We start from the raw sequence: 144179 nt of genomic DNA, 5'->3' as shown, positions 1-144179 counted from the left end.
TGTATTATATTTTAAAATTATTTTATTATATTCATTTTAACAAATATTGCTCGAAAATTGTCTTAAACATAATAAAAAAAAACTAAAAAGCGGGTAAATGGATGTCATCTCTGATAATTTGTACAATATAATATAAATTAAACTACGATGCAGGCTTATAATACAGGAAATCTGTAGATTCTGTACACATCTATATATTATATATCGTACATATGGTACATTTTCATATAATTAGTATAATCGCCCAAAAGCAATATGAACTGAGGTTTAATGTTATTTTGTTATTATATATTATATTATACTTATTTATTATCGCTCATTATTCGCTCCGATACAACAGCATATTATAATAAATTACTATTTAATAGCAATAATATTATGACAGATATATCTGTAGTAGTACAATATGCTGATGGAACGTCTTCATTCAGACTCGTTTTTCGGATACAATTATTTTATATTTAAAGAGGACGCTACACACATTGGTTGTCTCAGTCTTACAAGTGCGTAACAATTTTCGCTGAGCAGATCACGTTCAACTCTGTTAGCTTAAAAATTAGAGTGAATTGACCTATTTATGAAACTTGATGGTATAGGAACAGTATCTGTTAAGTATGTTGGTTTTCTACGATGGTTAAATATTTTAGCAAGATGTGCGTAGTGCGTACATAATATAGCGTACATTAAAAATGCTCATAACACACTCAAAAATTGAATAATCGTAAAAAAAACCAACGATCAGACAACGATTATAGACAATGTTCTAACCATCAAGTTTTATAATAGGTCGATAATGGCATACGATACAATTTAAGCTATATACATATATTACAATAATATACTTATTTATTATCGCTCATTATTCGCTCCGATACAATAGCATATTAAAATAAATTGCTATTTAATAGCGATAATACCTTAATAGATATACTTGTAGTAGTATAGGCTGATAGGCTCGTACTCATTATTCACGTAGTAGTTATAGTGAGTACCGTGGTGTATAAAACTACCTTCACGTTCTTTTGGGGACTTACTAACAATACTTACCTACCGACTCGCATAACTGTATACTTTCTTGTTGGACCTTGGACGCATACCTACGTATTATGTACATTGTACGTATTGTTTACTGTTAGACGTCAGTCCCTTAATTTTATTGTGGAATATTTCTACGAATTACCCTCTGTCGGACCTCCGGAATGTTTATGGTCACGCCGGCAGAAAAAAATAAAAATTCCACGATATAGTATAATAAACATACGGCCGGGAGCGCATTATTATAATATATCTTTCGTCATTATAACATGTACCTATTATTTGTTTTTAAGCACGGTAGGCGACGTGTTATTTCGGGTTCGGATAACTTCTATTGATAAAAATAAGCAATACAACATATCATTATATTTTAAAGGCACGAGAAAAAAATGTGTGCGTCGCAGTTTCCTGTTATATAGTTATAGCACGTGTGACTACTGTAAATAGATATATCCTGCAGCAGGACAAAATTATAATACCTATATGTATTTTAAGTAATTTCCAGTAGACTTCCCGTCTTCCCGTACTTCTATAATGCCGGTCGGCGGCGGAGACAATATAATATTATAACGATTGATGTCGTCTTTTAAATATTATACTGTATGGACAACTGCAGGTAACAGGCAACCTATGTTCTTTAAAACTGCTGAGTTGGGGGGAGGGATAGGGTAGTTTTGGGCCATCATATATAGTAGCTATTAGGTAATATATTTAGGTATCGCTTAAATATGCGTTATAATATACATATAATATGTATTAATTATTTAGTCATTGGTATCTCTCTAAAAAAAAATGGGTTATTTATGCCTATGGTACTAACTAGTAACTAGTAAGTATAAAACTATGTAAGAAAGCTATTTGTATTGAGATAAAAATGCAATTGTAGTGTAATGTAATGTAATTGTTGGTGATCGTTTTTTTTTCGGTTTTATAATGGGCAGGTCAAAAATGTTTCCTCCCAACCCCTCTCAAAAATGGAAATGACGCCACTGGTATAAAGTATATTATCGTATAACTACTTACTATAAAATATAGGTACCTGCTGGATGATCCTAAACTCACTATCTAAAATGTTTTAAAGTTTACGATAAAACAATTTCGGTTTTCAATATAATATATAATATTATGTATAATGGTGGTGAAAATGTGTCGGAATTCCATGTAATATAATATAATTATAATATATAATATAGGTGGTAGTGTGTAATGTGTACTATGAGTATACACGATTAAGATTTCCGGATATCCGGATAATTCAGATACTTGGATTTCATGCCCATTTATTAGTTATTAGTTTCCAATAAAAGAAACGTAAAATTTGGAAAAATACATTTATAATATAATATGGCGGAGTTGTCGTTAAATCAATAGTCGACTTCGACGATAACAATAAATAGGTACGCCTACCTATGATAACCTATGATAATTAATATAATAATGAGTTATATTCAATATTATTATTATTTATTAAAATACACAGCTTGAGAAAAATATTAAATATGCTTAGTAATTATAATGCGTACAGAAATGAAGAAATTTGAACTTTTCCCCTAAAATTGACAAATTATGCAAAGTATGCGTTTTAAATATTCGATTTTTAAACTGACCGCTGTGTCGCTCGGATTACTAGCTTGGTCTACTATAAATCGAAAGCATATAGAATAATATGCAATTCCTACAAAATTTCAGAACTCTGCTTGAATTTCTTAAAATAATTTTTAAAAGGAATTAATGTATAAAATACCAATAAACAATTTTACATACTGATCATATGAGTATACATTCGTGTATGTATTAGTAAATTAGAATAGAATATTAGAAACGTAATATTATGTATTATAAACTTAGTAGCGTAGGTATTGTGTTATCAAATGTATAAATATATTATAACAATATACCTAAAACCCCTCCCAGGAAATTATTTTCTGGTTGCGCCATTGGGTACTAGTGTACTACTGTTGGAATGAAAAAAAATATTTTATAAACAAAACTGAATGGGATTATAAATAATTATAATACAATGTATTTTTGTATACGTGCTCGAATTTAATCTATTAATTATTAATTTTAAATCTTTGTAAAAATCGTGCGAAATTTTCTATAAAATCTACGTCATTGCATTCGACAGATTAAGAAGAATAGGTATAGTTCACAATAACAGCTCTCCTACAAAAATATACAATATAGGACGATTCGGGTATTATATTATATTTTGATCATTCACATAAAAAACACACACACACCCATATTGTCTATATTAACACTAACCCATACACGTACACGGTACAGGTACACATAGCAGACACACTGTACCTATATATTCAAACTTAAAAATTAAAAACTATAAAATATATAAACTATTATCGATCAATAGTTTTAGATTATATTGATATAAAGGTACCAAAGTTTATATTCAAATATTCGTAGTAACTCATACTACCCAGATTTATGAAATATGACTATATTATTGACTATGAAATCATGTTATTTTTTTGATATGTTATATTTTGAATTAATATAAATTATAATTATTTAAATATTTTTGTATAATATATTTTAAAATGGAAAATGGTAATGTTGCAGAGTTTTTATGCTCAATCGTGTAGGTTTTCTTTTGTATTCCAATTTCCTTTGATACGCCGACAATTTGGCTCAATCCAAAAATGTGTTTTATACTCAATCGTGTCTCAGCCACTTCTGCGCGACACTCACACACCGACCGACCTGTGTATCTGTGTGTTTATTAGGTATAGCGACTCGGGAGAAGTGGACGGGTTCACCGATCAAAACTCCGAATGCTAGTATGCGGTAGGTGTGTAAATGTGTGTGTGTGTGTGTGTGTGTGTGTGTGTGTGTGTGTGTGTGTGTGCTTATAACTAAATATAGATAGGTAACTCAAATAATGGTAACTAAATTGTGTAATGCACTAAAATATGGTGTATAATAAATATCAAAAATATATAAACACAATAATAATATGGTACCCTTCTGGCACGACAAATAATTGTATACAAATTATATAAAATAATCACAAGCATGAGCTTGCTCAGCCAATGGATTTAACAATAATAATAACGGTAATAATGATAATAATAATTCAAAACTCACAGGTTTTTGGAGCGCAGTCTGGCCAGCTGGTCCTTTACCTATATTCTAATAAATAATAAAAATAACAATAAAGGCTCGCGGGGATCAGCGCGAACTGACAACGATACAAACTACAATCAGTGGTGATTAGCGCACATTTACAATATTAAGTGTAGGTATAACCAGCGACTCGTGCCAGTATATAAATAATAATAGTATTTTAGGAATTAGCGATTTGCACTCACAAAATAAATAATATATGGCGATTAGTGACCTTGATTACACAATATAATTAAGCGCACGATAAGCGCACACCAAATAATCAATATACATTTTATATAATTATAAAAAGGTGACGATTCGCGCCCACACAATAAATATAATAAAAAACAATATACTGCAATTATACATTATTGGCAGTTCGTGCCTAATCAATATAAACGGCGATTTGCGCATACGTAAAAACTAGGGCAGTGGAGTTAATGCATTAAAAAACTCACTAAATTGATTGCATTATTGCATTAAAATATATTAAAAATTGCACTTATAAATTTAAAAATTGCATCGAAAAAATTTTATTATAATCAATAAAATCAAACATATTAATAAATAATAATAATAAAATTTAAATATGAATATTGCTTACATTAGTGCATTGCACAACAGATGATTTTTTTTAAGTTTACTTAACGACCTTAATGAGATAATCACCCTATAGAAATATTAGTAAAATAATAAGTATTACAATAAGTATAGAAATTTGTTCACTGCTACGTTTACTTACTTTTATTTTATATATTAAGTTATATATAAAAACCGCCAAAATTGCATTTATTGCAATATAATTTTTTTTTGTTTAAATTAAGAGTTTAACGAAACATATTTTAATCTCACTCAGCAATAAATATAAGCATTTACAAAAAACATGCAAATGCAACAACTTCACTTCCCAGTTCCCTTGTAATAACACACATAATAATTGCGCATTAGCACTACGGAACGGAACTTGACGGACTGAGGACTGGGCGGCCGTTTTAAATTTGCATACCGCGGGTGAATCGGCGGCGATTATATAATACACAACAACAAAATAGTACAAAAATAAGACATACAACAACAAATACGTGTTGTGTGTGTGTGTGTGTGTGTGTGTGTGTGTGTGTGACGGCGGCGCAAACAAGTGGTACGACCACGTGATACGAAACCGGAAAACTAGCACTCTCGCAGAGTGAGTTTTTATTCAAAATCTGACAGAAGACAGTCACTATATTATTATCTTGTATTTAATAGTACCACCCATAAACAAAGTCAATACCTAGTGAATACAATTATTAATCTATACTAATATTATAAACAGGAAAGATTTGTTTGTTTGTAACGAATAAACTCGAAAACTACTGGATCGATTTCAAAAATTCTTTCGCCAATAGAAAGCGACATTCTTTGTGATAGTGTCATGGGCATACATTTAGTCATATAAATATAATAAATAATTAATTATCATTAATAATTAAAATAAACGTGTAAATTACCTATATACGTACACCTAAATAGGCACGGCGGCCGGTGGGTTTCAAGGTACCTGTAACCTAACCTTTTTTCATTTGTGTGGGTTTTATCGGTATGTAGATATTAATTGTTCCGAGACGTAAAATTCGACATTCTATATGAATATACGTAGGCATATTATATTATATAATATTTATTTATTAATATTAATATTTTTTTTGTTTTATATAATATGTGGTGTTAGTGTACGAACTCCTCCGTAACGGCTCGACCGATTTTAATGAAATTTTTTTTTGTATATTTTGAAGGTATGAGAATGTATCGTTAAATATTTGTTCACCCTCATATCACCACTAAAGGAGGTGCTCAAATTGGGATATTGATATTTACGGTGGACATTTTTGTTTATAAATTGTTGCTATTGGTTATAGAAGAAATAAATAAATATTAACAAATTAGTATAGGCATTTTTATTTAGTTGCCATTGGTTAATGGGCAGATCAAATAAAATGTTTGTACATTGTCCGCGATTCGACGTAATCGGATTGCCTACCGGGGAGGCTGAGTTGCACCCAAAAGGAGTTGAACAATCGCAATTTTTCACGGACAACGGAGTGATCGGAAGCAGCTAGTAACAAATAAAACAGTAAAATTAAATTAGGAATCAGAATAAATAAATAAACACTTCTACAACGTAAGATAAATCATTTATTACAGTTACGGAGTTGTTCCTTTCGTCCGCGACCCATGTTGGGAACTAACTGACTATATTTACTGTGTGCATCTAGTCTGTCACATACTCACATTATATAATATAACAATAGTGATAACATTTATGATGATAATAATTGATATATCTAACGTTATAGGTTAGGCAGTATAAATGTATGTAAAAGTGACATTCATATATACTCTATCAGACTCTACTTGATACATTATATTATAGTCTCTATACACTTTTACATCATAATATACATCATTATAATAATATCTATACATTTATTCACTACCAACTTTTTTTTTTTAAATTAAAATCGGTTTTGTGTGTGGTTATGAGTTGGCAAAATAGGTGTGCCCTCGGCAGCACACACCTTAACACGGCACTGTATAATAAACGTTTCCCGTTGGTGGTGTGGCAAAAGTTTGCACCGCCGTCGGTCAGACCAGTGTTGTCCGGTCTCGTTGCCATCGACGTAGTGTGGCTCGAACTGGTTAGGTTAGGTATGTACCGACCACGAAAGCCTCGAACCCGCAACGCATAGGTAATTTGACTTCTTCAGAACCGGCAATAATTCCCGAATCGCCGTCAATTTTACGTCGTACTTGTAATATTATTCATATACAAAATTTAACTGTTTACAATTCTAAAACACTGGCACACCGCACGGTTATTAATTATTTAATTTGTCAAGTACAAAACGAAAAAGTTGGCACTCGCTCCAATTTCACGATTTGACCACCGATCGGGCGATGACGGTCGTATTATTACTATTATTTCGGAAACATCTAATATAAATTAATATTTTTAACATATTACACGTTTTCTATAGAAGCGCTCGATCGATTTTACGTTTATTAATTATATTTATAGCACTGGCGGCTAAGGTGCTAAGGTGCGATTGTGCGACCTCACTCCCTGAGTAAATTTTTTAAATACAATTATATTCCTAATTATATTTCGTATAGTAACTAAATAGGAGTCACGATGATCTATATTTCTTTCGAAATAATTTATATGATTCAGAATTGTGTTTGAAAGTATTAATATTTGAAGAATATACCTTCATAATAAGAATAATCTAAAAATTAACCGAAGGCTGAGCGAGTCGCGTACTCGGCGTGTATGCTGTATGGTGCGGTGGTCCGTGGTGCACACAAATGTGTGTTATACGGGTCAGTCCCTAAAATATCCAAATTTTCGAACTACACACATAGTCCTAAATCTAAATTATTTCTAGATAAACACTACTACACTAGTATACTTATACCACCGTTCACTACTAAGCTGATAATAATAAAAATAGCTACTCTCAATAACAATGAATAATAATAACTATAATAACAGTATATAAATAAAACGTGGTTTGGCAAAATACCATTAAAATATAAAAAAAATGTGAAGATGTAAAATTATACATAGTAATATTATAAGGGTTCAATTAGAATAACACACTTTTAAATTTCGTACTACACACAATTTTAGGGACTGGTACGGGTTATATTATTATGATTATAGTGATATGAGCCGTGGCGGTACTATTATTATTATAGTGCCATAATAAAATTACCGTAGCACATTTTCGGCCGCGACCTGTGCGCTGTTTAATCTATAAGCGCGACGAGCATAATCTCAATTTGTGGAATTTTACGATGAGGGCCACGAGTCGTAGCAGCACGGTAGGACTATACTTATATTAAAATGCGATAATTTTCGTAGTACACATTCGGCGGCGATTAGCGATTTTGTATTTACAGCGCGACGAATTTGATATTTACGTCTAATAGCTAAAGAAATTCAGATCGACAGCAATGACTGGAAGTATATTATTTTGTTATCTATATCAGTGATATGAGTAACATAACTTATAAATATTATTGTTGATCAGTGCCTCAGTGGCGTCAAATTGTACAGATTTAGTATTCATCAAAGACCGGTAGGTGTGTGGGGCTACTGTCACTTCAAAAAAAAAATGTATCGCACTCCCATATCAAACTACTACGAGCCGCCACTGATTTATAGATAGATTATTGTACATGGCACAAAATACGATTGATACACGGCCATGCAGGTACCTAAGTGATAAGCCGCTGTACTTATATTCCACATCATTCAGATTCCAATGTTCGGTGTGATCATTCATAAAACAAATATCCAATTTCTCAGGGACTAAAATTGTGTGTAGTACGACACACGTTGTACGAAATATTAAGTGTGGAACACGAAATTAAAAAGTTTGTAATAGCCTGTAATGGTTAGTAACTTTTTTACAGTTTTTTCTTTATTAATTGAAAAATTATTTGATTGTTACATTGGGAAATAGATAATTAAGAATTTTAAATATTAATAATAATTATTATTATTTGGAGTCATTTTCACAAGTTTTGCCTATAGATAGGTACATTATTTAAAATATTTAAATTAACTAAATATTACAAGATAAAAAATAAAATTATTTCGAATGATTGATACGTTAAATAATACAAATAATTATCAAACAATAGTTAATGAATATAGGTATTCTTTTAAAAGAACAATTAACATAGGTATGTTGTTTCAAATCGTGATATAAAACAAAATAATATTATTGTTAATGTTTGAAAATTATTTACTATATAATATATAAGTTTTTTTAATGATAAGTATTTCTAAACCTTGTGTTTAGTTGTAATTAAATATTAACAATGTGGTAGGTAATTACACTAATTAGTTTTTAAAAAAACATTTGATTAATAAATTTCATTTGATTGTGACTTGTGAGTTATATCTGATTAGGATCGGGGATTTTTTTCCGGGAATTTTTATTTCACAATTCACTGTTTGTATATTATAGTTCAGTGCATTAATTGCTGTAAAATTATTTATAATAATTAATAATCGTACCAATATACCGATATAAAACGTTTTATTGTGATGTAGTCTGTACTCTGTAGACAAAGAAAAATAGAAATTGACTACTCTATGTGTATGTATTATGTGTATGAATTAAATACACTTTGTGGGGAAAGCTCCTCATGATATATTCAAGCTTAATATAAAGTGTGTAGTAGGTACGAAAAAAATTATATTTTAGCCTCTGCAGCGAATTTTTTGTTTTTAATTTAAAAATATGTATTTTGAGTGCCTACTTATATTATAAGTGTTCAACATCAAGTTATACCTTGGCCTACACGCTGGACCAGTGGATAAATTAACTAATATACTAGGCGACAGAAATATCGCCCAGATAAATTTTTTTGTCGCCTAGTATATGATATATTTAATAACTGGATGACAATAACTTTTTGTAAATATTTCGATTTTTGAAATTAATATATAATTTTATTTATTGATTATTTATCATGTTAAATTTTGTTATTTATTTAATATATATTATTTCGTTCGACAAATTATTATTGAGGATGGTAAACCCATGTGACCGTTCACCATAGCGTCCGTAGCCCGTTGCCTGACCTATTCATAGAATAATACAATGCAAGAAAGCAATTTATTTCACGTGGCACGCGAAAATGCGACATGTTTCATCTAGTCGTCCCGAAAAATATCTACAAATTGATTATTTTTGATGTTTTTAGTCCTTTTCCTACAAGCTATTACCTAAATTTTAATTTCACTTTGAAAATTTGAACCGTATAACAATTTAAACGTTCAAGCCTTCAAAGTAATATGTCATACGGTATTACGACGACAGGTCGTCTTTCATCTTTCGGTGAGTATAAAATAATTTAAAATCTAATATTTTATGCTTGGACTTAAACTAAATAGTAAATACAGTACCTATTTTAAATAATTATAATATATTAGAAAATACAATAATACTAAATGAAATATATATAATTGCATAATATGATACCTACGTATAACGTATTACCATTGGTTATAAATACTAGTAAAAATAGTAGTATTTATAATCAATGGTATTACGTATTGGTGTAATATTATTAATATTCTGTGAATTTCTGTGAATATTCAATATAATAGGTAACTATTATTATAAACTATTTTTTATTAATTAATATAATATTTTGGATAGTTATTACTTATTGTTTTTAAATTCATTTTTACAAAATGAAATATTTTTTAATCTGTGGTTTAGAAATAAAATTAACTTAACGTGACAATAAAATAAATTAACTCATAAGACATAAGTTACTAAATAACACGGAAAAAATAGGTAATGTTTTCTATAGTATTTAATACTGAAAAGTTTTTTATAAGCTCATAATAATATGTTGATTTTGATATTCAGTGTGAAATTTTTTCTTTAATGTCGCCAAGTGATAATTCCTTAAATATCCACTGCGCTGGACACGCCTCAGATTCCCGGTCGTTACAACTTGCATTCATTCAATATATTGTTATTGTTTTTATTTTATTAACTACGATAACTAATAAGTGGAGACCGGAATTATATGCACAAAAACTTGCTAAACATGATGTAAAAATGTATAATGAAAATGACAAAATAATAAGAATTATGAGACACTTGATTTTCAACAATATTTATCAGTGATTTTTTTAACTATCATCTATCGTCTTTACTATTGAGTAAATAGAAGTGGCCATGTTATTCTACGTTATAGTTTGGCATTTCAAAATATTAGGTACTTTTTCAACGTAATATTTTGATTATGACTGTTGGAATCCGACTTTAATAAATTAATTAATTAAGCCCCTAAAAGTTATAATTTTATTATACACTACAGGTGGTGGTCGCACCAAATAACATAATTTGTGTTCAGTTCAAAATAATAATTACCCTCGCGGTCACGACATAATTATCATGCACCATCGGTAGCTGTAATATCAAACTACCAAATCAATAATAATAATAATAATAATTAAATGTATTGTGATCACTCTGTATAATGTTTAAATTAATTCCATGAAATCATAATAATATAATAGGTACCTACTTTATCATTTAATATTTATAAATTAAAATAATTTCACGCTCATTTCTTATGTTAGTAGACTGGATATTTTTTGTAGTAACTAAAATATACCTAATAATATATCGTATAGTATTTTATATTTATTAAGATACGTGCTCTTTCTACTGCTGGATACCTATAATTTGGAATTTGGAATCGGATTAAAACGTAATGTTTGGACCAACACAAAGGTACTTGTCGATAAAGACTTCCACGAATCTGGGTAGATACCGAAAAATCACACAAACATACGACACACACACACACACAACTACACAAGCACCATCTATTCTGTTGTTATGAATCTTGTGACATTTTATTGAAAACCATCATAATATTCATGGGCATGTATTATTATGTGCATTTTATTTTATTATTTAATAACGACGGTACTATAGGACAGTCGGTCACGATTTGCAGCTATAATTAAACATTATTTTTCCAATGTAATCCCAATGTATTTACGGCGACGCAATACACACGTACGATTTAAACGCCGCGATTGTCTGCGTTTATATTTTATTACACGTCCATTGTTAGTCTTTATTAGGCGGCTATAGCAGGACACATTAGGCATATTATCTATCGGCCATTCATTACCGTATTGACTACTATAATTATAATATCTTAGTCCGTGGTAACTATATTATGATTTTGGAATCTATGATTATGTTTAAATACGTACTGTGATGTTTGATCGATATTATATTACTGTACATTATATTATATATATATATATATATATATCGATCCATATTATGTGATAAATATCTATAAAACGTTTTTAAATAATTTTTTTGAGAGACACTGAATAATTTACCTCCTGGGACCTTTAGATCATAATCTGCATAATCTGCAAATGTGATAACTTACCTATCATACCTAAAAGAAATTCTAGATTTCGTTACCTATTCAATAAATAATTTTAAATTTAATTTCGGGATTTGTAGCTATAGTTTAACATTATTTTTCCAGTTTAATTCAAATTTATTGACTGCGATGCAATACGCATGGACAATTTAAACGCCGCGACTGGCCGCGTTTATTTGAAGTTTTTTATTTAACTACACGTCTATTTTTAGTCTTTATTAGGTGGCTATAGCAGGATACATTAGGCATATCTATCGGCCATTCATTACCGTATTGACTACTATAATTATAATATCTTAGTCCGTGGTAACTATATTATGATTTTGGAATCTATGATTATGTTTAAATACGTACTGTGATGTTTGATCGATATTATATTACTGTACATTATATTATATATATATATATATATATATATATCGATCCATATTATGTGATAAATATCTATAAAACGTTTTTAAATAATTTTTTTGAGAGACACTGAATAATTTACCTCCTGGGACCTTTAGATCATAATCTGCATAATCTGCAAATGTGATAACTTACCTATCATACCTAAAAGAAATTCTAGATTTCGTTACCTATTCAATAAATAATTTTAAATTTAATTTCGGGATTTGTAGCCATAGTTTAACATTATTTTTCCAGTTTAATTCAAATTTATTGACTGCGATGCAATACGCATGGACAATTTAAACACCGCGACTGGCCGCGTTTATTTGAAGTTTTTTATTTAACTACACGTTTATTTTTAGTCTTTATTAGGTGGCTATAGCAGGATACATTAGGCATATCTATCGGCCATTCATTACCGTATTGACTACTATAATTATAATATCTTAGTCCGTGGTAACTATATTATGATTTTGGAATCTATGATTATGTTTAAATACGTACTGTGATGTTTGATCGATATTATATTACTGTACATTATATTTTATATATATATATATATATATATATCGATCCATATTATGTGATAAATATCTATAAAACGTTTTTAAATAATTTTTTTGAGAGACACTGAATAATTTACCTCCTGGGACCTTTAGATCATAATCTGCATAATCTGCAAATGTGATAACTTACCTATCATACCTAAAAGAAATTCTAGATTTCGTTACCTATTCAATAAATAATTTTAAATTTAATTTCGGGATTTGTAGCCATAGTTTAACATTATTTTTCCAGTTTAATTCAAATTTATTGACTGCGATGCAATACGCATGGACAATTTAAACGCCGCGACTGGCCGCGTTTATTTGAAGTTTTTTATTTAACTACACGTTTATTTTTAGTCTTTATAAGGTGGCTATAGCAGGATACATTAGGCATATCTATCGGCCATTCATTACCGTATTGACTACTATACGTAAAATCTACCACTTTTACAAGCGGCGACGGGTGCCGCAGCCCGCAGGTGAAATTACGTCGGCCACTGGCGCCCGCATGTAAAATTGACTTCGGCGATCAACCTATTAACATACCTATCATGTGCATAATCTGCAAATGTGATAACTTACCTATCATACCTAAAAGAAATTCTAGATTTCGTTATCTATTCAATAAATAATTTTTAATTTAATTTCTATTTAATATTTCAATACTGTGCACTGTGCTGTTAGTTTTGATATTATAGTGAACTGAACTATTATAAAATGTTTAGGTACAATTATTCAGTTCGGTCACGACCGTTGATAATGAAACATCGCGTCTCGCTGTTTATCCTTTTATTCGTGTTAAATTACTATGTTTTAGTCCGTTTTTTTAAAAAAAAAAAACATTCCACGTATTCAACAGCGTCAATCTTCTGTTCTGCCAACCCCAACACCAAGTCACCAAAAGGAGCGCCTCCAGCTCATATTCGGTAACAAATTTAATTATACTACAACCTAATTATCATCACGGTTTTACCAAAAATACGGCCGGCCGTCGGGCGGCCGCAGTATCGCACGGTCAGCCTTATCGGGCTTCTCCGTAATCTAGCATTAGAACGTACCGTCGTCGTACACCATGTCAGATAATAAACAACAGTCTAAAACCGTTCCACCTTTGATTATACAAAAATCTCGTCTACAGAGTGTGTCAAATAATTATGGTACTTCTCAACAAACTCCTGTCCAATCCGACGGGTTCACTACGATAAAAAATAAAAATAATAAAAACGGTAAACATTCACTGCCCCACTCTCCAAACTCTCCCACTCAACAAAATAAAACATTTGTTTCATCAAATCGTTTCTCTTTGTTTTCAAATCACTCCGAGCCCTCGGAAATACAAAACGACAACCTAATCGAGATTGATTCAGAACCCGAAACAACCACTCCAGTCATCAAGCCACCTCCGCCTATATTCATTCGCGTAGTTAATGATTTCAATGCTTTCTGTAACTCCATCAAAACGTTAACCAAAGGTGAACATTTCTCATGCAAAAGTTCAACCAATGGCATAAAACTCTCCACTACTTCAGCAAACTCATACCGCGCAGTTATTAAATTTCTGCAAGACTCAAAAGCAGCCTTTCATACTTATCAACTGAAGCAAGATAGAGCGTATCGTGTAATACTGAGAAATCTCCACCACACCACACCAATAGATGAAATTAAAAATGAATTACTTTCTCACGGTCATCAAACCAGAAATATCACCAATGTTCTTCAACGTAATACAAAACTTCCTCTCCCGCTCTTTTTTATTGACCTGGAGCCAGCCATCAACAATAAAGACATATTTTCGATCAGTTTTTTGTACCACACCAAAATAAAGATCGAAGAACCTCGTGCCAACAAATTAACAATACAATGTCTCCGTTGTCAAGCGTTTGGACACACCAAATCTTATTGCAACCATCCCCCAAAATGCGTCCGTTGCGGAGCCAACCACCTGTCCACATCATGCCAAAAATCTCAGAATCTTCCAGCAAAATGTGCTCTCTGCAGTGGTGATCACCCTGCGAACTACCGAGGATGCCCAGTCCATAAGGAATTTCAATCTACTCTACAATCAAAAAAAAACTTTAACCCTCAATCAAATCATGTTCCCCCAACATCTGTAAACGCTACTTCAATTTCAGCCTCAAACTTCCCCAAAACTTACGCCCAAGCTACCACCGATAACACAAACAATCCAACCAATCCTACAACACATCCAGACATATCCCTCAAACTTTCATCTTTTCTCGAAGAACTAAAAAACCTAATCTGTCCCCTAATCTCTCTACTAACCACTGTTATCAATAAACTTATAGTTTCTAAAGATGATAAATAATCACGAAACTATTCTCCACCCGTTATCCATCCTTCTTTGGAATGCAAACGGCCTATTGCAACAAAAAAATGAATTAAAAGCTTTTCTTACTGTAAACAACATAGATATACTTCTAATTAGTGAATCCCACCTCACCACACACTCAAATTTTCATATTCCCTGCTACTCAACATACCACTGCGATCACCCCGATGGTACTGCGCATGCTGGTTCTGCATTAATAATAAAAACTAACATTAGTCACTCAGTACTTCCACAATTCCAAACTACATCCATTCAAGCTACTAATATAGAAATTTCAATAAACCATGTACCCACTACAATCTCGTCTGTTTACTGTCCACCGGGTCACGCTAACAAAATAACCGACAATGATTTCACTCAGTACTTCAAATCCCTCGGTAACACATTTTTATCCGGAGGTGACTTCAATTCCAAACATAATTTATGGGGATCTAGAGTATCCAATACTAGAGGCCTTTCACTACACAGATCACTACTTTCTAACAACCTAAAATTCTTATCTCCTCCTGACCCAACGTATTGGCCATCACACTCCAACAGAGTTCCCGACATTCTTGATTTTTTCATTCATACTCTCCCAAATAACTTCAACTATAATATTGCCAATCTCGCAGACCTCTCGTCTGATCACACCCCTATCCTATTAACTTTAAATAATCAATTGGTCTCACTGAAAAAATTCCCCACTCTCACCCCAGGGATAACCGATTGGAAAAAATTCTCCCGCATCGTTGAAAACAATATATCTCTAAACATTTCTTTAAAATCTACTGAAGAGATAGACTCTGCTGTCTCAACCTTCACCACGTTGATAAAAAACGCCGCCCTTGACTCATCAACCTCCTTACCCTCCAATCGCAATAAAAATTTTCTCCCTGATCACCTCTCAAAACTGCTTGTTGAAAAACGCCGAGCCAGAAACCGATGGCACCACACCCACCTCCCCAGTGACAAAAGTCGCTACAACAATATTGCGTGCTCCCTTAAAAACCTTCTACGTATTCACAACACAGAAACATACCAAAGATATTTAAATTCTCTATCGAACTCAAACAATTCTATTTGGAAAGCTACTAAACAAATCCTAAATAAGAATAAAGTAATACCACCAATTAGATATCCTGACAGATCCTTCGCAAAGACCAACCTAGAAAAATCAAACCTGTTTGCCTCTCTCCTAGAAAATAATTTCTCTCCTCATCCCGACGTTAACAACATCGATCACACATCCTTTATTGAAAAATCTCTAACCAATTGCCTTCCTATGTCGCTACCCACAAAACATACCTCCCCCAGCGAAATCCAATTTATTATCAGTAAATTATCAAACAAAAAATCTCCAGGTCACGACCTCATAACAAATCAAATTATTAAACATTTGCCTAAGAAAGCCATTCTTCTCTTAACCTTTATCTTCAACTCAATTCTTCGTCTCTCCCACATTCCTCATTCATGGAAACACTCCATAATTATTCTAATTCCAAAACCAGATAAACCTCCTGACCTGCCTTCTTCTTATCGTCCTATCAGCCTTTTACCCTCATTCTCAAAAATTCTAGAAAAGATTATACTAAAGCGAATAAATCCTTTATTAGCAAGCCATAATATAATCCCCCACACTCAATTCGGTTTCAAAAATAAACATTCGTCACTCCATCAAGTCCACAGAATAATCGACATAATTGCACAAACTCTCGAAAACAAACAGTACTCCACTGGCGTCTTTCTCGACGTAGCTCAGGCGTTCGACCGCGTTTGGCACGAAGGCCTACTATATAAAATACGATTTCTACCAGCCCCCCTGTTTTTAACCATAAAATCTTTCCTTCATAACCGATCCTTCGTCGTTCGCTGCGAAGACGAACTCTCACAAATCCACTACATAAAAGCTGGCGTCCCCCAGGGAAGCATTCTAGCACCTACTCTTTACAATATATTTACCTCCGACATTCCTCACTTTGAGAACACCACTCTTGCTACTTTCGCAGATGACACAGGCATAATATCGACTAATGTTGACCTAACCATAGCATCCGAAAATCTACAATCCCATCTCAATGAACTACAAAATTGGTTCAACTTGTGGAGAATCAAAATAAATCCAAATAAATCTACCCACATAACCTTTACTCTACGTCCAGACCATAGTCCCCCCATGACCCTCAATAACGTCACGATTCCCAAAGCACATGCCACCCGTTACCTCGGAGTCCATCTCGACAGTAATTTCACTTGGGCAGTTCACATAAAAACAAAAAGGAAATCACTTAACTTTAAACTCCACAAAATGAAACACCTTCTCAAATCAAATCTCCCTCTCTACACAAAACTCCTAATCTATAAACAAATTCTCCGCCCTTCAATGACTTACGGAATACAGTTATGGGGCACATCCAAAAAATCCAACATTCAAAAATTCCAAGCCTTCCAATCAATTTGTCTTCGTCTCCTCACAAACGCACCCTGGTACGTGACCAACCTCACACTCCACTCTGACCTTAAAATCCCATACATAAGCACCCTAGCCTCCCTCTACTATAAATTATTTCACAATAACACAGTCAACCATCCAAATCCATTCATTTCCAATCTCTCATCCGTCACTCTCCCCGATAACCCTCCACGTCGTCTAAAGCGAAATTGGCCCAGGGACCTCCTCAACCAATAATAGTAAAATAAAAAAAAAAAAAAAAAAAAAATCATCAATTAAAAGTCTAAAATTGAAGTAGTGTTGTTTGGACACTCCCTTCTATCAAGCCGTCCAGTTTTGTATATAAATCATCAATATTACTTATTGTATAGTTAATACAGATTGTATATATTTTCTTTAATAAAATAAAAAAAAAAAAAAAAAAAAAAAAAAAAAAAAAAGGTACAATTATTATCTAGAGGCACCGTGTAGACTTTTATTCATATTATTAATTTCAAGTAAATTATGATTATTTTTATAAAATGTACGGTTTCAAGAGGTCATTTCACTCATTTATTACTTAAAATTAATAATAATCTTACCTTTAAATTTTATAACAGGCCTTATTATAGGTCTCTTATATCAAAATTAACAGCAAATTATTGAAACCAGGTGAACGCGCTCGTTTAGGTGAAACCTAACCTAACCTAACCCTGGCGGTACTTGATGGGAGACGCACGACGCCAAAACGTAAACCAGTTTAAAACGGAGTATAGTAATTGGTATAACAAATTAAAACATAGTGGCCGCAGAAGAAAAGAATTATAATATTATATTTTGTCACATAAAATGTACAATAATAATTTATTAGGCGTCGGTCGCTTGACAATAGCGACTGATACGACGAGCCTGATATCATAAATAAATGCTAAGTTATTTGAATTAAAATACCTACGTTTATTTTGTTTCAATAATTTATTTACTTGGCGAAAAATTGCGTATATTAACAACGCGAGATGCGGCCGTCGTCATTCCAGAATTTCCCATTAAAATGTTAGCACGTTTCATTCGATAACTTTATTTTCAACAGTACGATTTCTATGATTTTTCCAAAAGGATCATCATCTTTCTCAATTTTTCTGATTTTTCTATTTTATCAGAGGTATTAATCGATTCAGTAGATAACTATAGTTAGGTCTGGTTAAAAAATACATCATAATTTACACCGTTTAAACGGGCTGTTCCTGCTTCGAGATAATAAATGTACACTGTCTTGCCGCCGGCCGCTATGTTTTTTTTTACTTGACTCGCGCCACGACCGTAACCAAACCTAATAAGTAACGGCGCCGCCGCGCCGCAGCCGTGCGGCGTATTGTTATAATAATATTATTGTCGTGAACCTATTGTGTCAATGGTGCCTTTATAAAACGCGGTTCATTCTCCCCGCGGGTCCCCGCCGTCCGACCGGCGATAAAAATATATTATTAAACCTTACAAGAATCTACGATTGATACTGCCGGGCCGCGGTTTTACTAAATCGGCAACCGTCTTCCAAAATATGATTAAAATAACATCGCCGTCGAAATAACCATTTATAGGCTTGTGTGATTAGGATTGTGTGCGGCCTTCAATAACAAACAATATTAAAACTATGTATTTTATACTTCAAATAAAAATAGATAGGTACTTCGGTTCGATTTTGTTTTCAGTTAAAAATTATTTACAAGTACCCGATTTTTTTTTTCAATGGGAAACACATTATTATCGTATTCCAGTACCGATAACACAGTCATCATTATAAACATTATGCGCGCACAGACTACAATTTCTAGTCGAGCCTGGAACAATAATTATTGCCCTAATAGGTACTTGAAAAGTGACCACTAATTTTTTTACACATCAACATAAATTAATAACTGTGTTCTAATGTTCTCAATTATTATTTTTAAACATATTAATAAATTATTACAGTGTCAATATTTCTATATTTACAAGTGTTATACTCAATAGTAGATATAAGGTATACTACAATAAATTATTTTTGTACATCTTATATCACATAATAATATAATATTTTTTTTTAAACTGCGGCCTCTATTACAAATATAATTTAAAGCTTAAAAGTTATATTATAATATATTTTAATTTGTTATGCCAATTTATTACTGTACTCCGTTTTAAACTGGTTTACGTTTTGGCGTCGCGCGTCTCCCTCCAAGTACCGCCGCCGATCACGACGAGCGCGTTCAACATTTTCTATATTGTGCTGTTAGTTTTGATATTAGAACGAATTGGTCTATTATACAATTTAAAGGTATGATTTTTGAGAAAAAAATGACCTTTTTGAAATCTTACATTTTATTAAAATAATCATAAATTACTTAAAAATTATAATATCAATAAAATCTTTCACGGGACCCCTATATTATAATAACCTTACCTATAAATTGTATTATAGGTCAATTCACTATAATATCAAAACTAACAGCACAATATTGACATTTTTAATATAAATCAGAATTTAAAATTAAAATTATTTTTTGAACGGGTAATGAAATCTAGAATTTTTTTTTGTATGATAGGTAAGCTATCACAATTGTAGATTTTGCGCATGATAGGTATGTTAAAATGTTGACCACCGAAGTCAATTTTACATACGTCCGCCAGTGGCTGACGTAATTACACCTTCAGGCCGCGGGTTACGGGCACCTATCGCCGCCTGTAAAATTGGTAGATTTTACGTATTGTAGACAATACGCCAATACGGTAATGCATGGCCGATAGAAATGCATAAAAAACTTCAAATAAACGCGGACAGTTGCGGCGTTTAAATCGTCCGTGCGTATTGTATCGCCGTCAATGCATTTGAATTATATTGAAAAAATAATGTTTATTTATATAAAAAATTAAACGTGCTCGAACGCGACCGAACGCGCGTTTCATTTACGTGTGTGAATAAACCCATATAAAAGTACATGTAATAATTTTGAACGATTATTAAATCGGCATTTCATCATTTTAATTATTGAATTAAATCATATTCTAAGTAATGTCCATAAGGGCTCGTGTACGAGTAATTACGTGTACCGTATATACGTATGTTCCTTTTTTACCGGTAATAAATTCCCAGATCTTGATAATTGATATTTTAAACATCAAATTGATTAAAGAACTGGTGGCAATATGTATACCTGGTTGAGGGAGGGGGGGGGGGGGACATTTTCATTTTCCAATTTTATTAGTTTTTAATTCTATGAATGTCAATAAAACTTTATTTGTTAAGTAAAGTTGCTTAAACATTGTTAGTGATATTTAAAAAAATTTTAAAAATCCTTAGTCACAGTTTTTTTTTATAAGCATTTAAAGTTCAATTTTTGACAAAATATGGAAAAATCATGAAAATTTACAAATTAGTTTGAGTTGAGAATTTATCATTTTTCTTTTTAAATCTAAGATTTGAAAATGTAATACAAGATTTCATAAGTTTGCCTACCTTAATCAAAAAAAAAAAAATATGTCTACGAGCAAATCAAATTAAATTTTTATGAGCGTTTGAAGTTCATATTTTTACAATATTGGATGTTCATTCGATTTCTCATATAGCGGTTTTGTAATTTTATTGTTATTCAAAAACGAATAACTGTAGATACATCAAAACTTTACTGAATGTTTATATTTTCATTTTCTATACACCATAAAATGTTGAATATATTTTTACTCTTTTTGGGCTCTTTACGGCCATTGTCAGTTTTCAATTTTTTTAGTTTTTTTTCCTATAACTATAATCAAAATTTTAATCGTTGGGTGAAAAAGCGTGAAAATTGAATGCAAGGCTCCTGATATATTGTTACAATAGCAGTTGAAAAATATTAAAAATACATAGGCACAATTTTTTTTTATAAGAATTTAAAGTTCAAATTTTGACAAAATTTATCAAATTTAAAATTTAAAAATGATTTTGTAGCTAAAAATGTATAACATTTTCAAATTTTATAGCTAAGGATTGAAAATTTTAAACAAGATTCGACGTAAATAGGTAAATATATAAACTGCTTTATTCACAATAATATCATCAAATATACTTACTACTTAGTAGTATCATTATAGGGTGACTGACCGTTTTTGCTCAGAATCGTTTTTTTTAAACAATGATATTATATCATTGAATTTAAATTTAACACCATCCATTACAGTGACCCACTTGTAACCTTCTGTACAGCAGAGCGACACCCACTAGCCCACCTTTTTTTTAATTTGTGAATACACTGATTGTGAAAAACATAAATAAATTTTTAATTCTAGAAAATATCAACAAAATTCTTGACTCCCCTGTATAAGGAAAAACCACCGTCATTTCCTGGTTTTGAGTTGTGTTGGTCACAGCATAAATGTATAATGTATTAACAATTTATTGTTTTTACATTATCTCATTCAACTTTCTCATAATGTAAATTGTATAGAATATGTTTAATCATGTTTAGATTAAATTTTATTATTGAGTACATAATTGGCTGATAATCAACAAATATTTTGAGAATCAATGACCAGTATCAGATAGGAGATACCGATATAAATATATTATACCTATTTTTAACTAGTTATGCTTGTATATTTATAATATTATGTATAATTGTACAATTGTATATGAGTGTGTGGCCATGTGAGTATGATTGTATGACATACTAATATATGAAAGTATCTGGTATAATTAGTATATATGTAATATTAATATATGCAGATTGTAAACAGGAAGACCTTCCAGATGAAATAACTTTTAAATTAAGAACAATTTCGATGGTAAAAATATTTATTATTAAGTCATGTTGTGTTTATTTTTTAGAATTTTTTAAAATATCAGTATTTTCATGAGTGAATTAATTGTACTTAAAAACTTTTTTTTAAATATTATTTTTGAAATTGCCTGACATGAGTATGTTTCTTAAATTATTTATTAATCATATAATTTTAACAATAATTATCATACGTTTAAGTAGCATAATTTTTTTCTCAGGTCTTTCTGTTACAACCTGTATATATTCTCAGTACCACAATTCTGAATTGCTTATTTATAACAATGTTTATTAAATTAACTTAAAATAACTACCTACCTAATGTCTATAATCAACTTTTTTAGTGCATATTTTGACTACTAAAAGGTCATAATATATTTTATTTTAGGAGTATATTTAAAATAAAATGTAATGGTGTGATTTCATTGTTTTTATGTTCTTCATTCAATATTTTGTTTAAAAATTCTTGTGTATTCGAGCGAAACGAGAAACATTTTTTTTTTTTTTATGTTAAGAGGATATCACACCAAAACCTGTACGCGTGCAACGCTCCAGAGATGGCGTTGTTCGCCATATCACCGCCGTCGCGGCAGGCCGTAACCATGCCCATTATCTCCGTGACGGGGTTCTTGCGTCGTAGTCGCTGGAGACGCACATAATTATTCTAAAGACCGTCGTGTTGAGCATTACGCGTCAAATGTAGTTGACGACAGTAGAATATGCGTATTTAGGCCGACGACCTATATATTTCTAATGTACTAACACGATAGTGAAGTTAGCCCCACCAACTCGTCTGATCGACTCAAAACCGGTGTCAATATTTTGCAAATTAATTGCAAATAATTGCAAATGGGGTTTCGTAATTTGCAAATTGATACGGACGCCACAAAAAGAAATTTTCGTTTGGTGGGGCTAAATTCACTCAGCCCCACCAACTCTTCCGATCGACTACAAACTGGTGTCAATATTTTGCAAATTAATTGCAAATAATTGCAAATTGATTTTTAGAATTTGCAAATCAAAATTGTAATTTTGGCGAATTTTTTGCCAAATTTAGTCAGCCCCACCAACTCGTCCAATCGACTCCAAACTCGTGTCAATTTTTTGCAAATTAATTGCAAATAATTGAAAATTGGGTCTCGCAATTTGCAAATTGATACGGACGCCGCAAAACGAAATTTTCGTTTGGTAGGGCTAAATTCACTCAGCCCCACCAACTCTTCCGATCGACTTCAAACTGGTGTCAATATTTTGCAAATTATTATATTATAAAAATCTTAAAAAAATATACGAAATATTATTTTTTTACCAACATTATCATGTTTAAATGTTGACAACTTTGAATATTATTTAAACAAAAAATAACAATTATTATTTATAATTCAAAATGTATTATTCTTATGCATAAGTCCATGATGTCAGAACTTATTTAGGCCTTCGCGCCGGGCTTAACGCCATTTGAAAAAAACTAAAATTACAGGTAGGTTGGAATAGTATAAATTATAATACTTAAATACCGCATAACGTACTATGTATTGTTTGACTGAAATACTGAATGTCTCCACGAAAATTCGTTAAAAATAAAATATTTATCAGTTGTACCTATAATAATATGTTCAATAATATTTATTAAATTAAAATGTATCATATCCATTACAGCGACTCAATGACGAGGTACATATGATACCTACTATGCTGCAGAGCAATTCAATTTCTACGGTTTTTAACTTGCCATTTTAGAAGCAATGCCAGTGTTTCAATAACCAGTTTTAAAAAATATAGTCAGTGTTTTTTTTACAATATAAATGAATAAAACTATAAAACATAATTATTATTTAAGATAGTGACTATATTGTAATTTCTTATCGCGTTGCGTTGTCACTCGATGCTGTATTCCTTTGGGTTTTTTTATTTTTTACGTAGTGGCTCGGGCATTGTCGATTTCCGTAGACACAATCATATTATGTGGAGGACTTTACCGAATGAAAACAATATTATTAAGTTAAAATTACAGTGACTCTGTTCTCTTTTGAAGTCCAGTGCAGTCGCATGTTACTATATTGTATTTAATTGCTAGTATAATTTTCGATAGCTTATGCATTTTTGTTATTTTATTTGTAATTATTACATCTTATTAAAAATGGTAAGTTTAGAAATATTTAAAGTTATTAAGAATAGTATGTACTTTTTATTAAAATAATATATGATATAATATGATACAGCCGTACAAGAGATTCTTTTAAAACCAGCGTTTTTATATTTTTGGGATTTTAATTTTTATATGTTTTAAAGAAGTTGTAATACTTAATTTGTTCCAAGGCATTTAATTTGTTTTTTCTAAATTATATGTTTATTTTTTGAAATATTCGTTTAGAGTTATTTTACAATTGGTACCTAATACAATATACTTCTAAAGGTTTGTACGTGTGAATAGGTAAATATTAAATTTTAGCCTAATAGTAACAGATGGTTATATAAAAAAAATATAAACAAATTATATGGTTTGATAAAAATATCAGCTATACTAAAAAACGGACCTAAAAGACCTCTTTTTCTAACGACTAGGATCTTGTTATAATAATATTGAGTTGCCTAGCTATACAGAGTTATTTTACTCTACTGTCATGTGACGTTTTGTTATAGGTATAGACCGAATATTAAAAGACTTAAGTACGGTATTATTAAATAGTTACCTACTACGTACTCGTAATTACGTAATATCTTTACTTTTTTTATAATGTTTTTTGATTTAATAGATTTAGTAAAGTTCTTAATATCATAATATTTTAGTTTGGTTAAATAAGGTTATTATTGTAATTTTATGTTCTGACATGTACTGCGTATATTGTGTAGGTATATTATGATTATATAATAATTAATAACTTTATTATACACAATTGATTTGGAAATCAAATATTTGATCATTAATATATTATATTGTTACCATATTATTTAATTATTAGGTTTTAATATTATACCTATAGAATTAACTTTTACTAATTTACGTTTATGATATTTGATTAATCATTAGTCAAAGTGTCAAGCTAATGCATAAATGCAAAATACATAATATACAAGGTGTAATAAAAAGACCTGATAAATAAAATAACCATTATATTAATCAATTTAAAAAAAAAAATGTATGTACCTATATAAGTATTATAGACAATAATTGCGCTATGAGTAAAGTAAACAATTTATTGATTTTTAATTTTTTATACTGCGAATAAAAAAAATGCACCGTTTGTAGGTAATTTTCCAAATTTTTTCATACGTTGTTCTAAAAACAATTTTTAATTTGTCAAGTCTTTGTGTTACACGCCCTGTATAATATATAAAGATTGATTTTTAGGTTTTAAATTTTTTTGCCAACATTTTTGAAATGCATTTTTTGATGCAAAATGTTTATTAATATTAAGTATTTGAAACTAATACGACAATTGAACCTAGAAAAATTTAAAACAATAACTACAATCAAATATTTGATAATACTAGGCTATTTATACAGAACAACATAACGTAAAATACAAAATTTCAATAAACAAAATTTTAAAAATCAGTAACTGGCGTTTTTAGAAGAAGTTTATTTTGGGCATGGTCATTTTTGACCAAAAACATTTATTTGTAACTAAACTTATAACATAAGTATTTTATTTAAACCCAATTTAATATGACTACTGTCTTTCCCAGTATTTTTCACAAGCGACGTGAAAAACAAAAGAAAAATTAAGGAAAAACGGGAATTTTTAAGCAAAATCTGTTTTCGAGAAAATCGATTTTGGTTTTTGGTGTAACTCTAAAATAAATGACCGTAGGGACATTAAATGTTGACTGAATGTTTATATTACCATTTTCTATACACCATAAAATTTTGAAAATATTTTGACTCTTTTGGAGCTGTTTACGGACATTGTCAGTTTTCAATTTTTTTAGTTTTTTTTTCTATAAATATCAATAAAATTTTATCTGTTGAGTAAAAAAGCTTGACAATTTAATAGAAGGCTCCTAGGTTATTGTTTCAAAGGCAGATGAAAAAAATTAAAAATCCTTAGTCACAGTTTTTATTTATAAGCATTTAAAGTTCAAATTTTGACAAAATACGGAAAAATCACAAAAATTAGCAAATTATTTTGAGTTTAGAATTCATAAAAATTTTTATTTTTAAATCTAAGATTTGAAAATGTAATATAAGATTACTCATAAGTTTGTCTACCTTTATCAAAAAAAAAATGTCTACAAGAAACTTAAATTAAATTTTTATGAGCGTCTGAAATTTATATTTTTACAACATTTGATATTCACTCGATTTCTCATGTAACAATTTTATTATTTTATTATAATTAATAAACGAATGACTGTAGATACTTGAAAATTTCACTGAATGTTTATATTAGCATTTTCTATACACCATAAAATTTGGAAAATATTTTGAGTCTTTTTAAGCTGTTTATACGGACATTGTCAGTTTTCAATTTTTGTAGTTTTTTTTTCTATAAATATCAATAAATTTTATTTGTTGGGTAAAAAAGCGTGAAAATTTAATATAAGGCTCCTGATATATCGTTCTAATAGCAGTTGAAAAATATTAAAAATACATAGACACAATTTTTTTTTTATAAGCATTTAAAGTTCAAATTTTGACAACATTTATCAAATTTATAATTTATTAATTATTTTGTGGTTAAAAATGTATAAAATGTTTAACTTTTATGGCTAAGGATTGAAAATTTAAAACAAGGCTCCACGTAAATAGGTTATATATAAATTACTTTATTCACAATAATATCATCAAATATACTTGGTAAAATCATAGGCTGACTGACCGTTTTCGCTCAGAATCGTTTTTCTTATACAATGATATTATATCATTGAATTCAAATTTAACACCATCCATTACAGTGACCCACTTGTAACCTACTGTACAGCAGAGCGACATCCACTTATCCACCTTTTTCTTTTTAAATCTAAGATTTGAAAATGTAATACAAGATTCCTAATAAGTTAATAAAAAAAAAAGGTGAATAAGTGGATGTCGCTCTGCTGTACAGTAGGGTACTCAAAGTACCAACTAGATTCACTTTCCTATCAGAAAAGTTACTATTGAAGAAATGCCAAGCACTTTTACTGTCTTAAAAGGTGATGACAGACACAAAAATAAAAAAAAAATAAAAAAAAAAACACACATCATTGTAAAATCAATACATTCATCGCTTCGTTTAGAATCTAAAACATGTCTACAAAAATTTAAATTACATTTTTTTGAGCGTTTGAAGATTTTACTACCTTGGATATTCACTCAATTTCTCATTTAAAGATTTTCTTATTTTGTTGTAATTAAAAATCGAAGAACTGTATACATGGAAATTTCACCGATTGTTTATTTAATCTACTATACAGCTAAGCAACATCCACGGCTTACCTTTTTAAAATTATAGTTGCCATAGTTAAAAAAATTATAGGTGTACCTATTAGTTTATTTTTTTATATACACTTTTTTTATGTCAACTTATATTTTTAATAATGTTCTATAAGTATAGCATTAAGTATATTATAATATTAATTATTATTAATAATATTTTCCATCATTTTACAAAAACTATATACCTATTATTTTATATTTTTTACATAATACATTATATAAGTTTTTGTTTTGGCCGATAAGGGAATGGTACGATTTGTAGTAGTCATAATTTTATACAAATTTGTATTAATTTAATTTTATGTTAATCTTACATTTTTTTAATTATTTATTTTGCAGTAGTCATATCAAATTGGGGTTTAAATAAAATACTTATGTGTTAAGTTTAGTTACAAATAAATGTTTAACTAAAATAAGCTAAATTCTGTTATACGTATATACCTACTATATAGTTTCCATAATAATACCTTAATAGTTCCTAAATATATATTTATTTAATCTCCTCTGTCGTCATAGTCTCATAAAAAATATAATTTTTTATTATTTATCAATAAATACCCTCTCAATTTAAATTAATGAAAACTTTGTAATTTTTTTTTCTATTTGTAGCCTAATAAAAAACCTGGTAGGAAGCCTTCTGTTGATCCCGAATTTGTATATAATATCCTTTGCAAAAACCCTAAAAGTATATTCTTTGATGATGAAGGCTTGAAACCAGTCTCTAATAAAATTTGGCAAGACATTTCAGAAATGTTACAAAGTAAAATGTCTCCAAATACAATTTATATTGCATTATATCAAAATAGGAATGGGTTACACGATCGCCTTCGTGAAAAATGTGGCTTTCAAAAATCACTTATTAAAAATGACATGGATGAATTAATAGAATTCGTAGATTCTGTAACATCTAATACTGACGAAGAGACCGAAAAAACATTATTCAATATACAAATTCCATTTTCTGAGTATTCTGACATTTTACCTTGTACTACTCGTTACAAGAGAAATCAAAGTACAAGATCGTATGCTGTATTAAAACCATATGCATGGACAGATGTAATTAACGATGCTTTTATTAGCCAACATAAATTACCATGTAATTTTATTTATAAAAGAGCAAGAGTGAGTGATGATACCTTGAACAGCAAACATTTTTTTACATTTCAAGCCAGGTGCAAAGACTGTGAGGAAGATTTATTTGGTTGGTGTGATAAAAAACCAAAAGATTTTGAACCAATGGAGTTAAGTATATTAGTAATTGATACTCGAGGTAGAGAAAATATACACATTACAAAAAGACCACTTATGGGAACAAAAAGACTTAAAATAAGCAAAGAATTGGAAAATAATATCCCTTCAAACTGGAAAAGGCAAAATACGCAGAACATGGACTTTGGAAACGTGTCCCCTCCAACATTATATAAGAATAATGTTTTAAGTAAAGTCAAGCAACAATTTGTCGACAAACAGTTAGGAATAAACAAAAGCAATGTCATTGAATCTTTGATTGACATTAAACATAATTCGCAGGCGGGAAGCGTACACAGTATTGGGTGTGATCCACTATTTGTGCATTATTGGACCAATCACCAGTTGCTTATTTACAAGGACATGAACAAATCATACTGTCGACTTTCCATTGATGCTACCGGAAGCCTGGTGAAAAAAATCCAACGTACAAGTGTTCATTTATTATCTGCTGATATATTTTTGTATGAAGCTGTAATTAATGAAGGTTTTGGACAATTTCCTGTAGCACAAATGATATCCGAAAAACATGACATGATAACTATTGCTTATTGGCTTGATATGTGGTTAAAATCAGGAATAAGTATACCTAACGAAACAATCACTGACTACTCTAAGGCACTATTGGGAGCAATTAGCCGTTCATTCTGTCTGTCAAATCTCCGAGCATATGTAATAAAGTGCTTTATGGTAATAAATAATCAATCAAATGATTTGCCACCTTGTTTTATTAGGATTGATGTGGCACATATTATAAAACTTTTTTGTAGTTTAAGATCTCTAAAAGGTACAAGAAATAAGAGACTTAAAGAGTTTTATGTAAGAGGATTTCGTCTTTTAATAACATCGACCAATTTGGACGATTTTAAAAAAATATTAAAAGCTATGATGACGGTAATGCTGAGTATGACTGATGGTTGGCAAGACGGAAATAATACCTTACCAAATCCCTCTGAAAAATGCAGACTTTATTTATTGTCTTTAATGAAAGATATGCCTATAAGTGTAGGCAATGTAGATGAAAATCAAAGTTTTAGTGAAGACAAAGACTTGGATTACTTGGATGATTGCGAGGAGAGTATAATTAACAATAAAGATGTACTTATTAATTTTATTAACAATATTCAAAGTGAAAGTCAAATTGATGCTGAAGTTCTAGGAGATCGTGATTCGGCATATTATGTTCCCGAATTAATAAACGACTTAAAGCGATATTGCTATGATTTTCCCTTATAGACGGCTATAATGAAAGACAAATTTGATTCACCGTTCATAATAGCCAGTAGTGCTTCAGTTGAAAGTGATTTTAATGAATTGAAAAATCAAATATTACGTTTTGTCGTACGCCCAATGACTGCTGATCGCTTTATTATACGACATTTGCATAGTATTGAACAAAACGCAAAACTTTTTCGAAGTAAACAACTGAGGAGAAATCAACTTAGTAATACAATGGATCAATGTGATAATGATTATAATGATCTCGACAATAATTCATATAATAAATCAACTGTTGAAATTACATGTATATTACCTGATGACGAGGACTCAAACAAGATTTGTTCGTCACTGTTAGCAAATGAACTCAGTGACACAAATAGTAATAACTCTACTGATAATGAATGTGAAAGATGGCGTGGAAAAGGAACTGATCCAACAGTAAGTTTCAGCATTCAGAATATTGACAAACTTAAAAACCGACCAACTGACAACGAGGACTCAACCAAGATTTGTTCGTCACTGTTAGCAAATGAACTCAGTGACACAAATAGTAATAACTCTACAGATAATGAATGTGAAAGATGGCGTGGAAAAGGCACTAATCCAACAGCAAGTTTCAGCATTAAAAATATTGACAAACTTAAAAACAGACCAACTAAATATATGGACGCATCACCTGAGATCGAAAGAATTATGAACAGAAGTACTCGTTCGAAATATGATATGCTGTTAATCAATGGTAGTATGAAAACGCCTATTAAAATGAACAAAAAACGGTATTTAATATCAAATACATGTGCGTTTGATTCTGTTACTACCCTCATTACGATGGCAATTACTGATAGTAAATATTACAAAGAGTTTATAGACAAAAACACAACTAATGTATTTATGACGTTTTGTAATGATCTGGCAAAAAATGGTACGAGTGCAATAATTTATAAAAAACGTTTGGAAATATTAAGAAATATATTTAAGGACGAAGTGGGTATAACAGATGTTACTTTAATAGATGCTAAATGCAATGTAATGTATATAGTAACGAGTCTCTTAATGAATATTCCATCAGCCACTCAAATTAATACATGCCAGGATAATATATGTGCCATAACGAGAGAAAATAAATCAGCAACTATAATATTGAGACTTTCAAATGGATATAAAAATCTTCAGTTAGATTTGGAAGTTTACACAAAAGGACATATCTTGAAATGCGCAAATTGTAAAAGTGGTCTAATCCAATGCACGAGGGTACTTCATGAACATCTTTTTATTGAAACGGACTCCCATGAAGAATTAGTTTTTTTAACAGATTTTCCATCTCAAATAACAATAGAAGATAAATGGTAATTATGATTTAATAATTTATTAATATATTATAATTAATTAACATAATATTGAAAAAGGATTTGGCCAAATTTAAATTCTGAATATATTTAACTTTTAGTATATAAAATAAACATAGCATAATATCATATTATACAACAGTAAGAGTAACAACTAAATCAATAAAAATAAAAATTTAAATCATTAATGATTCACAACAATAAAATATAATTGTAAAACTGATAATTTACTAATAAGTATAATATTTATTATGTTGTGATAAAATAAAAATAGGTTCATTTTTTAATTACAGTATATCAACCAATTTTAACTGGATATTTCACCCTAAAACCTGAGTAAATTTGTTATAAACTTATAAACTTATAAATCTTAATTATTATTATGAATATTATTATTATATTTTTACTTTTGTTATAAAATCATGTTGAATTAAAGAAAAGAGAAAGAATTTCATTATTTGAAAGATAAATATAGGCTGGTTTTTGAGTGAACGATTATAAAATACGTATAACATTATGAAAATAAAAAATGTAATAACAACGAAAAATAGGTATGTATTTAATAACTTACTGCAAATTTCATATAATATCATGTAGTTTTGTGTTTTATTGTGATTTAGCTATGTATTATACGGAGCTGTGGCATATGTTCCTGGACATTATATTGCTTATGTTAGACGCATTGGTGGATTTTGGGAAGTACATAACGATACAAGAAAAAAATATTCTAGGTGTCACAACCCAAAAAATGTAAAAATCTACCCCCATTTATTAATGTATGCTTTGAAGTAATATGTTTTTAAAAACATTTTTTTTTTTTATTGTGAAATCAAAGATGATATTTATTTCGTTTTTGTAATTAAACAATGCTATTTTAATTAAAAATAATTCAAGAAGTACATTATTTATTGTATAATAGTTGAACGTAGTACTTTTGCTTTAAAATAATTTTAGTAACAAGTTATTTTTATGAGGTCAAGAATAATATTTGTTGGTATATTACGATTAGGTTATTTTAGTTGATAAAAATACAAAACTAAAATGATGTTATTTATACTACTATATTATTAGTCCAAATTACGAAGGTTGCTGTTATCCAAAACCATATTAATTTTTTAACTATTTACTGAAATTATAAATTTTTTTTTGGAATATAATAAGACTACTAAAATCTTTTTATGTATTTTTTTTTTTTTGCTATGATATGAGCTAATATTTGGCTGGATATTGGCTAATTTGGTCATGAAGTTGCCCACCTCATTCATAATAATTATTCAAACTAGTGCAATTTTCCAACAAATTTTATTAGTTCTACCCTCTCTAGCTTTGTCCAATCTATGCGCCAAAGTATCGCCAATATCAAGTGATTCAAATTCTAAAAAAAATATTTAAATTTCCGTGTTTTCTGGTTTCTAAAAATATGTATGTCAAAAATTATTAAAAATTAATTTACCATTGCGATTAAAACAAGTACAATTAATAAAAGTAATATTAATAAAAAAGTTTAAAACATAAATAAAAACAATTAATTAAAATCACAAATTAAGGTTATTAATAAATTTATATAAGAGTAAAATTCATTAATAAAAAAAAATTTTGTTAATAATTTACCAAAAATAATGCATATTTGAAATTAATAAAAATATTTTACAATGTCATATATAATGAATTAAACTAAAATAAAAAAAAAATTTAAATAACATGTTACAAATTAATTAAAAAGACTAATTAGCATTATAAATAAAAAACAGTAAATTAATAAAACTAAATTATAAAAAAAATGTATATTAATAATAAATACAAACAAAATATTTAGAAATAATAAATAAAAATAACTTGAAAATGATTAATACAATTTAACCAAACAAATGTTGAAAATTAATGTGGGTATATTACTATATTTATAATTAATGAAAGTATAATATTTAATAATAATTTATACAAAATCCCTATATTCATAATTAAATTGTTCAATGTTATTTAAATATAATAATTGAAATGATTCAAAATGATAAATCACTGTTGCATTTTTAATCATTTATTGTAGACAATTTTATTTATTAATTTTATTAATGTTTTTTTATATATGATTTTTTTTAAATTATATTAATGATTTAATCAATTTTTACTAAATATTTTGTTATGTAATCATGTTTTTTATTAGTTTCATATATGCCTACATTAATTTTATAAAGTATTTCTGAGCCATTAGAGGTTATTTAAAAAAAAAATATTGTTCGTTAATTATTAATATACAGAATTGTACCTACTAATTATTTTGAATATTATATATTTATTAATTATTAATATACATTAATTTTATTTATCATTTTTATGCGTTAATTTTATTAATTAGTTTTAAATAGGTATTATGTTTTTTACAAATTATTAATGTAATATAATTTTATTTATCATTTTTATTAATAATTTGATTTAACGAGTACATCAAATTAATTATTATTAGTTTTAGGTATTTTTAAATACAACATTATATTTTAGATAATTTTTATTGATTTCTTTTAGTAATTTACTATTTACAATTAATTCGCTGAATATAGGCAATACTTTGACACGTACATAAGGAAACCATATTTTCCGGAGTATGGGTGGTGTTGCGAACCGGTGTAAATCAATTTAAACATATTATTCATACCAGAACCAAATTTGCAATTATTTGCAATTAATTTGCAAAATTTTGACACCAGTTTGAAGTCGATCGGAGGGGTTGGTGGGGCTGAGTGAAATTAGCCCCACCAAACGAAAATTTCTTTTTGCGGCGTCCGTATCAATTTGCAAATTGCGAAACCCAATTTGCAATTATTTGCAATTAATTTGCAAAATATTGACACCGGTTTGGAGTCGATCAGACGAGTTGGTGGGGCTGACTAAATTTTGCAAAAAATTCGCCAAAATTACAATTTTGATTTGCAAATTCTAAAAATCAATTTGCAATTATTTGCAATTAATTTGCAAAATATTGACACCGGTTTGGAGTCGATCAGACGAGTTGGTGGGGCTGACTAAATTTGGCAAAAAATTCGCCAAAATTACAATTTTGATTTGCAAATTCTAAAAATCAATTTGCAATTATTTGCAATTAATTTGCAAAATATTGACACCAGTTTGAAGTCGATCGGAGGGGTTGGTGGGGCTGAGTGAATTTAGCCCCACCAAACGAAAATTTCTTTTTGTGGCGTCCGTATCAATTTGCAAATTGCGAAACCCAATTTGCAATTATTTGCAATTAATTTGCAAAATATTGACACCGGTTTGGAGTCGATCAGACAAGTTGGTGGGGCTAACTTCACTATCGTTGTACTAACACGCTATACTCAGCATTTTAAATACCCTCGCATAACCATGAATTAACGATTATATTTTTAATGTAATTCACTCCTTTAATATACCTATGTAGCAATATAAATAACGTAGAATCTGTATTAAAACATAGCTTGTTTTGTATTTATTGAAATATTACTCATTTAAATATCATTTAGGTATAATACCTATAATAAAATTAAATAAAAAAACTGTATTATAAACCTTTTATGGTAATAATTTGGCATTTTTTTTGGAATAGAAACAGATAACTTATTATTTAAAAAAAATAATAAAATAAAGGTAGGTATACCTAATAAACCTATAATTAATTAAAACCAATTTCTTTTGATTGTCGATTTAACTACTATATGTCTATATTGATGATTGATGGATAATTGATGTATACAATATATAAAACACACTTATAAAAGGTCTATTTATTAATAGTTCTGTATAAATGGTACATTATTTTATTAACACGATTGTTTGGTTGGAGCTGTTTTTTTTTTAAAAATAATTTGTTGTCTTTCCTTTATATGTTTTGGCTCAGCAATATCACTTATTAAAAATCTTTTACCGAATTTGGGGTTCACTATTTCAGGTAGCAAACACTTGGTATAAAATCTGAATCAAATTTAAATGTTACCTACAGATTTAATAATTATTGAAAAATTATTTTTAATACGTACGTGCATAAATGGTCTACCATATTGTCCCAAAATTGATTTTCATTTGGAATTTCAACCATATAATTCCAGTTTTCAGTGTACATAAAAAAATAACACGTTGATCTTTTTGTGATTTGCAACTGTCCCTGGATTTGATAAAAGTAATCACTATTTTTTTTTAGTTTTACTTTATTATTTTTGTCAACTGTACAATAAGTAATCTACAACAATATTTAAATGTGTTGAAAACGAAATTAAATATTTAAGACATAGGTACATTAATTATTACTTTTCCTTTTCGGATTGCTTCAAATATATCATAATATTCACATCAAAATTATCATCCAAATTTCAATGTCACATTGTGTTTCATTCCGTTGCTATCAAATTAGGTATACATTTTTCATTACAGTGCTGATGTAGATCGATGGCGGAGATAACTTAATAAAATCACCATTACGCTCAACTATGACTGTACCAATAGGCGGAAAGCAGCCTTAAAAAAGTTGAGACCTGCTGATAACCTAACTTAACCTATTTAAGACCTATTAAGACATTTTGTGTGTGTGTGTGTGTGTGTGTGTGTGTGTGTGTGTGTAATTATAATCATATCTGATATGACATTTCATTTATTGTCTTAATTCTAAATGTTATTAATTAAAGTTATTATATAAATTGATGTGAATTATAGTAATTTACTGTAACGAATATAATTTGATATCTTAATTTAATTGTATGTATAATATTATAATGTCGTTCGATAAGAAAGTATAATTAAATATGATATATATTACAGTAGGCAACAAACATACTGTAGTGGCGGCTATCCTATGGTCCATGTGTTGCTTCAGCAACACTTTAAGCATTTGGTGGATGGCTGGGTGTGTGGTTTTATTGGTGTAACAAAATTAAAAACAAAATAATACTAAACACAGGGTCTAAGTATACATTGTAGCCGTCTGGACGTGGCCGTTTGGACGCCAAAATATAGTCGAAAAAAATGTAAATAATCTAAGCAATATATAGAAATAAATAATTATAGTAAGTTATAGTTTATACTGCTTCGAATATGTGAAACAAAACAGAAATGTCCAACATTTTTTTCACGTAGATACCATATGACACATATTATTATAATATATTATAATGATCAGTAGCGTACGCAGGGTTTTACCTGAGTAAATATTTTACACTATTTTTTGCCAAACAGTTAGAGCGAATGTATATAATGTATAAGCTTAAGTAAGTGGCCCCTCCAAATCAAACTCCTTAAAAAAATATATTTCATTAATTTGCTAGAGATTCGCATGAATTTGCAAGACTATTTTTAAAATTCTTACTCAACTCTATCCCTTGCAAAATCAAAACCACAAGGCTAACCCTTCCCCCTATTAATAGTAATAATATCAACACTTTCCACATTTTTTTTTTGTGTACATTTATTACGAATTTCGCTTGATTTTGCGATACTATTTTTTATGTCTGTGAAATACGCAATTGCGATATCTTATTTATACTTCTGTGGATAAGTAAAACAATAAGCTGAACACATATAAATTACCAATTAGTACTTACGAATACTTAGGTACAAAATTATTGAGAAAACGTTATTAAAAAAAAATGTTTGGGGAGCGGGCAAAACGTGTTACCAGCCCCATGTGTTATTTATTTTTAAGGGAAATATCGAGGTGTATATTTTGATATAGATCGTGTATATTCATGCGAATTCCTTGCAGATATGAATGGTAAGAGTTGGTGGCCAAAACGTACGTAAAATGTGTGTAGGTAATGCCGGAATTAAACATTTTACATATTAAAAAGTATAGATTTTTTAGTTGAAAGGGACATTTTATACATTTAAAAACATAATATAATACATTATAATATGAAATGTCACTTTCTAATTTTTATACTTCACGTCAGAAAATCGTTTCAATTGTTTTCGGGTAATACGATTTTAATTTTTGAACTGCACGTTTCCCTGATTATATATGGCATATCCTCTCCGTATATTTATTAGATAAAGGCGGAAAACGTCCCGAGAGCCTTGGTCGATATTATTATCAAAATCGTCGTAATATCGTCATCGTTACAACTCATAATAATACGTGCATGCGTATATTTATTGCAGAGGTACACAACGTAAATGCTAGGCGTATTATATTATTATGACGACGGCGCGCATTCGATTGTTTTACATTAGGTTTTTTATAATCGAACGAACGCGCTATAAATCTCGTATAAATTATCCGTCCTCGAGGACGCTTGTCGCGGCCCGACACACAATACGACCGAGCGCGGTATATAATACTATAATAGGTACATACCTATTATAAGTATAACCTTGCAAATTAACCAGTGAGAAACGTATGAAATATAATATTTTATAATTACAAAAATAAAGAAACAGTTTTTTGTTTTTCGTTTATCGATCACGTCAAACCTCCCACCATAATATAACTACCGTTGATTATTATATTACTATTATTATCATAATATCGCTGTCGTCGTCGTTGTTTTATTACCTATAGTTTCCACGTCCTCGGTGCAAACTGACTGAAATTAATAGGTAGGTATACCTATATCAGTATACTGACTACTGAGTACTGACTAAAGACACCAGAAAATATACGCAGCGTATAATTTAAGGTATATATTATATAATAAATAATGTCATGATATTATGAAGAAGGTACAGGAGGTCCCTACCACAAACTGAGGTTATTAGGTTAGGTTACTATTTTAATTATTATAATTCATCAACCCCCCTCCTCCTCCCTCGCACAACGGTTGTCGTTAGGGCCGACGGCTGTGAATTAGGCATTATCGAACGTTAAAAAAATTCATTTATATTCCATAAAATGCAGTTTAAAATGCACTCACAATCGTAATGCACCTCATGAATTGCAAACAAATATATGTAGGTAGGTATGGAAAAATTTTAAGAATGTTTTTATACAAAATCTTACCTAACCATATTTTTATGGGTATTCATACCTATTAAATTTACAAAAAATAAAATATAAATATAGTTCAATTTATTTAGGCAAGTGCTTAAAACTAAAAATTATTTAATTTATTTAATTTGAAAAAAACACCATAAAATTAAAGAAAAAATTCGTAAAAAATCTAAAATATCCAAATATACAAAAATGTTCCAAAATTGAATTCATTGTTACTGTTCGGTACAGAATACGTCGCGTACACACATATACGCGCGTGCGTGTATTTTACAAGGCCGCCGCCGAGCAGTGCCGTCGCCGACACAGCTGTTTTGTCACGACCAACCGTTGCCGCTGGTCGTATCAGCGGTAACGAACGTGTTATCTCGCGTGTATACGCGACGTCCGTTCACCGTTGCCCGTCGTCGTTCTCATGTATCGCGTCCGCCTTCTATTATGTTTTGTCGGTGAAAACAAACGAGTGCGACCCGGTGCTCTCAGAAATCGTGTCGTTTTCCGTGCTTCATTAAGTTGTCGGTTCGTCGGCCCTTTGTTTTGTGTTTCGTCGTCGCGAGCCAGCGCGATCCGACCGTCAGCGTCGACGTGCCGTTCACCGTGACGCGTTATTGTGCCGTGCGACGTACGTATCCGCAGTCGACGTTCCGTTAATTAATTTTGTATTTGAGCGCTATCCGATTTACAATCGGATGTGTTGGAGTTTGGCGTCCGCGTACCCAGACTGCCGAGTTCTCCCGGTCTTACCGCAGAACGCTCAAATAACGGCGTCGTACCCTTTTATTTGGTGTGCTTGTCAAACACCTTTATTGTGGTCGTGAGTCTCCGTCGCGCTCCACGCACGCACGAAATCTACGCACCGCCGTCTAGCACTCCAATCGTCATTAGGCAGCAGTGCTATCAATTTCCATCATCATCGTCCGTGTCTCACCAGGTCGACCAGGTAGTATTTATCATTTATTATTATTTATGTGTAATGTTATAGATACACATTGTTATCAATGTTATCGTTGTTTAGTTTAATAATGTATTGATTAAGTTAATTTAGTGGTTCGAACCCTTTCTCAATTTAATTGTAAACGCAATATACATTTTTCTTTTGTTTGACCATCTTATTTGGCGTTACTTCTTTTGATACAGTATATGTAAACTATCTATCCATTTCTATATCCTCACACAATCCACTTGCAAAAAGGTTTTGTGTGCTGCCCACTCGCACGCAGTTACATAATTCAAACTTTGTTGTAGCCTGTACGAATACTATGTCAATACAATATAAGCTTAAAAATAAAACTAGCAACAAATGCACAGCCCCATAGTAATAAGTTTCAAGCAGTGGTTCATGAATATAAAACTGAAAACTAAAAAAAAGGGAGAGAAATCGTCACGACCATTCCATATGGAGAGTCTCATGTGTAATTAATTAATTAAAAGTTGAGATGTTTTAAATATTTTGTTTTAAACCGAGGGGTAAACACCTTGGGTGTTATCAATGAACAAGGTGATGGTAATCATGGGTATTCATGGGTAATCATAGGTAATGTTTGTAGTAAATCATGGGTAATCATCAGTGTTGAGCTGAGATAAATATAATTTTATCTAGATAAAGATAAAGATAAATTATAATAATGTTATCTAGATAAAGATAAAGATAACTAAATTATTTATTTATCTAGATAAAGATGAAAAAAAATTATTTTATCTAGATAAATTATCAAATAAATTTTTTTATATTTTATATTTTTTATATTGACACTAATTTCTTATTAAATATAAAACATAATAATTTATACATATTTTATTGTAATTAATAATCATATTTCATATTGATATGATTAATGTAAATAATGGTGTAGAAGTTCCAGTTGACAACACTTGTTTATTAATAACTGAAATAAATATAAAATTATACCTACTAACAAATTTTAAAAAAATTCGGCCATCTTGGCATTTTGTAGCAAAATAAAAATATAAAAAGTTGTAAATGTATATAAGAAAAATAATAAAAGATCATTTTTGAGATCTGCAACATAAGAGCATTTCAAATGTGCTGTCTTTTAATCGGTTACGTCTTGGAGTTAAAACCTGTATGGCCCCACTAAATAGCCGTTCAACTGGAGCTGATGATGGTAGCGTTGTATTAAACTTTAAGAAAACTTGCTTGACAACTTTAAATTGATCAAGAATCACCAGATCTTTTTTCTTTGAATTTAAAAATGTTAACGCTTGAACACTAGCAGCATTTGAAACTCTTATAGTATCCTCAGTTGAAGCATCGTCTTGAGACTGTGTTGGTGTATAAATGTCTATTGTAGAACGTTCAGATAAACTATTGAAGAATCCATCACTATCACTATCTTCATTGTCAGTGGATCCAGATAATTTATTTTCAATAGTGGCACTTATTATTTCACATTCGTTTAAAAAAATATTTTTGCACAAATTTGTATACCTTACTGGAACCCAAGATAACTTAAACTTAGGGTGACTTATAGATGCAATAATATATATCTTGCTTTTTGGATCACTAAGATCAAATACATAGTTGAATCTTTTTTCTAATGAACTTATTAATGATAAACATAATGGTCTGCAGTGCTTTAAATTGGTTGATTGAATTAATAGTTTTCTTAATACTATTAATGTAGGCGCAACATACCCTAAATAATTATGTTTTTCTCCTTGTAGCTTATCAAGAGAATTTGCTAATGGCTCTAACAATAAACAATACTCCTCTAAAAATACCCATTCATTACCTTTAAGTTTATTCAACTTTAAAATATCAAATAGTGTCACTATTTTTTTCTTATGTTCCAAAATTTTTTTAATAGCATAATATTTTGAGTTCCACCTTGTCACGACAGGAATAGGAAATTTACAGTTGCAATGTTCTACTACTTTATCAGATGCCATTGTACTTCTACTTAATAAGTTCCAGAACGTTTGTAGTTTGTTAAAAGTTTTTGTAGATAAACTAATATAGGTTTCATCTGAAATTTTAGAAATATCAGAAGTAGCAACTAAGTTCAACGAATGAGCTACACAAGTAATATGTTTAGGTAAACAATAGCTATTATCATGTTCTTGCTCTTGGACTTCTTGATTATAAAAAATTGAACCAACATCAATTCTTTCAATATTCTCGTCTCCGTTTTCAGATTCAGAGTCTGAATTGTCAACTATAGTATCACTACTAGATTCATCAGAATTTAAATTACCAATGTCATAATTTGCTGTTGAATTATCTGAAGAAGTAATTGAACTTGAGAAGGTGCGAAAACATTTACCGAAGTTACTAGCGTTGTCTGTAATTATATGAGTGACTTTTGAGTTGGTTATACAGTATGTATCCATTACTTCAGTTATGACCTTGGCGATGGCTAGAAAATTATGAGTCCCTATTATCCTTCGGCAACCAAGAACATACGAATGACGTTTATATGTATTTTCTTCAATATAGTGACAAGTCATGCCCATATAACTTTTATTATTTGCACTCCAGATGTCTGCTGTTATGCAAATGTAACTCTGTTTTTCTATTAAATCGGTCATCATATTTATTAATGTTGAATACCTTAATTTCAAATCATTAGCCAATTTGTCTTCGATTAGGAAGTAATGATGAATCGGTTATTCCAGCTAATTCCATGACTAGTCTTCGAAAAGCAGGCTTTTCACAGCAAATGAGGGGTCTCGTTTCTTGTATAATGTAATCAAATACAATACCTTTCACCTAAAATAAGTACAAATTAATAAATTGTAGAACAATTAATTTAAAAACACATAATATCATTAAATAAAACATAATACTTGAGTTATTTAATTTTACAATTTGTTTTCATTGGGTTCTAATTTATGTGAACCTTTTTAATTAAAAAATTGTGTTTTTATTACATAATAGAAAGTTATATAAATTAACAACATACAATTTAATTTTTAATTTTTACTTATATGTATTAAAAACAATAGCAATTTTTTTTTTTAAATGAAGATAATAAAGGTTTTGAGGGTTAATTTTAAATTTAACCCAAAAACGTACAAATACATAATAAGGTCCGGATTATGCTAAACATGTTCTTAATATAGGATTAGTTAAATTAGTATTGAGCTTATAACGAGTACAAGAGGTATGATTTGGTAGTATAATGGTATATTTATACTTAAATAATAAGGTACCTATAAACATATTATAATAAATAATGCGAAGTAATGTTTAATATTTTCAATTATATTCTATAGTGTATTTGTAACGAATGGTCTTGGCTTCTAGAAAAGATATTTTACTAAGGAGTTTAAAGTGGTCTCGAGTTCATTGATATTTGATATGTATTTGATAAGTGGAACCACATAATGTAATTACTAATTAGTAATTACATATGTAACTATAGATTGTATTAGAGCATAGTATAAGTACCTCTACCATATTATTATTCAAAATATTTTTAAGATGTTAAATACATAAACATTTTTTCTTAAATTAATAATAACTTATACATTTAGACAATCATCAATATTCAGACCTAAATATTTAACTGTATTTGTCTTAAAAATAGCTGGGCAAACACTTTCTAAGTTATTGTCATCACGTTTACAAAATTCATTAGTTAAATAAATTTTTAATTTCTAAATGTGAATTATTTTTAATTTTTAATTGCAAAAATGTCCCCAAACGCCAAACCCTTTACACTGTATATTAACATATATGTATGTACTATATTTTAACACAAGTGAACAGTTGCATATTAAGAAAATAAACTTTCACAACTATTTTAAAATAATTTATCTGTCCAGTAAAGTTTTTAATAACAAATTAGTTATTTACCATGTATAGGTACTAGGTACTATAAAAAAACAACTCTCTGAATATGTTCCCAAAATTAATAATTAAAAGCAAAAATACTTGTATTATGTATAAAAATTTGGCAATTATTTTAGTTTATAATAAGTAATAACTAGATTAATTATACAATTTACCTGTTGTTTTGATAGTTTAGTAGATCGTTTGCCCTGTAATTCTGCATGCGTTATAGTTGTTACCATTGATTTCTTTGCACGTCTTCGAGCCTCTTCAACTTTCGGAATCAATGTTTTATGTTTATACTAAAAATTTAAAATCACAAATATTTATTTCTGTTTGGTATACTAATAATTATTGCAGTTATTGCATTCAAAATTAAAACTATACGAGTATAATAGTACACTGTATATTACTATACTTAATTATTAGGTATATAGTTACTTTTAAGTGACTTAAGAAGTTTCCTGTGGACAATTGTTGTCCTTGAATGATTTTGGGACAATTTTTACATTGTGCAGTCAATTTTAATCCATCTTCTTTAATAACAGTAAAAAAATTGACCATCTAATAAGTATGATTTAATCAAAGGTTCTTCAGATAGCTTCGGTAGATCTTGTTCTTGAATATTTTTATTTTTACCAGGATCGTCTTCTTCTTCCTCTCGAAGACGTTGTTTTTTTAACTGACTTGCGTCATTTTTATCAGCAGTCAATACTAAAAATCTCCGCATAGTAAAAAATACTTGATCACAGATTCACTAAATTCAATTATTAAACTTTAATAAGAACACGCGTACGGTACTACGGTGAGTCGACTTCCAATATATAACATAATAAATATTATAATATGTCCCACGATTCACGAGGTAGTTGTACGACTATAATAATATTTCAGCTACTTGCTGTTTGTTGATATTGTTGGGACGTGATCCAATAGGTCTACTAGATACTAGATACTCCTACCATTTATGTTTATAACATCGTTGATAATAATTAATAAATACTATGTCTATTATTGTACATTTTATAACCAATGATAATAATACTAATACGTAATTTTTGTACAATCAAGTTATTTTGAGTTATTTTTATATGTTATTCTGGACTAACGTAGTGCCCACTGGTGTATTTTATTTCTGGGTGTTATGGATGTATAGATTTTAATTATAAATATTTTATTGCAATATGTTTACATAATATAGGTACCAGCATTATGATTTATGTTATAACATAATATTAATTATTAAATACTACGAAACCATACAAACAAAAACTCGTAGCAGTCGTAGCAATATACCTAGAATAACTTAATAGTATGGTATCGAAAATGTCGATGGTTATTAGGAAGTTATTAGTTATTAGTAAATACTACCTACTTATTACTTAATTTTCTACCTATAATAAATAAGACCCGTTTAATAAATTAAATTATCTAGATAAATTCATCTAGATAATGGTGATTTTTATCTTAGATAACTGTGTTAATTAATAGTCTCTATTTATCTAGATAAGATAAAAGATAAAAGAATATTTATCTAGATAATTTATCTAGATAAATTTATCTAGATAGACTCAACACTGGTAATCATAAGTATAGTCATTGAAATCAGTAATCTGGTGTACAAAATTTCTGTCAGGTATTTACCCCTTGTTTTAAACACTTGTTTAAAACATGTTTTAAACATCTAAATTAATCAAACATGATTTTTTTTAAAACGTTTAAAACGAATAATTTAAACACTATAAAAAAAACTGTTGTTTAAAACAGAAAAACATAATTTATAAGTTCATACTGTCAACTCCTATTTATTATTTTTTTTGTTTCATAAACAAATTTGAAATATATAACATTTATAATAATAAGTTTACTTATTTAAATTACTAACAGTATATATACTTCTATGGTTCAATTACTTCTGTAGTTCTGTAGGTAATATATTTGTTTAATTTTAATTTTTAATACCTATTTCATTTACAAATTACAACACAAACTTATACAACAGAATTATAAAATATTAAAATGTATTGTTTAATGTTTACTGTTCAGTCATAACAGTTGATACTTAACAAGTCATAATGCAAAGCATAAGCGATATAGAAATTAGAAATAGAATTATTAAAATTACATACCAATAAATAACATAACAATTAGTAATTATAGTTTTACTCCAACATAAATAAAAATTTATAAAATGTATATAAATATATATAAAAATTTTATAAAATTAAGATAGATAATTTTTTTTAAAAATAAATTACATATTTTGTTTTAAACTCGATTAAATCATGTTTTAAACAGTTGAAAAAATCATTTTAAAAAAAGGTGGGTAAGTGGATGTCGCTCTGCTGTACAGTAGGTGACAAGTGGGTCACTGTAATGGATGGTGTTAAATTTGAATTCAATAATATAATATCATTGTATATGAAAAACGATTCTGAGCGAAAACAGTCAGCCTATGATATTACCAATGATATTATTATTGTAAATAAAGTAATTTATATATAACCTATTTACGTGGAATCTTGTTTTAAATTTTCAATTCTTAGCTATAAAAGTTGAACATTTTATAAATTTTTAATTACGAAATAATTATTAAATTTTAAATTTGATAAATTTTGTCAAAATTCGAAATTTAAATGCTTATAAAAAAAAATTGTGCATATGTATTTTAAATATTTTTCAACTGCTATTGTAACATTATATAAGGAGCCATCTATTAAATTTATAAACTTTTTTAACAAACAAAAAAATTTTTATTGATATTTATAGAAAAAGAAACTAAAAAAAATGGAAACTAAAAATGTCCGTTAAGAGCTCAAAATAAGTAAAAATATTTGGAAAATGTTATGGTGTATAAAAAATGCTAATATAAACGTTCAGTCAAAATTTCATGTACCTACGGTCATTTGTTTTAGAGATACGCCAAAAACCAAAATCGATTTTCTCGAAAACAGGTTTTGCGTAAATATTACCGTTTTTCCTTAATTTTTCTTTTGTTTTTCACGTCGCGTTTGAAAACTACTGAGAAATTTTTACTCTTGACCCCCCAAAGTACCAACTAGATTCACTTTCCTATCAGAAAAGTTACTGTTGAAGAAAATCCAAGTACTTTTACTGTCCTAAAAGGTGATGACAGACACAAAAAAAAAATTTTAAAAAAACACACATCATTGTAAAATCAATACATTCATCGCTTCGCTCAGATTCTAAAATATGTTTTAAACAAAAAAAGCATGTTTTAAACGATTAAAACAGTTTTTTTGATTTAAAAAAAAAAATCATGTTTATAATCAACTCTGATGGAGACCAATAGACCATATTGTATCACCGACGTATCTGCTGCGGAATGCGAAGTACCCACCTAAATATACATATGATGATCAATGGTGGGACCGATTTCGGTGTGAAGGGGTCATGAACGGTACTATAGTTAGTACCTACTACAACTGCTGTGATTACCTCGCAGGAGTTCTGTTAACGGTATAAATGAATTTGGAGTCGCAGAAGGCAGAAATATATAACAATATATTATAATTTAAATTGTATACATTCAATTATTATACGCAGTGGTCGTCTGGCGAAAATACGCTTCTTTCAAATGGTTCCGTTGTACTGTAATAACACCGTTTCACTGTGATCGAAATGTAAAGGAAATAATATTATTATTATTGTTAAACGTTCGCAGCAGTTGAGAAAAATAATTTAATTCTATTTTCTCTTACCCATACGACCCATATGGTACTCATGTACCGTTTACTAATATAACATAATATATAATAAACATATCAACATCGGCGTATCTTTTATCGTTGATTATAAATACCTACTATACTATATACTACAGTGGCGTGACGAACTAAAAATTTAGGCAAGTTACAAATACCAAGTATTAATGCATATTAACTTATTAATATTATGACATAACTAATTATATTTCAGATCGTTATTGACTACCTATTGAGTAAATTATAATATTACATTTACTACCCACCGGCTACCACCCAACCCTATATTTAAGAAAAATCCGTCCACCACGCCACTGATATACTATACTAGTATTTATAGTCAATGCTTGACCATGTACGTTTTTTATGGGGGAGGTAGGTAATATATATATAGTATCTATAGTTTTTAAACAAGATGATTTTTTTTAGATATACATAATTGATCATAATTGTTATTCAAATCAAGAATTAGATATGTACATATTTATGTGTTTATATAAATAAATTAATAGAAAACAACTAAAATAATTTTAAATCCACTCGGCTCGTTTAATATCGATATTTCAGTCAACTGAAGCCGGTTAATTGGTGGTCTTCGAATTAATGAAAGTGTTTACGTGTTTACAGTGATACGAACGGCTTTCCTCGATATAATTTTTTTGTTTATAGTCTGAACTTCCTCATAAACGGGTTTTTAACGAATCGCATCGGTATGGAACAGAACACGGGACCGGCCGTGCGATAATTAGATATCACAATATAGGTAATACGTTTAGAATATTCAGTTCAAATTCTATATTTTTATTCAGTTTTGTGGGTCTTTCGAAACATCAGTGCCGGGTCTCACCATGTATGCCCATCAGTGGCTTATATTAATATTATATTATTGTAGTTTATGAATTAATTTTAGTATGAACCACTTTTACCACAAGTAAAACAGTTGTTCATTTAGCTACATGCAGTTAATTTTTGTTCATCTCAATTATTAATAATATGTACGTCTAAAAGACAAATCAGATTATTATCGTTCGAAAAAAGTAGTATAACATAAATAAACTAACGGTTGTTGTGGCCGGGACGCCGGGTAACGCAACAATATTTAACAGCCGACCGATATGACACACACGCACACATATGCACCCACCCTTACATTTCATTGTAATTTATAATGTTTAATTTTGTATCAATTATTTTTAAGAGTTATATATTATGTAGATTACGTATCGACACGATATCGGCAACCGCCGGATCGCCGGTCCGTGGCATAACACGGCCGCCCAAATTATTCAATACTGTTCGGATAATTACTAAATAATAATAATAATGATAATCACAGGTCAAAATTGTTATTATTTGTAAGGCACGAATTGCAAGGCTGGGCAAGTTAATGATTTTTTTTAACTCAGTTAAGTTAAGTTAATATGCACCAATAACAAAAAATTAAAAGTTTAAAGTTAGTTACCTTTAACTCTAGATTAACTCGGTTAAGTTAAAAGTTAATACACACTTTTTGTTACCTTTTATTAAGTTAAAAAAAAGTTAATTTGTTGTTAATTTGTTTATACAACGCTAGCGTACTTAATTTTTTTCCAACCCAAAACTAAATTATAGGATATAGTGTTAATACTTCATACCGTATTTCTATATAAGTTAGATTCGAATGATATACATTTTTAACTTTAAACAATTTACGATACATATTTTTTGACATGAAAACGAAATAGACTGAAATAGTGAAATATTATAAAATTAAAAACAAAATAAATTAACTATTAACTTACTTCTTAAAATGAAAAATTAACTCGTTAATTTCAAGTTAAATAAGAAAAAAATTTAGTAAGTTAACAGTTAAGTTAATGAAAAACCAAAAGTAACTAGTTAAGTTAAAAAGTTAAAATTAAATTAACTTTTTAACTTAACTTTAACTTTTTAACTCGTTAATGCCCAGCCTTCACGAATTGTAACTTTATATTGTGTTATAGGCGCTAATCGCCGTCTTTATATTGTTTTTATCGTGGCGCAAATCGCCAGCGTTTTTATATTGACCAAATCAGGCGCAAATCCGCCGGCCTTATTATTGTTATTTTGATTATTGTTACGACGCATTGTCCGTGTCATGTGTCAGTATTATTGTTCTTATAACCGTCATATTTGTGAGTTTGTTTTATATTATATACATTAAATACATATATCTTATTATTAATATTATTTGTATTATCTGTTGGACCAGAAGGGTAATTTTTATTATTTATTTGTGTAGGATCAAGGAAGTCGCCGATCGCTCTCTATATATTATAACTATATATATATTGTAATTTGTATGATACATTTATTATGTTACCAATATTTTGCACTATAAACCTATTGGTACAGTCTATTTCTGTAGAGTTAAGTACACACCGCACACAACACCTATTTAATACACACGTACACACCCACGACAGACGTAGTTCGTCAATATATATGCACGGCAATCTTGACCACTGCTGATCGAACTACAACACACCGCTATTCACGCACACATACACATACATACCGGTCGGTAATCGTTATATTATTTTAGTGCGAAACGAAGTATTGTGGATACCAGGTGCAAGGTCTATAATTTATTGTTCGTTGCCGGTCCAAACAAGGTAAACAATAAATACGGTTCAACGTTGAACGGAAATCACTTTAAAAAATAGCGGGGAACATTATATTATTACATCAACGTTTTTACGTAAACCATAGATAATAACGACTATTGGACAACGCAAACATCACTTGTTCTCGGCAGTAGGACATAAGTAAATTCCAATTCTCATAGACTATATCGTGAAACATTATGAATTACGAGGTAAGGATTTGTAATGCTGAGTTCAAAACTTTTAAATTTAACTTAAAATGTCACTATGCTAGGCAACCATAGCATACCTAGGCCACTATGTATATAACATACCTAGGCCACTGCGTCTAAGTACTCGCTTAAATTAGGCCTTATATAATATAATATGTCACTGTGATGAAGTGGATATTTGGAGGAAAAACGTATACGACCTGCACAATGACAATAAATTACGCGGCAGCCGCCGTGCGTGTTCTGCGGTTTTTGATTTCGGATACTGATTGCTGATCGGAGGAGGACAAGTCGTGAAATTCCGTGAAATTGCAAATTGAAATGTTTAAACCGTCGGAACGTACCTACTTTAATGATCGGACTTTGATGCAAATGTAATTTTTTTCCACCGTTAAAAAACGTAGGTACCGAAAGTGTGCACAATTTTAGGGCACGCTTGATTTTTTTAAAACATTTTTACAATTTTTTTTTGTAGCAAACATTAGTAAAATCACTGTTCAAAATTTGATTGTAAGTTGTAATAAAAACCAGCATAATATTGGAAGTAGAGGTACATAATATTATTATAGAGTCAGACTGTGTCAAAGTGTGTACCTAGATATGCAATACTCGTCAGTCGCCGATCGGGGACCTATGTCTTCCTATTGTACCTATATCTACAAATAATTAAAGAGCCGTTTACGTCTTCTATTTTAGTTGTTCGTTTACCATGTCTCATGTACGGAGTGGCGTAGCCAGGAGAAGTTTTTTGTGTTTAACCCTCTAATAAATGTATTATTTATATACGAAACATGTAAAAAACTTGATTTAAATTATACTTAACGCCCCTCATTTCATAATCCAGGCTACGTCACTGCGTGTGTGAATACATCGTGAATGATGAATAATATACTATTTTAATGTCTCGTGTTCGGTATTAGTGCCAAATGAAAAATCGTTTACTTCAAATCGATAAAAAAAATATTATTACATATATATAGGTACATAGGTCTTGCCGGTAATTGGTATAGCAATCATCGATTGACCCTGTGTGAAATGGAGAGCTACCTGTGTATTTCGGGACCGATTATAATTAACGTCAAGATTCAAAAATCTAAATAATTTTTGAATTTTCCAGGAATTCGTGATGCGATAAATATAATATAATAATATAGACCCGTCCACTCGTACAATGTCTGTGTGTTTTAGTTGCAATGCGGCTCCTTCGTTTTGTATACACCATTATCGGTTGTTATATTAGTATGAAAATAAAACCTTTTTTTTATTTTTCATGTTAGTTTAATAATTTTGGATTCTAGGGATGTATAATATACATAACATTATTTAAGCCAGACATTTTTTCGCAAAATCGATTTGAAGTTATACACGACCTTCGATAATAATATAACGGACCGAAATTACTGAAGTATTATTCTTCGGTTTGAATTTTTTTTTCGGTACCTCCGCTTCTTGAAAATTCCTATAAACGTCCCACCCCCCGGCCCCGTAATAGTCTCGGTGAGGGGGGAGGGAACCGACGGATGTACAAACATTACAATATAATAGCTGTATATTTTATAGCGTATCATTATAATTGACTTGACTAGTGACCTCACCAGCCTCTCTCTCTCACTCTCTCTCTCTCTCTCCCACAAACACACACACACACACACATTGCCGTATTTATGGATGCGTTTCCGCGTATTATATAATAATTTTATATATAATATTATGTACATTATAAGTATATACGCTTTTTGCTTTTTGCGGCGAATCCGAGTTTAAAATATTTATACACATCGCCCCTTCCAAGCACCCATTCACCAATAAACGCTCACGCACTTGTATATTATATTAAAATATAGTAGTCGTCGTCATCGTCGTCGTCGTTTATACACACATACACGCTCAATTTCGATAGAGTATTATACTATTATGTGGTGAGCATGTTTATACATAATATGTATACGTACTATAACTATAATATGTATAATATAATATAGTTAATTGCTATAAATCAAGTCGCGTCCGCCGTCGTCGTGGTGGTGTGCATATAACATACACGGTGCATTATATAATATGCAGTATATTATATTAAAGAGGAGGAGCATCGCAATTATATTATACGGAGAGAAATTTATATACCCCGCCTCATGCATATATATATATAATATTATAAATTACCTACTAGTTACTACCTACTTTACATAATATGTCTATTACATTAATTTATTGTCGTGTGCGAACTGGTTATTTCTCTCTGATACCAGGAGCATAATATGGGTACCTACGCCGTACGCATGTACACACGATCAGTGTTTAGACGACCGGCAGCGTCGTCTGAACAATATTCGTATTACGCATGTATATAAACGAGGCGATGCAATCATGTGCGTGCAGATACGTTTAAGCTGCGTTCTTATATACGGATATTGGACGACCGGCAGCGTCATACAAGCAATATTCAGAATTCGTATATAATAACCAGGGCTAGGATTTGTATGCAATAAAAAATGGTAAAAATAATATGCATTTAAATTTTTATAAGATTAACACAAAAATATAGTTACAAAAAAAATATTTATTTGTTGAAATACATCAGTGATTGGCTGTTTTTCCCGCATTCCCACGACTGGTGTACTTGGCCAATATTTGGTACTGGTGGTTACTTGCCATGCCGTCGGATCGGCATACTTGTACAATTATTTGTCACTGGTGCCGTTCCCGATGATTGTCGGTAAATGTGACACAAGTGAAAGGAACAGCCAATATACTTGTACCACTGATCACACGACTGGTTCGTGTAGACCAATAAAAACAGTAGCATGATAACTTTGGTCCAGAGACGCCAAAGTTATAGTAGGTATTAATAATTCAAATAATATAATATTTTTTCATTGTACATTAATGTATTAACAATTATTGTTAGAATTTTTTTTTGTTTATATAGTTGACAATGTTTATATTAAGCACAATGCACATGTTTGAGATCGATTAGCGTTTTTTGTTGGATTTTTACGTAGGTACTACATATTTTATATGACCTACCACCTACGTATACTTATTTACGTTTTATTATGAATGGGTACAATGTATCATATGCAAATAATATATGATAGGTAATATACAAATTAAGTGAATAAAAAATAATAACATTATTTTGGTATCATAATATAGGTACCTAACTAACCACCTGCGTACCAACTAGGAATAATCTGTCCTCCCTTATATTTGATATCAAATAACCCATTTGGTGAATTTTTGAAGAGAAAGTTTTAGATTCTGAGCAAATCGATGAATGTAATGATTTTATAATGATGTGTGGGTGATTTTTAAAAAATATATTTCTTGTCTGTGTACATGATAAGTGATCGAAATAATGCTTCTATTTTCAATTTCAGTATCTTTTCCAGTGTGAAAATTAATCTAGTTGGTGCATTCGTGAGGTCAACATTTATAACTCCAAGTACCTATCTAGTTTCCAAAAGCACCGGAAAAAAAAGGAAAAACGGGAATTTTTACGCAAAATCAGTTTAAATCGATTTTGGATTTTGGAGTAACTCTATAAAAAATAACCGTAGATACATGAAATTTTCATAGATTATTATCCATAAAAACCTTTCAAAATTAATGACTCATGTTGAACTATTTCCATATTATGCCTATGCATATTCAATTATTGTTTATTATTAGTTTTTTTAAATAATGTCAATAAAAAAATGTTTGTACTGTCAAAAAACTTAAAAATGTAATACAAGGTTTCTCGTAAGTTAAGAATTTAAAAAAAGCGTAAATACCTACAGTCATTTTTTATAAGCGTCTGAAGTTCGAATTTTGTCAAAATTCGTAAAAATCAAATATATATACCAATTATTTTGAGTTAAAAATGCATAAAAAAATATTTATAAGCATTTCAATTTCAAAAGTTGAATTTATTTTTATAACTTTAGGGATTGAAATTTTAAACAATAGGCTCCACGTATATATAGTTCATTCTGTAACTAAAAAAACTAAAAAATATATAAACAGTTTTTTGATTGATATTTTAAGTTCAAATTTGGATGTAGTTACATATTATTAATAATATAAGTACCTATTTAACTTGAATACTTAGTAGCTACACTGTAGGTACAATGTATTATTGTGGATCCGTAGATCGTAGTACCTACTCACATGCATGAATAAGAGTAAATCATCTATGCACAATAGTTTATATTTGTATGGTTGCTATAATACTGTTATAATGTTTAAGTATTAAATGGAGATGGACATATGTTGTAAATAATTAAAAACAAAATATAAGTATAAGTTAATTAATTAATAGTATCTATGTAGAATATAGGTGAATGAAAACTGTAAACAGTTTTAACTCATAATATACCTGGATAGTACAACTTTTTTTGAGTAAGGAATACATAAATACCTATTTGGCTATTTAATATTCTATTACATATTTAGGTAGCTATATAGATATAAATAGATATAAAACACAACGAAGTTACTTGATACGAATTTGATGTATTGTCGTCATCCACCACCTTCTCTTCTTTGGGCATCTGACATTTTTGTGACATGTTTACCACACATAACAATTAATGCGAAGAACACACTAGTGTTTTGTCGTTGTCATTTATCATGAGTGCTTGACTTGGCAAAATTAAAGTAGGAGGACTGTTTACTTTTCAAAAAAGAAAGACCCCATCACTTGTTAAACGTTATTGAGCCACGGAGGCTATGCCCCATTGCCCCCACACACCCCTAATACCCTTTTGAAATCATATGAAAAATATTTATAAATTATCATTTAAAAAAAAAAAAATACAAGTTAATATAAGACATAGGTAATATCACTCTATATACTATATTATAGTATAAATAATAAAAAAACTCAAAAGGATAATAAAAGTAAATTGATTAATAGATAATAGTTTACTAATAATTGGTTAATATTAACTAATTTATAGATCCGTATTCCGTAGTCATGAAATAATCCATATTCGATATTCCATAAGAAAAATTCTGATTGTATCTTGTGCATTTTGATAAAAATACAGAATAATGAAGTGTCCTGAAGCCCCCCTACGTTTCCTTTAAAAATAATAGTAGGAGTAAGTTTACATTTCCGAAAAATTAGTTGGGATATTCCACCCCCCTACGTACCCCGACTCGCCCAACTCGAGCACTACTTATCATGGTAAATTATTGATTAAATTTAAATTTAAATAATTAACTATTTAGTAGGCCTTTACCACACAACGATTATGACTACAAATTTCTAACTTAAAATTCACAAAAACAAAAAAGTAAAAATATTATAAAAAATAAAATTTTAAATTATTATTAAAATGTGCCCCCCACCACCAATATTTGCTATAACAGCCAGCTGTGGGAACAGTGTACTTGGCTACTTGTACAAGTGCTCAAGTATTGGCCTACTTGTCAAGTACACCAGTTGTGTGAACACCCTAATCGTGCACTGGTCAAATTTACAATTATTGGCATATTTGAAAAGTACACCAGTCGTGGGAATCCGGCTAAAAAAATTTAGAAATAAAATTTATAATTCACATTCACTATGTGTATACATGCTACCAACACATATTTTTTCAAATTTTCGAAAATTAATGTCAAACTATTCAATCTTGTATCGCATACCTATTGTACCATAGGATTGTATTCATAAAAATAAAATTTATGTTTGACGAAAAAACCAAGTTTTATGAAATAAACTATAAAACATGCATTTTTTGCATTCTAATAATCGAAATATGCAATAATATTCATTTTATTCAATACATGCAATAATATGCATTTCATCCAAAATATACAAAACATGCAAAATAACAATACCACCATTTATCTCATCATGAGGTGATTCATGGACATTACTGACAAAATCATTAATCAGAAGCTGAAAAAAAAACATGCTGTTGCATGTAAATCCTAGCCCTGATAATAACTTATAAGCGACGTGCACAATCGTGTGCGTGCGGGTACGTTTATTGTTGCTGCGATGTTAAATAGTGGTTTGAACGAGCGTCGGCAGCGTCGTCCATATAGTAAAATATTTATATATTACCGAGTATATTACTATTGTGTAATTTATTTTTAAATCAACAGCGTTGTCGGTTGCTAATCGCTATTATTATTATTTTAATTTCCATTTTCTACTGCGACCTGCGACTATATAAAAAGATGCATGACAAAATAGATCTATTTAGTCATGGTAAGATGTATATTTTCGTATATTTAAATAATTTGTTATACCTTGGTTATACCTATGGCTGCCGCTATTATATTTAAAGTCGCACCCCAACCACCAGCACCCACGAGCCGCCACTGATTATAATTGTTAATTACTCCAATAAGACACAACATTTTTGAAAATCCTTTCCCATTGCACGGTAAAAATATGAGAAGAACCGCTATTCCAAATTTCAAGTTCGTACGTTGTGTAGTTTTTGAGTTACAGCGATCAGTGAGTCAGTGGTTTTGGAATTTATATGTATAGATAATGAACAATAATATTATATTATGAATATTCATCGCGTCCATATTATAATTTTTGTGTTGTGTGCGCGTCACATTAGGCATATACATATATATATGTATATATTATGCATAGTGCGTACCCGAGTCGTATAGCCGGAGAGCCGATAGTTAACATCTACGGTGGTCGTCTCTTCGCTAGGGCTCTCGGCTCGGTAGTCATGCAGAAACACTGTACATCTGTACTACTATTATAATACTATATTAGAGTTAGAATTTTGGATTTCGACAGTCTCTTCTAGTAGGAAAATCTAAACGGATAATAATAACAAAATTGTTGAACTGCTGATTGGAGGAATAATATTATCATCAATTCTCCATGTATAAATACTAATTTTATAAAAATCATTGGGCGTGGAAAATAGTGAAACTTTAGGTTAAATTATACAGTTTTATTTCAGATCAACAGAAATAGGTACACGTCATAATATAGTAAACAAACGTGCCGTATTATATATATTTATAAAAATAATAATTTAAGTAAAAAAGTTTTTACATTATTTTACAGTTTCCGCGGATTTAAGTCACCCTAAAAACCTACCATATTATCATGTCGCGATAGTACAAACTCCATGACTTATTCAAGAGAAGTTTTGTCTGGCCTAGAAAAATTTACTAAACAATGACGTGCAGAAAACAGCGTAAAAGTGGAATCATATTTTGACTTTTAGTTGTTGTGTCTTGTGTGTGAAACGGTACTATCTACTTGCGAGATTATTATTTATTATACATTTCACGTCAACTATAGTACCGTTTATGACCCCTTCACACCGAAATCGGTCCCACTATTGATCATCGCATGTATATTTAGGTGGGTACTACGCATTCCGCAGCAAATACGTCGGTGATACAATATGGTCTATTGGTCTCCACCAGGGTTGATTATAAACATGATTTTTTTTTTACAAATCAAAAAAACTGTTTTAATCGAGGTTTTAATCGTTTAAAACATGCTTTTTTTGTTTAAAACATATTTTAGAATCTGAGCGAAGCGATGAATGTATTGATTTTACAATTATGTGTGTTTTTTTAAAATTTTTTTTTTGTGACTGTCATCACCTTTTAGGACAGTAAAAGTGCTTGGATTTTCTTCAACAGTAACTTTTCTGATAGGAAAGTGAATCTAGTTGGTACTTTGGGGGGTCAAAAGTAAAAATTTCTCAGTAGTTTTCAAACGCGACGCGAAAAACAAAAGAAAAATTAAGGAAAAACGGTAATATTTACGCAAAACCTGTTTTCGAGAAAATCGATTTTGGTTTTTGGCGTATCTCTAAAACAAATGACCGTAGGTACATGAAATGTTTATATTAGCATTTTCTATACACGATAAAATTTTGAAAATAATTTGACTCTTTTTAAGCTGTTTACGGACATTGTCAGTTTTCAATTTATTTTAGTTTTTTTTTCAATGAATATCAATACAATTGTTTGAACTTGCCGCCGTTTTCGTCGCGACATTTGGCAACCGGTCCGCGAGACAGCGCAACGCGCAACCCACGGACGCCGGCCTCCGGCCGAGTCGCCGCCGGCGACTTAACTTGTCTTTGCCCTACGCTCCAGACCGTGCGTGCGTCGCGTCCGGCCGTTGTTTTTGTGCCGTTCATCGATAGCCGCATGTGGTGCGAATTATCCGCGCATATTTAATATTTTATACGCGTACCGAGTTGTGTATTGTTATTTCGCGCGCGCGCGATTATCGTGTTTTCGACGCCGTTGTCGTCGTGTTCGACCGCGTATATCGTCCACCGTCGATATTATTATTGCGTGTGTTCCGCGTTCGACGACGTTTTCAGTGCCGGGATTACGTCCTTTGCGCCTTACGTAATCCGGTCAGTTACGTTATCCGGCCTCTTGCCATCGTCCGGTGTCGCAGTCGCCGCCGCCAACAGCCGCCGCTCCCCGTTCACCTGTGTGTCGTCACATAGCCGCATCAGCTGTTGCAGCCGCAGCCGCCGCCGCCGATACCCCGCCCCGCCGCGGCGTATGTGCCGATCGGTAATATATACCTATTTATTATTATATCATCTCTGTTATTATTATTGTTTTAAGTCGTGCTCGGAAAGAGACGTTTTCCCGACCGACATACAAATTTGTTGTATCCTTAATATACTATTATCATTTATATACGACGTGCTATCATTTATATTTAGTGGTCACCTATCCCGTCCCAAGTTGAACACCATTTTCCCTATATTTAAGTAGCTGCCCGGCCAAATGCAAGCTAATAGCCGGCAGCCCAAACAACAATTTTATTTGTTGGGTAAAAAAGCGTGAAAATGTAATATAGGGCTCCTGATATATCGTTCTAATAGCAATTGAAAAATATTAAAAATACATAGGCACAATTTTTTTTGTAAGCATTTAAAGTTCGAATTTTGACATAATTTATCAAATTTATAATTTATTAATTATTTTGTAGTTAAAAATTTATAAAATATTCAACTTTTATAGCTTATGATTGAAAATTGAAAACAAGGCTCCACGTAAATAGGTTATTTATAAATTAATTTATTCACAATAATATCATCAAATATACTTGGTAATATCATAGGCTGACTGACTGTTTTCGCTCAGAATCGTTTTTCTTATACAATGATATTATTTCATTGATTTCAAATTTAACACCGTCCATTACAGTGACCCACTTGTAACCTACTGTACAGCAGAGCGACATCCACTTACCCACCTTTTTTTTCTTTTTTTTCGTCGACCTCACTTCCCATCACGGATAAGATATATTTAATATTATTATACATTTAATATGTCTACGGAGATGGTAGACGGTATTGTAATTGTTATAGCACGTCCCGCTCATTGTTGTTCCAGCCATATAGTATATCGTCGACGTTCGTAATCCGTTAATGCACTGCGAGTTTCTTTCAGGGAAAACAAAAAAACCATTTTAATAAAATATCTCAATCTTATTATAGGTATATTTATATAATAATAATAATATACACGTTATACTGGCGCAGTGACAATAGTAATAACAATAATAATGTGCGGTTTTTTGCACAATGCTGCTGGCTTGACGATTGTAAACTTGGAGACGTCAACACGGCTACCTGCAGTGATGTACGCTGCACCACATAGTTCTCTAGTATCACTACTCGGCAGATCACAGGCGCATGTTATAATATGCACGCGCTGTGTATCTATTGTACACGAGGGCTCTGCTCGTATTTCCGTTTCAAATTTTTTTCGTATAATATAATTTTTTTCTTTGTTTGTCGTCTACCCCGCCGCCGAACCGAACGATCAACGACACGGGTAAACACTGTGCGAAATAAACTGCGCGCGTCGAATATACCCATCATTGTGCTATAGAACATTACACGCCGTACCTATATCTTATACCGATGAGCTAAATGTTTTTAGTTAATAATTTGTAGGTACCTACTGCGTATATTCATGAATAAGCAATAGACAATATTATAAAAACAAGTTTATTCATTTTAGGCACTTATATACACAACAGATTAACGTGTAATCAATTATAAAATGCCATTACTGAATTATTTATTTATTTATTTATTATTAAGTTTAACGGGACAAGCCCTTTTACATAGGATATAATACATAATAATCAAGAACAACCATACATATAAAATAATTAATACAGTTTGAAAGGTGAATTATAACAAAAATTTACATATATATAAAATAATTAAATTTCAATTAGATAGTAGGTATAAAGCTTTTGATTTAAAAGATTCACGAGACATAAAAAAGAAATCGACTTCATTACAAATTGAATTACATAATAATAGAGCTCTAGGAAAAAATGAATCTGAACATATTTTTTTTTATAAAAATGTACATAAAATAAACAAGAGTTTCTAATCGAATAATTATGAGTACAAAAACTAATTTTACTTAATAAATCAGAACAATCAATATAATTATTAAGAAGATCATAAATAAACATGACGTCAGATAACTTACGCCTAACCTCACAAGGCTGAATATAAATAGAATTAGCTACTAATGAAAATGAATCCCTGGAAATAGGTAAGTTTAAACGAAACGCTATAGACTTAAGGAATTTATACTGAACATTCTCAACCAATTTATCAGTACAATTTTGAGCCCAGATTATTGAAGCGAATTCAGTATGTGACCTAACAAGAGAACAATAGAGCATCTTTAATGTAAATACATTTTTAAATTCCTTAGTATTTCGTAAAATAAAACCCAGAATTTTAAAACATTTATTTATAACCATATTTGTATTAATAGAGAAAGATAAATTATTATCTAAGAAAACACCCAAATCTTTAACCATTTCCACTCTGTTAATATTAATATTATTAATTTGATATTTAAAAATTATAGGATACATTTTTTTAGTGAAAGAGATAGCATTGCATTTATCAATATTAATTGGTAATGTATTTTGTTCCCACCAAATACGAAACTTATTTAAATTAGCTTGAAGATTAAGTGCATCATCTTGGTTTTTAATGGTAGAATAAAATTTGGTGTCATCGGCAAACATTAACACATTGACTGAAGAATCGAGAACAAATGGTAAATCGTTTATAAATAAATTAAATAGTAATGGCCCTAAGTGGGAGCCCTGGGGTACTCTGGAACTTACAAAAATGACCTTAGATAATGAATTAAACAATTTAACTAACTGACATCTATCCGTTAGGTAGGATGTCAACCAATTAAGAAAATTACCATGAATACCAAATCTTTGAAGCTTAATTATTAGTAAATAATGGTTTACTTTATCGAAGGCTTTACTAAAATCTGTGTGTCAATTTGTTCGCCATTTTCAATGGAGTTAATTAAATCGGTATGGTAAGTCAACAAATTTGTAGACACAGATTTTTTAAGCCGAAATCCATGTTGGTTAGGACAAATGTAATTATATAGTAAATTAGATAATTTTTTTGTAATTAAAGACTCAAACAGCTTAGGTATTAAAGATAATTTAGAAATTGGTCTATAGTTAATAACATTACATTTATCGCCACTTTTAAAAATAGGGACCACAAATGATTTTTTCCAAACAGTTGGAAAAGACCCAGATGACAAGGATAAGTTAAAAAGATTATGTAAAGGTTCAGTAAGAACATTTTTGCATTCGATTAAAATACTTGGTGGTATTCCGTCAGGACCCGCACTACTAAAAAACATTCAATGAGCTTAGAGCTTCAAAAATTTAATTCTCACTTATATACCAAGAGGATAAATTTAAATTAGAAATAATATTATCAGCGTCATAATTGGTAAAAACATTACCAAGTGAATCAGACGTTTCGTATACACTTGAGAAATATTGCGCAAATAATTGAGCAGACTCTTCAAAACTACTGGCCGTAATATTATTATATGACATATTTTCGGGAATGGAAGATTTATTAGATTTTAGCTGTTTAATGTATTTCCAAAATGGTTTTATATCTGATAGTATTTTATTTTCTAAATTAAGAATAAAATTTGAGCTACAATGCATTGACATAATTTTACATTCTTTACGTAGTTTGGAAAACTCAAGATAATCAGATTGTAAAGCACTTATTTTGAATTTTTTATGAGCCAATTTTTTTAATTTTACAAGTTTACGTAAATCTGCATTAAACCAAGAGGGACACTGGTTGTTAAATATTTTACTTTTAGGAACAAACAATTCAATAAAATGGTTTATAATTTCATAAAATTTATTAACAGCAGAGTCAATATTCAAATCCTTAAATGAATGATTGAAATCAATACTAGACAAACATTTAGAAAGATTATAAAAATCGGATTTAAGAAAGTTATAAAAAGTTAATTGATTTGTACCATCATTCACAAACAAGTGATGAAAATTACATTTTAAATCTAAAGGAGGATGGTATTCATCAGCTAAGGGGACAAAAGAACACCCTTTATTGACCATTATTTTATCAATATCACTAAAAATAAGATCTAGAGTTCTACCATTTTTATTTTTTATAACATTTAATTGCTTTAGGTTTAAATATTGAATAAACGAATTAACAACAACGATTGCAGTAGGATGGATTACAAGAGAGTAATCCACGGTCCAATCAAAATTATTTAAATTATAATCACCAAAAATAAGTATTTTATGGTCAGGGTTACTTGAGGTAATGTTTTCAACCAAATCGCAATGTTCATAATAAATGTCTCTACTGATATTAGGAGGAATATAAACACAAATAACTAAAATTTTTATGGACCTAAAAATAATTTTTAAAAATATTTGTTCGATTCCAGTGATAATTGGTACATCAATTCGATTACATTTTATACCAGATCGTATACCAATTAATACACCACCACCCCTAGATTCTTGTTCATTTTCTCTGTCCATACGAAAAATATGAAAATTATTGAGACCTAATTCTGCATTACTAACATTATTATTCAGCCAAGTTTCAGTCAGGAGTAATAAATCACAATCAAAAACACTTGTACAATTACGAAAATAAAACAATTTGGTCAATAGACCTCTAGCATTCTGGTAATTAGCATGTAAACTTAAAAATTTTGAGAATTATTTACAATTTTATCAATATTAACAATACCCGGTACACCTTTAGTAAATTTGATTGTGAGATTTTGTTCACCACTGGATCGGCGTGCGGCTAATTGATCCCGTAATTTCTTCATTTGTTCACGTTGAAATAGTGTTCTATCTGAACTTATACCAATATTTGAAGAATTAGGAGGGAGGCGAGATAAAATATGTTTTTTATTTTTCAATATATCGAAAGCGTCGCCAGCTGAAGAGAAAATTGCTTTAATTGGACGATGTTTATTGGGTTGATAAGACTTCCCGAGACGAATAACTTTAAATAAATATAAATACTACATTATATGTAATACTTTAATTGATTTGTTTTATTGAAAAATGCCGAGCTGTTTTTGTTGTAATAAATCGAGATATTCAAAATCCAAAAGTGCTAATATCTCTTTTCATAAGTATCATAAATAACAACCGTTATATTTTGAATATTATTTGTCTTTGATCATCTTTATTAATATGTATTTTGTTTATATATAACTATATAAGTGTCTTTTGCATTCATATAATTATCATTTATTTTTACTCAGGTTTCCAGCTAAAGAAAATATTAGAGTAAAATGGTTGAATTTCATAAATGAAAATGGTTTGAATACAAACGATATCACTCAGAACAGTTTATAACATAACTAATTTTGTCGACAAAATATTAAGTATATTTTCAGTGTCACCCGAACAATACACGAACAATATGTTACATGTTCAATAACCTGTAAAAGGGAGTCTAACTGCGCTTCAACTATGATAGAAATAAATAGTCTGATAACGAATATGTGATATGAATTACGAACGGTTCTAAACACGGTCTTAGTAGATCTCATAAGACCGTGGTTCAAAACAAACCGTTATCACGGTTCACCCCGTTTAAAATATACAGGCAAGAAATGATTATTTTGAACCATGAACTAGATATTCATTTTTAATATATTTTCAATTATTAGCCTAATGACAATTTATTATTTATAATATACGTGTTTTTACAAATTTTTATTCAAAAACCTTGAAGATTGGTGTATTTATCACGTGGGAAAATCAAATTTTATAAAAGTAAATAATATTGAAGTAGAACAATATTACGTTTAGACTAAAACCTTAAAAAATACACCGAAATTCATCCAGCTACGGAAATGCGTTACGCAGAGTATCAGATTCAAGGTTTGTAAGTGTTAAAAAAAATTTTATTAGTTAGGCAGACTTAGAATTAAAAGATTTGAATCAGTGGTATTACTTAAATTACCTAACTTTGTCACAAGATGTACTCTTGTTTATATCTATATCTTTATTATCTATTGTAATTTAAACTATAAAAATTATTAAGAATATTTATAATATTAGAAGATATAATAATTAACTATGAGAGTTCGACCCACGTTTTTATTGATTTTGCAAATTTTGTTTTTTTCTATTAGAAATAATGCTTTGCTTAAACTTTAGCTTCTTTTCTGATGGGAAAATGAATCTAGTTGGTATTCTCGGGAGGCCCAATTAGAAAATGTAATACTAAAAAGTTTGGGGAAAAAATAAGGGAAACCGGTGATTTCTAATGCAAAACCTGTTTTTAACAAATCTTAGATATCTAAGACTTGAAATTTTTTCTCGCTCAATCAATTGAATACAATTCCATACAAGTTTTCCTAAATTCAAGAAGAAAAGAATTTTATCGGAAAGTTTAACTAATTGATTATGAGCGTTTGAAGAATAAAATTTATCTAGCCATAACCTATTTATAAAAGCATTGTTGCCACCTAATATAGTACCAGACGATTGGGAAATAGTAAAAAGAAAATCCAGTCAGTCTCCAAATCAAGATGTTGCTAGACGTTATGTAAGGTACTTCGAAACACAGTGGATTGAGCATGAGTAATACAACTCAGTATAAACTATTATTTCAACATTATTTGATTTTTAAATGTATTATAATGAATACTTTATAATAATAAATTACAATACATTTTACATAAATACCAACTTGAGTGTGTTGTGTATTTAAAAATAATTTTATAGATGTTGGTGTTGCTAACTTTACTGTGTTCAATAGTTCTAGAAGAACAAATAATGAACAAGAAGTCTTCAATAGACTTTAAAACTCCTACATGGGTGGAATCGTCCCAGTATTTGGTATTTCACGAGTAAGTTAAAAATCATTATTTGATGAGTAATAGAGTCTAATAATTCATTGATACTAATTTTTAAAATTCTTAAGAATACTGCATGATTGAATAAATTTAAGCTTGATAGTTGTAATAAGCATGTAAATTATATGAAAAAATGAGAAATGTAGCCATACATTTTCAAATTAGCTTTTCTTTATATTAAATTAAATTAAATTTTTGGTTGCCATCATTTTTAAATTAATCCATGACTTCCATGTTTTATAGGCTAAAATTTTTAACTCTCCACACCCATAAAAAAGTTTAATTTTTCGTTTCAGTTATATTTAGGAAAATAATAAACAAAATGTAAACCTGATATACATTTTAGATTCTGAGCTGAACGATAATGTATTAATTTACAATGATGTGTTTTTATAAGAGGTCAATTCACTCTAATTTTGAAACTAATGGAGCTAAACATGTTCTGCTGAGCATACAATTTGCTATGTTACGCATTTGTAAGACGGAGACAACAAATGTCGCTGTACCGTCCTCTTAATCACAATAATATCATCAAATATATTAACTTAGTAATATCATAGGCTAAAAAACCGTCTTGATTCAGAATAGTTTTTTATATACAATTATTTTATATCCATTACAGTGACTAACTTGTAATCTACTGTACATCAGAGCAACACCCACTTCTCCACCTTTTTTTTTAATTTGTGAATACACTGATTGAAAAACATAAATACATTTTTAATTCCAGAAAAAATCAACAAAATTCTTGAATCCCCTTTATATGGAAAAACCACCGATATTTCCTGGTTTTGAGTTGTGTTGGTCACAGCATAAATGTATAATGTATAATGTATTAACAATTTATCGTTTTTACATTATCTGATTCAACTTTCTCATAGGTTAGTTGATAACCTACATAACACACAAAAAATCCCTGAAGAAGAAGAATGTTAATTTTACAGTTTTAATGTACTTATTAATTTGTTTCCTCATTTTTTCGATAAAAATTATATGGTTAGGTAGAACATAATATTAATAGGATAAAATATTTAAAAGCTTTTGACTGATATTTTTTTAAATACAACTCCAAACATAATTGTGTGTATTATAGTAAATATTATAGAACCCACGTGTGGGTTATAGAACCCACAAAACAGTGGCGTGGCGAACTTCATTAACTTATGAAGCACAATAATTAATATAAGTAATAAATTATAAATACTTATTTAAGTAATTATGTATTTACATAAATGGTAACTGCGAAATATTGGCTTAGTCTTAGTACACACTTAATAAATTATTATAATATGTAAAATGCCTCTAGTCTCCAGGACACCTACCACCTAATGTAATAGCATCATTTAAATAATTGATTTTAGAGGATGTCTGCACACTATTTGTTTTCGCTCTCTGGCCCTCGCGTAACATAGACAAAACGCATTAACGCAGAATCATTTTTTCTATGTTTTTAAGTAATCTTAGAGTAAAATCACCCATTACGAAAAAGACAGAGAATAATTTTTTTGAAAGAATCACTTATCGATTTTATATTTTATTGTTATTTGACTTTGTATTTGACATTCTAAATAAACAAAAAAATGTTGTAAATTTAAATTGTTTTGAGACAATATTTAGACAAATCAATGGACCACTTACCCGCTTTTTTTAAACTGATACAGATTATACAGGATCTTCCAAATTGTATGTGATAGGTAGTTGATTTCATTATAGCATATTTAAATTAGGTAGAATTACCCATGTGAAACTGATTTGGAATCATGATGTAGATAAATAATTTTCTATTCAATTTTTGTATATGAACTAAAAAGTGGGATATCGGTATAACTTTTGTAGAGTATAGAATTTCAGGTAAAACCGAAACAGTGTCTAGCTAATATGTAATTACTAATTTTGAATAATATGGAAATAAAATTATAATGATCGTAGATGTATGGTAAATAGTAATAATAGTATGATCGCAAGGATCAACATTTACTGTTATAAAAACAAATAATTGTTGTACCATTTAGTAAATTTTAGTACATTAAAATTATTAAGCAATCAAGATATTATGCATACTAAAATAAATTTAAAAGCAAATTCATTATTTTAAAAATACCATCCATTTTAAAACTTAATTTTATTTTAATAAAATGTGAATATATTTGAAATGTATACCATTTTGATATGTAAGGATTAATATTCTCTAATAAAAAGACACATTATTGCTGTAGTCTTGTACATTTTAGATCATTAAAATGAGCGATCTATAAATGTATGTATGTGTTAAGGTGTATGACCGCATGGCAGTAAATGTTGACAGTCACCGGTGTATGTCGACATTCACTAATAATTTTGGTGAATGTTATCAATTATTTCAAATATCTCACAATGCGGACATTTACCAGTATTTGTTGACATGCGCAATAGTTATTTAGTGAATGTTGACATGTGTGACAACGACAACATAATATATAATCAAATAGATACCTAATAAATTCATAAATAAATATAGTTGAACAAATTAATTTTTTAATATTTAAGTTTAGGTAGTATAAGTATATGCTTTATTAAGTCTTATTTATTACAACACGGTAAACTATCGTGGCATTTACTGTTACAAAGTATTCCCCCATTCTTACAATTACATTTTTTTGTATTACATTTTTTTTTTACAATTGCATCTTACATAACCTTGGCCACCACTTTTGGAAGCAGCTGTCGATATCTGTCTCAAAGACATTGTCTTATCGGATAAAACGTCGTTTAACGATATCAATTTTTCTGTGCACACTGCAAATTGATTTCGAGTGTACAGCTGACTGATAATCCCATATTTGGTTCCTAATTTGTAGAAGTCATTATCAACGTCCATTACAACAGCCAAGATTTTTTGGTAATCCATACGTCCTCGATCAATATCTGGAACACGCACTCGAACAGTATCACCTACTTGAGCAGGTGGACATTTTTGGTTCGACGATCGCAGCATTACACTTGCTTGTGTTTGAAGTCCATTTAGTGCCAAAGCTCTATTCTTAATTGTATTCTCCTTCCTTTCATTTATATCTTTTAAATACAAAATATTTGTTTGAATTATTTTTGTAATAGGTATTATTATTTTAAATTACATACTTAATAATTCATTTTGGTTTTTGTCATCACTTGTTTCGCTGAGCTTATCTTCATCATTATTTGCTTGATTGTCAAGATTATCGTCGCTTTTACCGTTAGACTCTTCCTGTACTTCATTGTCATCACTTCCTTTATTTTCTAGGTCAGTTTGAGGGGCTGTCAAAAAAATTCTTATTTAGTTACTATATATCGATCACACTTTATGCATACAAATTACAAGGTGTCACTGCATATTAATATATTTAATTTAATTTTATAATTTATACTTACTTAACTTATTGACTGAAGTATTTGTTCTAACTCCTCTTCTGTTGCTAGTTTTTCTATTTGTTCTCGTGGAAGAGAAGATGTTAAAAGACCTCGTTGTGCTTTAGTGCCAAACATAGCTTCGTATGGCGTTTGCTTAATACCTTGATGATACGTCGTATTTTTCGCAAATTGGACAAATGGTAATGCTTCTGACAATTTTGTAGTGTCATTATCTTCATCATACCTCTCAGTATATTTTGGAAATCTTGGTTTGCCGTTTCGATGGATCCTTGTGTTTGGCTGTGGCGTGGTTTACCATGCACAATTTTCACACCATCCCACATTGAACACAGCTCTGATATAACTTTATTTACGAACTCTCGTCCATTGTCGGAATGTAAAATATTTGGCGCACCGAAAATAAGAAATATATTTAATAAGTGATGTGCAACTTCTTCTGCATCTCATATGTTATATTTTTGAATTTGTTCTGCAATTCGTTCATCATTCTGGTTCGCCCTCCATGACCAATTTTTATATGAGCTTCGCACATAATGTCGTATAGTTCTTCATTCTTTACATAGTAAATAATTTTAGTTTCACCTGCTTTTAACGGGATGATTAGCTTATGATTATCCATAATATCCATAACGTCAAATCAATTTAATCGTCTGTAATCACTTCGTTGTTTATTTTTTTTTCTTTAGCATTTATAACTTCACTTGTATATTTATTATATTTTTTCAGTGCTTAAATAAAAACAATTATCTTCTCTTTTTTTTTAAATAAAAGTGCACTAAACTTCTCATAAAAAATATCTTTTATACTTTTATCCATTATTAGTTTTAATTCGAATATAATATTAATAAAATATTACACTAAGACCTGTTGTATTACACTAAACTGTTGCGCTCGGTTTAGAATACGCGTCGATACTGACGAGGGTATATTTATATTATATTATCTAGCAAACGATTGACAATCGGATTGTCTCATGCGATAACATTCTAACGTCCAAACGTCTCCAATGCATATTATGGCTGGCCAATAACATCTTAATAATTTTACAAAATAATACAAAAATACCTTTTACATACATTGTGCTTCAAGCGTGGTCTTTTTTTTAAACTTTTTTCTTAAACTGTTTGAAGAAAATGAATTATATCCAATAATAATTTTAATTTAAATCAAATGGCTAATTAAAAATTAAATAAACAAAGAATACCTACACATTGAATTGTGACGAAAAAGCTAATTTCAGATTTGAAATCTTAGATACGTAAAAAATATGTACAATGAATTGCAATTGAAAAATATGAATCATTCCCATTAAAATTAATGAATAGGTAACAATTATATATTTTTCTACGGTCCAAACTAGAGATATAAGTGAAATCTAAGTATAAATAGATAAATGTACCAAATTATCGAAATTGCGTCTTCTGATGTTAATTTAAAACCACAGATTCATGCCAGTGAGTTAATATCAAATCCAACCAGAATATATTATAATTCCAAATTGTTTTAACATAGGTCAGGTTTTCATAATTTACATATTTCATAGTGAAAATATATACTATGACAATATAACACTTTAAAGACCCTGTATCATTCAAATCAGCAAAACAAACTCTACAATAACTGACGGGTCGCAGGAACATCTTAGACGTTAGTTGGTTGCAATATTTCTGTGTTGTCATATGCCATTTGATTGTATAACAAGTCATGTATTATCCACTAAGTACCAGTGTTCCTTGGTTAGGTATACATTTGAACAAAAATAGTATATTATGTATAAATGATAAAACTGAAATCTAAATGTCTTAAGTTAATGACATATTGTATTATTTATTTTAATTTTTGCAATTACCAACTAGTAAAACTTAGTACTTACCAATAAGTTGTGATAAATCAATGTAGGTACTTATATTATGTTTAATTAAAGTACTAAATGATTAAATAAAATACGTAAAATACAATATGTAGTAAATAAGTCAATAATTATATTATGTACAAAAACTAATAGGTACCTACTAATAGGTTACCGTGTTAACTACGGTAATTGTGGACTGAATGTGTTAGGTGACTCTTAAAATAAAACTAGTTGGTGCGGGTATTATGCCGGGTAACGGCCGGGTAACAATTAATTCTGGGACACAAATATGCCGGCTGGCATAGGGATCTTAATCTAGTAACAATAATTCTAATAACAGTAATATAAAAAAGTTTCATAAAAACCGGAGCGGGTACGGCGGTTGATGTTGCTCCGTGGCCCTGGTGACAAAATGACGGTGAGATGACTGTACGGTGACGGTGAGGTGACGACGAGATGATGGTGATGGTAAGGTGACGGTGACAAAACTAAACTTAACTTTGTCCGTGCAGTCGGTACAAGAAAACATAAACGCACCTAACCGTGGTATGGCCTTTTATACTGGTTATCTCGTGTTCTGCGCTGTCACACAACGCCTGAACATACCACCCTCCTTGAATGATCCCAGATTCAATCACTGTGGTGTCGGGCATAACCTCACCGCTGGACGCGTGAGAGTTTTTTCCATTAGCTAATTTGTCATCAGCTACTCGGACGACATTGTCTTCGCCAGGGTATAATTTGACACCACATGCTGTACTCCATGTGAGTGGTGGAGTGGTTTCCTTAATGATGACCAAGTCATTCACTGCCAGGTTACGGTCTGGTCGTTGCTATTTGTTCCTCGTTTGCAGAGTTTGTATGTATTTCTTTTGCCATCGTTGCCAGAAGTAAAGTTGGATCTGTTGAATCAAAGTCCAACGTTCACGTAAAGTGTAAAGCGTCGAATAGTCCCGCAAAATCAACGCCGACTTTCCTGAATGGTTTGATTTGTTCAAGTCGTTGTTGTGGTAAATCTCCCATGAGCGGCTGAGGAGCTCGAGGTAGTGCTCTGAAACATGGTATACAACGGTGTAGTTGTTTTCGAATAACACTTCTTGCCGATAGTACCCAAAAATGTCGCTGTATAATGGTCTGTACTGTTTCTGCACCTGGGTGTCCATTGCTTCTATGTACGTGGTCGATCAATAGCCTAGTCATCCGTGCTTCTTTAGGTAATAGAATTGGACATTTTTCTTCAAACGGTAAATCTGCACGTCGTAAACATCGGCCACCCTTATCACGTTTTCGCAATCTGGAAATGGAGTGAGCTTCCGTAGCTTAGAGGTACATGATCGGTTATGCTACAGATTGTCGAGTTCATCGAAAAATACACTCGTTGTGTCCATTGCATCAATTCTATTTAACCTTCATCTATCTCAGCGTACGTGGGTGGCGTCTGATAGTTCGGAATTTTCCGTCTATGGCGACGCTTACGTACTCGCAGCAAGTAGCAAGTCAAACGCGTTATTTTTGTCCAATTGTCCGACTGGTACAATAGCGGACATTCGGCCAAGGTTTCGGTCGTGATCAGCGTGATTACCTTCGTCTTAAGTTGCCCCTTGTGAGTTTCATCTGTCGACATCACTGCTTCTGTGGATGGCCAATGTTCTTCAGACATTCTAAGAAAAGTCTGTCCCATCCACCACAGAACATGGTTGGCGAGTTCTTGTGGTGACAGTCCCCTCGATGCACAGTCTGCTGGGTTCTCCTGGGTTGGTACATGCCTCAACATGTCTGGTGTGGTTGTTTTCTGTATTTGTGCAACTCTATTTGCTACGAATGTCTTAAATTGCTCTGTTTGTGACTTAATCAATGCCAGGTCCACTGTAGAATCAGACTAGGCTATCAATCTCGATATTTATTCTAGTTAGATTTTGGTACACAAAATGTAATACTCGAGCTAAAAGCCATGCGCCACAGAGCTCCAATCTTGGAATCATGATCCGTTTTGACGGGGCGACTTTCGATTTACCCATTAACAAAAAACATTTTGCTGGATCGTCAGGTGCCACGACGCGTAGATATACCACAGCTGCATATGGTGCTTCGGGACTATCAGAAAAACCGTGTAACTCATATTTGACATTTTATCTGGCGACCAGACGGGGGACCTCGAATCGACGACAAATCTAGCAACTCTTGGTGGTAACGTGTCCAGGCCTCTGCCGCTTCTTCTGGTATGTTGTCATCCCAACCAAGTTCTATAGACCAAAGGTACTTCATTAACCTTTACAGCTCAGTTGTGACCGGCGGTAGTAATCCAAGAGGGTCGTAGATTCGTGCGATTTCCGAGATAATGGCTCGTTTGCTGTAACGCACTGGGTTCTGTCAGACATTGTAGCTTAGCCTATCCAGGTTTGGAATCCATTTAAGTCCTTGGACATTGATAGTCTCACCATCAATCACATCAAAAGTGACTGGGTACGTTTGTCGGTGTGACATTGGTACAGCGTCCAAGAGAGCCCGAGGGTTGCTACTTCTTTTTCGAAGCTCAGAATGCCCTCTTCCCATTACTAAGATCAAATTGCGCATGAGCTCCAGTGTGTGTATGCGACCTTCCACAAATGTACTTAATGTTTTCCACGTTGGAAAATCTGCCTGTCCTGCCGAATCAATTTTCCAGATTTTACGTACATCAGGCGGCAGTTTAGTTTATATTGTATGTACTATTACATCATCCCAATGATCAACAAGGCGTACCAATGTCTCCAATGCTCGTATATAATTGTTAGTTGTGTCGATCAACGTTTTCAATATGTTCGGTGCTTCAGCTTGTACCACTGGTTGTGTGAACAAGCAATGTAAATGTGTTTGAAACACTAGATGTTTGTTGTCAAACTGACCTTTGATTAAATTCCATGCTTCTGTATAACTATGACCATCAGATGACATTGATGATAAAACTGATGCTGCTTGCCCCGTTAAGCTACTACTCAGATAATGCATCATTTATGTCTTATCAATGTTTTGGTTATTATGTCCCATAGCTTCAAACTGATCTTTAAAGCTATAATATTCAAACTGGTCAATGAGACTGTCTAATTCACTATCCTCCTAAAATTCTTGAGCTAATTCATCATGTGTGATAACATATTTGTTAAACGCATTTTCTAATAGCTCAATTTGTGTAGTAATTTCATTAGTGTTGTATGTAATCAGCACTTCAAATGTGTTTGACTTGTGCTTCTTCTCTATTAATTTTCTTTTATTATTTAAAACGCGACGTAGTTTCTCTATGATTTACCTATGGTTTACACGTGCTTACAGCTAAGTTATGTAATGACTTAGTTGCAAAAACGAAACTTCGCGAACGCACTGAATGACGCAAACGCACTTTACCAAACGTACATGTATGAAATGAAAAAAAAAACCGATCCTAGTCGTTTGGACCATAAATGTTGATGTAAAAAAAAAAATAACTCGGTGGTTTTTCGTTCATCGTGTGTGTACTGTATATTTATATTATTTATAAATGTAGATTTGTATTAGGTAATTGTGTATAAAATAAAAAAAAAAGTTGCTTGATATAATTTGTAACTTTTACACTGTATAAACTGGTTCGTCAGTTGATCAGGTAATTTCAAGATAAGATATCAAACAATTGAAAATGATTGTACAGATACATAGTAATATACAGATAGTGTATGATTCCAAAATCCCGTTGACAATAATGTGTCAGTCTGTCTTATACCAGTTGTTGGTAGTTGTTGACTAGTAACACGTTATTTTATATTATATGGAAAAAAGTATTATTTTAGTTATTGGTGTAACTTTAAAACAAACAATAACAAACAAAATAATAATATTATATCATTGGTATTCGATACCGTGATTTTCTGTTTTTGTTTAACACTCACGCGACATAGGATTTTAGAATGGTATTTTTCCAATTGATCTAATTAAGCGATAAGAATTTTAAAAACCAATTTGGATTTTTCGTCAAGTCTACTCGAAATCGACTATTCCGCATTTTTCATTTTTTTATTTTAACTTCTCCGAAAATTTAAATACGACAACTTTTAAATACTCTTTTTTAATTTGAAATTTTTAGGAATTTGGGAGATTATATCAAACATGTGGGAAAGTCGATTTGAAGTAGACTTTACGACAAATTCATATCTGTTTTTATAATTCTTATCGCTTCAATAGATAAATTGGAATGTTTGCCAAAAAAAACACGTCTAAAATACTCTGTCACGCGTGTGTGAGACAAAAACAGAAAATCACGGTATCGATTTCTCTAAATATGATTATGATTATTATTTTGAATATAAAACTTGTTATATTGTTGTGGGCCAGGGAGAAAAAAAATACTCTGACATTCTCTTAAAAGTCAATAAATAAAAACATTAGGACTATAACATATATTTTTAAATTATGATCTTATGGAACAAAATAAGATATTTATAATGAATATTTGTCTTTGTAGCACAGCAATATGGTTCAATGATGCAAAATATAATTTAGTGTAATTAATAGCATTAACATATTTTATAGTTGAAAATTGTTAAGTAAAAAAGTAGTAATGAGAGTGTTAACTAAATGAAAATATGAACTGCAAAAATACCAATTGGTCTTATACTAAATTAATAGAGTAAAAGTTTATATTCTAGCCATTTTATACGGTAATACGAAAATGATTTTGTTAATTCATTTTTTAGAAGCTTTTAAATTTAATTTTTAATGCAATTAAATTTATTAAAATAATTAAATACCAATTGTATAAGAACGATCGTAAATATTTTGTTATTATACTGTTGTTAAAAAATGTCTGATAGGATTGCTAGGTTAAATATTTAGAAAATGTACGAACCTATGATTTCTCATAAGTAATAATTTTGACAATTTTAAAATATTGGAAATAGGTACATGACGTAATTTTTATTATAAGCGCTTTACAAAATTCATCAAATTCACGAAAATTTGTAAATTATTTTGTAGTTATAAATTAATAAACTCCTGATTTTAATTGAAACAACTCGAGAATTTAATATACAGTAAATGGTTGTTCATAAGTTATTCTAACACATACCTGAAAATCTCAAAATTATAGATACAATCACGAAATTTCTATTGTCATTCCAAGTTCAAATTTAGACGAAAAATAACGATTTAAGTTGTTTTGTTGTAATTCAAATAAGAATTGTCTTCGTATATAATATTTTTTTAATTTTAAAGTTAGTTATGAGTATTTTAAAATAGTAAATTGCTTGTACATCTTAAAATATCAATATTTTTATAGTATTATCTTTGTTAAATCCGTAGTTGATTAGACTTTCATCATCGTGGTATAATATCCTAGCATATAGCGAAAAGAATTTGTGATTTGGTGGGGAGTGGCTAAAGTACTACCTTGATAATATTGAATAGGCTTAAAACAAAATGTAGGTAATGTTGTGGTGTGGTGGGTAGCTCCTAAAGCCCCCTCCCCTATTTGCGCCTATGATCATTATTCATTATATTATTCGTATATTTATAGTTGATTAATCATGCATAGGAATATAATTTGAAGCCGCTAGACTGCGTGACGCATGATTTGAGCTTGACACTTATTTACTGAAAATGTCACATGTGTACACAGGTTGCAGTAGCACGTAGTAGTATGTGTATAATGTGTACACGTATTGTGTCGCATGAAAAATAATTAATTCGTCATGCGGCGTCCAGTCCTATAATTAGGACATGTTGTTCGCGGGTATCGACTATCGGACGTAAAACGTTGTGTTTTAAGGCGCCTATCAACGGAGAAACGATAACGATAACGAAAATATAACACTGTAAACGGTCGGTGAGAAGAAATAATGATAATAAAATTAAAATATTACAAAAATATTATAATAACACAGGACAAAAGAATATTATAATATATCGTGTTCGTTTAGATCCGCAGCCGCAGCTCTCAAAAGTCGGAACCTCCTTGGCGGCCATAATATGTGAACACTGCTTACAGTGTCTTTGCACCAATCACGCGCGTGGTTGTTTGTTGTTCGCGCTCGGCATTAAGGATGGCGGTGAGGAGGAGGGCCCCCGTCGACGTGGACTCGGGATAACGTGGTCCGCAGTGCTGCCAACGTTGAATGGTTCGCACGTCGACGCCACGGTGTCGTGGGTCGCGGTGTTCGGCCGTCCGATGGAGCGGGGGCGATGGGACTGTGGCGGTCGGGCCTGACTGACATTGATAGCCATCCCCCCATTCCCGCCGTGGCCGCAGTCTGAGCAGGACCACCATTTGCGTTTATGGAGATTAATAATCGTCCGTATGTGATAGCGTCATTTAGTGTACACGGTTTATCGTACCTATTGCTCGTCGGCCACCCGCCAACGATTGACAGCCAGCGTTCCGAATAGTTTTCCGAATTTTTTTCGGGCCGAAAACGATTCTCTCATCAGTTTCATCCGCACGCCGATATAATAGACGCCGCGATGGACAGCAGCACCAACGGCGAGACGAAGGAGCCGCCGCCGCCAGCACAGACGACGTCGACGACAGCAGAGTTGACGACAACGACGACGATGTCCACAACTAGCCTAACGACCACGATCACGACGAAGATGACTACGACGAGCCCGACGGATATCTATCAGATGTGCCGTCTGTGCCTAAACACGCTAAAGGTGGACGAAGGCGAATCGGTGTTCAACAACCAGGTGCCCTCGTTGTCGGAGAAAATCTACCGTGTATTCGGGGTAAGGGGACGGGCACGCGCCCAAATCATAATAATCCTTTTCAATATTATTTGTTTATGGCAGGCGGTCGTCGTGTTAACAGGACGGGAAATATTGTTAAAAGGCCGAGATAATACGGGAAAACACGAAAATGTGATAATGCGTTCGGTGGCTGCCGATAATGGCGTTGCGCGGTTTTATCATCGGCGCCGCCATTTATTGTTATTATTATTATTTCTCTCCCCTTTATCTCGCTCACTCCGTCTTTATCTATCCACATTTATTTATCCATCCGTCCGTCCGTGCGTACTCCGAGCGGCGTCTTTCGTTAACGCGTATCGTGCGTCTGCGGTGCGTGCGGCAGCCACCCCACGAGGCACCGCTCGCGTACGTCCGGACGATAATAATCGGCCAACGCGCCAAACCTGTCCGCCGTATCTCGGTCGATCACTAGTTTCATAACGGGCATGCGCGCCCGGGCGCTGACCGCTGCTGACGCCCACGGCCTGCCAACATTATTGATAATGGCGACCGCTTTATGATAGGCCATTGTTTGGCAGCGGTAATCAAGCACGTAATTGCGCGTTCGTACGTACGCGTGTGATTGATTTGTCACCACCACCCCCACCGGATACCACACACGATAATTATCATTACCGCCTTCGTGTGGCCGTGGTTTCTGTTTTTGTTGTTATGTCATGAGAAATATATAATAATAATATGATATCGAAATGATTGTGACAATATCACGGCGATGATAATAACGATTTTTTCCTAAAACCCGGGAAATTTAATAATATTAAAATATTATATAATTTATGATACCATTAATATTTGTTTTCCCGTAGGTATTCTCTATTACTCTAGTGAGGAATCGTCATTATCATCGGAAAATATTGTCGTAATGTCACACCGTAATGATATTATAATTTATAATGATGTGTATATTGACATTTTGGCTCTTCGTATCGTTTTTATCATTGGCACATACATGTTTTCGTACCACGTATGTGTGTGCGTTATTTTTATTTTATTTTTTATTTTCGTCCTTCCCTCGTCGCATGTCCTCAACATTTCTCCCCCCCCATGCCCCTCTATTCGGGGCAAACAGGTTTTTATTTATAGCCGCTCCGGTATCTGCTCTCGTTCTTGCTAAGTCGGAGGCTGTACCCCTGGTTTTTTTCCTATCATCGTGCCACCCGCGTTTGGGTCGGTTTTTTCATCACTCTTCCATCCATTTTTTGCTCGAACTTATTGTTCACTATCATCCTCTTCCTTGCGGCACCCGAGATTCTGGGTCCGATTTTCAAAAATATTAAAACTCCACCAGGCAGTTGTAGACACTTTGGGACCTGCCCACTCCCACGCGTCACTGACGAAGACTCTGTTGCACATCTTCTTAGTAGATCTTGGTCCGTGCTAAAAATCGTCGCAACCGCTGTCGAAAACGTAAATGCGTCGCACATCTGGTGAATGCGCGTGATTATAAGCGGTCGGTTTTTATTTTTCATCGTCATCGACGTTTCCAATAATATTGTATAATACCACTATAATACGATTGATCAGTAGGCAAACGATACTCTTTTATTTAGCTCTTTATTTATCCAACACATTTCGAATAGTAGTTGTTATTGAGATATTTCGTAATATTATCGTGTACAGTGAAGTTATAATTGTATATAATAAAATAATAATAAACTACTGGGTAAAATTTAACCGGTAAATAATGACCATTATCAGCAATAGGTATAAAGTTATAAAGGTATTCTTCATTTACAGTAAGAACTACGAACAGATTTTAGAACGGCTATACCATATGAATTTTGTAAAGTAACATCAAATAAGTTGCCTAATTAAAATATCTATATATTTTCTTGGATCAACAAATTGTCATGTATGATTGTCATGTACACGTGCTATTTATTTTGACAATAGGTTTATTCGAAAACTCTTATTTATTTATAGTTTGTTTTCCTTACTTACTGTAATTAATAGTAAGTTTTTAATTTATTATATAATACCTACTATTAAAATTATATAAACGATATACTTAATTAAATGTTATTTCTAAATTAAACACAATTCAAGATATATTAATTTTATAATTATATAAAAGTACAGTGTTTGGAAAGTTCCTTATAAAAAAAAATTCGTTCCGTTCCTTGTTCCTTAAAAAAAAAGAATTCGTTCCTGTTGGAACTTGTTCCTTCCAAACACTGTAATAGTTAATCTGATAATTATTAGAACACCTATTTATGTGTTATCTATTGTTTGTTTTTATTAACAAATTGTTCTGCCTATTTTCGTGGTTAAATTTTAATAGTTCCTAATAATTGAGCATAACAATTCACTTAAGAATATATTTTATAATGTTCTAAAATTTGAATTTAATTAACAATTTATTTTTTGTTACACCTATATACAATAAACTATTTTTTTAAATAAAAAACAGCTGTAGCTACCTATCTAATAGTTTTATATAAATGGATACTAGCTAACTATTTGAAAATCCAAAGTCTATGCTCTTAAGACTCATAGGATGTACTAATATATAATTGTAGATTATAAGTTACTGGCTGATCCCATACATTTCGTTGACCGTTAAATCAACTCTATAAGACTCAATCTTATAATCAAATTATATTATAATCATATTATCTTACTAATCTACCCACTAACTATACAAATACACAGACTATAACTATACAGACTAAACTCTGGACTTACTTATCAGATCTTGTATGTATATTGACAAAAGATAGTCAACAAATTTTCCCGATTAACCACTAGCAACCAATATATTATACACCGGTGGATTTTCCTAAATTTTCTTTCATATAAACCTTATCCGTAAAATACTCTTTCGTTAAAAAAAAATCAAGAAGATCTGATAATTAGTTCCAGAGTTTAGCCTGTACAGAGATTTTCATTTCACATTTTTATAGTTAGATATTATTTTATAATTTACACCTAAAAAGTAAAGCAAATAGTTTTTTTTTTTTTTTTTAATATTATTATAATAGCTTAAAAACTTATGGCAACCATTTATAAACAAAAATTTCCATCGGAAATCTTAAAATACCCGTTTGAGCACCTCCTGAGGTTGGTTCTTTTCCTTTTTAAATTAGGCTATCTTTTAAGTTGGGCCAAATTACACACAGTATAAAAAATTTCATCAAGATCGGTCCAGTAGTTTCGGATTTTATCCTGGACAAACTTTGTGACACGAGATTTATATAATATATTTAAGATAACATAGCATCATAGAAAATAATAATAAAACAAATTGTGTATCAATTATTAATACAAATGTGTTTCAGGTACAAATTAGCGATGCTGAAGATTTGCCAAATAAACTTTGTTCAAAATGTTTGCAAAATACTGAACAGTGTTACAGCCATAGAGAAACATACAAACGTCAAGAACGTGTTTTGTATGACGTGATTAAAAAAACAGCAATTGTAAGGATATTTTTTAAATATTCAAATGAAAACATTTATAAATTAATTTTATTCTAAATACAAATAGGAGGAAGTGTACAGTCGTCCTGTGGATTCAAATCACTCTTCATCATCTGGTGTATCATCTGATCCTTGTTACATTAAGGCCAATAGTTCAGCTAATAACATGAATAATAGTTATAATTTTCCACCTTATGAAACATATGCATCTCTAGCTTCTCATGGTAAGTTTTAAAAAAAATACACTTGAAATAGTGTGTATATTTAAATATACATAGGTAATATAAGTTTTAGGTATATAAGTTTATAACACATTTATTCATATATGGTTGAAGTTATTCAAAGGTGTGATGAAATGGCAGCAGAGGTTACAATAGCTTATGATTCGGAAGAAACAGTTTCAGGAGATGAAACAATTTGTACTGACAACAATTATGAGTATGTAACATATAATGATGACGAAAATATTATTTTAGTTAGAACTGAACCAGACGACGATTATGATAAAGAATAGTAAGTATCATTTCGTACATTTTTTTATAAAAATGTATAATTATTTTTTATTATTGACAACCAATCTAATATATTATATTAATAGTTTCAATGGTTTGTATAGCACTAAAAATGACGATGGAAATGAAAACTATGAACAACAAGAAGGACCAAAAGTTATTGCTAATGTACAATTCCCAATGGTAAATGGTACAATCGTTAATGGTACCCATAAAATTGGCCAAAAGCCATTTTCTTCAGTCAATTGCATTCCAACATCCTGGGTAAGATTCATTAAATTTTATAAAATTCTAATATATCTATTATTTTGACGGTGTTTTATTGTTTTAACTAGGATTCAAGTACGAGCAAAGACCGTCGTAAACAAAGTTATCCAACTAGAGCATTGGAATTAAGCGGTTTCCAAACACAAGTTGCTGGTGATAATACTAATTCATCAGATGAAGGAAATGTTACAATTAGGAAAACTAAAAAAATCCGTGCCAATTCCTCTGCTGTTATAGTGAAGCCTGCTTATGCATGGCCTAATTTACAAGACAATGGCCAAACACAAATATTTCAAACAAAAGTTAGTACTCAAATTTACTATAGTTTTAGTACTTATTATAGTACAATATATTTTATTTTTATAGAATCCTGATGGTACAACTTCTGAATTACGTCCTCAAGTTATGCAAGTTGGTGAATGGGCCAACAATCAGGATCAATCAAATGCTCCTACAGATCCGTCAGATCGCATGGGTATGCTGTTATTTGCTGCTACTCATATTCAAGAATTATCCACTGAGAGTGATGACGATGGAAATGAAAACTATGAACAACAAGAAGGACCAAAAGTTATTGCTAATGTACAATTCCCAATGGTAAATGGTACAATCGTTAATGGTACCCATAAAATTGGCCAAAAGCCATTTTCTTCAGTCAATTGCATTCCAAAATCCTGGGTAAGATTCATTAAATTTTATAAAATTCTAATATATCTATTATTTTGACGGTGTTTTATTGTTTTAACTAGGATTCAAGTACGAGCAAAGACCGTCGTAAACAAAGTTATCCAACTAGAGCATTGGAATTAAGCGGTTTCCAAACACAAGTTGCTGGTGATGATACTAATTCATCAGATGAAGGAAATGTTACAATTAGGAAAACTAAAAAAATCCGTGCCAATTCCTCTGCTGTTATAGTGAAGCCTGCTTATGCATGGCCTAATTTACAAGACAATGGCCAAACACAAATATTTCAAACAAAAGTTAGTACTCAAATTTACTATAGTTTTAGTACTTATTATAGTACAATATATTTTATTTTTATAGAATCCTGATGGTACAACTTCTGAATTACGTCCTCAAGTTATGCAAGTTGGTGAATGGGCCAACAATCAGGATCAATCAAATGCTCCTACAGATCCGTCAGATCGCATGGGTATGCTGTTATTTGCTGCTACTCATATTCAAGAATTATCCACTGAGAGTGATAATGGTCAGTCTCCTGGCACACTGAAGAGCGCTACTGTGGTACGTGGTAAATTAGTATCGTCAGAACAAAAGAGCAAGATATATGAGACACAAGCCACAGATGGTCATCAAGTAAAACAGCAAGTTAAAGACATAAATGCTTCACCAAATATACCCAAAAAATGTACTGTAAGTATAATGATGAGTATTGTTTTATATAATATTTATTTCTTGATCTACTTATTATAAGTATTATTAATGTTTTAATTCAGCCTAGGGAATCATCGATTCAGAGAATTTGCAGTCATTGTGGAACTACATGTTCAACAATATGGCGACGAATAAATGAAGACCCAGTATGCAATGCCTGTAGATTATACTATAAACTACATGGAAAAATTAGACCATTCACCATGAGACGTAGCATCATACATACTAGACAACGTAGAAAACAATCAGACAACGGTTAGCATTCTCGCCTATATTAATAAACTAGAAAAAAATCAAATATATTTCCTTCTTTATTTAAGAACCTAATATATTTCTGTTTTTAAAAAGAATTTCGGATGTCTCCTTTCTTACTAACACCCTCTTCTAGTTACTTTTATTATTCACGTTGTGTAGTAAAACTATAGCTAAGTGCCAAATAATTGTATTTTTTTTTTTTTTTTTTTGGTACATTAATATATTTATGCGACCTCAGCATATTAAAAACTAAAATTAAACAGTGATCAGGACAATTATACAAGATTTTACGCTTTCTTCAGGTAAGAATGCCAATGCGGTAAAAGATGTTGACACTAAGTCAAATTTCTTGTTAATTATTATTTTATTATATTAAAAATAGCTTGTAATATGCTTAGATTTATTATATTTTTTTTCAAATTAGTTTATTGTTTATATTTGAAAACTGTTCATAATTACTAACTTATCAGAAAAAGTTTCATAATAAACGCATTATTTTTGTTGGCATGAACATTGAACATAATACTTTTGTAATTAATAATAACATGTTAAAATTCAACCGTGTAAAAATCAAATATGTTTAAAAATATTAAGTATTTATAATTTTTATAATATCAAGTGTTTAAAAAAAAAAATAGTTGTCAAAAATTAAAAATATTGGGTATACTAAAAATGAGATTTAGTTTATTAAAAAAAAACTTTAAATCAATTTTATAGGAAAGTAGTATAACATTTAAAATGTTTTATATTATGCTTACATGTTTGATAATATTGTTTATTATTTATTATAGTACATAATAACAATATAAATATTTAATTAATTGATACGGGATAATAATCTAAATTACATTTTTCATAATAAAAATTAACTTATTCTAAATCTTTTTTTGTAACTAGTCAAATTTTAAACTTGACTAGATATGTGATTAGAGTATTAAAATATGTAAGTTTAAAAAATCCTGTTCTTCATGATTATATTGAATTGGATCATATTGATACTTTTTAATTCATGTTTTGTTATAGTTCAAATTTCATTCCAACTATAAGCATTTTCTGGTAGATAGTTATAAATGTTTGCTTTTTTCTTTCTAATATTAGCTAGTGGGTGGTGGTTGTTATTATATTATTATCTGCTTAACTAAGAATTTAGTATCAGGATAAATTAACCTGTTAAGAATGTAGTATCTTAAATTCTTTTATTCTCATTTGTAATGCTTAATGAAATGGGTTCAAAATTGTTAATCATGTACTAGCCTATGAAAAATATTCCACTTTTACTATTATTATTATAATAAATATTTATTTTACTATTTAATAATGTAAGCCGAAGAAGTATTGGTTGTGAATTTCACATGCCCACTTACAACTCACTGTGGAATTGTCCGATTATGCATCAGAACGGTTAATTTTATTTTTGTGTAGATATGGACATATGAGCATGAATAAGAAGAAAATCAAAATTAAAAAACAGAAGACACTAAATTAGAAGAAGATTGCTATGAAGTAGAACAACCACCATCGCCCAACTCAGCAGCTGTTCAAACTATAATTGAAGAACCTGTTCAAGCAGAAACACTACTAAATCTTGTCAGCAAATAATGAGCATGCGTAACACGCATGGTTCATCATAATATTCTTCATTTTAATTATTTTTTTGTCCTTATTTGTACGTGAAATATAGCTTAAGATATAATTTGAATTAAGTATCAATTCTGTATTCTTGTTCTTGCACACATTATATTATTAATAGATTTTAATATTGTGCTAAATAAAATTCAGTTTTGATCTGCATTTATTTTTCAATCCAAACTTACCAAACCATCATTCATAATTTCTTTTAAATTAGTTAGCTTTCATTTCTTTTCCATTCCATTTTATTAATGGAACAAAACAAATTTAATTAATGACCAACACATAAAAAAAAAAAACTTACTTGTAATAATATGTAGATTACTGTATTAATGATCTGTTCAGTTGATTATTTTTTTTATTATTTTTGTCATTAATATTTTCTTTTAATAAATACCTCCTTTAAATACCTTTTTGTATATTAAGTATCTATCTCTGACACAACAAGATGATGATAGTAGGAGCTCTCTAATCTTAAGTTCCCATATTTGTGGTTTCCTTGCCAGTGGCGTGCGCAGGATTTTTCAATGTGGGGAGAGGGGCTTGAAAATTAGTTACAATTTTATTTTTATTCTATCCAGTCTTTTAATTTTAGACGTTTATTTGAGGTATTTTAGAATGTTTGTAACTTCTCAACTTTTCTGGCAGAAAAAATGCTCTGATCATAAACTTTGATGCCCAATGTATGTTTTTGGAAGCAAATTGTATCTAGTTTATACTTTTAGTAGGTCGAAATTAAAAATGCTCAGTGCTTTTTAAAATAATTGGAGAAAAAAATGAGAATGTATTAAAATTGATTAGTAACTAGCTTGGTTATACCGCCCTCACTTGAATTGTAATTGGTTAATTAAAATTATTTATCCGGTAAAAGAGCTTAAAATTGTAATACTTTAGTTTTTATTATAGCAAAAATATTAACAACACATAGGCATCGTGGTTATTTTTCATAAGCATTTACAGTTCAAATTTCATCAAAACCACAGTTAATTTGTAGTTCAAAACTTATAAAATATTAAATGTATATAGCTAGCGCTAGACAATTTAATACAAGGTCTTTCATACAAGTAGTTCATACTTTTACCCAAAAATTACAGATAATTTTAGGAAAAAATGGTATGCAAATACAATGTTTTTTCAAAAATGAATTCATTCTGGTAAGACGTATATGAAATTTATGTCTTGCTTACTATAGTTGACAGCTTAAACTTGATAAATATTTATTTATTTTTTAAGTACCTACCTTATAAATACGGTCAATTGTGGGGGGGGGGGAGGGGATTCAGCCCACTGTTCCTTTCTAATTCTACATGAAATGTCTACCTCCATTATGATGCACTATAACCTCCCTACAATTATTTTTTGAATATAAATCTAACTTGAGTTGTATACACTATAATATTAATGTATACAAATTGAAAATTAATCTTACAAAATATATCTTTATATATAATATATTATATGTATATTGTATATATCTTACATATTATTAATATTTGTACAGACTTTTTCTATTAACTTTGTATGTATAAAAACTGGTGTAACATTGTGAATAAAAATAATTATTTAGGCAATTTTCATTCAAAGGGTAATCTCGTTTAATAGTAATAGTAATAACAAAATAGGAATATATTCTGATTTAAATTTAAATTTAAATTAAAGTATTTAGATCTTTGAGCTTAAGTTTCTTTTAATGCATTATTTACAAAGCATTTAAATTACATACTTTTTTCTTTTTTTAGAATTTAATGGTTGTTATAGAACATAATATATAGCTTTAATCTATAGTGGGACTAATTTATGTCCACTTGAAATTTTGTTTAAAAATATTTGTCTTCGCTAATATGGTTTTGAAAACTATTATTTAACAATATTATTGCAGAACTGATATAGTACAGTATGATGGATAAGTTACGAAATTAAAATTAATTATAGAAGTTGATAAGACAACCAACAGAAAACATCAGTTTTCTATTAATACATAATGGGGACTGAATTTAAATAATACATACTTTACATATTATGATTATGTATGTATGATAGACACATGTATATACCTTTTTATTAATGAAATATAACTTCTAATTAGTACTCACATTAATGATATTTAAAAAAATTATGTTTATGTCTAAAAAAAATAATTTTATAAAATGCAAAGTTTCAAAATTGATGCGTCCATTGATACACAAAAGTAAATTTGCATTTTTATACTGCACTATATTGATGGAAAGAACAGTTTCTTAAAAACTTGTCAAAGTATACAATGTTTATTTATTTTTACGTGTGCTTTTACTAGTAAATTACTAATTTACTAATATTTTTTCAATTGGTATTGTGTTTAAATATATTTATTTCTTTGTTTTGTAAACATCTATCTATACTTATATTGACTATCTTTTTTTTCAACATCTGTTTTAGATTTCATTTATATTATGTGTTGGTGTCTTTATATAATTTCCTGGTATTTAAATAATTTAAGCCGGGGACCAATTGTCTGCGTATAAAATTATGAAGGGGACCAAGTGTCCTAGATCCACATTATTGTACATATCTTTTTATAATAAATTATTATACCATTTTAAAGGTCATAAAGTTGAAGTTAAATTTTACCATTTTTGTATTCTTCATACTATATAAATATTATTAATACTTATATAGGTTCATAGAATTTCATTGCTGATTGTTAATAACTAATAAGGATCTTGGCAATAGTGTTCGGCGTACTATGAGGAGGTTGTTTAGTGATCAGTTCCTTGTCAACTCTTCCCAATATGGATTTAAAAAAAAATATCTTTTGCTAATTTATCCTGCTATTGTTTAATTATAGGTAAAGTAGATTTATTTAATATTTATCATACACCTTTTATTACAATAAAACTATAGTCATAGACTTTATACACACCCATTCAACACTTTTTTGCTCTATATGTACAGATTCTCTAAGAAACCATAGAATAAAAAATGTTATATATAATAAAATAATAAGTAAGTTAGTGTTTACTATAGCTATAGATAATATGATGGTTATACATCACTGATGATTCCAATATTAAAATAGATCTATTGAAATTAATTGCTACTAAACTTTTTTTTTTCCGGTTAAATCGAGGACCGGAGGAGGAACCGCGTTAGCATTACTTCCCCTCAAATCATTACTTCCCCTCTGGAAAATCTATCTATTGTAAATTTGTCTTCAATTCATAATAACAATATTATTTATTATGGTTAGGCATGAAAATCATTAAACATTTAATGAATAAATTCATGAGCCTTATATGGTCCCTTAAATATGATTTAGTGCTCATGATTGGTCCATTAAATGAATACATTTTTTATATAACTTGGCTCTTGTAACCTTAAGTTATTATAGCAGTAGTAAACCATAGTATTAATAATAATAACATAACTTATATGTTTCAGTTGCTTTAAGAGTCCATGGAATATATGAAACCAGTACAGAAAAAGAAATAGATACACCATTAGCAATATGGTTGTCTCATGCCATTTTCAGGGGGGAAAAAAAGAAGACAATCAATATTATATTATATTTAACAATGTTTTAATTCTTATGAATACAAATTCATCACTGTTATTTATGATTTAATCTTAAAACTACTAGCTGTACCTAATAAATCTTAGCAAAAAAATAAAAAATATACTATTTTAGTCATCAATTTTATAAATATATTATGTGTTATAATAAAGAGTAACATTTTTTTTCATTACTTAACATACTTATTATTTATTCGTCCTAACGATATAAATTCTTATTTATAATCAAATTAAACAATTATTTATACAGAATTTTTTTTCTGTATTATTAAAAAATAATTATAATATGCATTATATCTATTGTATAATGTATTATTACATATTAATATTCTGCAGTGGTCTGCACAGTAAAATATTGTATATGGACATAATATAATATAATATACTTTGTTAAACAAACATCGATAACCTAAAAAATAATAATGTTCCAGAAAGTTATCAAACAAATATTATAACCAAAATATTTTAATAGTTTGTCATCAAAGTTTCTATAAAGTTATTAAATACTATTGGCTACAAATAATATAACAATTAAAGATTTATAAACATTAAATTATATTATAACAATATTATTGATTTTAACATTGTTCAAAAGTTATTTTTGTGTCCAAAAAATTGTTTGAAAATGTTACATTAACATTTAATATTTTTTTTAGAACTAAATGGAAACGTTATAGTAATTTCAATATTAATTAATTAATTAATATTCCACTGTTATTTTGACAATGTTTTTTTGCTGTCTGGGATATATTATGTAGGTACCTACACAACTTGAGTTAATTTTAATTTTAAGTATAAAAATTATAATTGAAATGTGTAGTTTAATACAATTATTTGAATATATATTTAAAATTAAAATTAATTTTATTTAGACAAGCTTCTTATCTAGAATGCCATAACTATCAATTTAATACACAAATACCGTCACATCTAAAGTAGGTAAAAAGACCTACAGCGCACTTGTCCATAAAAATGGTTTGATCTCTACATTGTATTTTCAAAATGTTTCACCTTAATCATTTTTGATCCCCCCAGAATATTTACTCATAACTACTGACGACCACTTGTCCTTTCATGACAATCACGTAATTTATATAATATATTATAATATTATTTATATATATACATATTATACGACATACCAATATTAGTTATTTTTATTATTGCTATAACAATTGAACAAGACTTCATTGAACAAATTTTCATGTACCTATTGGCTATTAATTATTATAGTATGTACCTATATTATTTATGTCATATATCATAATATTATTATTTCATGATGGACAGAAAAACTACATTAACAAAAAATTATGAGTACATAAAAATTGAATAGTAAATAACAGATATAATAAAAATTATATAATGTACGAATAATATTAAAATTTACATGTAATTAATATAACAAAATACACATGTGGTATTTAATTTTACACCTATAAATAACTATTAACTAAAATTAATATTCTTAGTATTTCCTATGATCCACATTACTTTGATCCTCGTTTGCAGGATCAAAATCAGTAATTTTAATTGATATACCAATATAATTTTGTATACTTTATGACTAGTTAAGTTAAATTTATAGTGCCAAAAAGTATTTTGTGGTTTTACAACCGAATACCATATTAAGTCAGTTAACCAAATTTAAAATCCAAAAATAAGCCAGCGGCTTCTTGTACTATAGAAAAATTAATATAAATGGAATTTTTATTTTTTTTTCTGCCAAGCTAAATAGTCTAAATAAAAAAATATAGATTGACAAAAATTTAATAAATTAATTAAATTTTAATACGGCGTATATTTATCTTTTATAAATATATTTCTGACAACCAGGGACGGATTGTCAGGGGAGACTTTGAGCCTACGTCTCCCCTTAAGAAAAAACAAGCGACTTGTAAATAATAATTAATTGGAAATTGAAATGTATAGAAGTATTTTTATCTGAATTGAAAATATATTGAGTATATCGTTTTTTTTTTCGATTATTATTTGAAGTCCACAAAATCTAAAACCTATAAATAGTAATTTTGTATCTAAAGCTTCCATAACTATAACTTATACCATAACTATATAATTTGATTTCTAATAAAGATTAAGGATCAAAAGTTAAAGTAAAAATATTAAACTATATACAAATGCAAATAAATTGATATACTTTTTTTTTATTAAATACTTATTACAAATCAATATTTTTTTTTATCAGTATTAATAATTAAAATGAAATATTTTGTACATACTCAATTTACTAATATAAATATTACAAATACAACTATGTATAATTATAAAAACCAAAAAAAACATATATTTAAACCTAACTTATGTATTTATTTTTATTTTAGAAGATAGTTCACAGACTGAAACACCAAAACTGCTAAGAAACTTATGGAGATACCGATGATCATTTGGCAGCCTATTATTTTACATTGAATGTATACAAAAATAAATAATCATTAATAGACGTGACAACAATAATTTCACTTTTATACTTATTATGAAATAATTTCAAATATGTCGACTTATACAACTATCAAATATAATATCTGATTATTAGATACTGAAATATTATATAAATGGACATTTCTGGTTTATTTTTGATGTAGCCATACATTTTTGGATACCATTATAGTGTTTCCTAAAAAAATATTTTAATTGGAAATGTCTTGTTATTGCTGCCATGTCTTCATGTTACAACAAAATAATGGAAAATGTAACTTAATTATGAATAAAATTATAATATTAATTTTACTTAAGTTTTACAATAAGATACCTAGTATTGAGTAAAGTTAAATCGCTATGAGTAGACTTATATAATTTATAAATTCATGAAGATTAAAATAAGTAGGATATAAATAATCTAAACAATTAATCTACATTCTACAATAATCTAATGTATCTTACATTTTTCAAATGAATGAATTAAATTAATTAAAATTTAAAAGCACACAATGTATTTAATTTAAATTTAATGAAATCTAGATATATGTAATGTCAATGAGACTCTATCATTAAATGTCGTTGGACAGTACATACATTTTAAAGGATTGAGGTTAGGATGCACATTTTTAATATGGCGAGTCAAGTTATGTTTTGTTATTTCTATAATACACAAATTGCATTTAACAGTTGTTAACTTTAGCTCCTGACGAGGGAGTATAGAATGAGAATGATGCCGCCTTTTATGTAGGCCCAGGCTACGTATTGTTTTGTTATAAGTACTACAATAGGAACAAACAAATACATTTTTATTTAGCAAGATATTCTGTTTTTTACGTTTGTCATTTGTGTGCTAAAATTATTTTTGTTCCAGAAACAGATTTGCCATTAGACATTATAACATTGTTGTGTGATAGAAAGTGTTTTTCAAAAATTTTCCTTAATACAAATGTTTTATGACACTTATTACATATTAATTAACTACTCTTTAAAATGTTATTACAATTATCAAAATGATCAAGAAATTTAGCTTCAGACCATGTTGTAAACACGCAATTCAGACACTTCCATGATTTGCATTTTCTTTTTTGTATAGTTATATTGGGATCAGTTACACAAAAGTTTTGAGTTAATTTGTTGGATACATTTTGTTGTAAATTTACTGAAGTAATAGTACTGCAGGATTTTTTTGCCAATTCTGAGGTTGATTTAGAGTTTTTGTAATTTCTACTTGGAATTACTGTCAAATTACTTTTGGACGAAGACTGAATTTCTGAAGGTTTTACGGATGAATTCCTCATGCATAGATTATTATTATGTTTTGCCTGATGTGCAAACAAATGCGCACTAAGAACAAATTTTACATTGCAAACTTTACATACGTAAGGTTTACTTTTATGCAGATATTTATGGACTAAAAATTCTTCATATATATCAAAATTAGCATCGCATATTTTGCAAATAAATTCATTTCTGCCAACATTTTTCATATAGCTTAAAAAAGTAGTATCCTCAGTTATAGATATAATTTGGTTCTCTTGCTCAGTTTTTACTTCCACCATATCAGTAGCTTCAACTTCATCATAAATACAAAATTCCTGCATCGAAGATTGCCGTAGAGTATTATTGATTGTGGTTCTAAGATATATAAAACAAAAAAACAAAAACAATATCAGGTAATGCAGTTGAAATATATACAATCAAGTACTCAATACATTTAAACATATTGTATATTGTAAGAATTTAAAACACAATGGGAAAGTTTTTTCTATAAAACATTTATTGGACTTCCAGCTTATACCACATAGTAATGACTGGACTCTAGACTATCAGTTTATCAGACAAAGTTATTGGTTAAAGAAAAGTGGTGTTCTTTACTATTGCCATTAACATAATTTACCTATGCTTGGTTAGGTTAGCACTACGGTTAAATGATGCTGGATAAAAACATTTCACTGTGACTATGGTTCATGTTCACACACAAAATATTAAGAGATTTTGGAGATTAGTTAGGTGGAACACTAAGTCTTAAGAGAAGTGGCTATACATCACATAAATTCACACTTGGCAGAATTCATAACCATTGTCTGTCAAAACACAATGAATGACATTCCGATTAGATTTTGAGAGACATAAGTCATATCATCCTCCCCCTCCACCCAAGAAACAGTATGAAATTATATATATATTTTTTTAATATTATATTTGAAATTTGAAATATTTTTAAAGAACAGTTACACATTAATACTTTTTTTAAAAGTGGTAGTACTCTGTTTTATTAGAGATGTAAGTGCTGTAAATTCACAATTAATTTTTACCGGTGTAAAAACTTACTGTAATCAACTTTTTTTTACCAAAAAAATATGTTGTGTGGCCCCTCTAATTAAATTAAATCAAAGACTTTCCTGAATTGTAAAGATTTTTGGTCCACTGATAATATTACAATTTATTATTGTACTAATCATATTTTCTATGTTCTGAACACTGTATGGTCAAACGTCAATCGTTATAACTTATCAACTGTCGAGCATAAGTGTTGTTATGACTATTTTATATTTATATTTTAAGATGTATTTTTGAGTTTCTAGTCCCTAATGTATCAACAAAATAATTTTTACCTGTATTTTTAAAAAGTTAAAAAAAAAACCTTAAAAATAAATCAAGATGAAGTCTCAAGAAACAAAAAAGCGACAATTTGCACCGATTGAAGGCAAACGTTTTTTAAACTCTCATTTTGCGACAGCATTTACAAAGGAATACGTAACTAGAATGGCTTTACATTTTTCAAAATTTAAAAATTACAATAATCAATAATTATATAAAATAAAAAAATAACTATAAATATATAAGTATTTTGTATTATTATAGGTATTTTTTTGTTTTTGATATATCCAATAGGTATATTTAATTTTTAGAAAATAATAATAATTTCATTGTAAGTGAATTATCAAGTACAAACAATACAGACTTAAAAAAGACCAATACTAAAGAAAGGCATTTAAAATCATAAATGTATACTAAGAAAAAAATTAACGAGTAATGTATAATATTCTTAATTCAGTATTTTTATTTATTCAGTAAACATTCAATGTTATTATTATTATTTATTTGTTTAATTAGCACTTTAAATTTGAAAATAACATAGATACTTTATTAAAATATATTTTATGCTTAATTGTAAATTTATATTGACAACATCCTATAACTTAATTTAATTTAATTAGTTTTTGAGGTTATCCTATCTAAATATTTGATATAACATAATGTATAACTACAATATGATATTATCATGTTTCAAATATTTGTTGAACAATTAGATATTTACTTAAATTTAAATTTTTAAATTCATTACTAAAATAAGATATAAAAATGTGTAGTGTTGCAATGTCAAAAAAGATGAATTTAAGTTTAAATATTTTTATGTTTACAAATAAATTAGGTATTTATCTTACTAAATCCATTAATTATAATAAATTTATTATAAGGGGTATACATTTCAATTTATACTATTGATTTATAATATATTTAATTTGCATTATTAATTTGTAATATGTTAAATGTACACTTACTATTAATTATTAATTATTATTCCAACCATATCGAATTATTTTACAGGATTCTTTAAGCAACTTTTGGGAACTGTTATTTATGCAACAGCAACTCATTTTTCTATAGAAGAAAATTAATATTTGTGAAACTAGCAGCTATGCTGACCGCTAAAAATGATTGGTCGAAGGAAACAGGAGTGAGGATCAAAAAGGCTGAAAAAGCGTCATTTTCCTTAGGTAAGTTCTTAAAATCAAAATCATTTTCCAAGAAGACCAAAACTAGACTATATTCGCCAATAATAAGTCCGACGCTCACCTATGGTACAACAGAAAGAAGGCTTAGGACTTTTGAAAATGGAATTTGGAGGACAATATTATGTTGACCAACTTATGATAGCATCAATGCAACATGTAGAAGAAAATATATCAAAGAACTGCAAGATGAATTGGGAATTGCATCAGTTATAAGCTTCATAAGGGGGCAAAGGATCCAATGGTTAGGATACGTAATGCGGAGGAGCGAGGATTATATAAGTAGAACGATCCTAAACTGGAAACCGATTGGAAAGAGACCTCGAGGGAGACCCAGGAAAAGGTGGCTGGATGTTGTGTAAGAAGACCTTAAAAAATTGGGAGTACAGAAATGGAGAGAAGTAGTTCAGGACTGTGAAAAATGGAGGGATATTGTAATGGTGGCCAAAACTCTAAGACAGTACTAAGTGCCAGAGGAAGAAGAAGAAGAAATATTGTTAAGACACTACGACCCAGTTGACTACCTTTACGGGTCACAATTTCATACAAGTTTTTGGATGAAAAACACCACCAGAACATATTAAAAAAAAGATAAATTACGAAGATGTTTAGTGTGTACAAGTTGATAGTTAGAACAACATCAGGTATTTTTATTTTTTGTGTTTTAATTTATATATTTCATATTATATAATATGGTAGGGTCTACTAGTCTAAAGTTCAAAGTATATTTTATTTTAAAATTAGTTGTAATATTCAAATTTAAATTTTGTTTTTTTTTTTTTTTTAATGAACTTATTGCTAACATCATTATTTCAACACCTGAACCAGTTGTATATGAATCACTAAACAGGACTATTAATCTCCATACTGGAGAATATATTGCTCAAATAATAGGTGATGTCATTGATTCTACTGGAAAAAGTGGGAATTTAGAGATGGTAATAGACAACAGAGATGCTATAAGGAATGCTTGGCAAATACTTCTAAGTGATAATCATTATGAAAATGTACCTATTGTTTACTATCAATACTTTTGTCACACTCTTAATTTATTTATACACGATATTGTAAAATTAGAAAGTTTTTCTACGGTGGAAGGAAATCCAAAAAAAGTTGTATAAACTATTAATTATTGACACATTTTAAAAAGTACTTATGTTACCATTCAAAAATCAAATAACCAAGTATTGAGAACTTTTAAATTACCAGTACAAACTCTTTGAGGTTCGATTATGTTTTATTGTGGATTGAAACTAATGTGAAGTGAAAATTAACATGTAATTAATAAATTAGGAAACATAAAAATGATTCTTCTTGGTTTTGTATTTTGGAATAAAATTGAAAATATTATGTTGATCTTCTAAAAACTTATAGCTGATTGGATATTAAAACTCTTTTGTAAGTGATGTTGTATATGCATTGAATAATATTACCTCTTTGATGACAAACAATTTACCTAAGATAGATTTAGTAACTGATAAAGAAAAATAGTCATTTATAAAAAACTTCAAACGAAGGAAAAATATGGGTCTCCATCCAATGCATTATGCTGGTTCAATATTCAACACAAGGAACTAACTTAACAAATGCTGAAGATATTGCTGGAGTTGAATACAATTATAATGTTACTAAATCTTTAATAAAAGAACAGCGTGGAAATATTATGATGGAATTTGCAGAAAATCGTTCACGTAAAAGACCTTGGATTTTGATTGGTCTGTATTATTAGAACAATTAATTTCTTTTCCTTGGTGGAGGTTTTGTGAAAGTTCATCTATCAGTAAAGTAGCAACAGCAATAATGTCTTTGCCAAGTTTTCTGAGGCAACATACAGATCAAATAGTACTTTTCCTTTATACCTACATACAAAAAAAAAGGAATTGGTTATATTATTTGGGTTTGTGTTCTTGATTAATGATTATGTATATCAATCTGAAAGTGTGAATGTTCGGCCATTAGAAATAATGTTAAATTACAGAAAAAAATTATATTGGTAATACCTTCTTAATTATATTTGGAAAAAGTCCCCTTTTTAGAGCCTATGATTTGTACAATAACAAACGATTTGTTTGAATAGTAAAGACTGTGAAAGTATAAAAATTATTTTTAATATTAACATACCCGTAGTTTTCAATACTAGCATCCTTCTGTTTTATTGATCCAGAAAGAGTATTCTTTTTATTTAATGACGTATTCTCCTTTTTATGATTTCTAAATCAACATTATAAAAATAAAAGTTTACAAATTATACATAATTAGGTATATACTATGCTATTATGTTTTGGAAAGTTGTACTCACTTGAGAGTATATTTTTCTATTTCATTTTTGGTAAGTGGTGTAAGTTTAACGCAAGCGTTAACGAAATTCATATTGTGCTTAAACACTAAATAAATAAATAAATTAGGTATTTATCTTACTAACTCCATTAATTATATAAAATTTATTATGAGTGGTATATTATATTTCAATTTATACTATTAATTTATAATATATTTGATTTGTATTATTAATTGGTAATATGTTAAATGTACACATACTATTAATTATTATTTCAACCGTATCAAATTATTTTACAGGATTATTTAAGCAAACTTTTGGGAACTGTTATTTATGCAACAACAACTCTTTTTTCTATAGAAGAAAATTAATATTTTTTAAACATTTTTAAAGCACCATGGCCCAGTTAACTACCTTTGCAATTCACAATTTCAAACATGTTGTTGGATGAAAAACACCACCAGATAACATTACACGTTCAAAAAAAGATAAATTACGAGAAATTTAGCGTGTACAAGTTGATGGTTAGAGCAACATCAGGTTACAATTTTTAAAACAGATGTACTAACTAAGTGATGATAATAATTTATTTGTCTACTTACCATACATAATATAAGAATGGATAGGACATGCCTATACCAGTTTCATATGGGGCCGTATGTTTTTTTTGGGGAAGAGAGAAAGATATGGGGATTTTTTAAGGTTATATCCAAAAACTGTTTACAATATTTGTCAATTTTAAATTAGTATTTTGATTGTTGTGCCTGAAAATGGTAATTGGAATATTCAAATGACCCTAAACTTTGCGTACATAATTAATTGTAATTTAAATATAGAATAATATAGATCGTTAATTATTACTAATTTATCATTAATGTTATTTATTATCATTTATAAATATTTGCCCCATATAATATTAAAAACGTATCACTAAATTTTCTAGTGATATGTTCTTATGTCCTATCTTTTCTTATATTATCTATGCTACTTACCGATTGTTGAGTGGAAACACAATGTGTATAGGTAAAACGTGCGGTGTTGGTGTGACGATGCTCTCCGAACGGACGAATGCGGCCCGTGTACGGTTCGGATGTAGGTACGTAGAGTAATGAAGAAGACACTGGAAATGTGATTCGAATCGCTCATCAAGTTTATATTATGACCAATATAGGTAGCGCTCGACACTGCGGTGTCCTACCACCACCCAACCACCCGCGATCTACCACTCACCACACCATTACAAAAGTGTGACCGACTCAAGTGGCTGTGCTACCCGCCACCCACCACCCACCAACCGTTGGCCACCCTGCACAAGACTACCTGTAACCATAAGCATCCCGACTCCGCCTCACCTACCCAACACCCATCCCATTTCATTTCATGTTATCTTAGTAAGTATACCTGGTAGTATACCTGATACTTGGTTATTGTTATCATTCACATGACATTGATAAACAGTTAGGGCAATTGTATGTTAGGTTATAGTGTTATACCACACGAGTATGAAATATGCAATACTTACTAAAAACTAATAAGTGTAAAGTAAACACACTCGTCTGTTCCATGACTCGTGAGTCGTTAATAAATTATTTATTATTTATGATTTCATATTTTACAATTTTAAATGTTTAAATTGTTTAAATTGTAACAATAGGCTAACAATTATTAATATAGCATTAGTTTTTGTAAAAAATAATGTCTTGTTTACCACGTCATGTTGTATTTTTATTTAATAATTCAACCAAACATAACTTATAAGTACTTAAATTGGTAAGTATGCGTGACATGTGAGTTGGATACTTAGCGAGTACGTGTATACTGTATACAATTTATTGGTAAGTTTTTTTTTATTTGGTAGTCGCAAAAATGATAATAAATAATACAATGTCATTGTGTATAAACGTTTTGATTTCAGTTTAATAATTTCTACATATACAATCTAATGGATAGTATTTATATTTTGATAATATATTGGCTCGTGTTACAATCAAGTGGTACTGTTTTGGCATAACACTACACAGAAATATTACAATCATCTAAGACATTTTTATAATTGTTCATAATTTAAATATGTCATTGTGAACTCTACTATAACACACCATTTGGATGATCCTGTATGTATATTAAAATTATATTCATATTGCTATCTTCAATTACATTTGCAAATGGTGACTGCAACAAATAACAATATTGCTTCACATATTGAATTTTAATATTTCAACAAACTACTAAATAAATTAAGTATATATAAATATCTTTAACTATAATGTCATTTAATTGTATTGAAAAACTGTTTTTTTAGATGATCAAGTTAATTTGAAAGAAGTGGGCAACAATTTAGATGGACTAACTTTAACATTTAACCAATAATATATATTGAAAACTAAAAACTGTATAATGTTAATGTTTTATAATTTCATAATATTTTTATAATGCATTTAAATAAGGTGACAACATCAATCATTAGGCTCAAAAGATATGTATGTACATAATATTATATACATAATATATATTTGTATGCTGTGTACTTACGTTTGATACATCATACATAATATACATAATATGTAGATTGTGTAATTCAAATAAAGTATATTTAAATTAATACAAATTACTTATAGATAGTAATATGCTTAAATTCAATATTAATTGATAAAAGAAATATATTTTTACTTTAAACTATATTTTATTGCTTAGTAAAATGCAAATAACTTATATTATTTCTGTAGATGATTGGTGTTGTTGCCTATTTATAGCTATTACTACTGAAATAATAAATTCACGTTTGAATAATATTATAAGGGCCACTTTTAAATTTTACTACTGTTTTAAGTCTGGGGGTTATGGAGAATTTTTTCTCATTTTTTGAATACATGTTAATCTTTACTCATATTTTTTGCATAATTGTACAACGAATATTTAGATTTAACTGCATCATCAAATTTGAAATAGATTTTTCATGGTCCTGGACTTTAAAATGATGGGTAAAATTATAAGTTGTCTCCAGTGGGAGTGGCATTTATTGTTTATGTGAGTGTTGATCTCTAATGCTCAAGCCTTACAAATATTCCTATAACCACATAACTACTTTATAAAACTATTTAACCATTATATTATTTTAAACTATTTAACCATTTTATATTATTTAAAAAACCTTTTAAACCATTATACTATTTAAATACTATTTAACTATTATATTAATTTAAACTATTTAACCATTATATTATATACAAACTAATTAACCATTATATTATATAAAAACTATTTAACCATATTCATTAAATCATATACCTAGAATATTTAATTAATTACATTTACAATATGAAAATACTCAATAAAATTATATAACTATTAACCATATGAAACATATACAAACGACAAAATCAATATTATATAACTTTTTCTCGCTATCAAAATTAAGAATTTGTCCCAATTATATCATATTATGAGGGCATAATATCAAAAATACTGAAGTGGATGTAATGACATGGGTGCATTAGTGTATGTTTTGATATGATGCAAAACCAGCCAATCCCAAAGTTAAGTGTAACTGATACGTTTTATAGCCGCCAAGTGTGGCTCTATAATTTAACATTTGTGATTACTTCAGAAGAAAATCAAAGTCTGGAAAATTGCTATCTATATACATGGTTGGAGATAGATATTGGTCGTGGACCTAACGAAGTATGTTCTGCTATCTTTGACTTTTTAGAAAGACTGGAAAATCGTCTAAAATGTATGACTGATCCTCCGACTACTTTAAATTTATACTCTGATTCATGCTCTGCCCAAAACATAAATCAATTTGTCATAGCCCTGTTGTTGTATTATATAAACTGTACTGAAACTATGTTTACCAAAATTAACTACATTTTTCCAGTAAGGGGTCATAGTTATATGCCCCCTGATCAAGTTTTTGGTAGGATTGAGAAATGTTTGAGGAAAAAGGAAAATATTATTTCCCCAACTGAATATTATAATGTTTTTAAAAATTTTGCTCAAGTCTATATAGTAAATCGTGACTTCTATATTTATGATTTTAAAACATTAGTAAAAAATATAATTAAACCAAATCAATTCAAAACAACTGAACAGAAAGTTTTTTCTTATACTAAAGGGAGCAAAAAATTAGGAATTTCACAAACATATGATGGAACTCCAATACAAATATCAATTCTTAAAAGGAATGCTAACCTAACAACTTTGAATAATAAAGAAAAATTGCCAAAGTTGAACCATATTAAACCTGCAAAACAGAAAGACGTTGAAAATTTAATGAGATTTTTCAATGTGCCTGATGATGCCAAAGATTTTTATCATGATATATTTCAACCAAATGAATTAATCACAAATGAAAATGAAAAAACTAATGAAGAAGGGGTTTCTTTATACGATGAAAATGCAGTTTATTAATTTAATTATTTAATTATTTTTTTTATGTACTAACCTAAAGGAATAGGTTAACAAAGACTTAACACAAAGGTTTGTGATATTTTATAACAAGACTGTTATTTTAATCTTAAATTTTTATTTGCATATTGTTACTAGTTATAATATTTATTATAATAGTAGTTTAAATAAAATAAAATAAAAGTAAATTGGTTCATTTTATAAAAAATGTAAAAGTTTTTTCGGAAATAATACATTTTGAGTAGAATTTATAAAGCCCATGTCAAGTAAATTATTTCCAACTATATTACAAAAAGTATTATTTCCGGAAATAATACGTTTTGAGTAGGATTTCTAAAATTTACGTCAATACGTTTCATTTCCCATTTTTTTTACAAAAGAACTATTTCCGGAAATAAAACGTTTTGCACTAACCACTTAAGGAAAAACACAAAAAAAAGGTTAAATACAAATTAAAAAATGATTTTGAGTTCAAAAAAGAATTTATTTTATATTCTTACATATTTTAGTATTAGTTTATCATTTAAAATGTTTGATTTGATGGTTCAACTAAAAAAACATCATTCATGAAAATGTAGGTCTTAGGAAATAAGACGTTTTGAAAAGTTACCCTTCAATTATTCAAATAATGAATCGTCATATGTAAGATAGTTTGCTGTATGTCATTATTCATTTTATTATACTCAGTTGCGAGGCCAAATAGAGAATTTTTTTTCGGGGGAGGGTAGGGGTCAAAAACATGTATATTGTAATTTTATTGAATTTATGTTTGGATATTCGGTTAAAAATAAGACATATTGAAAACATTTCGGGGGCGGGGGATGTCCAGACCCCCCGGAGTCTGGACCCCCTGAGATACGGCCTTGCTCAGTTGTGAAATTGTATTTGTATAATATAATATAATATATTAAACATTTTTAGATTCGACGGCCAGTGATAAATGTAATTTGTTGTTTATTCCAAGCCAAATTGATATGATATTTTTCATCCATGAAAGTTATATAAACCGTTTTTATTTACCGTCTGGTTGCCAATATTGATATGATAATTGTTAAATGATAATAAATAACATTAATGGTAAATTAGTAATAATTAACGATCTATATTATTCTATATTCTAATTTATTACAATTAATTATGTACGCAAAGTTTAGAGTAATTTGAGTATTCCAATTTCCATTTTCAGGCACAACAATCAAAATACAAATTTGAAATTGACAAATATTGTAAACAGTTTTTGGACATAACCTTAAAAAAGCCCCATATCGTCTTTCTCTCTTCCCCAAAAAATCACACGGCCCCATATGAAACTGGTATAGGCATGTCCTATCCATTCTTATATTATCTATGCTGGTTACGTATACGGTACGCTATTAGGTGTTGATAACGATTATTTTAATTTTTTTGTTTACACTTAAGTACGGAACTGCACAGCCATATTTTATTTGTTTACAACGCCCACGCTATTTGCCACGGTTGTAGACTGTAGTAGTGTACTATACTATAGTATCGTCGCTCTTGAAGTTTGTTATTCGGAAGTCGACTGGATAATAATCGCTGTTGATCCAATTCGACGTTCGTTCAGTAGTCCAGTCCACAGATTAGTATAAATCCACTCTCCGGTCGCCACTATTTAGTACGAGTGTATATTTTTCAGTCAGAGGTATCGAGGTCTCAATCTTCTGGAAAAAGTGGTCTGCGTCGACAGCTTGGAATACTTTCGTTTATAAGTAATATCATTGTGGGAAAATCAGTCATGTACAACACTAAAAGTTCTAGTAGGTACTGAAAATCGATTTTTGTTACATACTTTTTTTTTATATTTTGCTACCGTAGGAACAGTCACCCTCCTTTGTTCTAGAGGCCAGGGGGTCGTGACCGCATCAAACCTACAATATTGTTGTTACTAGTCCCAAATGTAATCGTTAGTTCATGCATTAAAAATGTCTTGATTATATTGTATGCTCCTCAGCATCTGTGCTAAAATGTGAAGTAAAAAATCTTTGATATCTAACTATGTGTTTACAACTTCTAAATGTTAAATAAAAAAAAAAATCATATAAAGTCATCCAACATTTTTCATTTTAAATAATAAACTAATACTATAATTTCTTATAATATTTTCTCTATAAGTAGAAATGCTTTTTAATATTTTCAAGCTTGAATGAATGACGGTAGTCATTGACCAAATTCTTATACAATAAAAATAACCTCCCCTGTTGGCAAACCTAATGCAATATTATTATGTTAAATGTCAATCAATGACAATGTTAATATTTTGAAGTAAAAATTACTTAATATTGTATTTTTGTATATCCAATTGTGTATTCAAATAATATATATTAGGCCTTCTTCCATAAAAATGTCATCGAAGTAATAAAGTAATAAGTAATTTATTAATTACAGCTGAGTAAAATAAGTATGATGATAATAATTGTATATACACTATAATTACTGACATATCATATGATTTGGAAATTCTTTTTCTATAATTTGTACAGAAAATGGCAGAAATTATGCAAATATAATATACCTACTAAATAATAATGATGATTTAATTTAATTGTAATACTTCCTAACTTATTATTGTTATTTTTTATGTGGCGGTAGTCACGGTAATCGATATATTAGAAGGATTGAAACTTTCAGACAAACACAGTACCAACTGCAACAGTTACACTTACAACAACAGCAACAGCAAACAATGTCTAATGTGGAAAATTGTATAACACCAGTAAGCTTTAAAAATTAGTTTCATTGTTGTAATATCATTAATATTTATTTTATTACCTATTTAATACTAAATACTCGCCTAGTACTTTGTGGTATACATTATACATACAATACTAGTCTTGTTAAGATGTATGTACTTTTTAAAAAATTTAAATGTGCCTATTTTTACTTACTTAATATTGATCACATTAGTTCTAAAATAAGTAAATGGTCAAATGTTAAATGTATAAGATTATTATTTGTAAAGCTCGTGTGTTATTCATTGAGTGTAGTTGTTTTGCAATTTCTGAATAATTGTAATTATTGAAATAAATGTATACCTTACAAAGAATATCCACATCAGTAAATCAAATTTTAATGATAAAACAAATTTTCTCCTTGATAAAAATAATTCAAGAGATAAACAGTACCTAAACATAATATTATTGATAGTTTTTAATTTATTTATTTTGAGGCATGTTTTAGTAAAGGAGTTTTTAGTACCTAACCAACTGGTACTGTAATTTGATTAAGCTGCTTCTTCTATTGCCTATTTCTTAGTAATTGAGTCTACCAAAAACTGCGATATTATTTTTTTATTTATTTAAATAATAGGTAATTTAACTTAAATATTCTAAATACGTATTGATATTAAATGTATAAAGTTTTTATTAATATAATAATTTATACTAGGTTAACCACTATTTATTAATAATTAGCTTTTTGTTCTGTTGCCTCAAAAATGATTATGATGATAATAATATTAATATTATTTATTTTATTGTATTTAATATAGTAACTATAATTGTTTTTAAATTTAGAAAATAACTACTCCAATGAAAAATCAAATTCAAAAACATGCCATGCCCTTGCATGATATACCATCACAATCAACATGTCCTAAACCAGTTGTTCAAACTCAAATACTAACAGCCTCAATTACTCAAATGTCTCCAGTAAACGATTTTGAGGTATCTATATAGCAAAATTTTTATATTTAACGATTGCAATGGCCATGAAACGTTTGTTCTTCACCTATCGCCTCGTATGCAGCTTGTGTGTCGATCTGTTTATATTTACGAGGTCTCGTGGACTCAACCTTGGAGTGTAATATTATTACTAGGGATCAGGGTTACCTTTCGTACATATAATATTTTGCAATATGTATATATATAGGTATCTGTTATTATTAATACTACAACATATTATTACAACTTTATAATACCTATAAATGAGGGTTACCAATCAGGCCGTAGTGTGTCGTGGGTAATGATATCCAATGTCGGTTGAGCCGGTCGTCCGCAGGTCCTCGTCAGGTTTCTGTCATCCATCAACTTCCATTATCAACTATTGACTCTCAACTATAAAACTACAGACTGCCAGGAGTCCTGGTCGGTCATTAACATGACACCCTAGGCAGCATAATATATATTGCGTGACCACATTTGCCATTACTAACACTCAACATATTAGCCATGCTCAACGTAGGGAGTAATGTATGATGTCAATGACGACAATCGTTACAGTCACATACTCATATTTATATATATAATATACATCAAAGCACTATTATAGCTAACCCTAAAAATGTATTAACAAATTTATTTACCATTGCCTTGAGTGATATTAAATTTTTTATAGTAAATACTAATTACATTTATGTATTTAAAATTAAAATTATATGTAATAATAACACCCAATAATTAATTGAATTTTATTTACCAAATCATATGACAAGTAGGATTCTATATACACATAAATTTGTGTTTATTTACGGTCCAAGTCAATGATATTTTGTCATCATTTGTGATAGATTGTGTCATAGCTTTTTTGGTATCTACATATACCTTGGCAGATGAAACACTGTAATAATAATGATGATAATTATAGTTAATTTTCATTATTGTTATTATTATTATTATTGTTTATGCTAAACTATTTTGTTGTATTATTTGGTTAAGTATATGTGTCTTGTGCTAACTGAAAATACTTCTTTGCTATATTATAAAAATTGATATTTTGTCTCATCCTCTATATAGAATAAACGGATAAGACTTGAAGATGAAAGATCAATTAGCGAGAAGTCAGAAGTATACAGTATACAAAGTATGCAATTCCTTTTAAATAAAGTTATTGTCATTTGTATGAACTCATTATTTCAAATTTATAAGTTAATTTTTTATGTTAGAAAATAATAAGGAAGAACCGAACAATCATATGAATGCTCAAATGCGTCGTTTAGTATCTCACAAAAATCCACTAATGATTATTTCTGAGTTGCTCAATGATGTACCAATTCAATTACAAGAGCACTCAATAAAAAATAATGTTACTGGTTACACTGCTACACTTGAGGTAAGATAAATATTGGGATATAATAATTGAATTAGAAGGCTAGATTTTATATCTTGCACAATATTATAATAATTTATAATTTATACTTTAAAAAAACAATGTAGATTGATGGTCAGATGTATACTGCAAATCACATTTCCAAGACTCAGGCCAAACAAAAGGCATGTGAAAATTTCTTGCGCATTATGTTGGCTAAACAAATAAGTGAGCGATCTGGTAGGTTAAAATTAATGAACTAATTATCTTTTAATATTGATCATAAAGTATATACATATACATAAATATATAAATACTGTCTTATACTTTATTAGAAAGAAAAGAAGAATCTCACATGCAAATAGAGATTGAAGATGGAGAAAATGGTACTGTACAGAAACCTAAAGAACATGAGGATTTCCCATTGCTACTTTTTCCTTCATTAGCTATGTATAATTTAATACATCAATGGAAACTACAGCATGTTTCGAAAGCTATTAATTTACAAGAAGAACAGCCAAATGTAATAAAATCACCACCAAAGATAAAGGTGAATAATTATTTATTTACAGTTTATTCTAAATTAACAGTAATAAATACAAATTGATCAATTTTGAATTTGGTAGAATTGAAAGGAGTTTAACCTATGTTAACATTAGAACTTTTAATCAGTCAACTTGGTGGAATCCATTTTATAATCTATATTTTTTTTATATATATAATGACTTGTCCTGAGTGACTCATCATAGATTAGCCGGAACCGCTAAAGCTAGGAGTAAGAAATTTAGTCAGTATTTTCATTTATGATGCAAAAAACCCCTAAGAAAGGATTTTTCAAAATTCAACCTTACAGGGGTTAAAAGATATTTTTATAGATTTTCTAATATTCGTATTTTAAAGAGGTGGTCAAACAGGGATCATAAGATTCATGGTGGAAATTAAAACTTTTTTTGTTTATTAATGGTTGCCTTTAGTTGCAGGTTATATTATATGCAAATTATTTCACAAAGCTAAAATTACGCCGATTTGTCCGTAAAAATAAAATAAAATAACACCAAAAATATATTAATATATAAATATTAAATACTCCTAAAAATCTTGGGATGATCAACTATGACTACAATACTATTTTAGGCACACTGTAAAAACACATTTTTCAACTACAAATCTATAAGCTATATTTTATCTCTCACCTCGCTGTGTCCACAATCTTACGCAGGTAGATTGTTTACCTGATAATAATATACTGTTCGCATAACTATAAGCGAGACTCACAGGCAACTCAACGCGAGATGGCTAGAAATTAAGATATAATATGATTTTACTTCTACATGCACAGAAAATTACACCCAAAAGGAGTTAATTAATGACAATTTTTTTCCCGGGCAACGCTGGGTTATTTATTTAATAAAAAACCAATATTTTTTTTCACAATACTTTTTAATAACTTGATACATAGATATACAAGTGTATACACTACTCTACCTCTTCTAATTTTACCAAGGAATATGCTTATTTGATAAAAATAGTAAATGTGATATTCTGTATACTCTATAAAATATTTTATATTACTAAATCAATAATGGTAATTATTGGTGCCTTAAAATATATTATTTTAAATTTAAAGTTGATATTACTTAAATAGACAATAAGGAAGCGCTGTGTCAAGACTCTTGACCATGGTACACATGGCCATGGTCAATGAGAAACATAACGGCCAACTAATGTCAACAACTTACAAACACAAATAAACGGAATACAATTCCCTATATATTATTTTGGCATAAGGTATATTATATTTATAAATTTGATTTTATGATATCAATTATAATTAAATAAAATAATTACAGTAGAAACTTGATTAATAGTCACTATTTTAACCGTCACACTCTGTTATCCATCATACTTTAAAAAAACAGCATATGCAACGCAGGTCTTACTTCTCTGTTTAATACGGAAAATTTCTACTCAAAAAGCCCAAGCCTTGAAGAAACAAAAGAGGATGACGGATTGTTTTGTACAGTATGTATGTTTGTATTATTTTTTCATGAAAATATGTACATTTATGACTAATTTTCTGTTAACCGTCTATTCAGATAACCATCTTAGTTCAGGTCCCGGCAGTGACAATTTATCAAGTTTCTTCTGTATTAGTTAAATTTCATTATTCATTATTCTGATACATACGCACACATTTTTGTATAAAGGAATAGCTTTTAAATTATATAGTTACAATTCAAAAGATTATAGCACAAAATAAAATATATAATAAGCCGAAATAAAAATTCATTGTATTTTGTTAATTTGTCAATATAAGTTGTTGATACTGGTTGGTTGGGAATCTAGACAGCGATTAAAAATAGTAGGTAACTATGCATTTACTAAAACTGTTGAGGTTGGAAATTGAACAAAAATATGTAATATGTACAATCTTCTTCCCTTTTTTACACGACGAAAGAACAATTACAATACAAAATCAAGGTCATTTGTTATTCATATTTTGTGTTACTTTTGATTTTTTAGTTGATTTACACATGTACTCCGCACTGTATTATAGTTTTGTAAGTTATAACTTATGCCCTTTTATTTTAGGCTAATGGTATGAAAAAGTTTCCTGAAGACCCAAAAAAATACAATCCAGTACGGTTATTAAATCATATGAAGCCCGGTCTCATATTTATTGAAACTATTATTAGTTCAAATACGCAATCAGTTTACCAAGTGAAATGTGAAATAGACAACATTCCATTCACTGGACAAGGTAATATTTTTATAACAATATAATATTACTATTTTACTTGATGTACTTATTTTTAATTGAAAATAGATTTAAAAATTCCCTTTAATATAAACTGATAAGTGAATGTATGATAAATGATTTTCTATGAGATAATCACTTTATAATATAAAACAAAAATTAATATAAGTATCAGTCAATATTTCGATATAGAGGTTAGCTTGACTTATCAATAATAAAAAAAAACTTAATATTAGTTTTAGTTTTGCCAAAAAAGTGTATTCGTATAAAAACATAAAAAATAACATAAGATAACATAAATAAATTATAGTAAATATTGTTTATTTATTCTAACAGTTATTTCTACATTTATTTTTTATTTTATAGGATTAAAAAAAAAGGCAGCAAAGATGGAATGTTGTATCGCAGCAATCAAATATTTTTGGCAATTTGATTTCCATGCTGAAGTTGATTTACATGATCTTCAATACAAACTCAAGGTCATTTGTTATTCATATTTTGTATTAATTTTGATTTTTAAGTTGATTTACACATGTACTCCGCACTATAATATTATGTTTTTGTAAATTATAACTTACGCACTTTAATTTTAGGCTAATGCTATGAGAAAGTTTCCCGAAGACCCAAAAAACTACAATCCAGTACAGTTACTAAATCAAATGAAGCCCGGTGTCATATTTATTGAAACTATTATTAGTTCAAATACGCAATCAGTTTACCAAGTGAAATGTGAAATAGACAACATTCCATTCACTGGACAAGGTAATGTTTTTGTAACAATATTATTTTTCTTTATTATTCTATTTTTAATTGAAAATAGATTTAAAAATCCTCTTTAATATAAACTGGTAAGTGAATGTATGATATTTTATGATTTTTTTATAATATAATCACTAGGGCTCAGATTTATATATATTTATTTAACCAAAATATGTATTTATACAACAAAAATATGTGCTAAAAAATGTATAATATGTATTATCAAAAAAAAAAAAATAATAATAATAATATATTTTTCCAAGAATGATTTTAAATTAGAATTTTGAAGTTTTGATAGCGGAAAAAAAAGCTTTAATAAAAGCTTGACATAAATCGATGTTGAATGTATTAAAAACTGAGGAAGACGTAGATGACAAAAAATTTTGTTTGAATGTCAGCTTTCTATTTTTGTTTTCTTTGTGCTTATTAGTTTGTAAATGTTGTGTTACCTGAAATCGTTGTTCAATTGCTATTGATTTTTCACATGCAGCACAATACAAAATTTGACCGCCACTTTGTAAATGTTCATCCGGAAATTCAGCAACATATTTTGTTGCTTTACAAGTCTTAGATGATCGTACTTTCGGCATTATTGGTTACACGTAAATTAAGACGTTGTTTAATACACAGATTAAACCCACGAAATTAAAACACGGTCCGTTCGTTACTGTAGGTACACTGTCAACTGTCAGAACTTCAAACGCGAACACGTTTTAATAAATCGTTATCTTTATGAGGTCATAAATATCAAACATATATCGACAGTAGATTAGATTAAGTTTAAGAATTGGTATTATTTTTGTTACTATTTTGTACTTTTGGAAACATGGGCAAGTCTGTATTAATAAATAATAAATCGTAAATGAAAAAATTGTCGAAATATGTAGGAAAAATGGAATTATTGAGAAATATGTAAAAACATGTACTTATGGCAAAATATGTAAAAATATGCAAAATCAAATATAGCTCATTTTATCAAAAATCTTGTGAAACGAATTTATCACTTGCCGAAATTAGTTTATCATGTCTCAGAAAAAATATGTATTTACATATAAATCCGAGCCCTAATAATCACTTTACAATATTAAACAAAAATGAATATAATTTTCAGTCAATACCTTGGATGTAGAGTTTAGCTTGACAAATCAATAATAAAAAAAAAACCATAACTAGTTTTAATTTGGCCAAAAAAAGTTTATTTGTATATAAACATAAAAAATTAAATAAAATCACATAAATAAATTAGAATAAATATTGTTTATTTATTCTGTGATAGTATTATTATTATTATCATGGTTATTATTATTATTTTATTGGGTTATTTTCCTAATATTATATTGTATATTGTAATGTCGTGTGAACGTGAGTTGTACCATACAACTTGTACGTCTCTTAAGTAAAAAATATGTAAAAAAACGAGTATATTATTTGTAAGACAACTGTTTGGTTATTTTTTAAAGTAAAAACCATCATCATTGAAAGCAAGAATAGTAGCTTATATTAGTTAAGTGGCTTTTCCTACATCAGAAGTGAGATTCGAGCAAATATAAGTGATGAATAACTCAATTGATTCGGAGAGACAGGTCGACGATGGGACTAAGTACACTGATCAGGAGATCAGGATAGTGATCCTCGGCCTGGACAACGGTAAGAAAGGCCTGATTGCGCTCTTGGTGCAAACATTGATCAAGCAGAATGAGATACTGATGAGCATGTTAGTGCTGAAGGGTAACCAACCAGAGGTGTACGTTCCACCCGATATATCTAAAACGTTACCAACATTTAACGGAAAGTGTAAACCTCATGAAGCTGCTGATTGGTTGAGTACACTGTGTGGAGTGGCAAAGTTATATCATTGGTCCGAAGCACTCAAGTTGGAGTCTCCAAGAGTGAACGTAGATGGTCCAGCACGACAATGGTATGTTGGTCGGAAATTTGTGTCATGAATTTGATCAACAATTAAAGTCGACGTTTGTGAGAAACGTTGACGTTGGCAGCTGATGAAAAGCGTTGACAGCTCGTGTGCAATACAGGAATAAAAGTATTTTGGATTACTACCACAAGAAAATTTGGTTGTGCCGAGATCTTAAGCTGGATTTCTTTGATACAAAAGAACAGTTTTTAGAGTCAAAGTAGTTATTCCAGCATTTGTTAAGTCGTACACATAATGGTGAAAATGAATTATTGTTTGATATCATGCACTACTTACGTATAGTAGAACAGAGGAATGGACCATTTCAGAGTAAACCTTTTTTTTCAAGTTTAAATGAAAAGCCGATGGCCAAGGTGGAAGGTTCTAAGCAAAAAGCAGAAAGTGCAAGTGGAATGAGCCAAAAGGGTGTTGGATGGCAATGAGTCGCATATGTTTTAACTGTGGGTCCAGAGCGCACATCGCATCAAGTTGTCGAATTCCAACCAGACCAAAAGGAGCATGTTATAATTGCAGTTCAACAATCCATCAACGGTCTGTGCTTGTCCAGAACGGGAGCAAAAGTATACCGGATTATCAAGAGAAATTAGATTATTGGGGCCAGCATATTATGTAAGGGTAAGTATACAAGTGTGCAAAGATAATTGTATTATCGATGCAGTAATAGATAGCGGTAGTCCTATTTCTTTGATTAAGTCTCATATTGGTGAAACTAGTAACGGACAACCTTTTAAGAAAGATATTTTCACTTCGGGTTTTAATGGATCACAATTGAATATTGAGACAGTCACTAATACTACAGTATTATTGGTTGATTACAATATAAGTAAGAAACAAGTATTTAATGTTATAGATGATCACACCATGTCATCTGAGTGTATTTTGGGTAGAGATTTTATTAAAGAAATAGATGTTTGGTTTGGTGAAGCTGGTATGATGACAATAAATACAAAACATGAAATAAGTAACGATAATGACTTTCTGTGTAATCTAGGATTAATCGAGTATGAGTTTGGAGATGATGTTGAATTAAATGTAGTTGAGGTGCCATTTATTGATAAACGTAAGCTGATGGAAGTGTTTAATAATTGTTACAAAAAAGCTTTAAAACTAGATGCCCCTGAAATAGACTATGAGGTCAGCATAATTTTGAAAGACCATACTCCTTTTAATTACTAATCTCGAAGATTGTGATATGTGGAGAGGGATTCGGTGAAGGAAATAATTTGTGATTTATTAGATCAGGGTATTAATTAAAGTCCGAATTTTGTTCTCTCATAGTATTGGCGAAAAAGAAAGATAATACATATTGTATGGGTGCTGATTTGAGAGAGTTGAATAAAATAGTGGAGAAAAAGCACTATCCGATTCCTCATATAGATGATATACTGGACAAGTTAAGGGCAGAGGTATTCTTTACCAAGTTGTATTTAAATAATGCATATTTTCATGTTAGAGTATCAGAGCAATTGTACAAATATCTTTCATTTTCAGCATTTTAAGGTCAGTATGAGTATGTGCGATTATGGTTTGGTTATTGTTATAGTCTCTCAACGTTTATGCGGTTTATTGAAACTTATTTAGGTTTATTTAGGGACTTTATAAGAGCTGGGAGGTTTTTAGTATACCTTGATGATTTGTTGATACCAACAGAAATTAAAGAAGAATATTTAGGGATTATAGAATTGGTATTAATAGCATGTAATAAAAATTTACTAGAACTAAGGGAAGATAAATGTTTTTTTTCTTCAATCGAGGATAACATATTTGGGCTATGTGGTGAGTAAGGATGGAGTGAGACCTGATCCGGGAAATGTTTCAACGGTGACACAGTTTTCAATTCCTAAATCAATAGCCAGGGTGCACAGTTTTGTAGGACTAGTCAGTTACTTCAGAAGGTTTATTGAAAACTTCTCTATTTTAGCAGCGCCCTTGTATGCATTATTAAGAAAAGGAGCTCAGTTTAAGTATGGAGAGAAGGAGTTGCAGGTCTTTAAACTGTTAAAGAGTAATTTGGTACAAATGCCAATTATTCTGGCATTATATTCGCCTAAAGCTGAAACAGAGGTAGACTGAAAAAATCTATAAAAATAATGTACTAGTGTATAACTGCAATTTTGTCAAAAAAAAAAACTGTAGCATTAAATAAATGGGAAATAGTACTTGATGAGGTGAAGTATGCATTAAGTAATATGTCATGTGCATCTATGGCTGAAGCTCCGTCTAAATTGTTGTTTGGTGTTTATCAAGGTAGTACAATTGAGAATGAGTTAAAAAGTTTATTGTTAGAGTAGTACGAGGAAAGGAATTTGGAGGATATAAGGAGAGAACCGGCAGAACATATATTAAAAAATCAATGGTCTAATAAAAAATACTTTGATCAAAAACATAAAAAAACCTACCTTGTAAAAGAAAGGACACTTTGTTATGATTAAAAACATAGATATTAATGTAGGTATAAACAAAAAATTAATACAAAAGTTTAAAGATCCATATGTGATACATAAATTTCTACCAAATGATAGGTTTATAGTCAAGGATATAGAGGGGTTTCAACACACTCAAGTGCCTTATGAGGGTGTAATTAGTTCTGATAATTTGAGATATTGGGTTAGAAGAATAAATTTATAATTATTTGAATTTATGATGTTACTATGCACAAATGTTTATGTATTATTATATTGTATTTGATTGTGTATTTGATTGTGTATTATGATTTATGATGTATTCAGTTGCTAGTTAGTTATATTATGTATAAATAAATAGTTATTTACCTATATATTAATCCGAGGGACAGCTGAGCTGTGATAGTATTATTATCATTATCATTATTAATATTATTTTATTAGGTTATGTACATAATATTATATTGTATATTGTATTGTCGTCTAATTGTGTACTGCACGCCTCTTAAGTAAAAAGCATGTAATAAAACGAATATAATATAATTTGTAAAACTGTTTAGTTATTTTTGAAAGTAAAAACAATCATCATTGAAAGCAAGGATAGTAACTGACATTACTTAAGTGGATTTTCTTATAATTATTCTAACAGTTATTTCTACATTTATTTTTTATTTTACAGGATTAAAAAAAAAAGCAGCAAAGATGGAATGTTGTATCGCAGCAATCAAATATTTTTGGCAATTTGATTTCCATGCTGAAGTTGATTTACATGATCTTCAATACAAACTCAAGGTCATTAGTTATTCATATTTTGTATTACTTTTGATTTTTTAGTCAATTTACACATGTACTCCGCACTATATTATAATTTTGTAAGTTATAACTTATGCCCTTTTATTTTAGGCTAATGGTATGAAAAAGTTTCCTGAAGACCCAAAAAAATACAATCCAGTACAGTTTTTAAATCAAATGAAGCCCGGTGTCAAATTTATTGAAACTATTATTAGTTCAAAAACGCCATCAGCTTACCAAGTGAAATGTGAAATAGACAACATTCCATTCACTGGACAAGGTAATATTTTTATAACAATATTATATTATTATTTTACTCGATGTGGTTATTTTTAATTGAAAATAGACTTAGAAATTCCATATAAAATAAATTGATTAGTGATAGTATAATATATGATTTTTTATATAATCACTTAACAATATAATATAAAAATTAATATAAGTATCAGTCAATATTTCGATATAGAGGTTAGCTTGACTTATCAATAATAAAAAAAAACTTAATATTAGTTTTAGTTTTGCCAAAAAAAGTGTGTTCGTATAAAAACATAAAAAATAACATAAAACAACATAAATAAATTACAGTAAATATTGTTTATTTATTCTAACAGTTATTTCTACATATTTTATTTTTTATTTTAAAGGATCAAAAAAAAAGGCAGCCAAGATGGAATGTTGTATTGCAGCAATCAAATATTTTTGGCAATTTGATTTTCACGCCTAGTGGACACACCCGTGTACTAAACCACTTATTAGTCAACTAAATTTATTTTGTTTTCATAATATTTAAGGATACTTAGTGGTTATTATTGTATGGACATACTACTAATTCTAATATTTATATTTGTATCCAGTTTTTGAAATATCAACTAATATACAATTGATCAGAATCCGCAGATACTTATTTAAATCTAAAATAGATTGTTCATAATATGTATATTATAATATATTTATGTACACCAATAATGTTAAACAATAATTTTTTTAATTTACAAAAATATTTTTTTTTATTATTTATAACCAATTAAAAATTGGCCATTTAGTATTATTGTGCAGTTGATTTATATTTCGCATTTGAGTAGAATATATAATTTTTAATGTATACTTAATAAGTATAAATGCTTGAATTTTTCAAATTAAATTTAGTATGACGTATATTTCTTAAATAATATGGTTTTGTTTTGATTTGTTTAACTATTCTACACTATCCTAATATAATTTTAAACACATTATCTTAATTCTTAAGGTTTCTTTTGTTGAGAACTTATGATTTATTATTGATATGTATCTATAGTTTCATATTTATAAATTATAAGTGTCTACATTCTAATGTCAGTATGCAAGGATTACCTACAGTGCTTCATTTTGAGGAAGGTTCTCAAAATCCAATATTAAAAGATTTTTTAGAGAAGTATAGCAATAAACCAATTCCTGATAGATCGTCAAGAAGAAAAAATTATGTAAGTAAATGTTACAATAATGCCATGAATACAATAATTAAACATGTAGCAGATAAAAAAGATTGGGTTTCTTTGGACGAATTAACCGACGCAGAAGGACGTTTTGTTGCAAACTTCATAGTAGGTACTTTAGAAATCGGTTCCTGGAAAAACATTTCTTTTAAACTGTGAGGTATTAAAAAAAGCGAACCATTCTACTGTTGCTAAAATGTTGAAAAATTCTCTATCTTTATTGTGGCCAGGAGATATTGAATATGGCAAGGTATTACTATTTGTAATTGATGCAGCACTTTACATAGTGAAATCTGGAAAGTCAATCCAGTCATTTTATTCAAAAATGATACATGCGATTACAAAATTGTTAAGCTATTATTAATATAATTTAAATGCATTTTTTGAGTTTTTTATGTCATATTCGAGACCCAGCTAATGTATGCGCATGCGCCTTAGACACCATAATTTTATTTCTATTTATTTAGATTTTTCCGCTCATGATTGCAAAGGCGAAGCATCCAGGTGGAAAAGGCGCTAATGCCCCAGAACAGTTAAAGTACTTTTTTATAAAATATATAATATAATAGTACATTACTATATTAGTACCTATTTTCTGTTTTTAGGTGTTTAGGGCTTTAGTTCCTGAGTTTTAGTAATAATTATATATTTTATTATTTCTTAATTTCAGAACATTAAAACAGGGCTAGAATAGGCTATTATATTAAATACTTTCTCAAAGTATCTCAAAATATCTTATTAGTTTATATATTTTCCATTTTAATTTTTATCACATAAATGAAGAATATAATGTTTCAATATAGCTTAATATTGGGATATGGGGATAAGACAGATTTAACTAATTATAGGCTTATTTCATTAGTAGGAATGATGCATTACAAGATATGTCTATATTACGTTCTACTACAGGAGTAAATCTCTTACAAATATAATGTTATCAAATTGTAACAAATATTTAATTGATGAAATTGACATTCATCTCATGGTGACACATTGGGCTTTTCTTAAAGAAAGACGACTTAAATTATCAAAATATTGTAATTTTGTTTAAAAAAAAAAATTTTTTTTTAGTAAACACTCAATCTAATGATTTAGCAACTTGCATTAAGGGGCCTCGCTACTGCCGTCAATTTTAGCTGAAAAAACCAAAAGTATTGACAAACTTAAAGTTAGTCATCGTTGTCCTATTTTAAATCTAAATATATATAGGCTATATGTATAGATAATTTAGTTAATGACAAAAATAAATATACCTACCTAATACCTATTATAGTAGGTAGGTATTTAATATTTTACTTAAGTACTTTTATTAATTTATATTTTAAGAAATGTTGAAACTTAAAATTGATAATTGCTAATTTAATCTTACTTTTTGGTGTTCTATATACATTTATTGTTGTTACAATCATATTAGTTAAGACTAATTCAAAGGTATTGGTAGTTTCTCTTTTTGCGTAAGTTACATAATAATTTTTTGTTTCTATAAGATTAAAGTTTTTTTTTCATAACTATGTCTAATTGTCTTGTAAGTAAATCTACCAAGCGCTGTAGATTTTTAGAGGAACTAGAATTTGTTGATAATTTATATAGTTTAGATCAACCACTCCGCACATCTAGGGTTCAAACAGGTGATGAATTTGAGTATATGCAGGAAAATCCCAACCCAACTAACTGTCTTATTAGTAATACAATTGAAGCACGAATAATATTACTAATAGCGATTTGTCTGCATTATTCAAAATTCTAAAATCTCATAAGTGTTTTGTTAGTTTTTCTTCAGATGCTACAACTATTTTAAAAACTAATTTGTCTTGCAATAATGCGAATTCTGTTTCACCTGAAATACACCATCACTTTGGCATTTCCAATGGCTTAAATTCCTTGAGAAAAGTTATAAGTTATAATGATTGTGAAGAAATAAAAATATTTATTGTTATTGATGGTCTTCTCCTAAGATAAAGCTCAAGCAGTACATTTTGGCCAATTGTCGGACATGTTCAATATCAATCTAGTTATTCCTGTACATTTCTGATTGGTGTTTACTGTAGAAAAGAAAAACCCAAAGATTATAACATATTTTTAAAAGATATGGTAGATGAACTTAAAGATTTATCAAAAAATGGCTTGATAACTGATTTTGGTAAGAAATGTGTGGTTGTTAAGTGGCTTTTGCTGTGATGTTCAGCTAGGAGTATTATTTTCTTGTTCGAGATGTACTATTGAGGGAGTATTTTTGGAAAAATAGGGTATGCTTTTCGTCTGGAATTAATTTTGAAAAAATTACACATTCCAATTTTTTGAATCGCTCAAATGATGAATACCACAAAACTAATTCAGTTTCATTAATTACTGAAATACCTAATTTTTAATTTTCAATTAGATTACATATATCTTGTGTGCTTGGGAGTTATGAAAAAACTGATTTTATTGTGAAATTTTTATGAATTTCTTACACAAAATAATTTGTACATTTTGTAGATTTTTATGTATTTTGTCAGAATTTAAACTTTAAATTGTATTCATTACTTTTATAATTTTTAGTGTACTAGACAACTTATTAGTCAACTAAATTTAATTTGTTTTCATAACGTTTAAGGATACTTAGTGGTTATTATTGTATGGACTGATACTTATTTAAATCTAAAATAGATTGTTCATATGTGTATTATAATATATTTATGTACAGTGGATACCAATAATTTTAAACAATAATTTGTTTAATTTACAAAAATATTTTTTTTATTATTTATAACTAATTAAAAATTAGCTATTTAGTATTATTGTGCAGTTTATTTATATTTTTATAAATTTTTATGAATTTCTTCAACAAAATAATTTGCACATTTTGTAGATTTTTATGTATTTTGTCAGAATTTAAACTTAAAATGCTTATAAAAAAAATTGTGACTTTTTTTTCAACTTTTTTGACCCAACGGATAACATTTTATTGACATTTATAGAAAAAAAAAATAAAAAAATTGAAAACTGAAAAAGTCCGTGAACCACTCAAAATATGTCAAAATATTTTGAAAATGTTATCGTGTATAGAAAATGCTAATCTAATCAATACATTCATCTCAGAATCTAAAATATATTGTACATAATATGTAGTAACTTGTTTTTTTTTATAAATAATAATTATTATTTATTAATAGTGTTTCTTTATGATTGTGAATCTCAACTCTCAATATTAATTTTACCCATTTGTTTTACTATTGTTCGTTCGGTTTTCCGGACTATTCTGGTCGGTGTTATCGTTAAAGAAAAACTATTCCAGAGAATAATGGAAGCATTCTGTAAAAAAGTCCAGTCTCATCTGCATTATAAATTTGGTCATCTGTGTATCCTTCTCGTAATTCAGGCCATACTTTTTCGAGCCAATTTTGTGTTATTTCAGTATTGACCGAATTTGATTCTCCGCTTATTGTTGAAAACACAATATTATGCCTCGCTCTAAATCTTTGAATCCAACCAGTGGAACAATTAAAACTATGCTTACCAAGGCCTTCAGCTAATTCATTGGCTTTCTGTTGAAGAATTGGTCCATTAATTGGAATGCATAGATTTCTTTGATTTTTAAACCATCGTAATAAAACATTATCTAAATCTGTATGTGTACAATTTCTGAGTTTCTTAACTGATAATTTTTCATTTTGAAACTCTTGTTCGATTTTGTCTCGAGCTTTCCATATGTTGGAAATTGTAGAGTGACCTACGCCTAATTCATTAGCTATGTCGGAATTTTTTTCACCTTTTTTTAAACGAAAAATGACATTTGCCTTTTCTTCGATGGTGAATTGCTTTCGTTTGCTCATTTTACAATATCACAATACAATTTAACACACGAACACAAAACACATTTAACCGCACGACGATTACCCGTAGGTACACTGACGATAAAATAAAACTGACGACTAAACAACGATGAAATTATCGGTATTATCGGTATTGTAATAGTACCTTCGATTAAGCAAAGTCATTATAGATAAAATATTTTTCCAATATAACAAAAAATAACCGTCATAACATCCGTATAGTCACTATACAGATGTCATTATAATCGATACAAATTAGTACATACAATATAGGAGTTTTGCCGGGACTTGCAATCTAAGGTCATTACACCCAGTATGTCATTACAACCGGTGTCATTATAAACGGTTTCTACTGTATTTGTTTATTGACAACCTTTTTGGTCAATCGTGACAACCTAGAAAAACTCAGAGGTCAATCACAAGTCTATCAAAGTTGGCCACCCCTGTTCTATACTCTGTACGCATTGACCCAACGTTTTCATTGCGTGTTGGAGGATCCGAATAAAAGACCACACGTAGATATCCGTGCAGCAGCAAAACGTACTGAGCAATTGAATATTAATTATAATATAAAAAACAACGAAATAATATGTGCAATCGTTGCACTAAAAATAAGACAAATAATATGCAGTAGGTACTTATAATATTTTCTATAAAATATATGGGAATAAACTTGGAAAAATGTTTTTTTTTTTTGAAACTTTAATAATTAATGCATAACTGGAGTCCATTATATAAATATCAATGTACAAATTTGTTTATAGAGTACTTACAATAATAATAAGTACAGCGTTAATCCACAATCCAGATATGAGTTGGTTCTGGAAGTAAAGGTGCATTCAGTGCGTTATTTATTAAAAATTTGTTTGCGTGATGGTGCTTTTTAAAATTTTTTTTTACAATAGCTAAACTCAATAAGTTAATTTTATTTAAAAATATGTAAGTTAAGTTTAAAGTTAAAAGTTAATTTATTTTTTATTAACTTGTAAAAAATACAAGTTGATTAGAAAATAAAAGTAACTCAACTTAGTTAAATATCAGTTACTTTTTTTTTCATATAAAATTAATAATTATCCCTACCTTTTTTAAAGCTTGCAAATACCATAGTAATTCAATAAAATAATGTATGAATTAAAATAAATTACTGTAGGTACTTTACTTCAATAAATTACGAAATCCAACAAAATTATTAAATTTTCTTATGTGTTTGTCTAGGTACGTTATGGTCCAAAAGTCACAACTGTACATATTATAATAATCAAATTCATTATTTGAATATAATTAATTAGTTAAACAGTTCACAGCACCATACAAAAAGCAATATAAAAACAAAATTGTGAAAAAAATTTTCAACGACACGTGACACAGTCGAGTAGTTGACAGACTACTACAATTTGTTTATGACATTATGTCCAGTGTCCACTGACCACTATACCACTATATCACTATATTTTAGTTTTTTAAGTGAATTATGGGCATTTAAAAATATTAATGTTTTACAAACTCATAAGTCATAACAGTCATAACTCACTTAAAAATTAAAATATTGTCAAAAACCAACGAGAGAACACATGTAATGTTGTTACTTAAAAGTTTGATAATACCTAGGTACATTCACTCTTACGTGAAAACTGACAGCAATCCATTGAAAGTAGCGAACGAAAATTTACCATGTCGTATGTGTGTAAGAAGGAGACAACACATGCGGGTGCGACGTCCTCTCGATGATGGGAAAGAACGCATTCATAATTCTGTAAAATTGACATGAACGAGTTCAATTTTCAAGAAATAAACTTGAACGTGAACTATGTTCTTATTCATTATGATCTTGAACGTTTTGGGTTCGTTCATTGACAATTTAATTTTCATAGAACATCAGGGTCCTTCTTAAGAATCGAAAGATACAATTTGTTTTTACTTTGTTTTAAATTTTTAGTTTGGATATTATTATATTAATAATTTTTGCCTTGAAATTACAACTCCGTTGATCGCCGATAAGAATAGTATACCATAATTATTATTATTATTATTATTATATTATAATTCTGTTGTAAACTGACATAATAAAATAAAACTTTATAAATACTAACACTAACACGTTCATACAAATTATTGTATATGCTATATACATCGTGTTCCACAGAATACGGAGTGATTGGAAAAATATAAAACTATTTTTACTACACAATCAAAATTATTTTTAACTATGATTTTATTTTCGTTTATATTCGTTCGTATATTTTAACCACATTTTCTTTATTAACTTTATATAATTCTTGATAATAACATGGAATAGTTCATTTTAAAAACTATGAACTAGAATTTGAACTAGGTAAATAAACGTGTATGGGACCGATACTGAGTAAATAGTTATTTTTTAAATATTTATTAATGATGCTCTATAATATTTCTGTAAATAATATAGGTATATAATATATTCTGAGCACTATTATTATAAATTATTATTTATCAATAAATGTATTTAATATTTCGGATTATATTATTATTTTATTTTTATAAAATTAATATTTACGAAATTGAATATATTTGTAATCTGTAATTTATGACTAATATTAACTTAATATTACAATACAATTGATTAACTCATAAGTTACTGAATAACACAGAAAAAAATATAACTTATTATTTAACTTAGTTAAAAGTAACTTAACTTTAACTTTTTAACTCGTTAATGCCCGGTCTTTCCAATATATTATAATCACGAATAACAATAATCGACAACATATAACTACAGCAGTCTGATTAACAAATCATAGCTGAGTATTATGCAGTTGAAAATATTTTTATAAATAACTATCATGGCTGATGGGTCGTGAGAAAACATTTTTTTTTTTTTTTTTAATGAGAATATTATTATTTATTATTGTTAAATATTTTGAAGTTAAAACCTTACATGGCCCCTCTCCCTATTTAGACCACGACCACGACATGCAAATAAAAAATGTATGAGACCCTAAAAAAAAAAACTGAGTTATAAACTGAGTAATAATTATATATGTGGTTTCTAAATGATTCGAAAATTTCATAAAAATATTTATGTAATATACATATAATATATACAATATACATATGTATATAGATCAGTTATATAAGTATAACATTTTAATAGTACACTAACATCGAATGATTAATGAATATATTAAGATAACACAAAAAAAAGAATAACGGGAATTCATTTTGAACAATTTAATGGGGTCAAACTGTCATAGTGTATCTATTCGGATGTTCTAATCGAAATTATATTATAATACAAAGCTATCTATCGACGTTTTTTTATTGCACCAAAATAAACAAGGAGAACTCCATAAATATCAAGTACTGCAGTGTGCGTATAATTAATCTACAAAATATTAAAATAATATAATATAGGTATGTACGTTATAATATTCAAAAAATATTATTCGTTGAAACTAGTAGCTTTTCACCATGTAAGGAGTTCAATATAGGCAGTATTATATGTGTTGCATGCTGGTTGTGTAAATGTGTGCGTACTGAATAAGTGATCATTAGTGACGGTGTTATTTACACCGATAACCTATTCACGTTCTTCTACCTCGATAATGATTTATATACATTAAAAACAGCTAGTGACTTTATGTGAATTAAACTATTATGATAACTATTATATTATAATAAACCTAAGCATAGGACCGGCGGAAGGGCAGTGAAACCAAAACGGAGCTCACTTCGTAAAAGCATTACTGAATAAATTGTATAATAATTCTTAAAAGATAACATATTTTGAACTACAGTTGAAATAATGGTTCTGCGACGTCTGTAAGGCGCTACACGTGCATCTACCCAAAACTAAATTATAGGATATAGTGTTAATAGGTACTTCATACAGTATTTCCATATAAGTTAGATTTTAATGATATACATTTTTAACTTTAAGCAATTTACGATACATATTTTTTGATATGAAACGAAATAAACTAAAATAGTGAAATATTATAAAATTAAAAACAAAATAAATTAACTTAACTTACTTCTTAAAATGAAAAATTAACTCGTTAATTTCACGTTAATTAAGAAAGAAATTTAGTAAGTTAACAGTTAAGTTAATGAAAAGCCAAAAGTAACTAGTTAAGTTAAGAAGTTTAAACTTTAACTTTAACTTTTTAACTCGTTAATGCCCAGCCTTGCTTATACGACTATTTAAAATAAAACAAAATAATTGTTGGATTATAATGAGAATATCTTTATCGTGGACATTCTGGATAATGCTTAATGGTTCTCAAAATTATTAAATACTAGCTGATCCCGTGCACTTCGTTGCCCGTTAAATATACCAACAGATATATGACTATCTGACTCAAACTTTGTTCAATTCGTTATTTAATATTCGGTGTATGGTGTTCAAAATTCATCTTAACTTTTCCATTTCCCGGAATAAAAATTCTCATTCGCAGCAGTAAATTATCAGGTAGGAAATCTACCTACGGTAGATCGCAGACCCCGTGCTGTTTGTACGTAAGTGTATGATTTAAGTATCAAAGTTATACCAAATTTGTCATTTTTACTTAATTCCACCTATGGTGGATTATTATAATCAATTTATACAAAATCTTATCCTAACCTAACCATACTAAAATCCGATGAATAAAAAAAAACAAATTTTTAACCCTTTGTAAATTAACCTATCTTCCCAGAAGTCTAATCTACCCACAGACATTAATTTATATATAATTATATATATATATATATATACATATACATATATCTAACTATATAAATACACAAACTATAACTATACAAACTAAACCCTGGAACTATACTTATCAGATCTTTTTGTATATATTATATATATGTATATTGACAAAAGATAATAATACAAATCAGCAAACATGCCCGATTAACCAATAGCAACCAATATATAATACACCGGTGGATTTTCATAAAACTTTCCTTCATATAAACCTTGTCCGTTTCTTTCGTTTAAAAAAAAAAATCAAGAAGATTTGATAAGTAGTTCTAAAGTTTAGCCAGTACAGAGATTTTTATTTCACATTTTTATAGTTACATATTATATTATAATTTATATTTAGAAAGTAAAGCGAATAGTTTTTTTTTATTGTTATTATTTTTATAAAAACCCATGGCAACCATTTATAAACAAAAATTTCCATCGGAAATCTCAAAATTCCTGTTTGAGTACCTCCCGAGGCTGGTCCTCTCCCTTTTTGAATTAGCCTATCTTTTAAGTTGGATTAAATTACACACAATGTCACAATGTACCTACAAAATTTCGTCAAGATCGGTCCAGTAGTTTCGGAGTTTATCCCGGGCAAACATTGTGACACGAGATTGTTATATATATAAGATAATTTATTTATTTTATCATACAACGTATTAAAATTTAATTATATGATTATATTATACAAATTTTAAACGGTATAAAATTTAAATTAATTAAGAAGACTACAGCGTATCATGTTTTAAGGAGTAATATTTGGGTAATTCACAAGACATTCGGGCTATTTGGTCTATGTGTGAGTAGTAAAATTAACATTGATGTGTGTTTCAGAGAATCGATGTAATGCCGTATATTATATTATGCATAGTTCTGTAAAATTTGAGAAGATGTCAGTGCACTATTTGTTTTCTCTCTCTGGCATAGAGCATAGACAAAACACAATAACGCAGAATCATTTTGTCTATGTTTTTAAGTAATTTTAGAGTAAAATCACCTATTACAAAAAAGATAGAAAATACAATTTTTGAGAGAATGACTTACCGATTTTATATTTTATTGTCATTTGACTTTGTATTTGACTTTAAAATAAACAAAAAAATTTTGTACATGCATGTATATTGTATATTGAGACAAATCGATATAAAATTCTCTCAAAAATATTATTCTTTATCTTTTTTGTGATCGGTAATTTTACTAAGATTACTAAAAAATATAGAAAAAATGATTCAGCGTAAATGCGTTTTGTCTATGTTGCGAGTGGGCCAGAGAGAGAATACAAATAGTGCGCTGACATCCTTTTAGACAGAAATTTGCAAATTATATTGTACTTAAAAATGTTACATTTTTTTAGTTATAAGGATTGAAAATATTATGTTTCCTACAATGTTTTGTCGATAATATTAATATAAGTTAATAATATTAGGAGGCATTTGTACAAGTTTTACTTTATATTGAAGCAAACATTTTATAAACTAATTATTAAACAATAGTTAGAAATATTTAATTAGTATAAATATTTAAAAACATAGCATATAAAAATAAATAAGTACTTATTATACTCAGAGTTAATTAATAGATTGTTTTTTTCTATCATAATATAGCTATAGTACTTAAAACATTAAAAAATAAATTTCGACGTTCTTTTATTTATTAAAGAGTGTCACTTAAAATTACGCAGTTTTTTCATTTGTAGAACAATTGGAAATAATAGAGCAAGTTCTCGCCTATTCAAAAACTAAGGTTATAGTTTTGTTTTTGCGCTAGTAAAGGATATCAGCGTACAAATACTATTTTTTTTTTAAATATGTGGGCTTAACGGTTATCACGAAAACCAGTATTTAAAAAATGTATTGACTGTATCGACGTGGATAAATAATTGCCAGCCTATATAATATTATACAAATTATGTTAGTTAAAAGTTAAAATTATAAACGTGATAAAATATTAAGATATGAATGAGGAAACTAGGTAGAAGTACTTTTAACATCGTTGTCTTCGTATAAACGTTTTGTTATCCACATAATAAATTATAATTATGTAATATTACTAATTTGGTAATTATAGATAAGTACTAACTAGCGTTTAAAAAATATTTGTTCAATTATTTTCATGTGGTTGTGAGTAACATTGTAGTCTAGAGATTTTATACTACTGTTGTAGTATGAATATTTTTATAACTATTAATAATTTTAATATAAACTATGATTATCCTTAAATAATATAAAATAATAAAAAGGTGGGCAAGTGAGTGTCACTCTGCTGTACAGTAGGTTAAAAGTGGGTAACTGTAATGATATAAAATCGTCGAAAATATACGAAAAACGATTCTGAGTGAAGACTCGGCATAAGACTCGACGATTTGTACACTTAGTACTAAGTAACTTTATACTTTATATTTAGTTATGTAATGAAATATATTAAATATTTTTAAAAAAAATATTAGGAGTAGATAAGCTTAGTGCTTGAATCACGATATCTGTGTTGACTGTTTAACATTTAACTACAAAATAACATATAATATAATATAATACAATATAATACATACAATATTACAAACATATTACAATTTTGTCAAAATTCAAACTTTAAATGCTTATAAACAAAAATTGTGCCTATGTATTTTTAATATTTTTCAACTAATATTGAAACAATATATCAGCAGCTTTATATTAAATTTTACGAATTTTTACCCAACATATAACATTTTATTGACAATTATAGAAAAAATAAACTAAAAAAATTGAAAACTGACAATGTCCGTGAACAACTCAAAAAGTGTCAAAATATTTTCAAAATGTTAAGGTGTACAGAAAATAAAAATATGAACATTCATTGAAATTTTCATGTATCTTAAGATATTCGTTTTTAAATTACAAGAAAATAACAATATATCGCTACACGAGAAATCAAGTGAATATCCAATCTTATAAAAATATGAAATTTAAACACTCACGAAAATTTAATTTGATTTGCTTGTAGACATTTTTTTTTGATAAAGGTAGACAAACTTATGATAAATCTCGTATTACATTTTAAAATCTTAGATTTAAACAGAACAATTTTCAATGGATTTATAACTTAAACAAATTTGCACATTTTTGTGATTTTTACGTATTTTCTCAAGATAATATGAACTTTAAATGCTTATAAAAAAAAATTGTGACTATGGATTTTTAATATATTTTATTTGTCTTTGAAAAAAATGTACTAGAAGCCTCGTATCAAATTTTCAAGCTTTTTTACCCACCAAATAAAATTTCATTGATATTTATAGTTAAAAAACTAAAAAAATTGGAAACTGAAAATCCTCGTAAACAGCTCAATATGGTCTAAAGCAGCGGTTCCAAACCTGGGGGGCGCGACCCCCTTGGGGGGCGTATACACATCGCTGGGGAGGCGCAAGCAGTCATCACAAAGTAAAATTTTTATTTATCAAATTTTATTATATTTAAAATGAAGAGAAAAAATGAAAAATTAATAAAGACTGGTTATCGTTATAGAATATAGATTATAGAATATAGGGTCGTTAAAGTCGATAAAGTAATTGATAAAGATTACAAGTGTTTAGCCATAGTGCACCATGCCACATCGTCCGTAAATTAATCAGTACGATAAGAAAAAGCCAGGGGAAAAAACTATTAGATTGGTTTAGACTCGATTTAGTTTTATTTTGCAGTTGCTCAGTGCACGTCAGTGTCGTAGTACGTAGTCGTCGCGAGTGCACGTATATCAAAGTAATGGCTCCTCCGAAAATAAGAACGTATATCGATGATTATGTCAAATTTGGTTTTACGTTCATTGAAAAAGATGGTGTCCAAAAGCCTCAGTGTGTTATTTGTCGCGTTGTATTAAGTAACGATGCCCTCCGACCTAGTCGACTAGAACGACATTTAACCACAGCTCATCCGATGCTAAAAGGAAAACCTAAAGAGTTTCTTGTTGCTAAAAAAAATTCTTTAAGTAAAATGAAAATTGACCATACCGGTGAGTTTCAACAGAATAATGAAAAAATTGTTGAAGCTTCATATCACATCGCCTTCATGGTGGCTCAGCAAAAGAAACCCCATACCTTGGGTGAAACATTAATTAAACCTAGCATACTTAAAGCTGTTGAAATAGTACTTGGCGAAGAAAGCAAAAGGAAAATAGCTCAATTATCTCTTTCAGATAATACAGTGAAACGACGTATATATGAATTAGCTTTGGACATTAAAAATCAGTTGATTCATAAATTAAAACATTCCGTATTCTTTGCAATCCAGTGTGATGAATCAACTGATGTGGCCAATTGTTGCCAGCTATTAGTTTACTACCGTTTTATAAATGAACAGTCCATCGCAGAAGAACTTCTATTTTCCCAGGCTTTAAATTCCACCTCAAAAAGCAGTGACGTTTTGTCTGCCATTGACATATTTTTTGATCAGAATGGTTTGTCTTGGAAAAATGTTGTAGGTGTCTGTATAGACGGTGCACCTGCAATGCTAGGGTCAAGATCGGGTTTTGTAAGCCTAGCAAAAAATAAAAACCCGTCAATAATTGGTTCTCATTGTGTAATACACCGACAAGCTTATATGACAATTTATATGTGGGGGGGGGGGGGCGCGAAATTTTTGAAAATCTACAAAGGGGGCGTAGAATAAATAAGGTTGGGAACCACTGGTCTAAAGAAAATACTAATATAAACATTTATTTAACATTTTATGTATCTATAGTTAGAGTTACACCAAAAACCAAAAAATTCCCGTTTTTTACTTGATTATTCTGTTGATTTTCACGGCGCTTTAGAAAACTACTGGAATTTTTACTTTTGACCCCCCCAAAGTACCAACTAGATTCACTTTTCTATCAGAAAATATACTGTTGAAGAAAATTTAAGCACGTTTACTGTACTAAAAGGCCATGACAGACAAACAAAAAAAATTAAAAATTAAAAAAAAAACAAGCATCATTGTAAAATCAATACATTCAACGCTCCGAATCAGAATCTAAAATTAATTTTTATTATTTTTTTCTATCATATTTCTATTGTACTAAAAATATTAAAAATTGATTTGACGCTGTTTTATTTAGTTCCATATAAAATTACGCAATTTTTTCATTTGTAGAACAAATATAAATAATAGGGCAAGTAGGTAGGTACTCACATATTCATTTGACATTTGCGACGTAGATAATTTGTCAGCCAATCTATACCAATTATGTTACTTAAAAGTTAAAAATATAAACATAATTAATCATAGCAAAAATGTTAAAACATAATATAGATTTGAACATGTTTATTAAAATAATTACCTAGGTATCTACCTATTAAATAGACACCTTTAAATAGGTACCTACCTATATTTTTTTTCAGTTAATTCAACAAATAATAACGATACGATTTTTATTAATTTGAGATGTTTTGGAATCTTTCGAAAGACGGTTCTTTACAATCGTTACGTCTGTCATCCGACTGTCAATAGTAAAAAATAAAAAAAATATTTAATTTCACAATGTTTCGTTAGTTTTATTTCGGATAGTACATTCTACATAGCCACATAGGTTAATTAATATATTATATTATACCTATAGAATTTCTGGAAAGTAAAATTGTAAATTTTTCGTTAGTGTTATCACGAAATTATTGAAATTGTACAGGCAATTTGGTAAATGTTATTCTATGAGTAGTGCAGGTAGCACATTTTTTGCCCGTCTTACAAGCGTAGAACATGGCAAATTTAACGTTTATAATTATACATTTTACTCTTTTATTTCTAAAATCAGAGTGGGACGAGCTCTTATTATTATCTAGGGCATTTCATAGCCTTTTAATTATATTTTCATTTTAAAGTGAGTTATGAGTATTTTAAAATGAACAAACAATTTTAAAATACTTATAACTAGAGCGTGGATTTATATACATTAAAAACCAACCAAATATGCGCTAAAAATCCTAAATATGCATAAATATATGCACTAAAATGTTAAAATATGCACAAAAAATAAAAATATGCATAATAAAATAAGCAAAAAAATTATCGAACCCTACTAAAAAAACTTATCTACTTTTAAATTCTGAGCGATGAATGTATGATTTTATAATGATGTAAATATATGATAGTAAAATAAATAAGTAATGAAAAATATAATCAAAGATTCCTCATAATATGTTTGTCTACCTTTATAAAAAAAAAAATGTCTACAAGTCAAATTAAATTTTTATGAGCGTTTGAAATTCATATTTTTACAACATTTGATATTCACTCGATTTCTTATGTAACGATTTTCTTATTTTGTAGTAATTAAAAAACGAATGACTGTTTATATTAGCATTTTATATACATGATAAAATTTATAAAATAATTTGACTCCTTTTGAGCTATAAAAATAGTCAGTTTTCAATTTTTTTAGTTTTTTTTCTATAAATATCAATAACATTTTATTTGTTGGGTAAAAAAGCGTGAAAATTTTATGCATAGCTCCTGATATATTGTTACAATAGCAGTTGAAAAATATTAAAAATACATAGGCACAATTTTTTTTAATAAGCATTAAAGTTCGAATTTTGACAAAATTTATCAAATTTATAATTTAATAATTATTTTGTACCTAGTTAAAAATATATAAAATGTTCAACTTTTATAGCTAAGGATTTAAAATTGAAAACAAGGCTCCACGTAAATAGGTTATATATAAATTACTTTATTCACAATAATATCATCAAATATACTTGGTAATATCATAGGCTGACTGACCGTTTTCGCTCAGAATCTTTTTTCTTATACAATGATATTATATCATTGAATTCAAATTTAACACCATCCATTACAGTGACCCACTGTCGTCTACTGTACAGCAGAGCGACATCCACTTACCCACCTTTTTTTTTCTTTTTATGTAGTTTTAATCTATAAGAAAAAAAATAGGAATCAATTAGTAATGATTAGAAATAGACTAGAAATAACCGTAAACGGTTACCGTCACTAATACAATCATTAACTACTAAATTATGTTATGTATTGATATATATCAACAATGTATCCTAAAACAAATTTTATTCTTTAAAATCTTTATCTTCTTATGTATTTTACTATCCCGATTATTGATCTAAGGTCATATATCAGGAAAACCATTTATACTTACAAGTATACCTATTAATTTATTTTGATATTAATCGAAACTATAAAAATATGATATTATAATACTATGTATTTTAAAAATGTCTAAAAAAACATCGAAATATCCACTAAAAGATGAAATATGCTATTAAAATTGTAAAATAAGCCCTTAAAATAGAAAGATGACAAAATATGCAAAAATATGCGCTAAATAGTTTCATTTTTTAAAGCGTCATGTCATTAAACAAATTGTGTGCTCACTTAGCATATCATACGATCAACCAGAAAAAATATGCGAATGCATATAAATCCGCGCTTTACTTATAACTCTCTTTAAAATTAAAATATAACAAAAATCCTATGAGATGAACTAGATAATAATCTTGCCTTTAAATTTTATAAGGGGTCATTTCACTCTAATTAATCGAAATTACAGAGTAAAATGTATTATTGTGAACTAAAATTTGCCATGTTGTACGTTTGTAAGATGGAAACAACACGTCATGCGGTTGTAATATAATACTATATTCGAAATTTCTCCACTAAAACCACAAACTTAAGTTTCAAATTCAGTCAATATTGGATGTTCTATCAAAATGTTAACGAAGTGTTCTGAACGAACTTAACGTCGAAATAAATAATTTGATAATATCTTCGAATTATATCTTTCTTATGATGAAAATCATATTTTAAAAAAATCTTTTAGTGACATTGACAAGGGGGTTGGAGCATAGCATATTTTAAGGAGTAATATTTAGGCAATTAACAATACATGAACATTTGGGTTATGCATAGACATGTCTATGACGTGCGAGTAGTAAACTCAGTGTCGTGTTAAGGCGTGATGCTGCTTCATAACACCATTATAATATAGAAAAATATAATGTATTTAAATAATATATAACTTATCGTCTTTTTCTGCATCACTTGCATCAGGTTTTTGATAGATTCAAAATTTGATTTTTTTATCAATAGGTAATTAATTAAAATAAAATTATTAACTTTTAAAATATTATGCACATCAGTACACCGTAGATGCGAGTATTTATATATATATACTCAGAAGTTGAACGCTCAAAACATAACTTGTGTAAAAATCAGCCTAAATAATTAGTAAAAACATTTCATCAAAAACAATAATAATAATTTAAACTAATAATAAATACTAACGAATTAAGAATGTTAATGAAAAGTACACTTATTAATACAGCTATTATATTATATAATGTATAAGTACATAATGTACTTACTGATATAATACATTAGGTAGCTACTAAAAATTAAAAATTTCGTAATTTCAGGTGGCATTATTTAATAAATACAACTTCAAAAAGGTACTGTCGTACAGTGTTGGGCAAAAAAAAATAATGTAATTAATTTACTACTGATGAAAATAATAATAATAATTAATTATGAAAAAAATGTATTAGGTATTATATGAATTTATTAAGAGTGTTGATGAAAATTACACTTATTAATATAGTTATTATATTATATTATGTATAAGTACATAATATCTAATGTACTTACCTACTACATTTATTATTTATGTCTGTTGTCTATTTCTGACACATTAATTAGTGTTAGTCCAGATTTAGTGTTCATTTACATGAAATCTCTGAACATAATATTATATTAATTGGAAATATTTATTTTTGAGTGGTATTTAAAGTACCTATAGTAGGTAATTAATAGTAGGAGGCGAAGTTCAGGGTATGTATCATAGCTAAATAGTATAGCTAATTAATAGTAAGTTATTCGTATAATTACCACAGATGGCTGAAAAAAAGTTTCACATTTCATTTTAACTTCTAATTTAAACTGTTTGGCTTTTGCTTTTTTTTCATATTTTGCGCTGCCTAGTTTTACTCTTTTTGAAAACATCATTTTGGAATATTAAATACTTTTACATTTGATGATTAATAAGTAATATTATCAACAATTGCCAAATGGTGATGATGTAAATATTTGTACTTTGTAGTGCGACAACATTACAACCAACTGTCTACTAACTACTGATGGTGACCGGTCAAAATATCTTCGAAATAATATCTTTGGTCAAAATATCTTAGTCAAAATATCTTATGGCAAAATATCTCATGGCAAAAATGTTTTTGGTCAAAATATTTTTTAAACTAATTTTTTAGTTTATATTCATATAATTTATTTATCTCTATATAATCAAATATACGTCATATATATCGGCTATCGGTTCTATCGCCGTGTGAACCGTTGTATTACATAGGTATTATTATTATATTATCTCCGATCGACATTTTATATCTTTATAACTGCTAGTCTACTTATTGCGAAAACTGGCCGGTAATCCCCGTCAAAGCGTCACTATTATAGACTATTGGTATTGACTACGTATACATATTATGCCATTATGATAAAAATGGTAGAAAGCTTATCAGCTTATATACATTTTAGCAGGTTTATGTGTAATAGTTTTGTCATAACAGTATTACTTGTCAACTGATGTACCTTGCTTTTGATTTTCTTTCTTAAATATGACTCTTACTTTTATTAAAAGCCAAAAAGGTAATAACTTATTACTACAAAATGGATATCTCCATATTTTTTATAGTAATGGTAAAAACAAATATATTTGGCGGTGTACCGAGTATAACAAATATAAATGCAGTTCATGTTTTACAAGTAGCAAAAATGAAACAGGTAATTAGTGATTTAAATATTTATTTCAAAATTATTGATTATTATTTTATATAAATATTATAATAAATTGACGAAGTATATTAATTTATATTATATTATTTATAGGCACAATACTAAAGGAATCCTGTCATTATCATGCGCCAAATGGTGCCAAAATTCAAGTTAGAGAAATGTTGGAAAAAATTAAAGGTGATGCAAAACATAATCAAGTGTCCACAAGGAATTTAATTAGTGAAGCTGTTACTACAGTTCCACTGGTTGTTGCTGCTCAATTACCAAGTCAATCACTGATTTCTCGAACAATCCGTAGAGTAAGATCCAAAGTTGAAGTTTGTCCTCAAAACCCATTAACAGTTAACGATTTAAATATACCACTCGAATACCAGTTAGTTAATAACAAACAATTTTTATTTTACGACAATAAAAACGAAAAAAGAATTTTGATTTTTTCGACGATTGATAATTTAAAAATACTTAAAAACTGTAATATTTGGATGGCAGATGGGACATTTCGGACAGTTCCAAAATTGTTTTCACAGTTATATACCATACACGTCTGTTAAAACCAAACAACTTATCCAGTTGTTTACGTATTAATGACTGATCGTACAAAACAATCGTATATAGAAATTTTAAATGTTTTAAAGAGATTTGAACCGGATTTGAATCCAAGCAGCATTATGATTGATTTCGAACAACCATTTATATTAGCATTTAAAGACGTGTTTCCCAATTCGGAAATAAAAGGATGTTTTTTCCATTTTCAACAATGTATCTGGCGTAAAATACAAGAAAATGAACTACAAAATATGTACGCTGAAGATGCAGAATTCTCATTAAAAATTCGACATCTATGTGCACTTGCTTTTGTTCCAATGGATAAAAGTGTACAATATTTTAATGATTTAATTGAATCAAATTATTATGTTGAAAATGAAAATATTTTATCTCCGATGATTAACTATTTTGAAGACACGTGGATCGGACGTCCAAACCGTCGAAATGGTCGACGCCCGCCAATGTTTAGTGTCAATATGTCAATATTCATGGAGGTTTTAAGTCGTTTCGTCAAAAAATCGAAAAATATAAAAACTATTCAACAATTTAGTTTTTTCTTTTTCGCCCTGGTAAACTGGCAACAACACAACGTCAGAACGCTATATCTGATAATTTAATAAAGCTAACTAAACTATCTTTCTCTGAGAGTAAACAGCAGAACTCTAACTAAAATAGCTTAAAAGATATTAGCGGTACAATACCAATGTTTTTCGAGTTACGACTAAAAATGTTGATAATTAATGAAAAATCGTTTTGTGAAGTATACAAAGGCGGTTCTTCCAAGCCAATTGATAGACAGCTGTCAACCCGATATTTCTAAAAACACAGACGTCTGTTCTACTGAAACCATATCAGAATAACCTACACTCATGGAGGTTTTAAGTCGTTTCGGCAAAAAATCGAAAAATATAAAAACTATTCAAAAATTTAGTTTTTTCTTTTTCGACCTCGTAAACTGCCAACGCCAAAACGTCAGAACGCTATATCTGATAATTTAATAAAGCTAACTACACTATCTGACTTTGAGTGCAAACAGCAGAACTCTAACTAAAAGAGCTTAAAAGATATTAGCGGTTCAATACCAATATTTTACGAATTATGACAGAAAAATGTTGATAATTAATGAAATATCGTTTCGTGAAGTATACAAAGGCGTTTCTTCCAGGCCAGTTGATAGACAGCTGTCCACCCAATATTTAGAAAACCACAGACGTCTGTTCTACTGAAAGCTTATCAGAATAACCTACATCCATGGAGGTTTTAAGTCGTTTCGTCAAAAAATCGAAAAATATAAAAACTATTCAAAAATTTAGTTTTTTCTTTTTCGCCCTCGTAAACTGCCAACGCCAAAATGTCAGAACGCTATATCTGATAATTTAATAAAGCTAACTACACTATCTTTCTCTGAGTGTAAACAGCAGAACTCTAACTAAAATAGCTTAAAAGATATTAGCGGTTCAATACCAATGTTTTTCAAGTTATGACTAAAAATGTTGATAATTAATGAAAAATCGTTTTGTGAAGTATACAAAGGCGTTTCTTCCAAACCAGTTGATAGACAGCTGTCAACCCGATATTTTTAAAAACACAGACGTCTGTTCTACTGAAACCATATCAGAATAACCTACATTCATGGAGGTTTTAAGTCGTTTCGGCAAAAAATCGAAAAATATAAAAACTATTCAAAAATTTAGTTTTTTCTTTTTCGACCTCGTAAACTGCTAACGCCAAAACGTCAGAACGCTATATCTGATAATTTAATAAAGCTAACTAAACTATCTGACTTTGAGTGCAAACAGCAGAACTCTAACTAAAATAGCTTAAAAGATATTAGCGGTTCAATACCAATGTTTTACGAATTATGACAAAAAAATGTTGATAATTAATGAAAAATCGTTTTGTGAAGTATACAAAGGCGTTTCTTCCAAGCCAGTTGATAGACAGCTGTCAACCCGATATTTCTAAAAACACAGACGTCTGTTCTACTGAAACCATATCAGAATAACCTACATTCATGGAGGTTTTAAGTCGTTTCGGCAAAAAATCGAAAAATATAAAAAATATTCAAAAATTTAGTTTTTTCTTTTTCGACCTCGTAAACTGCTAACTCCAAAACGTCAGAACGCTATATCTGATAATTTAATAAAGCTAACTACACTATCTGACTTTGAGTGAAAACAGTAGAACTCTAACTAAAAGAGCTTAAAAGATATTAGCGGTTCAATACCAACGTTTTTCAAGTTATGACTAAAATTGTTGATTATAAATGAAAAATCGTTTTGTGAAGTATACAAAGGCTGTTCTTCCAAGCCAATTGATATACATCTGTCAACCCGATATTTCTAAAAACACAGACGTCTGTTCTACTGAAACCATATCAGAATAAACTACATTCATGGAGGTTTTAAGTCGTTTCGTCAAAAAATCGAAAAATATAAAAACTATTCAACAATTTAGTTTTTCCTTTTCACCCTGGTAAACTGCCAACGCCAAAACGTCAGAACGCTATATCTGATAATTTAATAAAGCTAACTACACTATCTGACTTTGAGTGCAAACAGCAGAACTCTAACTAAAAGAGCTTAAAAGATATTAGTGGTTCAATACCAACGTTTTTCAAGTTATGACTAAAATTGTTGATTATAAATGAAAAATCGTTTTGTGAAGTATACAAAGGCGGTTTTTCCAAGCCAATTGATAGACAGCTGTCAACCCGATATTTCTAAAAACACAGACGTCTGTTCTACTGAAAGCTTATCTGAATAACCTACGTCCATGGAGGATTTAAGTCGTTTCGGCAAAAAATCGAAAAATATAAAAACTATTCAAAAATTTAGTTTTTTCTTTTTCGCCCTCGTAAACTGCAAACGCCAAAATGTCAGAACGCTATATCTGATAATTTAATAAAGCTAACTACACTATCTTTCTCTGAGTGTAAACAGCAGAACTCTAACTAAAATAGCTTAAAAGATATTAGCGGTTCAATACCAACGTTTTTCAAGTTATGACTAAAAATGTTGATAATTAATGAAAAATCGTTTTGTGAAGTATACAAAGGCGTTTCTTCCAAGCCAATTGATAGACAGCTGTCCACCCAATATTTAGAGAACCACAGACGTCTGTTCTACTGAAAGCTTATCAGAATAACCTACATCCATGGGGGTTTTAAGTCGTTTCGGCAAAAAATCGAAAAATATAAAAACTATTCAAAAATTTAGTTTTTTCTTTTTCGCCCTCGTAAACTGCCAACGCCAAAACGTCAGAACGCTATATCTGATAATTTAATAAAGCTAACTACACTATCTGACTTTGAGTGCAAACAGCAGAACTCTAACTAAAATAGCTTAAAAGATATTAGCGGTTGAATACCAATGTTTTACGAATTATGACAAAAAAATGTTGATAATTAATGAAAAATCGTTTTGTGACGTATACAAAGGCATTTCTTCCAAGTCAATTGATAGACAGCTGTCCACCTGATATTTAGAAAACCACAGACGTCTGTTCTACTGAAAGCTTATCAGAATAACCTACATCCATGGAGGTTTTAAGTCGTTTCGTCAAAAAATCGAAAAATATTAAAACTATTCAAAAATTTAATTTTTTCTTTTTCGACCTCGTAAACTGCCAACGCCAAAACGTCAGAACGCTATATCTGATAATTTAATAAAGCTGACTAAATTATCTTTCTTTGAGTGCAAACAGCAGAACTGTAACTAAAATAGCTTAAAATATATTAGCGGTTGAATACCAATGTTTTACGAATTATGACAAAAAAATTTTGATAATTAATGAAAAATCGTTTTGTGAAGTATACAAAGGCGTTTCTTCCAAGCCAATTGATAGACAGCTGTCCACCCGATATTTCTAAAAACACAGACGTCTGTTCTACTGAAAGCTTATCAGAATAACCTACATCCATGGAGGTTTTAAGTCGTTTCGTCAAAAAATCGAAAAATATTAAAACGATTCAAAAATTTAGTTTCTTCATATTCGCCCTCTTAAACTGCCAACGCCAAAACGTCAGAACGCTATATCTGATAATTTAATAAAGCTAACTACACTATCTGTCTTTGAGTGCAAACAGCAGAACTCTAACTAAAAAAGCTTAAAAGATAATAGCGGTTCAATACCAACGTTTTTCAAGTTATGACTAATATTGTTGATTATAAATGAAAAATCGTTTTGTGAAGTATACAAAGGCGGTTCTTCCAAGCCAATTGATAGACAGCTGTCAACCTGATATTTCAAAAACACAGACATCTGTTCTACTGAAACCATATCAGAATAACTTACATTCATGGAGGTTTTAAGTCGTTTCGGCAAAAAATCGAAAAATATAAAAACTATTCAAAAATTTAATTTTTTCTTTTTCGACCTCGTAAACTGCCAACGCCAAAACGTCAGAACGCTATATCTGATAATTTAATAAAGCTAACTACACTATCTGTCTTTGAATGCAAACAGCAGAACTCTAACTAAAATAGTTTAAATGATATTAGCTGTTGAATACCAATGTTTTACGAATTATGACAAAAAAATGTTGATAATTAATGAAAAATCGTTTTGTGAAGTATACAAAGGCATTTCTTCCAAGCCAATTGATAGACAGCTGTCCACCCAATATTTAGAAAACCACAGACGTCTGTTCTACTGAAAGCTTATCAGAATAACCTACATCCATGGAGGTTTTAAGTCGTTTCGTCTAAAAATCGAAAAATATAAAAACTATTCAAAAATTTAGTTTTTTCTTTTTTGCCCTCGTAAACTGCCAACGCCAAAACGTCAGAACGCTATATCTGATAATTTAATAAAGCTAACTACACTATCTGTCTTTGAGTGCAAACAGCAGAACTCTAACTAAAATAGTTTAAAAGATATTAGCGGTTCAATACCAATGTTTTTCGTGTTATGACAAAAAAATGTTGATAATTAATGAAAAATCGTTTTGTGAAGTATACAAAGGCGGTTCTTCCAAGTCAATGGATATACAGCTGTCAACCCAATATTTAGAAAACCACTGACGTCTGTTCTACTTGAACCACATCAGAACAACCTACATTCATGGTGGTTTTAAGTCGTTTCGTCAAAAAATCGAAAAATATAAAATCTCTTCAAAAATTAATTGTTTTCTTTTCACCCTCGAAAACTGGCAACAACACAACGTAAGAACTCTAAATCTGACTTTGTAAAGAATTTGACTAAATTATCTTTCTTTGAGTGCAAACAGCAGAACGCTAACTTAAATAGCTTAAATGATATAAGCGGTTCAATACCAATGTTTTACGAATTATGACAAAAAAATGTTGATAATTAATGAAAAATCGTTTTGTGAAGTATACAAAGGCGTTTCTTCCAAGCGAATTGATAAACAGCTGTCAACCCAATATTTAGAAAACCACAGACGTCTGTTCTACTGAAAGCATATCAGAACAACCTACATCCATGGAGGTTTTAAGTCGTTTCGTCAAAAAATCGAAAAATATTAGAACTATTCAAAAATTTAGTTTTTTCATATTCGCCCTCGTAAACTGCCAACGCCAAAACGTCAGTACGCTATATCTGATAATTTAATAAAGCTAACTACACTATCTTTCTCTGAGTGTAAACAGCAGAACTCTAACTAAAATAGCCTAAATGATATTAGCGGTTCAATTCCAACGTTTTTCAAGTTATGACTAAAATTGTTGATTATAAATGAAAAATCGTTTTGTGAAGTATACACAGCCTTTCATCCAAGCCAATTGATAGACAGCTGTCAACCCAATATTTCTAAAAACACAGACGTCTGTTCTACTGAAACCATATCAGAATACCCTACATTCATGGAGGTTTTAAGTCGTTTCGGCAAAAAATCGAAAAATATAAAAACTATTCATAAATTTAGTTTTTTCTTTTTCGCCCTCGTAAACTGCCAACGCCAAAACGTCAGAACGCTATATCTGATAATTTAATAAAGCTAACTACACTATCTGACTTTGAGTGAAAACAGTAGAACTCTAACTAAAAGAGCTTAAAAGATATTAGCGGTTCAATACCAACGTTTTTCAAGTTATGACTAAAATTGTTGATTATAAATGAAAAATCGTTTTGTGAAGTATACAAAGGCTGTTCTTCCAAGCCAATTGATATACATCTGTCAACCCGATATTTCTAAAAACACAGACGTCTGTTCTACTGAAACCATATCAGAATAAACTACATTCATGGAGGTTTTAAGTCGTTTCGTCAAAAAATCGAAAAATATAAAAACTATTCAACAATTTAGTTTTTTTTTTTTCGCCCTCGTAAACTGCCAACGCCAAAATGTCAGAACGCTATATCTGATAATTTAATAAAGCTAACTACACTATCTTTCTCTGAGTGTAAACAGCAGAACTCTAACTAAAATAGCTTAAAAGATATTAGCGGTTCAATACCAATGTTTTTCAAGTTATGACTAAAAATGTTGATAATTAATGAAAAATCGTTTTGTGAAGTATACAAAGGCGTTTCTTCCAAACCAGTTGATAGACAGCTGTCAACCCGATATTTTTAAAAACACAGACGTCTGTTCTACTGAAACCATATCAGAATAACCTACATTCATGGAGGTTTTAAGTCGTTTCGGCAAAAAATCGAAAAATATAAAAACTATTCAAAAATTTAGTTTTTTCTTTTTCGACCTCGTAAACTGCTAACGCCAAAACGTCAGAACGCTATATCTGATAATTTAATAAAGCTAACTAAACTATCTGACTTTGAGTGCAAACAGCAGAACTCTAACTAAAATAGCTTAAAAGATATTAGCGGTTCAATACCAATGTTTTACGAATTATGACAAAAAAATGTTGATAATTAATGAAAAATCGTTTTGTGAAGTATACAAAGGCGTTTCTTCCAAGCCAGTTGATAGACAGCTGTCAACCCGATATTTCTAAAAACACAGACGTCTGTTCTACTGAAACCATATCAGAATAACCTACATTCATGGAGGTTTTAAGTCGTTTCGGCAAAAAATCGAAAAATATAAAAAATATTCAAAAATTTAGTTTTTTCTTTTTCGACCTCGTAAACTGCTAACTCCAAAACGTCAGAACGCTATATCTGATAATTTAATAAAGCTAACTACACTATCTGACTTTGAGTGAAAACAGTAGAACTCTAACTAAAAGAGCTTAAAAGATATTAGCGGTTCAATACCAACGTTTTTCAAGTTATGACTAAAATTGTTGATTATAAATGAAAAATCGTTTTGTGAAGTATACAAAGGCTGTTCTTCCAAGCCAATTGATATACATCTGTCAACCCGATATTTCTAAAAACACAGACGTCTGTTCTACTGAAACCATATCAGAATAAACTACATTCATGGAGGTTTTAAGTCGTTTCGTCAAAAAATCGAAAAATATAAAAACTATTCAACAATTTAGTTTTTCCTTTTCACCCTGGTAAACTGCCAACGCCAAAACGTCAGAACGCTATATCTGATAATTTAATAAAGCTAACTACACTATCTGACTTTGAGTGCAAACAGCAGAACTCTAACTAAAAGAGCTTAAAAGATATTAGTGGTTCAATACCAACGTTTTTCAAGTTATGACTAAAATTGTTGATTATAAATGAAAAATCGTTTTGTGAAGTATACAAAGGCGGTTTTTCCAAGCCAATTGATAGACAGCTGTCAACCCGATATTTCTAAAAACACAGACGTCTGTTCTACTGAAAGCTTATCTGAATAACCTACGTCCATGGAGGATTTAAGTCGTTTCGGCAAAAAATCGAAAAATATAAAAACTATTCAAAAATTTAGTTTTTTCTTTTTCGCCCTCGTAAACTGCAAACGCCAAAATGTCAGAACGCTATATCTGATAATTTAATAAAGCTAACTACACTATCTTTCTCTGAGTGTAAACAGCAGAACTCTAACTAAAATAGCTTAAAAGATATTAGCGGTTCAATACCAACGTTTTTCAAGTTATGACTAAAAATGTTGATAATTAATGAAAAATCGTTTTGTGAAGTATACAAAGGCGTTTCTTCCAAGCCAATTGATAGACAGCTGTCCACCCAATATTTAGAGAACCACAGACGTCTGTTCTACTGAAAGCTTATCAGAATAACCTACATCCATGGGGGTTTTAAGTCGTTTCGGCAAAAAATCGAAAAATATAAAAACTATTCAAAAATTTAGTTTTTTCTTTTTCGCCCTCGTAAACTGCCAACGCCAAAACGTCAGAACGCTATATCTGATAATTTAATAAAGCTAACTACACTATCTGACTTTGAGTGCAAACAGCAGAACTCTAACTAAAATAGCTTAAAAGATATTAGCGGTTGAATACCAATGTTTTACGAATTATGACAAAAAAATGTTGATAATTAATGAAAAATCGTTTTGTGACGTATACAAAGGCATTTCTTCCAAGTCAATTGATAGACAGCTGTCCACCTGATATTTAGAAAACCACAGACGTCTGTTCTACTGAAAGCTTATCAGAATAACCTACATCCATGGAGGTTTTAAGTCGTTTCGTCAAAAAATCGAAAAATATTAAAACTATTCAAAAATTTAATTTTTTCTTTTTCGACCTCGTAAACTGCCAACGCCAAAACGTCAGAACGCTATATCTGATAATTTAATAAAGCTGACTAAATTATCTTTCTTTGAGTGCAAACAGCAGAACTGTAACTAAAATAGCTTAAAATATATTAGCGGTTGAATACCAATGTTTTACGAATTATGACAAAAAAATTTTGATAATTAATGAAAAATCGTTTTGTGAAGTATACAAAGGCGTTTCTTCCAAGCCAATTGATAGACAGCTGTCCACCCGATATTTCTA

At 29.4% G+C, this 144179-nt stretch overlaps 4 protein-coding genes and 1 pseudogene across 5 annotated transcripts; 3 read left to right on the top strand and 2 right to left on the bottom strand.

The window, feature by feature from the left end:
* Positions 1-39238: 39238 nt before the first annotated feature.
* Positions 39239-88433, top strand: LOC132935020 (uncharacterized). 2 transcript variants are annotated; one of them, XM_061001453.1, is made up of 13 exons: positions 39239-39767; positions 76253-76459; positions 76554-77358; positions 80658-80798; positions 80866-81022; positions 81134-81311; positions 81415-81574; positions 81646-81879; positions 81944-82255; positions 82327-82560; positions 82625-82954; positions 83038-83230; positions 88277-88433. In XM_061001453.1, the coding sequence occupies exons 3-13, from the start codon at positions 77095-77097 to the stop codon at positions 88417-88419; spliced, it is 2346 nt and encodes a 781-aa protein (XP_060857436.1). In that variant the 5' UTR covers positions 39239-39767; positions 76253-76459; positions 76554-77094; the 3' UTR covers positions 88420-88433. The 2 variants fall into 2 exon arrangements, with proteins under 2 accessions (XP_060857436.1, XP_060857437.1); XM_061001454.1 differs by lacking the exon at positions 88277-88433 and adding an exon at positions 84653-84833 and having other exon boundaries at positions 81397-81574.
* Positions 88434-91373: 2940 nt separating this feature from the next.
* LOC132933050 (zinc finger protein 660-like) lies at positions 91374-97014 on the bottom strand (annotated as a pseudogene).
* Positions 97015-103085: 6071 nt separating this feature from the next.
* Positions 103086-115740, top strand: LOC132937500 (uncharacterized). The gene is made up of 9 exons (XM_061004321.1): positions 103086-103107; positions 103930-104063; positions 104863-105012; positions 106081-106147; positions 106230-106396; positions 106501-106612; positions 106708-106922; positions 109724-109892; positions 115661-115740. Exons 1-9 carry the CDS (start codon positions 103086-103088, stop codon positions 115738-115740), a joined length of 1116 nt encoding a protein of 371 aa, XP_060860304.1.
* On the top strand, positions 108745-109696 carry LOC132935817 (uncharacterized). Its single transcript, XM_061002444.1, has 4 exons — positions 108745-108789; positions 108965-109133; positions 109497-109609; positions 109652-109696. The coding sequence occupies exons 1-4, from the start codon at positions 108745-108747 to the stop codon at positions 109694-109696; spliced, it is 372 nt and encodes a 123-aa protein (XP_060858427.1).
* A 4005-nt stretch (positions 115741-119745) lies between the features above and the next one.
* On the bottom strand, positions 119746-120303 carry LOC132933041 (tigger transposable element-derived protein 4-like). The gene has a single exon (XM_060999380.1). The coding sequence runs from the start codon at positions 120301-120303 to the stop codon at positions 119746-119748; it is 558 nt and encodes a 185-aa protein (XP_060855363.1).
* Positions 120304-144179: the final 23876 nt, after the last annotated feature.

Source organism: Metopolophium dirhodum, chromosome 1, assembly GCF_019925205.1.
Source record: "Metopolophium dirhodum isolate CAU chromosome 1, ASM1992520v1, whole genome shotgun sequence".
Lineage (NCBI taxonomy): Eukaryota > Metazoa > Arthropoda > Insecta > Hemiptera > Aphididae > Metopolophium > Metopolophium dirhodum.
Note: the sequence above shows the minus strand (reverse complement) of the source record. Positions and strands in the feature narration are given on the sequence as shown.

Bases quoted from the DNA above. Each gene is read 5' to 3' on its own strand.
- LOC132935817 (XM_061002444.1), top strand. From the start codon at position 108,745: ATGCATTTACTAAAACTGTTGAGGTTGGAAATTGAACAAAAATAT. The intron at 108,790-108,964 runs GTAATATGTACA...CTTTTATTTTAG, and splicing joins TGGAAATTGAACAAAAATAT to GCTAATGGTATGAAAAAGTT. The intron at 109,610-109,651 runs GTCATTTGTTAT...TTGATTTTTAAG, and splicing joins ATCTTCAATACAAACTCAAG to TTGATTTACACATGTACTCC.
- LOC132937500 (XM_061004321.1), top strand. From the start codon at position 103,086: ATGTACAACACTAAAAGTTCTA. The intron at 105,013-106,080 runs GTATCTATATAG...TCCTCTATATAG, and splicing joins CTCCAGTAAACGATTTTGAG to AATAAACGGATAAGACTTGA. The intron at 106,613-106,707 runs GTAGGTTAAAAT...ATACTTTATTAG, and splicing joins ACAAATAAGTGAGCGATCTG to AAAGAAAAGAAGAATCTCAC.
- LOC132935020 (XM_061001453.1), top strand. From the start codon at position 77,095: ATGGACAGCAGCACCAACGGCGAGACGAAGGAGCCGCCGCCGCCAGCA. The intron at 81,575-81,645 runs GTAAGATTCATT...TGTTTTAACTAG, and splicing joins ATTGCATTCCAACATCCTGG to GATTCAAGTACGAGCAAAGA. The intron at 82,955-83,037 runs GTAAGTATAATG...GTTTTAATTCAG, and splicing joins ATATACCCAAAAAATGTACT to CCTAGGGAATCATCGATTCA.
- LOC132933041 (XM_060999380.1), bottom strand. From the start codon at position 120,303: ATGAGCAAACGAAAGCAATTCACCATCGAAGAAAAGGCAAATGTCATT.